At 35.6% G+C, this 132,144-nt stretch overlaps 10 protein-coding genes across 16 annotated transcripts; 5 read left to right on the plus strand and 5 right to left on the minus strand.

The window, feature by feature from the left end:
* The first annotated feature begins 7,549 nt into the window (after positions 1-7,549).
* LOC113779079 (cylicin-1-like) lies at positions 7,550-17,350 on the plus strand. 5 transcript variants are annotated; one of them, XM_027324514.1, is made up of 14 exons: positions 7,550-7,756; positions 7,833-8,028; positions 10,709-10,912; positions 10,988-11,169; positions 11,376-11,502; positions 11,616-11,810; positions 13,280-14,203; positions 14,311-14,415; positions 14,946-15,019; positions 15,240-15,291; positions 15,386-15,472; positions 15,562-15,605; positions 16,261-16,335; positions 16,450-17,350. In XM_027324514.1, exons 2-14 carry the CDS (start codon positions 7,918-7,920, stop codon positions 16,967-16,969), a joined length of 2,700 nt encoding a protein of 899 aa, XP_027180315.1. In that variant the 5' UTR covers positions 7,550-7,756; positions 7,833-7,917; the 3' UTR covers positions 16,970-17,350. The 5 variants fall into 5 exon arrangements, with proteins under 5 accessions (XP_027180315.1, XP_027180316.1, XP_027180314.1 ...); XM_027324515.1 differs by having other exon boundaries at positions 7,894-8,028; XM_027324513.1 differs by having other exon boundaries at positions 7,550-8,028.
* Positions 17,351-19,863: 2,513 nt separating this feature from the next.
* LOC113779106 (U-box domain-containing protein 4-like) lies at positions 19,864-22,771 on the minus strand. 2 transcript variants are annotated; one of them, XM_027324554.1, is made up of 3 exons: positions 21,732-22,771; positions 20,110-21,058; positions 19,864-20,004 (listed from the first exon to the last, which is right to left on the minus strand). In XM_027324554.1, exons 1-2 carry the CDS (start codon positions 22,424-22,426, stop codon positions 20,110-20,112), a joined length of 1,644 nt encoding a protein of 547 aa, XP_027180355.1. In that variant the 5' UTR covers positions 22,427-22,771; the 3' UTR covers positions 19,864-20,004. The 2 variants fall into 2 exon arrangements, with proteins under 2 accessions (XP_027180355.1, XP_027180354.1); XM_027324553.1 differs by having other exon boundaries at positions 19,864-21,058.
* Positions 22,772-23,440: 669 nt separating this feature from the next.
* Positions 23,441-38,397, minus strand: LOC113779806 (chaperone protein ClpB4, mitochondrial). 2 transcript variants are annotated; one of them, XM_027325531.1, is made up of 10 exons: positions 37,954-38,397; positions 36,933-37,151; positions 36,631-36,868; positions 33,365-33,560; positions 32,339-32,393; positions 31,504-31,654; positions 29,144-29,452; positions 27,477-27,742; positions 26,452-27,381; positions 23,441-24,127 (listed from the first exon to the last, which is right to left on the minus strand). In XM_027325531.1, exons 1-10 carry the CDS (start codon positions 38,209-38,211, stop codon positions 23,816-23,818), a joined length of 2,934 nt encoding a protein of 977 aa, XP_027181332.1. In that variant the 5' UTR covers positions 38,212-38,397; the 3' UTR covers positions 23,441-23,815. The 2 variants fall into 2 exon arrangements, with proteins under 2 accessions (XP_027181332.1, XP_027181333.1); XM_027325532.1 differs by lacking the exon at positions 37,954-38,397 and adding an exon at positions 37,456-37,836.
* Positions 38,398-44,592: 6,195 nt separating this feature from the next.
* On the plus strand, positions 44,593-72,274 carry LOC113779805 (CHD3-type chromatin-remodeling factor PICKLE-like). The gene is made up of 30 exons (XM_027325530.1): positions 44,593-45,120; positions 46,339-46,476; positions 46,559-46,713; positions 46,959-47,120; positions 51,132-51,376; positions 51,478-51,573; positions 51,680-51,816; positions 51,891-52,103; positions 52,187-52,294; positions 53,357-53,407; positions 53,514-53,613; positions 54,102-54,244; positions 54,327-54,424; positions 54,689-54,827; positions 54,940-55,109; positions 58,136-58,202; positions 58,289-58,411; positions 60,036-60,145; positions 60,224-60,305; positions 60,864-61,061; positions 62,797-62,947; positions 63,033-63,138; positions 63,396-63,470; positions 66,163-66,224; positions 66,355-66,431; positions 67,536-67,666; positions 67,973-68,429; positions 69,813-69,945; positions 71,142-71,215; positions 71,303-72,274. Exons 1-30 carry the CDS (start codon positions 44,980-44,982, stop codon positions 71,840-71,842), a joined length of 4,482 nt encoding a protein of 1,493 aa, XP_027181331.1. The 5' UTR covers positions 44,593-44,979; the 3' UTR covers positions 71,843-72,274.
* A 673-nt stretch (positions 72,275-72,947) lies between these two features.
* Positions 72,948-77,939, plus strand: LOC113779036 (Golgi SNAP receptor complex member 1-1). Its single transcript, XM_027324444.1, has 5 exons — positions 72,948-73,263; positions 74,857-75,087; positions 75,942-76,109; positions 77,291-77,404; positions 77,682-77,939. The coding sequence occupies exons 1-5, from the start codon at positions 73,225-73,227 to the stop codon at positions 77,793-77,795; spliced, it is 666 nt and encodes a 221-aa protein (XP_027180245.1). The 5' UTR covers positions 72,948-73,224; the 3' UTR covers positions 77,796-77,939.
* Positions 77,940-80,971: 3,032 nt separating this feature from the next.
* Positions 80,972-84,532, minus strand: LOC113780946. Its single transcript, XM_027326734.1, has 4 exons — positions 84,082-84,532; positions 82,451-82,779; positions 82,037-82,198; positions 80,972-81,464 (listed from the first exon to the last, which is right to left on the minus strand). Exons 1-3 carry the CDS (start codon positions 84,436-84,438, stop codon positions 82,123-82,125), a joined length of 762 nt encoding a protein of 253 aa, XP_027182535.1. The 5' UTR covers positions 84,439-84,532; the 3' UTR covers positions 80,972-81,464; positions 82,037-82,122.
* A 10,105-nt stretch (positions 84,533-94,637) lies between these two features.
* LOC113779657 (deSI-like protein At4g17486) lies at positions 94,638-97,680 on the plus strand. Its single transcript, XM_027325327.1, has 3 exons — positions 94,638-95,126; positions 96,036-96,323; positions 97,115-97,680. The coding sequence occupies exons 1-3, from the start codon at positions 94,979-94,981 to the stop codon at positions 97,333-97,335; spliced, it is 657 nt and encodes a 218-aa protein (XP_027181128.1). The 5' UTR covers positions 94,638-94,978; the 3' UTR covers positions 97,336-97,680.
* Positions 97,681-103,421: 5,741 nt separating this feature from the next.
* LOC113779350 lies at positions 103,422-104,687 on the minus strand. The gene has a single exon (XM_027324915.1). The coding sequence runs from the start codon at positions 104,685-104,687 to the stop codon at positions 103,422-103,424; it is 1,266 nt and encodes a 421-aa protein (XP_027180716.1).
* Positions 104,688-120,670: 15,983 nt separating this feature from the next.
* Positions 120,671-121,099, minus strand: LOC113779351 (ethylene-responsive transcription factor ERF003-like). Its single transcript, XM_027324916.1, has one exon. The coding sequence runs from the start codon at positions 121,097-121,099 to the stop codon at positions 120,671-120,673; it is 429 nt and encodes a 142-aa protein (XP_027180717.1).
* Positions 121,100-128,768: 7,669 nt separating this feature from the next.
* On the plus strand, positions 128,769-129,722 carry LOC113781392 (germin-like protein subfamily 1 member 14). The gene is made up of 2 exons (XM_027327311.1): positions 128,769-128,894; positions 129,107-129,722. The coding sequence occupies exons 1-2, from the start codon at positions 128,774-128,776 to the stop codon at positions 129,655-129,657; spliced, it is 672 nt and encodes a 223-aa protein (XP_027183112.1). The 5' UTR covers positions 128,769-128,773; the 3' UTR covers positions 129,658-129,722.
* The last annotated feature ends 2,422 nt before the right edge of the window (positions 129,723-132,144 follow it).

Raw genomic sequence — 132,144 nt, forward strand, 5'->3', positions numbered from 1 at the left:
AAAAAATTTTGACTAAATCTCGCAACTAATATTGATAGGTTGAAAAGGTGCCTTATATTTAAATCTATCAAATCTTTACCTTGCTTTTCTTTAATCGTGACTCTTGAAATCTTTTCTCTTATTTTCAAAGATCTGAAATCGTTTAAAAGAGGTTTTATTTATTTTATTATTTAAAAAATATATTTTTGGTGACTTAGTACACCTAAACTCAATATCAAGTGGCAACTCCTATTTTTTTTAAAAAAATTTTTAGACTAAATTTTGGATCCAAATCATCGCATATTTGAAGTCCCATTTTAAGCCATTTTTCTTTATTTTCTAAAATTTAAAACTCATTTTTTCAGCACCTAAATTTTATTTTCAAAAATGGGGCGCTACAATAATGAAGAATACCGTAACAGTAATTATTATTTAATAATTATTAACAATGATTAATTATCAAGAAATAGTGTAATTAGTTAATGAATAGTTTAAATATCAGTTCATTAATTAACAATTAGTAATTATCAGTAAACAATTGCTGGTAATTATTAATCGATCGATGAACATTTTAACTACGAAGTAGTGAATAGTAATTAATAAGCAGTACGTAGTAAGTGTCAATAAGCAGTAATTAATAGTTGATAATTAATTAGTAATTATCAACAATCAGTTTAATTAGGTAATGAACAACTTAATTATTAAATAATTAGTAAAAAATTAATAAATTATCAATAAAAATAACTAATAATGATGGATTGATTGATGAACAATATGACTGTTAATTTATGAATAGTAAGGTAAATATTAAGTATCGATAAATAGTAATTAATTAATTAGAGAATGGTAAGTAGCAGTCATAGATAAATAGGAATTAATAATTGTTAAATAAATAATGAACAATTTAATTAGTAATTAATTAACAAACGGTAATTAAACTATAAATTATAAGTTGTCAATAAATTAATGATTAATAGATGGTTGTTAATTACTATTAATTTACTATTACTAAAGTATGTAATTAATTACTACTACTAAAAAAGTACCACTGCCGCTACCATTACTACAATTACGACCACTACCAGTTACAACAATCTTGTATTAAGGAAAAGAACACCCTACTACTACTACTACTATCAGCACTACTACAACAACAACAACTACTACTACTACTACCACCACTACTACTTTTCTCCGTAAAGACAAGGAGAGAGCGAGTTAGTTAGTGTGACATTAGGAGTTGATGACAATAATTTCCTAATTTCCTTATTCTTAATTTCCTATTTTGTCTAATAAGATAGCAATATTACAACCCAAGAAATAATAAGTACTTGGTCGTGGACTTAAAAACCCTCTATTTATCAATAGAAATATTGGTCTACTTTCAAATCAGATACATCGTATAATTCTATTAGTGTGTTTGCTAGAACATTCATATTTTCCTTTGAAAAAAAAAATCTAACTTTATTTGCCTACATTCGTGTACAAAAAAGAATGTCAGAGATGATAATTTTTATCTTCTTTATTTATTTATTTATTTACTAACTATCCTACTTTTCTACTTTAAACACATGCACTTAATTGACATTCTCTTAAATTTGAATTATTACCTATAATTCAATCATGACTTGGACATGTAACTTTTGTGTATTAATCTTACTCGCACTAATGGTGCAAAACTACTAATAGTAAACGGGCCTAGATACACTGTGAGAATCCGAATTTTCCTTACTTTTATTTTATTTTACTGGCCCATTTAATTATTTATTTACCCGTTTATTTCGAATAATTTATTTCATCCATTTTAAATTCATTTGCATGGAACCATGTTTCTTTTATATTTTTAAAATGTTTCGTTAGCAAATTTAATTTTTCTGCGGATCGTTTAGCGAGAAATAGTGAATGCACGTTTTTTGAGATAAATTTAGTCCGAGAGTGCAATAATTTTGGAGAATTAAAAATGATTAATAATAAACTAAGAAAAGTTAACTGAGGAATTAGATGTGAGTAAGTTAAGTTAAACTCAATTAGGAGCACTAATTTCACACTAATCGGATGTTGACTTTTGGACACAAGACCACTTTTATGTCATTCACATTGTCACTCTATCAAATCACCCAACTACCACCAAAACCTTTCTTCCTCTCCACTCCTCTTGGTCGATCCTCCTTCACCCATTTCCTCACCAAAAATTTCAGCTAGTTTCTTCCATTATTGCTCCAAGAAAACTCTCCACACTTATTTCTTTCCTTGGTTCTTCATACAAGCTTGGAAGAGGACTTGAACATGGCAAAAAGTTTGGTGATTTGAGGGCTTATCTCCTAGTGTTTAGTGTTCATCTTGGCAGCAAGGTATTCATCCAAGAAACTCTCAACTTTTCCTCTCAAATCTTAGTAGTAAGTTAATAGTTAGTTAGTGATAGCAAGATAGTTATTGGGTTGTTGATGGGTTCACAAGAATCTTGACATTAGGTAGTGGACTTGAGGTGGTTTGATAGATAGAGGCCTTGAGAATTTTGTGTGTTTAATTGCTTGTTTGTTACTTGTCTTGATGAGATATGGTTTAGTTCTAGTTGCAAAGTTGAAAAGAAAGCTAGAGGAGTGAAAGTTGTATGCTGACCAAAAATTTCTGGTTGTTCCTCTTTTGTTAATTTCGAAATTTTGATGTTATTTTGGTGCAATAATGCTTGATACATGTTGGTGGTTATGCTTTCGATTTGGTTGTGTTTAAGTAGGGTTAAAGTGAATATGAATTCTGGAAATTTTCTGAGCAGGAAATCCCAATTAGTGTTCACGTTTTAAGTCATAACTTTCTGTCTGGAAGTTGAAAGCAAGTGCCGTTTCTGGCATCCAAAACTCGATTCTGAGAGCTTTCCGTCGGTATAAAATGTAACTCCTAAATCATTTCCTAGGAGCTATAGTGAATCGGTAAAGATCACTGAAATTCCTCACTGTTTTCAGCCGAGAAACAGTTTTAGCTGCGGCTTGTAGCTCAATTTTGCCTATCTTACAAACTGAATTTTAAGACAGTTCTTTCTAGTGAATTGTAAAATTTTGAATCTAGTTTTCAACGCCATAAACCACACTAAATTTTGAGTTCTGTAGCCCTAGTTATGATTGAATTTTGAAACTCTATCAAGCCTTCAAAATTGGAAATTTCAAAAACAGGTTCCAAAATATAGTTTTCTTAAAACCATTGTATCTTGGTGTAGAAAGGTCCAAATTGAGTTCTGTTTATTGCATTTGAAACTAGGTTTGGAGTTTTAATTGTGGTATAAATTTCAAGGTCTGATTCCATTTCTACAAATTTTGCCAAATTTTCAAGTGTTTTGCTCTGTTTTGTCTAGAATAGTGACTTTGAGCTAAAATTTGAATGATTTCAAATTAGAGTCTAAGAAAAGTGTCTTCTAGAGAGTTTTAGTGCTTTGACTCTAGTTTCCAATGGTATAAGGTTTTCAATTTTTGGACTTACGGAACTTGAGATACGATTTTTCCAAATAGTGTCACTTTTAGCTAAAAATTTTCTGTTTTCACCCAAATTATTCTTTTAATAACTTTCCACCTTCCTTTGCAATTATTGGACTGTTTTAAGTTTAATTTCATCATTAGATACAAAGTCTCTTTGAATTTTAAACTTTCATTTCAAATCTTGGTTTCCGAAGGTTAAACCTCTCTTGATGCATTTTCTTGGTCATATAACTCCCTTGATTTATAGCACATCTCTTCATATTTGAATTAGGGACTTCAACCCCTAGTTTTATGCTCTCGATTTCCATGAATTTGAACTTTTAAAAAGGGAGCGTTTGACTATAGTAAATCTTGGAGAAATTTTACTAGTTTTATACTCAAACTTGGAGCCTTAGCCTTGACATTTACTATGAAAATGAGCGGAGTTTTGGAAGGATTTTGACTCTATTAGTTTGAAAAATGTGAACGTTCTTTATATTTTAACTTTTGGGACATGAGATTTGAAGTTTTGGGAGATAAACCATCTATCTTTTTTTCTCGATTTTTGTGCCGAATATGAAAACGATACTTTCTTTTGGAATTGAGATTTCTTACCAGGACTCGAATCAAAAACGACCTCCGAGTTCTCTTTGAACATTAGTCCAATGTTTGAGCTATAAAAGTTTCTTTAACTTGACTCAAACTTGTGATCATGAGAGTGAGTGGCGAGAAAATGTCTTTCTTTTAACGTTGGTCGAGCATCTAGGTAATTATGATTGTACATGTCTCAGGTGGTCATGAGGACGCCGAACAGCTCGTCTGACTTCTCGCTTCACTCTTGTTTTTGCCCTTGACTTGTAGTGAGTGTCAAGTGCATGTTAAATGCTTATATGTTTGAAATGATATGTGTACAAGTACTATAAATGATACGTGAATTTGCCGTAACGAGAGTGTACTTTATCGCTCTCGTCCTCTCTTTTCTAATTTCATGATACTTGTTACATAAATATACACGACTTACACTTATACATGAACTTGTTTAACTCGTAAGTACCGAGCGGAAGCATGTACCACACCCTATTGGGATGGGAGGTGCCTCTCATACCGATTCAGTGCTATGATCGATTCTCTGAGCGGAAGCATGTACCACACCCTGTTCGGGTGGGAGGTGCCTCTTATACCGATTCAGAGCCATAAACAATTATAAGTCGATTGGAGCGATGTCTCATCGACCACTTATACTTCTGGGGGGTACCCCAACCCATCAGTTAACCTTGTAACTCGAGCGGGTAAGGGATTGGTCGAGAAGTTTTGTGAATCTTGAGAAATATTATAGATTGATCTATTGGAGAGATCTCATTAGGCATACTCGAATAGTATCGCCACCCCTTACATGTTTGGTTCCGGATTCGAGTGGGTGTTATGTTAGATAGAGAAAGTAAGTGGAGCACTACGGTCATGTTACTACTTGGATTGACGGAGGGTCAACCCCGAAGGGTCAATCGATCGAGACGTGGAAATAGCTCCTGAGAGCTCTTGTATCCTTCTTGTGTGTTAAATTCCTACTTATGCACTTAAATGAAATGTCATGTTTAAAGTTGCTTTTAAGCATGTTATTTGATTGATTGGTGTTACTTGCTTGCCTGTTTATTTTCTTGGCCTCACTGAGCGTTAGCTCATCCCCTTAAGTTTGTTTTGCTTAGCAGGAACTTGAAGTGGAAAGATTTTGGAGAAGCTAGCTTTGATTATCTTTTGGCCCAAGTATGGATGTAAAAGATCTAGTCAACTTTTGGTGATTGTATTTCGGAAAATTTGACGTAACTTTTGAAAATATTATGATGTATAATTGGTTGACTATCAAAGGAAGTGACTTTTCTTTATATTAGTTTTCTTATTTGGTGTTTAGTTCTAAATTATAATCTTGACTTGTATTGAGTCCTAACGAGAGTTAGACAGGCGACCCGCCGAAACCTTAGAGTTCGCCCTAAGGAGAAATGAGGTCGTCACATATATATATTTATGTATTACCTTATGTGTTCAAATTGATCTCTTTTACTGCACGAACTATTACTTTTCACTGTACACTACCTTTGAACGTCTAGATGTTAAGAATGAAACACAATGCAATAATTATTTTATATTTATTACAATTAATGGAAACCACATACACATATTTTTCCATAATTGTTTAGCAACAGCTACTTTTAAAAGTAAAGTAATTATCAGCATACGTGGATTTTCATACTTTCTATAAACAAAGACATATCGTCATGTAGCTAATCCAGCAACGGTTTGTAAATGTACGTACGTAAGCACAGGAATCCTCGCACATATTGCAAGCTAATTTTGAGATTTAATGAGTATGGACATAAAAATTATTACTTATCTCGATGAAGCTATTTTGTGTCCATAACATAGTGCATTTATATCCTGACACGTAGAGGAATCATAAAAAGATATACACTATGGTGACATTGTTATGGCTAGACATGCCAATAGATAGGATTTGAGTTGAATACCTCTGATCCGAATCCAAACTCATTAAATTTAGTTAGATTCAAATTCAAACCTAGACCCTTTATGGATCTAAATAATAAATTCAAACTCAAACCCTCCTGAATCTAGATATTCAATGGGTATTTGTTGGATTTTTCTAAACACACTAAAATAAAAATATATTATAAATATATAGATTTCAAAAAAATATAAACACAATCCAATTTTTTTCAAATAATATAATTAATATTTAAGAAGTTGAATGTAATATTATGAACTCAAAAAAAAACTATTATCGACTGCTTCTATTTTTTTTAAACTTTAGCTTTATTTATATATAATCTTTCATTTATTTGTCTTTACTTTTTTTGAAAAAGTTTGTACTAATTCCAATTACAACTAGAATTAAGCCCCGTTTGGCGAGTGAATTTTTTGGGTATTTGTCTAAAATTTTACTGCAACTTACTGTAGAAATTTTTTAAAAAAATTTTGAAGTGTATAGTTTAAAAATTTTTGAAAAGTTTTTTTAAGTTACTGTAGTTAATGTTTTTTAAAAACTTATAACAGACAAACTTGGCAAAAAACTTGTCTGCCAAACAAGACCTAGTTTGAAAAAAAGAAAACAATCATGAAATTTTATTGTATTCAATCCAATAATCATAGAATATTGGGATATTTTATAAATTTACTAATATTAACATATATATATAATTTAATTGGATATATATGGATTTGGATATGGTCTGGTATGAGTTTGAATTTATCTATGAATCATAAAAAATCAGACCCTACCCAGACTTATAACTCTTTTACAGGGTAGAATTTGGGTTTGAGAAATTAAATCCAAACCCTACTCCAGTACACTGGGTTTGGATTGAATTTGGGTAAAACTCGATCCATTGACATGCCCAACTCGAAGTTATTTCCTGACATGTAAATGAACTAAATAATCATCTAATTGTGTAATCAATTCTAAACAAGATTTGCTAAATGTGCCATTTTGACACCTTCAAGTTTTTCCTTTCAACTTAAATACGGTGTAAATGTACATGCATATCTCTATCTAAGTAAATTAAAAAAAAATGCTAAAAGATCCTTCCCATGTATTCATAAAAGTTTCATAACAGGTAAATATTTAACAAATAATTATTTAGTTGCCAAAACATTTTAAAGTTGTCAACCAATGATGTCTAACCTCATGTTTAGTCATTTTTCCAACTCGTTGCCAAATAACCCATACATACTACTACAACAACTCAATATATACTAAATAAAAGAAAAGGATAAACATTCATTTCAAAATTGTTTACAGTCATACATTGTTACAATTTTCTCTTGTTATTATTATTATTATTATTTATTTTGCGAACGCAAGGAGCATGTATTTTAGTTAAAATATTAGTTTGATAGTTAAATAATTAATTACTTACCTATCTTATTACCATAAACAATTTTATTTACAATTTTATTACCATAGCATGAAGTGCCACTAAAGGAGTTAAAGTGTTTTACTGTAATTTGAGAGACCAAAAAGCGTTTATAAGAATATCGGGGGACTGCTTAAGAAAATTTCCTCGTGTGTATAAATACCGGCAGTGGACCATTGTAGATGGGTGTTTCCGCCGTGGGTGTAGAGCTAAAAAACTGGCTCAGATTTCATATCAAAAACCAACAAAAATTCTCTGGCGAGTGTCGCTGTGTGTTTTGGGAATAGAACTGCATCTCTCTCTCTCTCTCTCTCTCTCGCGTCGGGGAGATCCGGTTCCTTCGTTTCTGGGTTGGCAGCTTTACTAGGGTTTCTCCTTCTCTCTATCTCTGAAAAAGCATAACCCTAGGTTTTCTCTCTCTCTCCACCCCTCTCCGTTTGTCTCAGTAGATTGTATCTGCCGCTTAAATTTTTTTTATCTCTAGGGTTTTGGTTGATTTGTCGAGCTTTGATGGTGCCAATTTTATTGGGTTCAATTTGCGGTAGATTTTTCTGAGAGATCTGGAATAGATGACCGATAAGATGTCCGCAGAGAGAGAGCTCGAGGAACAGCTCAAGGAAGCTGGGGGCAAACTTCTCCAGCCTCCGTCTTCCCTTGATGAACTTCTGCCTTTGCTTGACGTAAGCCCTAAATTCTTTTATCTTTTTCGATCCGTACACCTGCCGACTTTTGTGTCCTTTTTCTCGTTTATTATTTGGTGCTGAGAATTATCTATTCTGGGCATGTTTGTACAAAAATTTGTACTTTTTTGCCCCTTTTCGCTGTCTGGACTTTCCGCTTCTTGTATGGTCTCCATTCCTTTGTCTTGATTATAGTGGTAAGTTTTACAAGGTTTTGTTGACTTAATTATCCTTGGTTGTACGAACTGGCGATTTCAGCACTATTTCCTATAGGTGTGAGTTTATTAACTTGCCCAACATGTTTTGTTGTTTGCATGTGCTTCTTAAATATGGATGACCCATCTCGAAGTGAAGATTTTATATGCTTGTGTAATACAAGAGTGTTCTGCATTTATTTTGCTTGTGCTGGTTGTTTATCAGGGTTAAGTTACTTCTGTTAAGGTACATATTAACTTTCTGGTAAGAAAAATGCAATTCTTATTTTGGTTTGCTGCTTTTGTTTTTTCTGAGTCATTTGATGAGACTCTTTCAACACATTTCCCGCATTAAAAGTGTGGTGACATAAGTTCATTACGTCATCTATGAGAAAAAATAGTTTTGAAAAAAAAAGTTTCGGAATAACAGTGGAGAGATCATTACTATATCATGTTTCGGAATAATAGTGGGATTCTGAATGGACAAAAGTCAAGGGTGCCTCCTGCAGTTTTCATTTTTGGGGTATAGTTAAGAATTTATATTCTAGTATATTTGGATTACAGGGAACAAAGAGGGGCCAAGGGTTGGTGATGGGTTTGAAAAAAACATGCAGAGTCGATTAGAGCACCAAGTTAGAAAGTATAGAGGGGTAGGAAATAGAGGGAGAGAGGAGTAGAAGAAAAGTTGCCAAAGAAGGAAGAGAATTAAAAGTTGGGGGGTAAGATCTTTTGACAGTGTGCGCCAATTATGATATGTTTAAAGTAGGTCTGCTGAACTTTGTGAACCAATGTGTTACGTAACATTGAGCAGTACAATATACAAATGGCAATATTAAAACTTAAACTGCAAGATATCCTTTCTTTGTTTATACCCTAAGAGAGGTGTTTGAGTCATGTCCAGGCTGCTATTTCAGTGTCAGATGTTTTGAATTTGGTACTTGGTTATTACAGGAGTTCGCGCAAAATGTTGGCTTACTGACAGAAGTCTTCAAATTGAATCTTTGTTGTGGTTTTCATGAAAATAAATGCCATGGTTGATTTTCTTGTTGTAATTTTGTGACCATCTTAATAGTGGTTTTGTGTTACACTACAAAAATCTGACTGATAGTTGGAAGAAAATTAAGTTCACAATGAGCGTAGTAACAGAATATTAGGGAGGCACACGTCTTTAAAGTCTCATGTCGCTACGGAAGATGCTTGCCTGAAGAAAGCTTAATTGCTTCATGTCATAGAGTGCTTCGAATGCTCTTCTTTGAACCCTGATTCATAAATGTAAAGTTTAGTTGCTTTGTGTCGTAGGGTGCTTTAAATGCCTTTCTTTCAGCCTTGACTTGTAGCCGCATGAGGTGTGTCCCTTTGACAAGAATGCGCATGATATATTGTTTCTTGTTTACATTCACTTTTAATTCAACACCCTGGTTGTAAACATGCAAGTTAGTTTCTTATTTGTCATGTGATCTGTGATGTAATTTCACTCTTTCTTTTTGGTCTTGATTTTTAATGTTAAACTTACTGCTTTCTGCTGTATGTATGAGGTTTTAAAAGGTAATTGATTCCCTGCTTACAGTTTGAGCTTCATATGAGTTGTATATGTTCGCCATTATTAATTTGGAAACTTGTTCTATTCAGCATTGAAGAGGTTAGGTAACTGGAGACTAAAGGTTATTGTTGTTAATGCAACTTTTTGACTGCATGGATCCTTCAAAATTCTGCATTATTTCTTTGCTGCTTATATGACCCTTGATGGGACTTGTTTCTTCTACGTGTGTTTAACCAGTCATTTGAAAACGTTTTTATTGTGGAATGGTAATGAATTTGGCATCTTACACTCTAGAATTCTTTCATTTTCTCCTAGATGCATTGAAGCATCTTTCTTGCATTTTATAGTCCATTCAGAAACTGTTTTCACGTCCATTGTGGCATCCAATGCTTGGAAATCTGATGGTACTGGAATATTTTGCATGGATAGGGTGAATGATCTAGGTGGTATCACAAATTTGTCCTCAATGCCTTTTTTGTCAGACAGAAAATAGGTACAGCTATTAGTTATTGTTGGAAGTCAAATGTGCGTGGTTTTCTAAGTCAGCCAATATCATGATGTAATATGTATCCATTCTCATTATCTGAAGCTTGGATTACATTAACACTGCCTTTTGTCTGCCCTGCTTAAAATGAAATTTCCATCAAGAAAGGAAACTAGTACTGTTGATTTTTGGAATTTAATTCTGCATGTGTTGACATTGCATGTTTTGGGTAACATTGCTGGAGAAGGCTTTACTTTGTTTGTTGACTGAAATTGACTTTTAAGTTCATTTATTTTACATCAGCTGTTAGAATACTTATTTCTTTGACTTCACAGGCAAAGAGAAGTTTTCTAACTTGACCTTTCATTTTGTCTCTCTGTGTTCTTGTTGCGTGTGTTAATTCAGTACATTACTGTATTTTTTTTATTTATTTACTCCTTTTCAATTTTTTTGTACTTCAAGCAAGTTGAAAATTTCCTATCAAGAGTGGAGCAGTCGCCTGTGAAATCCATGCAAGCTGCGCTCTCTCCATTAACAAATGCATTGGTCACAGATGAACTTCTTAGGCATGAAAATGTTGATGTGAAAGTTGCTGTTGCTTCTTGCGTAAGTGAGATAACCAGGATAACCGCACCAGATGCTCCTTATGATGATGACAAAATGAAGGTACTGGACTTTATACTAAGGTCTCACTACTTTCCTCCTTGCCCATTTATGACATATTAATTTCTTGTTATACAGGATGTTTTTCAACTGATCGTATCTTCTTTCGAGGGTTTGTCTGATGAGTCCAGTAGATCGTATAATAAGAGGGCCCTGATTCTTGAAACTGTGGCCAAAGTCAGGTCTTGTGTCGTCATGTTGGATTTGGAATGTGATGGGCTGATTGCTCAAATGTTTCAGCTCTTTCTTGGGGCTCTACGGTATCAGCTCAACTGTTCTCTCCCTGCAGTTCTTTTAGTTACGAAATGCCATATGCAAATACAATGTGGTCATGTATCCATCATATTTTCTGCTGTTACATAGCTAGACTTTAAGTGCTGTGTCTATCCAAGGCTATGTCTTGGTTGCCCCTCTACAGTCCAAGACTTTTTAATTTCTACCTTTTTTCTTTTTGAATGACTTTCAGTGACTATCACCCTGAAAATATCTTCTCATCGATGGAGACAATTATGACTCTTGTATTAGAAGAAAGTGAAGATATTTCCTCTGAGATACTCAACCTGCTGTTGGCTAATGTGAAAAAGGACAATCAGGTGAACCTGGGTTTGAGATGGCTTCTTCTTTATTTTGCTAATTTGTTGTTTATATTAATGCTTAGTGATCATTGTCACTTATTATGCTTTCTTGCCACTTTTCTGTTGCTCAGGAAGTCCTCCCTGTTGCTATGAAATTGGCAGAGAAAGTATTTGAAAATTGTGCAGTTAAGCTTAAACCTTACCTTAGTCAAGCCATACAATCTTTGGGTTGTTCTTTGGATGATTACAGTGAAGTTGTTACTGCTATATGTGAAGGGCCATCTTCAACTGAGCATACCAATGAAAATGCCTCTACAGAGCAACAGGTATGCATGCCAACCTATTAATTTATACTTTTTGGTAATCTGCTAGAAGGTTCTTTCTCGTCTTTGACTGGTAATTTGTTATTTGTCACATAAAGCTGTATCTTGTTCTGCGTTATGAGTTTTAGAATGCTCGCATAAGAGAAAGCTTTTCCTTGTTATTTTCCATTTCAATTCTGTTGCTTTTTATCACATAAATGTAATTTGGGCCTATTTCTTGTTTGGACAAGGCTACAGCCGTTATCCTTTATCTGGTATGCTGCATACAGTAACTGCCATGCTTGTCTGTGACAAGGTTTTTCTTGGTTTTGCTTTTATTTTGCAGCTGGCATCACGTAGATGTCATCTACTTTATTTCTCTTGCTGTATTATTACAAACATTGTAGTCAATTGTTTAGTTGATAATAGGTAAGAACAGTGTATGATTTGTCCATGTCAAACTGTTTCTCAATGTTTACAAGGCCTTCATGGTTCAATCATTACATGTTTCAACCTGATCGCCATTTCTTGATGATGTGTAATATTTCTATATTATCTGATGGGCCATATGAATTCAAATCACTATTTTCTTCCTGATATATGCTAAAATATATGGTGGAAAAATGCATGCTCCTGGCTTTGTTTAGATATTCAAGAATTTGGAGGAAAATTGGCTAAGGCGTCTACAGATGTGTCCCCAACAACTAAGGCAAATGACTTAGATTTTAGAGTTTTTCTGGTTTTGTATCTCTTTTCTTTGGATGTAAATTCACTTTCTAATATGCGCATTGTCTACGCTGATGAGGGCAGTCTGCTTGCATCCTCCTCAGATAAGGCACCTCTTTTCCTTGTGCTCGTCTTATATGTGTTGGCGTGTAGAAAATTACTCGTTGCCTTGTTGGGGACGTCAAAAGTGAAGTTTAAGCAGGAAACAGTTATTAGAATTCTATAACCTTGAGGAAATTAGACTTGAAACAGATACCTCGAGTAGACAAGAAATTTCTTTTCTATAACCTCAACAAAACTCTGCCCATTTGGAGATCTGCGACCAATGCAGAAGTTGTTCTGGGAGTTTGTATTCCACTATTGATGTGTATTAGAGAGAGAGAGAGAGAGGAATGCACAGAGTCGTGTGTTAGAGGGGAGATAGAGGAACCCATAAGTTTGTCTGTAAGAGAGATCGAGAGTAGGAGCGCGATCTGTAGAGAAAGACCTGCTTCTTGATGCCTGGAAGTTAGGCTTTTTGTTTCAGGACTGAATGTAGTAGTGGATTGGAAAACAAAACGACTTCAGTTCAAACTTCCCACGGTGGTTTTCCATCTGATCTTGTGACCTGTTTTTTGGGGAAAAATTGCCCCAACATTTGGAAGTTCAAGCATGAGTTGCTTTTGATTAGTTGACTGCGTTATTTGGTGTAGTGTCACAAAACATTGTGTGCTGATTTCATCCGAGCTTATACTTCTCAAGAATCTGAACTCAGCTTTGTCTGTTAGGTGGCAAAGGATGTTAATGAAGCATACTCCGGGGATGCAGATCATGATGTCAATAGGTCTCCCAAGTCAATAATGCTTAATGGTGGTGATGACTTGGGGAATGACAACAAAGGGACAGTTATAGGAGCACAATCTTCGGTAAATGTCAAGGAGCATGACCTTGAAGACGAACCCTCGGCTGACAAGGTAGCTATGAAGCCTGAAATTGCTGATTCAGAGACTCGGGAGTCAGTCATGTTGGAGTCTAAGCTGGAAGATGCTGCAATGAAAAGAGAAAGGAAGCCCAGCTCTTCAATTAATGTATCGGAATCTTCTGATACGTCTCATATTGATGGTGAGAAGGAAGTTGAGAAGCTACCAGATTTACAAGACAGCCGTGAAAAAGATTTGCGTGGTTCTCCTAGGGAGGAACTCTCTGCTGAGACTTCCAAATCTTTAGATAGAGACATTGTTGCAAAGCCTTCTTCTCCCAAGACATCAGAGACTGAGGATGCAAACACTGCTTCTGCGTCCCTTAGTGGGAGCCTAGATGATGCGGTTCGTCCAAAAAAGGCTAGTCGGCTAAAGAAGAAAGAGATCTCAATTCAACAAGAGACACTTTCTTCAGATGTCTCAAAAAAGGCATCTGAAGGAAGAAATGACTCAGAAGCAAAACCACATAGACGCCTGGGGAAAAAAGCACCTGTAGACACTGATAATGAAGACAAGATGTCAGCTGATGTAGATACCTCTGAAAATGGAGGTGGGGGTAAAAGCGATTCAGAGACAAAACAGATGAAGCAAGCAAGAAAGAAAGTTGATGAAAGTAGTAATGCTGGGGATGGATATTCATTAAAGAGGAATGGAGAAAGCAAAAAGCGTGTGCGTGGAAAAGCTGCCTCAGAGAATGAAGGGACTAAGACCTCCGCTAAAGATGATCTGAAGGTAATTTATTTTTCTTCTAGGATGTAGCTGAATGTAATGTTTGATTTTCTGTTACTGGAAGATTTATTCCTGCAGAGTGTGACATGAAAATTTTTTTGTGTCCTTAGCAGCAGACACACAAGTCTCCTACAAGATCAGCAAAAGATGAAGGTTCTTCTGAAGAAACAGTTAGGATGAGTACCAAGAGGAAGCGTACTGCAAGCAAAGACAAAGTAAGTAAAATCTTAAACCCCTTCATCTTCTCTTACATGACCTAGAATTTTATCCTTTTACATCATGTGTCTTTTGCAAAATTAAATGCGAAACAGTCCTTTATCGTGTTCCCCAAATTTGCCTCCTCTTAATTGTTCATCATGAACTGCATCCTAGTTGAGATGTTACATCCTTTTTCTGAAATGTCAGCATTAGTTGTGCCGAATGCTTGGCTGGTTTCTGCTTCTGCTACTTGCTTCTTTCCTCTTCCACCCCCATGTCTATGAAGTCGCTTGTTGGGTCACAATGATTGAATTTTCCTCCTCTCTCTGCCATTGTTTCTTTATGTGAACAGAAAGTGATGTTTAAGTTTGATAAGCACTGGGTATTTTTAATGTTGTATAATGTTCAAAAGAATCTAAGCATGAATCCTTGCCAATGATTGGAGTGCTGGTTGAGTACAAACCAACTGCAGGCCAATAAGAAATGTTTTTTAATTGTGCTGTGAATGCAAGAACACCTAATTTTTTTGCTGCTCTTTTTTTGTCAGGGAACTGCAGATGTCGAGGATGGTGGTAACTTGGTGGGTTTAAAGGTCAAGGTTTGGTGGCCTCACGATCGTCAGTAAGTTTTTCGCTTTCTAGTTTGCCCTCTCTCACTTTAAGCTAGGTTGCCATGGAAAAAACGATAGTCAGCTAGTGTGCTGTTATTGATGTCTTGAAAATTCTTTAAGCACATTGTCCATCTGGCCTTCTTGATTTATATGAAGAGTTGTTGAGTTCTTTGTCTAACAGATGTGCCAGATTGAAGATGAAGATGACTGATAATGCGTTTCAATTTTCAGGTTTTATGAAGGTGTTATTGATTCTTTTGATTCTGCAAAGAAAAAGCATAAGGTTGGTGAAGGCTGACTGCTGCTTTGCTTCATTTCTTTTGTTCTGTGTGTAAGAATTCTGCTGAGTTGTGTCAAATTGCTTCTTTTCGTGAAAGGTTGCATACAATGATGGTGATGAGGAAATTTTGAACCTTAAGAAAGAACGATGGGAATTGGTTGATGATGGTTCAGTTTCTTCTGAAGTGAGTTACTTTGGATGTTCTATTTTTCGTGCTTGCTTGCTTGTCAATTTGCTTTGTAGTAATAAAAAAGAGTTAACATTTTGTTACAGGAGCAAGGAGCTGAAACAACAATCCCTGATACTGCATCTGGAATGTATACTTCGTTTCCCTTGCACTTGTACATCTTTCAGAGAGTGAACTGTTGATATCTAATCTGTGTGTAGATATGTTATTTTCTGTAAAGTCTATAGTATATGCGTGGTCTGCGTATGCGGAAGCAAACACGTGATTGCTAACACACACACACACACAAAACCCATGTGCATGTACTAATGTTTTCCTTAAATTCTGCATTCAACTTGTAGAGATATATTGGAAATGATAGTAAAAGATCGATTGGGCGTTTGAGGGTCCTGGCATGTTGTTCATTCCCTGTGCAATTCAGCCATAACCTAACACGCAGCATTTTACCAACATCTTATCAAGGATGACAAGTATCATTGGGTTTCAGCATCTTTTACTTTCTTGCATGCTAACTTTTGGGCCTTTCTTTTTAATCTCAAGGTGCCTTGATAAATGACTACATTTCAGCTAAAGACTTTCCAATTGTGATATTACCTTGGTGCAGTATCACAAACCAAACAAATAATAACTTTTGGCGGACATTTTTTTTTTGGGTCCAAAAGGAAGTTAATTAATTCTTGCGAGTTTCTCTTCGTATGAATCTGTGATGTCCATAATTGTTGCTTGGAACTGCATGCTGTTGTATGTAAATGTTTATTGCCTTGTAATCTGCTTCCTTGAACCAGGCAAAGGAGGAAGAAAGGTAGAAGAAATCCTGAATCATCCATTAAGCCGGGGAAGAAAGAGGTCTCACCTAAAAGGTTCGTAGTTAGGCACATGCTGTAAGATGCTGTAAAATGAACTTTTTTGGCTTATTGGTATTTTGAGTTTACTAGGAAAGCAATTAAGAGAAGGTTTTGAACTGTCACCTGCAGTGGAGCTGCTTCATCTGGCAAGGCAAAAGGAACTGCAACAAAATCTGGTCATAAAACTGAGGATGACCAGAAGTTGAAAGATAGGACCACAAAGTCTGTAGCTAAGAGTGAGGATGACAGCACTGGTAAAGCTAAATCTCAAAGAACTGGTGATAAACATCCTGATGATTTCACAAAAACATCTGTCAAATCTAAAGATGTTGATACTAGCACACCCAAAGCCAAATCCAAGCAAGACATTCCAAAGACTGGTAGCATGTCGAAGCAAGACACTCCGAAGACTGGTATAAAGTCCAAAAGTAAGACCCCCCAAGCTGGTGGTGATGGTAGTGCAAATGGAACGGGAAAGATAAAACATAGCTCTTCAAAGATGAAAGAGACCGAGGATTTGAAAGAAAGATCCAAAGATAAGTCTACTGATGTGCTAAAAACACCTGAAGGGGTAAAAGTCAAATCGTCAGAAGCGTCAAAGGTCCAAGAAAAAAATCAAAGCGTGAAGAAGCGACGGAGAGCAGGCTAGGATATGGTTCATGTTGCTACATCTGCTCAGTTCCTTCTGATGCATGCATCCTCGTTCTGGAGCTGGATGTCTGAGAGTCATGTCTATTATATTCTTGTCAGATGTAATCCTGAATCATGGCTTCATTTGCTTCCATTAGGCAGTTTAGATAAAAGGAGGTGGTAGGAGTTTAATTTATTTTGTTGTTCAGTCAGGACTTCTTTTGGTTAGTGTCGTGTTATTGTTTGTTAGATATAATCTACTTGAAGGCTAAAGTTGCGATGCTTGGATCATGCCATAAGAAGCTTTCAGTATTGTTAGCAGATTAGCATGTTTGCCTAGGATCTCAATGTTGGACGAAACCTTGAGATTCATTGGTTGAAATGGGTTAAATTGGGGTCATTTTAACCTTGCTAACTATAAGCCAGTTAAATAGATAAACAACAATGGTAGTGGGCAAAGAAACGCGGTCTTATAATGTTGCTGACTTGATTGGGTTGCTCTTTAGCGGGATTTTGGACTCGAGGAATATACTAGGCAAATGAAACATGATATAACACTCTTGGGTCTGCTACTTGTTTGCTTTTTCGAAAGAAGTTGGAGACTTCAAAATCGTCCATCCTCTAGTTTTGATGATTAATGAAATAAATGATGAAATAGACCCTAATAATTTACTTAAATGATATGGCAGAATAATTCCAAAGTTTAAGAAATTAAGAATGCATTCTCGAAATGGAGAAGGAAAACAAAAGATAGCCAAAAAAGAGTTATTGTCTTGGTCCAGTGTAAAAATCTTGATTCAGGCAAGGGTCTGTGTCCTAAACAAGCAATCTTGACTTCATAAAATTTTTTTTTTTTTTTTTAAAAAGGAACTTAACTCGAACAATCTTGATCTATGTATATGTGTTGGGTCCCCAAAGTAACAGAAACAAGAGGTGAATTAATTTGATTGAGTTTTACAAGAATTTTTAACAAATAACGGAAAATTAGAACTCAATTACAGAAATAGATCAAATAATAAACCGCAATAGAAAGAGAGTATGGAAGAGAAAAGCAATCTCAAGCAATTTATAATATGATTCCGCCACCTTTCTTTATGCCCACGTCTACTTTCCAGTTTTCCTAATTTTGATGTTTCTCCACTAAATGCTTCTTTTAAAAGTGAGGCAACAACCTATTATATTGTTCCAAGAAAAACTTTCGCTCTCCTCTAAGAGAAATTTCACAAAACTCATAAATTGTTCCAAGATTACTACTGGGGACACTTTTGAAGTGTAGGTTGTATAATGAAAGCTGTTTTACACTCTCAATAGTGTGGATATAGATTTAATGTTCTTAGTAGTTCAATGCATGAGAGATCAAGACTTGTGAGCTCTTTTACACTTCATCATTTGTTTGTTAATCAGCAATTAAAGGATTAAAAATCATAGGCTCTTCAATAGGAATTGATTCATTAGTTGAACTAGTGATATGTTAGCGGTGTTTAGTTTATCTAAACTCTTTAAAGAGTTGTAAAAATAGAAGTTCATTACTAACATGTTTAAGAATTTAATAGGTCACATATATTAAAAACATTCTTCATTAGTTAAAATGAATCCAAGTAGGACTTGAAAGATACAAATAAAATACTTGTGGACTAACTTATTAGATAAATTCATCTTAAGGTAATTGACTTGAGTTGTTTGCTTCTTATTAAATCCGGCTTTTTTTTTTTTTTTGTCATGTCTTCCATAGTTTTTTTTTTCCTCTGATATATTCTTCATTTATTTAGCTGAATAAATTCATAAGAGTTAGAACTCATTAATTCAATTTTTGGAGGATTCCTCGATAAATGTTTGGGTGGACACTATTAGAGACTAGACGCTTGCGTAACTTCAAGTGTGCAATCACTAATCAAGTAATTTTGTGAAGTTTTTGCATAGAAGTATTATTGTCATTAACTCTCTTGAATGTTTATATCTGTGGAATTGATCAAAACTATTTAAAGGAGACACAATTTTAAATTGTTTATTTCCTAATAGGGGATCAAAACTGACTACATTCTATAAATGTTCATAGAATTCAAATTAGGACTAAATGCACAAGGTGGCATTTGTTGTTGTGTCTCTTTTGTCATGGTCATCAATAGTAACCATGAAAGTTGTAGTATTATCAATTATGTGATGGAATTTTTCTTAATTTGAAGTTAGAATTCTGGTGGCATGTGGCCAATTATAAATCTAACAGTAACATTGTGTGAGATACGAAAACGATAACAATTTCTTAGGCGCAATTCAAGAGAAAAAAAAAGTGCCCCGCTGAAGAATTTTGACGGCTTCGCCATGATTTCTTAATCAGGGGTCAGGACCACAAGCTCAAGTTGCCTTCATATCGCTGCCGATTTAGCCTCGGCTTCTGCAAGACAAGAGCTCAGTGCATTTTACCAAACAATCATTAATGTAGCACTTTTTGGGATAATGTAGCCTAAATGTAGCACTTTTTGGGATAATATCTTCCTCATGTGAAATCTGATTCAAAAAATGACCTGCTAATCTCATCCCCTTCGTTGTACAATTCCAAATTAAGTTCCACACATTGGAAAAATGTCTGCCTCCTCTATCACTGAGTTTGCAGAGAGGATTACCTTAAAAATTTAGGAGTTTAACAGTTGGCCAGAATATAATTCACTAGCCTAAACTTCCTGGGAGACTAGATAGAGTCATGTAAATGGCATTACAGACTTTTTCTTTTAGATCAAAGATTGTCTCTCCTTGCATAACCCATAAGAAGTTCGAACAGTGGACGGGTGTGATTATACTGAGGACTCCAAAGATAACAAGAAATCCACGTTACGAGATTAACATCTAACAGCCTCTAAAGTTTCTACTTCTCATTTTGAAGCAGATGGTGGGTCTTGTGATGTCAGAATAATTGAATACTAGGAATCACTCAACTTTATTCTAATCAAGCAAAAATGATGGAGAACCGTTACTACAAGAAGAGACTTGATGCTATATAAATACATACATGCAGCCATATGCACATTTTTGAGCGTAGACAGACAGGTCTATTGAAAACTAAAACAAAAATGTAATGTGAATAATTATATGTGGTACAGAACCACTTTTCCAAGTTTGAAGCTTTTTCAACAACCCCACCCCCAACCAACCAACCAACCAAAACTAAAAGGGTAAGCTCTTAGATGTTGAACCCCATGTAAGGGACATAAAATGATCTGAAGGGACAAAATCATGTGGCAAATTAGCCCTTCTAACTATTCTTTTCATGTTGTTCTGCAAGCTTTGCTGGACTAATAGCTTGACTGCTTTCCTCTCTTCACTCAACATCTGATCTTCCTCCTCTAAAGACTCCTCCGACTGATGACTTTGGTCTGCACATGACGACGATGATTTGGCAGCACAAAGAGGAGCTGACAATGTTGGGTTTAATCCACCACCATAGCTCTCAGAAATCTGCTTCCCTTTATCCACAGTTAAACACTCCAAGATCCGGGAAGCTCTCTTCTGCGCCAACGTCGTACCTAAAAGAGTTAGTTCTAGAAGGGATGAAGTTATTCCAGCCTCTATCATGGCCTGTCTATCTCCATATGATTTGTGAGCCATCACCATCAAAACATATGACCCCCTCTCTTGGCAACCTGGAGAATCCGTCCAATTCAATACGTCAATTAGCATTGGAAATGCATCCGGCACACAGCTTACTGCCTTTCGCCCCTCTGGTATCGATACTAAATTGCTCAGAATTGAGAGGATTCTTTCACTGAAATCCATATCTCCTAGCCTGCTCAAGAGACAGGGCACCAGATGAGCATCTAGCAACAGTGAGAGGTTCAACGGTGAAATTGATAGATTATACAGCGCTCGCAAGGCATCCTGCTTTGCTTGAGAACCATTCTTTTCATGATCATCAGTATCCTCTCTCAGGATTCTTATCAGAAATGGTATTGCACCAGAAGAACCAATAATCAGCTTATTTGCATCGAGTGCAGTCAAAGAGAGAAAGTTTGCAACTATAGCCTCGGCAACAGCTGTGGCATGAGGACCATTTTCAGATTCGATGAGCTTCAGCATCTTGTGAACAGCCCCCGATTTAACGATGGCTGCTTTGTTCCTGGAGAAAAAAGTGTCTTGAAAAGAGAATTGAATCCCAGAACTCATGAAAAAGAAAAGAAAGAGAGAGAGAGAGAGAGAGCCGAATAATTACAAAATATATCCACCAACAAATCTTAAACCATCAAAGAGCAAGAAATTGAGCCCATTTCGCAGCAAAATATCGGATTCACAGAAAACACATTGTAACAAGCAAGTATATCTATTGGTCGGTGTAAGGACTTCTTTTTTTTTTTTTTGCTCCCCTATTTGGTGGTGTTTATTTGTCATATTGGTGATTACAGAGTAGTAGTAGTAGTAGTTGTAGAAGAATATACAGAGGACCAAATTTACTTACCCTTTTCTTTGCAGTGCGCAAAAAAAAAAAAAGAAACAAAATTCAAAAAAGATAAGAGAGTTTTGAATCCTGAAAGAAGTTGGACTAGAAATTTTATTTTTTTAAAAAAAAAAAAGCAAAAGAAAAGAAAACAGAAACAAATAGTCCGGAGAGAACAAACATGAATAAGTACTACAAGTAGAATTGTAAAGTTTCGGGTTTTCTTTGTTTGGGGGGCGAAAGATGCTGATAGTAGCATTGAAGTTGTTTAGCACGTAAAATTTACTTACTACTTAGTATATAGGAAGGAATTAGCAAAGAGAGAAGAGAGAACGGGGTGGGGTGGGGGGATGCTCACGCGTCGTTGCCAATGCCGAGGTTGAGCAAAGCATAAAGAGGAGGAATTTTGGGGCAGACATCCGGAGGCAGGGGGGGGGCGTCCAGCAAAGCCACGAGCGGGGGGATTGCTCCGAGCAAAGCAAGAGTGGTTCTGGCTTGAGAATCGCCTTTAGCGAGCCTTCTGACCTCCTTGGCTGCCTCCAACGCGCGAACATCTGGAGCTAAGAAGCCATGGTTTTCATTTTCCTCGAGTTGTTGGCTGCTGCTACCGCTACTGCTACTTTGGAGATTCTTCACCACTGTCTTCAATTCCTCCAGTGCCTCCACTTTCCTCTTCACCGCCTCCGCCTCCTCCTCGTCCGGTTCGTTTTCCTTTTCCGATAGCTTCAGAAGGTCAGATAACTTGTCGGATCCGGAGGGCGGTGTGTTTGTTGGATACTTAGTCCCACTCCTACCACTGCTAGTACTACCTTTACTCAACTCAGATCTCAGTGTTGTGACTGCAGTGAGATCAATGCCGGGCTCGGGCTTGGGCTCTTGGATGGTTAATTTGCCAGTGTTGTTGTGCTTATGATGATGCCGCGTCCCGCACCGAACTGTGTCCAGTATAATGCGGCGGAATGTGGCTGACCAAATCTTAAACTGACGCCCTCCGCCGGGAGTCGGGTGGTCCAGCACCACGGATCCGAGGTTGTTCCCGTGCAACTTCTCCATTAATTACTAGCAGTATCCGCCATATTTACCTGAGAGTTGAAATTAATTTGATTTCCCCAGAGATGGATGTTGGATACTTAGTCCCACTCTTCTTCTTGGATCGAGTATTATTTCTGCATTTTACCACTGTGAAAGAAACCGCACCTCTCCTCAAAACCTCAAACTGAAATACGCGCAACAAGTACGTAGTAAAAACGATTCTATTCCTTTTCCATGAACTTCCTCTTCTATCTTGGCTGGTTTTTCTTATGTTGTCGGTCCCCTTCTTCTTGTAAGTACGAACATGCTACAGTTTGTATGCTTCCATGATTGAGACACACACACACACACACACCCACACCCACATTTGAGAAGCTAGTCGAGTGAAGTAAGTACCCCTCTGCTTCACTGGGGTAACAGACTTAGATTAAATAAAATCTCGGAAGCATAAAAAAACTAGTTTCATTTTTTTTTTTTTTTTTTTTAGGGGCGGGGGGTGTGAGCGCGTAAAAAATTAATAAAAACAGTGCTAGTAATAAACTAATAATAATGTGGCAGGCAACTGGCAAAGAATCACTGGGGTGAAGTTCAATTCAGCCCTCTAGAATGGACCAAATTATCAATTCAGCCCTCTAGAGTGATTAAGACCCTGTTTAATAAATTAATTTAACACTTAAATTTAATACATTTAGATTTTAACATATTCAAACGCATTTGATAACTAAAAATTGAATATCTGAATTATTTAAGTATCATTGAATTTTCTAAGTAAAAATTGCTCTAAAAAATAAAATAAAATATTATTTACTTAACACTGAATGTGATATATACTCAAATACTTAAAAATTTAATAACTTAATTAATTCAAATTTTAGATTTCAAAATTCAATTTTGCACCCTAAATCTCAATTAAGCTCTCCAACTCAATACTTAATAAAATAGGAGGAGCTCACTCTTCACTAATCATCGAGAAATATATATTCATCCAAAATTATCACAATATCCTCAAGACTTGCCATTGTAAGATGGAGCCAATAAAAACTGCAAACGCACATATTCTTCCCAGATCCCCCAATGTCTGTTTGTTTGTTTGTTTGCGTGCTCAAGAAGAAATAACAACGCCAATGGTTTGTTCATCCAGTTTCTAGATGCTTCCCCATTGATGACAATACTGCTAACTACCTGTAATTTCTCGTAGATATGATCTCAAGCATTAAAAGTACATACCGCCCCATTATACACGCAGAAAAAGAAAAGGAAAAAAAAAAAAAAAGAACAATTACACCAGTCCTGCCTTCCTACAAGAAGCAGCAACTTAATGCACGAACTCACAAGAACCACTTCTATCTCGCGTGATCAACTCCAGTTTTGTTTCAGAAAAGTGCAAGCCTCCTAAATAGAAAGAAAAAGTCAGTCATTTGCAACCATGGCATCTATTGCAGTATTATTTCCCATTTTCGTTATTACTAATCTACTCTGAGGTGGAAGATCTCGAGCCCTCGAGGATGTATCAGCATCGACAATGATTGAGTTCTCCTCCTTTAGATCTCCTCTTAAAATTTCCATAGCAATTTCATTCTCAACCAATTGCTGAATCACCCGCTTCACAGGGCGAGCTCCAAAATTAGGATCGAAACCCAGTGTCGCCAGAAGATTGACTGCTTCCTGAGTGTAATGGAGGTCAATTTTTTTCAGTTTGAGTCTCTCCTTAACACGACTCATCTGCAAAAGCGAAAATCAATGTCTTCAAAATGCTTGGTGTAAAGAGCGCAGGAAACATGATAAAATTTCCTGGTCCAGGAACATTTGACACACTTTTTCAGTCAGTTGTGCGTCTGAAAAGATTATATCAACATAATCAAACGTTACAAGAGTTCATCCTAATTTTACATTATGGAAATTAGCTTAAAGCCTTGACATCAAATTTGATGTCGGGATGTGCAATGTAGTGAATTTAGTTGATAGGACTCGAGAGTTCTGCACCTTAAAAATGATCAACAGATATGAGATTGTATAACATACACGAGTTTTTCCAACTCACATGCTGTATTAAAGATCATAAACAGAATAATAAATCAAGTTATACTTGAAAGGAACTAAAATGATGTGCAATGTATCTCACAAGTCACACGCCATCCGGTAAGTTTAGTCAGAAATTGTGGACTAAATTGACGCCTTTTGAATAGATAAGGGACTAAATTGGCGATATTGAGAGGTTAAGGATACTGCAGTGATACAGGCTTAACAGGAAGGGAATCAAATCATCAAAGTGCCCAAAATGAACCCAAAAAAAAAAAAAAAGGTAATCACTATTCAGTGAACAACTGAAAAAACTGGAAAAAAAGGAACTCTATGCAGAAAATAAAGCATGACCCAATGCTTACAAAGGACAATCAGGTCAAATAGGCCAAATTCTACATCCAGGAAAGGGATATATCTATGCGTTCATATAATTTGGATTGCAGTAGTGTGACCATCAAACCAAATACAGCTGACAAGAAACTTACTGCATTTGTGCAACTATAAAATCCCAAACAGTCATAGTAACATTCAATCTTTCTGAACAGAATTAATTGGTACTAATCTCAGCATTGGTGTCCAGAGTAGACTTCACTTGTTCTTAGCCTGAAGTCAAATATATTCTCATTTTACAACAATAAGTTGCTTTTACTATTTATTTTCCATTACAAACATTAAAAGTTTCAACTCAACCTCAACTTTCAATGGAGGAATGTTGCTAGGACAGACATTAACTGTCAGATGAGGAGTAAACAGTAAATTTTGCTAAGTTATTCTGCCTTTAAAAAATTAACATGGACATCCCCTTTCAAAAAGGCAATGAAGCTCTTTGAGAATTTGTGTGGATAACTAAGCTTTCAATCTAACCAATCCCCAAAAGGATATTTTGTTCCCATATTTCCTCTTCCATGCTAAATTGTTTCAAGAACATAGCAATTTAACTAGGTGTTTTCTCTGATTCTTCATTTACATTGCTCTACCTTTTCTAATCTGGAAAAAAGGGATAAAACTTGTTAACTTCATAGAATTAAAAATTACGTCATGACAACAGTAGTTCTGAGAACACAATGCTAAACAAAAAAAATTGAAAGTACAACCCATCCAATTCTTATAAATCATGCTGATACCATTCACTTTAACTAAAACTAAAATAAATCCAAAGGGCGAGACTTGTTTATGGAAGACACCAAGTGCTGTGACAAGGTAGATTCAGTACTCATGTCATATGATATGCAGCAAAGTGAACTAAGTAGAGAAAGAAAATTATGTTAAAAAACATAGTCCTTTATCATTAGGATCCAGGCATTATCTGAATAATATGTTCATCAAAGGTTGATGCCCTATTGCTAAAAAATCTGTTAAACATCATCTTTTTCAAAACGTTAATAACTATCTATGGTATTAGGGCGATCTCTATTCTAATGCCTATTCTACAAGTTCATAACCTCAAACATGCAACCAACGTTTATAAATTAACAAACCGATCTCAGTGTACCTATACCAAATCTTTAATATCTTCAATAGCAAAAAGCTAATAATTTAAAATCTGGAGAGAAAAATCTATATGGTTCAATATATTTTTTAAGAAGATGGATCAATGACCTTTATTCTTTGCCACCAATTTTTCTCATGTCAATCCCTTTCTTGGTCATCTTTTCCCTTGTGGTTTAACTTTCTTTCTCACAACATAAAAAAATAACAATTATAAAGTATGTAAAAATAGACAAATTATGTGTATCATTGTGTAATAAGTACCAGATTTCCATGACACTAGGTGCTGTAGGAATGGAGATATGCTAAGTTAACAAATAAAAGTATGCCAATTAAATTTGGCTACCTAAACCTCTTATATATAACAGTTTATTTATTTATCTCCCAACACTGATACCAATTAGAGTAATCTGAACCACAACTAGGACGTGCCAAGCAATAACGTCACAAGGTGTAAGTCTTGAGAGAGTCCACAAAAAAATAAAGAGAGAGAGAGAGAGAGACATCAAAACATTTGATGACAAAAGACTCAGTACCTGTAGTTCAACAATTTTGCAGATTTGTTTGGAATCCAGAGGTTGGAAAACAATGTACTCATCAATTCGATTCATAAATTCCGGCCTAAAAGTTTGTCTAGCCAACTCAACCACCTGCTTTTTCATCAGATCATAAACTGCCTCTTTACTGTTCTCTGTGTTTCTAAGAGTTTCAAGGATATAGTGAGAACCAATATTTGATGTCATAATCACAACAGTATTTCTGAAACTAACAGTTTTTCCCTGGGAATCGGTGATTCTTCCATCATCCAACAACTGTAATAGAATGTTAAAAACATCATGATGTGCCTTCTCAATTTCATCAAAAAGCACAACTGAATAAGGCCTACGACGGACCACTTCAGTGAGTTGCCCACCTTCTTCATAACCCACATACCCCGGTGGTGCACCAACCAATCGAGAGACTGCATGTTTCTCCATGTATTCACTCATATCTATCCGCACCAGAGCATTTTCAGCATTGAATAGGTAACCAGCAAGTGCCTTTGCAAGCTCGGTTTTACCAACACCTGTGGGACCCATAAACATGAAGCTTGCAATAGGCCGATTTGGGTCGGACAGGCCAGCCCTTGAGCGCCTGATTGCATCAGCTACAGATTTGACAGCCATATCCTGACCAACTACCCTTTTGTGAAGTTCCTGTTCCAAAGAGACAAGCTTATCCCTCTCAGACTGCTGAAGATTTGATAATGGGATGCCAGTCCATTTGCTAACAATTTCGGTAATATCAAGATCTGTCACTTCTTCCCGGAGCAAAGATTGTTCAGAGTTCCGATAGTCAGCAAGGTTCTTCTCAGCTTCTTCAAGTTGGCGCTGGAGGGACATCAGTGTCCCATATTTGAGTTCAGCAGCACGATTCAGGTCATAATCTCGCTCAGCAGCTTCCATTTCAAGGTTAACTCTGTCAATCTACACAAAAATGGTTGAAGAAAAATTATATAATGAGCAAGTAGAACATAAGATAAACAGTATCACAAAAAAAAAATCTAAACGGACAAATCCACCTCCTCCTTAATTGAGCGTATTCTATTCATAAGAACTTTTTCACGCTCCCACTGTTCATTCAACTCTCTTTGTTTCTGCTTAAGAGATGTCAAATCGTTCTCAATCTTGCTTAACCGTTCTTTAGATAATTTGTCGGTGTCATTTTTGAGAGAGAGTTTCTCCATCTCTAGCTTCATAACAGCCCTATCTATCTCATCCAACTCTGTGGGCTTCGAAGTGATCTCCATTTTCAATTTTGCAGCAGCTTCATCAACTAGGTCAATGGCTGAAAAGGGTAGAAAGAAGGTACATAAACTGGAAGCAATTTATAAAAAATAAGATAGTTGATAGCATGAGGAAAATACTCTACTAGATCCGTCAAGTCATAATGAGTGCACATACGAACAATCTAGACACCCATGAAATAAAGATTGTTCTCCACATCGATTCCAGACAAAAACACTTGTACTTGCTCTTTTGGTTCTTGATGAAATGGACTCATCTCAATCAAATTACAGCAAACGATGACATCAGCCTCCCAAGAGTTGCCACTAGAGTAACTTGAACAATGTGATAAATTAAATAATATGTTTAAGCAGGAGTGGAAAAAAAACAATAATGTTTGTCGGAATTTGACTGATCTGTTAATTTGGCATACTTGGGAATATATGCAGCCAGTTTGAAATAAGATGGATAGAGAAAGGTAGTTGCTACCATTTTATTTTGTACGTTTGCAGCAGCATTCACCATAGTGTACGAAAGGCAACTTGCCTAAAAATCAGACCTCCAAAAGCACATGAGAAAGAAACTAATTGTTGTCCCTTTCCCAAACTTTTTGTGGCAAGCAACCACAATTTTAAGGCTTCCAGTAGCCACCGAAAGATTTCATTCCTATTCCCCATGTAACTCTATGCATCCAAGTACAAGTATTGTACATTTTTGCTCTTTTAACTACTCTGCATTGAGATAACTGACCAAATCCCAAACCACTAATAGTCACTCCAAAAATTTTGACTCAGACAGGACAAAGCACACGAGGCATACTGTTGAATTCTAAGGACAATTACAACCAAAAACCCAATTTTGCTTGATTATGGATAGAAATGAAAAGAAATAACCAACAAATGGATGCTGAGATAACCTTTCTCCTCAAAAACCATTCCCCCAAACATGCACTGCAAGCAGTGACAAAGGAATGTAAAAGCTTCTAAAACTATAAACATTGGACCTCATTTGAAGCAAAAGCATGCAGAATCAAGCTAAACCCTTCTCCATCTCAAGACCTTCTACTGCAGGTTGATAAACATGTCAGTAACGATCGCCCACCCCAAACCAAGAAGCTTTAACAGTTGCTTTTCAAAAGTAAGTGTAAAAGTAGGAAAAACTATTCAAAACTAAGAGAAAAAGTAGGAAAAAAAACCATCTAATGTGGTATGCAGCACTGAAAAGAAGCTAGTACATCGGTTGGAAGTTATTATCTTCTCACAGTTTGTTTTGTGTAGGAGGTGCATCCTTTTGTCCTCTTACGCCTTTAGGAGCATTATTCTTATTGGAATTCTCGTGTTGATTGTTCCTAACATCATACACTCTTGGCCTCATTTCTCACAATCCTCTCACTCATGTAGTAGTCAAATAGGCCCTAGCAGTTTATTCAGCTAAAAACCTGAATAAGACAGATATATCCTACCTTTGTCTGGCAGAAAACGCTCTGTTATATAACGATGTGCCATAACTGCCGCTGACACAAGTGCACTGTCAGAAATCTTGACCCCATGATGCAGCTCATACCGCTCACGCAATCCACGAAGGATGGAGATAGTATCTTCTACAGATGGCTCACCACAAAATACTTGTTGGAACCTACGTTCTAGAGCAGGGTCCTTCTCAATGTACTTCCTGTATTCATTCAATGTGGTTGCTCCAATGCACCTGAGCTCACCACGACCAAGCATTGGCTTTAACAAGTTTCCAGCATCCAAAGCTCCAGCAACAGCCCCTGGATTGAAGGTAAGGAAAATGGTTAAGAACCATGAAGAAAGAGCAATGCCACAAAGCTTATTACAAAGCTAACGACCCCCAAATTCAAGGAAGAAAAGATGGAGGAGAGAACTAAGAAATGGCGCCATAAATATCTATATATGCTTTGAAATTTAGCATACACCCAACACTGATGTAGAAAGGCCTTCTTCTAGTGGGAGTTAAATGGCCTAGATAGATTTTTGGAACAAGCAGGTTGAAGTATCTATTACACGTCGAAACGCGTGCAACTTATAACCTCTGACTCCACTTACATCTGACATCCACCGTAAATTATCAATTGCATGAAATTCACACCGTGAACAAGAGTTTAGAAGATCTTTAAAACACAGGCAGTTAAAATCCTCTCAGGACATGATCACTAGACTATACAACTCAACCTATAGTAGAAGCCAGGAGAATATATTGGAACCCAACTGGTAAAAATAATGAAAATCTCAATTTACAGTCCTTCTAAAGTGTGGTATTTGGAGGAGAGGAAAGAAGTTTTCCATAACAGGCTATTTGGAGAGAAAAAGCTCTGGAAATACTGAAATACAATTCTTCTTGTGGTGTCCAAATAGAAAGAAAAAAGAGATAAAGGTGGAAACAAGAACTAGGACCAAAAAATATTAGAGTTATATGAGAAGAATGTGACAAGTTAGAGGAGTAGAATGACATGGCTCAAGTGTGCTTCATGGCATCAGGGAAAATTTTTTAATAAGACATTAAAAAGGGAAAATGATGATGTTAGCAAGGTTAATGTTGATCTCATATCTGAGAGAAAGGAATTAGAAAAGAAGATAGACGAAAGAAGTTTATGAAAAGACTAAGGAAGAACATATTATGTTAAAGAAAAGAATTGATGACTTAATAATGATCTTGAGTAAGGAAAAACAAAAAAATTTGTGGAAAACAAAAAGGTTGTAAATACTCGAGTTAGAAGAGGTTTTACTGTATATAGAAAGCATGGCTATTGTTTTATTAAGATTCCACTTGTAAACAATCCAATAGTAAAATGTAATTATTGTTGTCAAGTTGGACATGTTTATAAATTTGTCATGTTAAGACAAATGTGCATCAGCTTTTGGGTCATTCCAAGAAGGGTTTTAGATGTATTATATTTTGTTGAAGAGTGTAGGTTAACAGTATCAGAGATGGATAAAGACTTGGGAATGTGCATCAGCTGCGGTTAATCCTGAATGAAAGGAACAAGAGAGCTTTCAAGGCTTAAAAAACCTGCATTGATTTTGAAGCAGAGGATTTTGTTTCATGTTCTCTCTTGGAGTAGGAAGAATATTCCTTGAGATATGGAACCTTCCATTAACTTCAGCTGTAATCATATGGAGGCTGTATATGGGGAATACACTTGCTGTGAATAATACTCTAACCTCTCAAAAGAAAAATTAAAACTTTAGCACTTGAAATTGGAAACATATTGTAGATTAGTGTTGACATAGCTACTGATGCACAAAAACCTACACACCTTTTGTTACCATTTAAGAGTAAAATTGTAGCGACACTCTGTCATGAGTAATATCATCAAGCACTCAGAAGTAATCTAATTGGGCATTATATTCAATACATGTGAATATTTCCAAGAGCAAAATATGGTGAAGTTAATAAGTTATGGAGCCATTATGAGACACCATCATTGCTCACAGGGCACTGTGCATTCTATGCTAAAGATAGTTCTGAAAGAAACAATAAAGCACAAATAGGAATCTTAAAATGCATGTGCCTTCACTGGATAAAGTTCTATAGAGATTACTAAGACATGATGGCAGCTTATAGGAAAATCGCTAGGTACGTTCAGGTGAATGAGCCGATTGTCTCTAGACTTGCATACAAGTAAGATAATTTGGTAGATCAGAGATTCAGTAATTGACATTAAAACAGCTCATGGGCTACAACAGATTTTTTATTTTTTTCGTTAAAGGAAGTTTCAGCTGTGAAAATTAATGTTAAATACAAAATCGACAGAAGAAATATCTAGACAATTGACTTTGCAAATCCGAAACCCACACCAACCTGCACCAACTACAGTATGTATCTCATCAATAAATAATATTATCTGCCCATTTGAGGCAGTGACTTCCTTCAGAACAGCTTTAAGCCTTTCTTCAAAATCTCCTCTGAATTTAGCACCAGCAAGCAATGAACCCATATCCAAGGAGATCAACTGAAAGGGTAAAAGAATACACAAGATGCAAATTGCTTCACTAAAACTAGTTCCAAGAAATAATATCACAGTAAATACTCAAAAAGATAAAAGTAATCAGTTATGAGAAATCAATCATCTGGTATAATGTAACTAAAGACACAGATATAACAGCACACAAGCTCCATGTCTAAAAACAATAACCTCACTTTAACTAATTCCTACAACATATCACCTAGATTTGCAAGCTTCTGTAAACATATGACTAAAAAGATTAATTTTCATCCAAACTCCTATAACTTTATTAGATCCTTACTTCAGGATTTAAAACATGTGGCTTGCCATAAATCTCAGAAAGAACACATCACAGAATTACTACAATGTTATAGCAATAATTGGACTCAAATGTAAACCTGATCACACCTTACAGCTGATATGTTCCAATCACAACTGCAGAGTCCGCAAATAAATTTCACAGAACAGCATTTCCATAATTGCTAGTATTTTACTTATACACTTGCATCCTAAACGTGCTACATAAAAAAATCAATCAAACTACTCCCAAATTCATCAAAAATTTAAGAACTCAAGATAATAACAAGCAGATATTCTTAGCACAACCAAATTATGTTTTCTTTTCTGACTTCATGATTGATTGCACATCAACACTTGAAAAATGAAAAAACTGAAAAACAAGATAATAACCTTGCGATCCAATAAAGGTTCTGGAACATCACCGCGCACAATTCTTTGAGCTAACCTGTAGCAAAAATAATTAAATCACCTTAACGTCAGACTTAAGCGCTACAATGCAATGAAAGCAAAGAATGAAACAGTGCTTTCGGTAGAGCTGCAGATTTAAAGCTTGATATAACTTTTGCATTAGGTTGAAAACTTTCTTTGAGCCTGGGCATCAGCATATGTTCCCATATATTCTAGCTTCTATAATAAAAAAGGGGACAGGTTTGACCCAAACTCTTCTGGACTCTAATATGAAGTTGTCTCTTTGATAAACATGATGTTATGAAAAGATAACACAATATAGCCTCAGATCTAAAATGATTGAGACATTGTAAAATCAGCAATCAATTCACAAGCTAAAAAGGGAAATCTGAACTTGGATTCTACGAATGACAGCAAAATTCTCTGATAAAAGCTAGCTCAACAAATGTGATAAAACGAGCATCAGTAAAGAAACAAAAAAAGACAATAACAACAATGCTCAAGTAAATTAAAGCCTCTAAGAGTAATTTCAACTCGTTTCAACGCACTGTCACTCTACTTTGTTCTGTCAATGGTTGTCTTTGCACCATGGTACGTTTTGAAAAGAAAGAAGGTTAGAAGGATAATTGAAATTGTTTGCCACATGATTACCCTTTGAAGAGATATTCAGACACTTCACGTGCAAGGTTAGACATTTAGGCCCTGCATTTGGAACATACACCACTTTTCACACTCTTTTTAGTCCTCAGACAAAGTAATCCAAGACTAAATGTAGTTGAATTCATGGGACTTGTACATGAACTCAACATGCATCACTACATATAATATAACTATATATAGTTTAGTTCTCAACATGCACCACTAAATAATAGATGACAACAACTACCGGGTATGAGAAATGCCACGCTAAATAAATCAAAAAAAATGCAGGTGCCATTCACTATCAAAAGAAAGAATGATTTACTAAGTTTATGTAAACAAAAAGCATCGAGATTTTAGAGGTCATACCCTTCAGCAATTGCAGTTTTCCCCACCCCAGGTTCACCAATAATAACAGGGTTGTTTTTGGTTCGGCGACATAATATCTGCACACATCTTCGAATTTCATCATCACGACCAATAACTGGGTCAAGTTTACCCCGTCTAGCAAGTTCTGTTAAATCATTGCCATATTTCTCAAGTGCTTCATATTTTCCTTCTGGATCTACACAAAATTAGCCCACACAGATGAGCAGGTAGTACACGACACGCAAAATTATTTTCTAACAATGATTGTAAAACAATCTTTGGTAATTAGATCTTGCTAAATTATTTTCTGCAGCAGTTAATCTCAAACAAAATCTACCTTTGTGCAAAATTAACTTTATCAGTTTGCATTTGATTATTGACAACAGATATTTTGGGAGGAAAACATCTAGTCACCGTATTATGAGTGACCAACTAATATTTATAGGAGTACAAACCTAACAAACTATTTACAAGAATACCCTTACTAATTTATTATCTACAAGAATACTTATATTCTCTTAACACTCCCCCTCAAGTTAGAGCATATATATCATAAGCACCCAACTTGTTACAAATGTATTTCACCCTAGAACCCCCTAAACTCTTGGTAAACACATCAGCCAATTGATCTACAGACGGTACATGAGATGTCTTGATGACTCCGTCAAGCAATTTCTCTCGAATGAAATGACAATCAACTTCAATATGTTTTGTCCTTTCATGAAACACTGGATTAGATGCAATATGAACAGCTGCCTGATTATCACACACTAAATTCATAGGCTGTTTATGCTCAAATCCAATTTCAAGTAACAGGCTCTTCAACCAAACCAACTCACACACAGTGTGAGCCATAGCGCGGTATTCAGATTCTGCACTTAATCTGGAGACAACTGTTTGCTTCTTACTCTTCCACGACACTAAATTACCACCAACAAATACACAATATCCTGTGGTCGATCTTCGATCTGAGGCAGAACCAGCCCAATCTGCATCACTATATCCTTCAATATCAGTGTGTCCATGATTTTGATACAGCAATCCTTTTTCAGGTGCACTCTTAAGATACCTGAGAATCCGTATAACAGCATCCCAATGACTAGTACGAGAGGTATCAAGAAATTGACTCACAACACTCACTGAAAACGAAATGTCAGGTCTCGTTACAGTGAGAAAATTTAATTTACCCACAAGTCTTCGATATTGCCTAGGATCATCTAGTAATGTACCTTGATCTCCTACTAATTTCACATTAGGATCCATAGGAGTATCCACAGGTCGGCAACCTAACATCCCAACTTCACTCAGCATATCGAGTACATATTTTCTTTGACATAAATAAATCCCATATTTAGACCGAGCTATCTCAATACCCAGAAAATACTGTAGATGACCTAAATCCTTTGTCTGGAAGTTTGCCTGCAAATTGGATTTAAATTTCTGAATCCCCACAACATCATCACCTGTAATCACAATATCATCCACATAAACAACTAATAAAATTTTACCAGCATTAGAATGCCGATAAAATACAGAATGATCTACTCCACATCTTGTCAAACCGAATTCCATGACAACACTACTAAACCTGCCAAACCAAGCCCTCGGAGACTGTTTCAATCCATATAAGGATTTTTTCAAACGACAAATCAACCGCGAATTCTCCCCCTGAACAACAAATCCAGGAGGTTGTTCCATATATACCTCTTCTTCCAAATCTCCATGCAGAAATGCATTTTTCACATCCAACTGATGCAATGGCAAATTGTAAGTTGCTGCCAAAGAGATAAGAAGACAAACCGAGGTAATCTTTGCAACAGGAGAAAATGTTTCTAAGTAGTCTACTCCATACACCTGAGTAAATCCTCTAGCTACCAGACGAGCCTTCAATCTATCAATAGAACCATTAGGCTGCACTTTTATAGTGTACACCCATTTACAACCAACAACAAGCTTACCTGAAGGACGAGGGACAAGATCCCAAGTACCATTTTATTCCAAAGCAGACATCTCTTCTTGCATAGCTAATCTCCAACCAGGATTCACAATTGAGGGGGAAATTGTTGGGATATCAAGTGTGAATCAATATCCCACATCGGAAAGAGATGAGTAGAATGAGGAACATATAAGTGGGAATGATCCATAGACCCAAGGCCTTAAGGTTTTGGATTGGATGTGGTGTCAAGCCCATGGTTGTGGTTCCCATTCTAGCTCATGGTTAAATTTTCCCCGAGTTTGGCTCTCTCAGAGCCCAACAAGTGGTATCAGAGCCTAGTTGCGAGACTGGGCAATAGAGCAAAATTCGTGGTTGGATCCTATTTAACTATTGAGATCAAGTGGATTGGTAGCTGTTACTAATTGAACAATTTAATGAGTGGTACTAGCCAATTTATAGTGTGACTAGATGTTTAACCCTAACCCTAGGACTTTTGCTCTGATACCATGACAACAGGTATTTTGGGAGGAAAACATCTAGTCACCGTATTATGAGTGACCAACTAGTATTTATAGGAGTACAAACCTAACAAACTATTTACAAGAATACCCTTACTAATTTATTATCTACAATAATACTTATATTCTCTTAACAATTATCTACAATGCATGCATAAAACACTGAACATTCTTCTGGGATATGTATAAACCTCTTAACCAATTTCTATTGTTTCATTTCCTACTTGTAATCTCATACATAATTTAGATTAAATTTTACATGCACCCATCATAACATCCTTATTCATGCTAACTCTTATTGCAAACATAATCTCTCCCAACCGCCAGATTTTATACCACACAACAAGGCTATCTTTTCAACAATACAGTGCTATGATTTGATGCTATGCATATCCAATGGTAAACAAAGTTTTACAGCACTTCCCCTTTCACTTCATACCCCTCTATACTTGTTGCGCTAGTATCAGGAAGGTTCTTGAGAGATTATTCCCTGCGCCTATTTTATCCCAGTCTATACACAAAACCCCAGATTAGCCCAGGTTGTAAGTGTTTCCAGAAATGAGTCCAGCTCAGATCAAAATCAAAGTTGAAATTGCTTGTATCAAGAGTTTAATGGGAATCAAAGGAAGGTAAAATTAGCATCCTCAACAGCTAATGAAACTAAAAGCTCATGAGGGAAGTAGCAGTTTCTTAAAACATAAATGAAGTAACTTTTGTTATCACAATATAGCTTGCATAAACAAGTTAATCAACTTACTTGAAACTTTGATATCAAGTTAATATGCATCAACTGGAATTACTTTAGTACATACTCTGGTCAGTTACTCTCTGACTTCCACGAACAGCAGTAACAGCATCCCTCAAAGCTTTCTCAGTAAGCTGCAGATTCCTAAATAACAGCTGACCAAACCTGTTATCGGAAGTGAATGATAATAGAAGATGCTCCACAGACACAAAAGAGTCCCCCATATCTTTCTTATGCTTTTGTGCAGCATCCAAGAGAGAACTGAGACTGGAGCCCAGTATCGGACCACTGGTATCACCTGTTACCTACCAATAACATACACTTATGGCCAGGCGGTTAAAGGAAGGACATCAAGAGCGGGAGGCATACCTTAGGCTGTTGAGATATAAACTCCTCTGTAGCTTGTAGAACTGATGTATTGTCTAGCCCTGCCTTGGTGAATATCCTCCTAGCTAACCCATCCTTCTGCTCTAGTAGTGCTTTCATTAGATGCTCAGTCTCCACCACCTGCTGTTTGTTGGCTCGTGCTGCATCAACAGCACCAACTACTCCATCCCATGCCATCTCAGTGAACTCTGAATTATTTATCTGTCAAATAAGAACAAATCTATAATAGCTAGAAACAAGCATGAGACGAAAAACTTGCAAATAAATATCAAAGTGCAACACGAATTTTCTCCAACAGCGGAACACTCCACAAAAGAAATAACAGGAAAACTAAGTGTGACAATTTGTGATTAGCTAAGAAGAAGCAAGGAGTTTCTGCAAGTCCCACTAATAGCAGGTGGAAGAAATATTACAAGCAAAGGAGCCATGACTACAACATTCAACTTAAAGAGAAGGCCTCTTTCATCAATAATTCCTCTTTGCCATTTTCCCCCCATTATCTTACCACAAGTCTCGAAGACAGAATAGTGGATTACTGACATCTATGATTCCTTCAACAGAGCTACTCCAGCATCTATAAATCTTTCCGTGCTGTTGTTCCGATATACAGTAATTTAATTAATATGCACCAGACGAGAATCACAGTGTTTTAGATGCATAACACATGATCGAATCTAAAACCATATATGGAATTTCGCGAGCTTCAAGGACGTCAATTTTCGGCTAAATACGGTGCTGCACTGCCTGAATGAGTGAAAAAACAGAACAACAAATCAACAATGTTGCACTAGACGAAAGGTCGGCACTGCACGAGAGAGTGAGAAAACAAAACAACAATTTTGCAGTAAACAAAAGGAGTACAATTTAAATATCCATCCGACTCCTACCCACAAAATGTGGAAAAGTACTCTTTACAACAATGTGTCAAGATACGCACGAACAAACTTCTCCTTTCTCTTGTTTAGACAAAACCCAAAAAAAAAAAGAAAGAAAAGGTGATGACCTGGCCGGAGCTGGAGCTGGAGCTGGAGACAGTGGAGTAAGAGCGAGCGAACACTTTGCTCAAACCGACGTCGTTGAAGCATGATGGTGTTGGAATCTCCACACCGCCAAATTCATTGACTGAGCGAGGAGGGAAACTGCTACCTGAGGAAGAAGAGAGTATTTGGGCAGCGCGACAAATTGACGGTGGCCGAAAGTTAGAGCGAGAGACCCTAAGGGCGGCCGAGAGCGCTATTCTACTGAGCCTCGACGTCGACATTAATTCGTCAAAACCGGAGCCCCAAATTAGAGCTCAATCTTATAACTTCGGACCAGTTTTGCAGCACTAAATTAAAGACGAAAAAAAGAGCTCGTCGTTGAAATTGATTTTTGTTTGCTTTTACGTCCCAAGTTGGAACACTGGAGAAGCTTGAGGAAGAGGCAAAAGCCCCAGCCGCGCTGAGAAGGCTGTAGAAGGCTAAGACGAAAACATCGAAAAAGTTCTTTTTTTTTTCTTTTAAGAAAAAACTGTAACTTCATTTTGGCCCTCCAACTGAATTTTCTAGCCAGCCCATGATACTGAAAAGCCTCCAACTTTTCACCCTTCAATTCCGATCCATGCGCAATTTAACATCTAAATCATTCCAAAAAAAAAACTCCAAGTAATTGCACAAAAAGTTCCAAGCCATTTTAGTAATTTCAGCAACTATTTATTATTCTTTCGATAGTTGTCAACCTCCCCAAAACCTACGAAATTGATATATAGAGAATTTGCTTATATATCCTCATATTATATAAGAATAAGTTAGTCTACTAAATTGATATCTAAAGAATTTGCTTATATATCCTTATATGTTATATAATAATGAGTTACTGTCAAAAGTTATGTTTGAATTTCAATCATAAGTATAATAAGTAATAATTGGATTTGGAAATGTAAAAATATTTGCAATGCAATTTGAGTATTGGGTACGAGTTATTATAGGTTAGTTTTGTTGTAATTATTTAGATGACCTTTTAGATATTTAAGACTAGGGTAAGTTTGGTACGTGATAATATTCGATGTTATGTTGAGCATTAAATATAATTGAATTGAGCTTGTATTTCCATAAAATTACGTAAAGCCAGGCCTGTTAATCTCCCAAAGCCATTTTTCATGGGTTATCGAATTAATTGGATGTAATAGATTGTCTAACATAACTGGAATTAGCCGGATACTTGCTAATTGATACCTAAGTTGAAGGATTTGGGGAAATTTTGTGCGGCTGAGATTACACCATGTAACTCGATTTCCGCGCCAAGTGTGGGACCCACCACTATCTGTTGTGAAAATACATCCTGTGAAACAAAAGTTACACGATGTACAAAGAAAGTTACATGGTATTGATAATGACCAAAATTGGCAGGGACGGTTGCAGCTCGAGTCCCTAAGTTGATTAATTTGATTTTGGTTTTGTATGTTTGACTTGGATGGTGTGATATGCTCACTGAGTAGTACTTGTTTGATGTTATGTTTGCAGACAATGGAGGCTTGTGTTATTTAATGCTGCCCGGGCCTTTTCTTGAAGTTTGGTTGTCGTTGAATGATCACTAACTCAGCAGCTTGTCGGAATTCTGGTTGTCCAACTTTAAGGAGCTTCATATGCAACCTGTTTATGAAGAGAAATGCTCGTGTACCATGCCACCTTACATGCGTTTGAGTAATTCATCACTTTCGTGAACTCTACTCGACCATATGCCACTTAATCTCAGTGTTACATTTGCGGCAGACAATCTAATGTGGCGTTTGGTAAAAGGGTTTTGGAATGAAAAATTAGAATAAACCCCGTAATTATTGTTTGAATTATTATTACCGGAATCGGGATTTTGGAATCATACCTAAAAATTTACAATTCCTCAATTCCCTAGTAAAACCCAAATCTGATTCCCATTTAGAAATGGGACCCGTCCAGCCATCCATTAAAAAAATTAATATATAATTATATACAAATATATATAATTATGTATATAATATATATTATAATTATAATATTTTATTATAATTATATATTTTATTATAATATTAGTATAATTATATAATATATTTATAATTATTATATAGACATATATATTATATTATATAATTATATATTATAATTATTTAATTAAATGTAATTATATTTATATAATATATATTATAAATTTATAAATATTATATAATAATATATTTATATTATTATATATATATTTATAAATGTATATTTTATGTGCATATAATTATAATATATACGTGTATATAATAATAATATATTATATAATTATATTTATATTTATTATTTCAAATATAATAATTATATTTAATATATAATATACATTATATTTATATAAAATATTAGTATAATTAATATTTATATATTATATATTTATAATTATATATTTATATTATAACATTTGTATAATTATATTTAATTATATATATAATATTTAATTTAATTAGTTACAAACTTATAGTAATAATGATATTATTAGTTATATGTATTATATAATGTATATTAATCTATGTAATATAATTAATATTATCAATTATACTAATAATTATACATGTTTACTAATAGAAATTATTAATTAGTTATACTAAATTTACTAATACATTTATACTAATATATTTAATTAGTGAAAATTTCTTATATTCAATTTACAAAGAGCCAACGAACCAAACATAAACTATAGTAATGATATACATTCCTGGCACTGAACCAAACAAATGTATTGGAATGATTGATTTCATTCAAAATTCAGGATGAATGATTCCGAATCCGATTCCAACGTGCGAACCAAACGCCACCTAACCCTACCATTTCTTGACACTGAATGCTACCTTAAGATTACACTACTGGTTTTATCTTTTGTAAATATTACTAGTTTCTATTGTAACAAGTTTTGATCGTCTCGTTTTTCTTTTTCGTCTGTCCTATATTATAGTCTATTTTTCAATTGAAAAATGTAGTTATCTTTTAATTTCTCTAAAATACTCTTATTCAATGTAGGATGTTATTAATATAAACTACTTTATTTAATATAGATTATTATTGAATATAACATACCCCATTTAATGTAAAATGATGATTTGATTCTTTCTTGACCATCAATTCAAATTTTTATGGATAATTAATATACAATTGTACTCTATTTAATGTAAGGGTATTTTAGAAAAATAGTAATCTAAATTTATTTTTTCAACAAAATTAACTACTTTTTTCGTAAACTGTGTGAAAAAACTAGAACTATCAAAATGGAACATAGATAGTATCAAAAAATTAATAGTTGCTTACCAGGAAAATAATGAAGTAGAGAAGAGTTTGAATAGTGATATTACCGCCAGTTAAAACTAAACACACATAACCAGAGTGACGATAAATAGAGAAAGAAAAACACAAAAGCAGAAGTCAAAAGTAGATCAGGAAATTTTACATAAAGTATATAATGCGATACAATACATCTAAATGCACCAAGTAAAAACAAAACAAATGAAGAACAAAACTGCAAATTTATTAACAAAAACTAATCATGGAGTTGAGCAATTAACTTACTTAATAGCTAATACACCAATATAGTCACTAACATATTACGTGTTAGCATATCAAACCTAAAATATGAAAAAAAAAATGTATTACTATACGTTACAAGATATATAATCTGAAGAATTAATTTATGACTTTTTTTTTCAGCAATACTATCCAAATATGTCACAAAATGATTGCTGAGGAATCAATTATACTTGCTATTACTAAAATTTGGTCTTGTGCAAGGGGTCATGGTTGGTGGACTATCAAAACACATTAGTAACTTTTCTTTGAATGGTTGAGACTGAAAAAAATTATATCAACATATAACAAACAAACTTTGAAACTTTTATCCTCATGCATATTTGAAAATTTATAAATAAGTGCTTGTTAGTGATTGATTGTTCAACAGTGATTGAGGTAATAGGAGTTAATACCACAGTGGGCATGCAAAGTTTTAAAAATACATCACTATAATGTTTACAGCCCCGTTTGGAACCTGAATTTTTTGGAAGTTTGTCTAAAATTTACTGTAGTGCATTGTAGAAGTTTTTGGAAAAATTTTTTAAGATGAAAACTTTTTTTTCCTTTTCTTTTTTTTCTTTTTCTTCCTTCCCCCTCCCCCTTCCCCGTTACCTCTGTCTAGGGCTGCAAACGAGTCGAATCGAGTCGAGTTTTGGCCTAATCGAGCCGATTCTTGACATAATTTTAGTGAACTCGAGCTCGACTTGATTCGAGCGAGCTCGGGCTCGAAAAAAATAAAAAATAATTATTTTTATTTTTTAAAAAATAAATAAAATAATATTTTTTTCTTAATAAATAATAAAATATTAAGGATATATATGTAATTTTACCATTAAAAAAAATAAAAAATATATATATGCTTAAAATAAAAAAACTAAAATATATATACTTAAAATAAAAAAATAAAAAAATATATATACTTAAAATTTTTTTTTTTAAAAAAAATATATATATATATACTCGAACTCGCGAGCCGGTTCGCGAGCTAACAAGCTTAATATCTTGAGCTCGATTTTGACTCGAGCCAGCTCGAGGTCGACTCGCGAGCGGTTCGATTCGTTTGCAACCCTACCTCTGCCTTCCCAGCAGCCATGGTCCTACCAATTTTTTTTCTTTCTTTTTCTCTTTATTTCTTTCATTTTTCTTTTCTTTCCTTTCTTCTTCTCTTCTTCTTCCTTCCCCCTCTCTCTTCCCTCCCCCGCCACCTCTGCCTCATTGAAGAACCAGCAGCTTGCACGCCCAAATTTTTTTTTTTCTTTCCCCTTTCTCTCCTCTCTGCTCCCCTCTCCCCCTCTACTCCCCTTCACCCTCCCCCTCTCCCTCCCGAACCAGAGAACCGGTAGCGAAGTTTTTAAAATTTTTTTTTTTTTTGCTTTTTCTCTCCCCCTCTTCTCCATCTCCCTCTCCCCTTTTGCCCAATCTAGTCGCGCGACCAGATCGCAGTTAGGGGAAGGGGGAGGGTGGCCAGGGATGGAAGGGGGAGAAGAGGGGGAGAGGGGAGGAAAGGAGAGAGGGAGAAAGGAAGGGAAAAAAAAAAGGGAACGCCGGCGCCGGAATAGGTGGCCGGCACTGGTAGTGGTGGCAGAGGTAGTGGCCGGCGATGAAGGTGTGGTGGATCGGGGTGGGGGAGAAAGAAGAAGAAAAGAGGAAGTTTTTTGTGTATTAGATATTTTGAAGTGTGTAGGTTAAAAAATTTGTTAAGTTTTTTTGGGTTCCTGTACCTAAAGTTGTTAAAAAACTAGTAGCTAAAAAAGGGAAAATCGTCCAAAACGTCCCTCACATTTTGTAAAATAACTTTTTCCATCCCTCGCTTTTAAAAGTGTAATTTTATATCCCTTACATATTCACATCGGTCAAATTTAGTCCCTAACTAGGTTTCCGATCATTTTTTGGCCGGAATCCATCATGTGCAAGGCACATGATCATTTTTTAAGGTAAATTTGTCAAATTATATTTTAAATAATCTGATCTATAGTCCTCCACATTTTATAAAATAAATTTTTTAGTCCCTCACATTTTATAAAATGATTTTTTTCATCCCTCACATTTCGCAAAATGAATTTCTCCATCCCTCACTTTTCAAAAAATGAATTTTTCATTTCTCACTAATTATATGTGTGAATACATTTATTTAAAACACATTTAGATTAACAGTCAAATGTATGTGGTTATAAATAGACAAGCATGACTCTCACTGATGGGAAATTGTCATGTGATTCTTTTTTTTTGTTTTAAGTTTTATTTTTCCTAATGTGTTTAGATTTCTTCTCCTTCCTTTACATTCCTATTACGATGCACAAATTGTGTTAATGATGTGCTAGATAAAATTTTTACATGCTTACAAAAAAAATATCCATTTTTTTTATGAGAATCACTCTTTTTATTAATTAAGTATTAATAACAAAGAGAAATTAAATTTAGTTTAATTTTTCTTTCTTTATTCTTTTGACCCTAAATATACACCATAAATTTTTCATAATAAATATTCAAATATCATAAATTATCATAAGAAATTTAAAAGTATAAAATAAAATTGTAATTTAATTAAAATAATTAATGTATCATCAACATTGTATTAAAAAATAATGTGCAATAAAAGAACAACGAACAAAAAATAGAAAAAGTTGAGTTTATTTTACTAGGTATATGCTTTTTAATTTACTAGAATGATTTGTAATGCCTAATATTGTTCATAAGATAAAAAATATATATACATTTAAGTGTGAAAAGATGCTTTAATTCATTGTTGTCAAAATTTGTATATCATGTAAAAAAGAAATCTAGACACAGTAAGGGGGAAAAATCACAAGATAATTGCGTCCATCAAGGGCATGATTGTCTTTTTAAGTGTAAATTTGACTCCTAGACTTTGGGGGAGGGGGGATTTGTGGATTTTGTGAATTACTACCTGTCCCAAACTGTCCAACCCCTGAGTGGAGGGGGCAATATGTAATTAAGGCTTAAGGGTAAGATACGAATTAGAGAAAAATTATGGGGCAAAGGTGTCACTTGACCATACACCTTTCATAGCAACCCAGCACGCGTCAGCCTGGTCAGGAGATCTAATAACGGGTAACGACCCGCTTTCTTTACCAGCTGCTCATCGGTCTTGTTTCCTCCCATAACAAGAACGAAGAACCGGCGAACACACTGTTCCTGAGCTCTCAAAACTCAGGGATTCTCTCTCCGCTGCTGCAGAGCTGAGTGAAGGCCATTCCTTCAGTTGTGAGGTAGTTGTGGGTGATTTGTAGTCTGTTCTGGTATACATACGCCTGCATTTCCTTCCCGCAATGCACACCAACTTCTCAATTCAGTCTATAAAGCAAACCCTAATCCCTAGTTCCAACTCAAGCTAGGAGCTTTTAGCATATAATTGGAAAGTTCCCGCGGTTTCTATTTCTTTTTCTATTCTCGAACTAGTAACTCAATCACGGAAGTGGAGTGGCATTTGAATTCTCGGGGGTGCTGTGTTTATGCATTGAATGGCAAGTTTGGTGGAGAGGCTTCGGGTTCGAACAGATCGTAAACCGGTTTACAACTTGGACGATTCGGATGACGAAGCTACTATTTCAAAATCCAAACCCTCTGAGGAGAAGTTCGAGAGAACTGTCAGGCCTGACGCGGTATCGATCATTCTTTTTATTTTTTTCTTCTCATATTGTGAGGAACATCTTAGATTGGATGCTTAAATAAATGAAATTGTTGTATAGCTTCTAATAGGTTTCCTCAAATCAGTCTCAGAATCACTGGAATGGAAGAATGAGTTAAACTCCTTGTAGGAACTTAGCTGAGATTGTTTTGATATAACCCGTCCAGAATCCCTGGACCGTTCCATATAGTATTCTATAGTGTGTCAACTTTGGAGCAGGGAATTGCCATTGGTGTTTTAAGTGATAATGTTTATCATTCTAAAATCTTGGTATTGGAGCTAGGTCTTCCTTCTGATATTCTTGGGGAACCCAAATCGCTTGTTAAGCTATCTAAATTATGTTGGAGTGAGGTTATTTTTTGTACTTAAATTGGACGAATTACATTTGGTAGCAAGTTCCTTTAGCAAGCTACCTCCCTCAGAAACAATGTTAAATGAAATTAAGGACAAAGAAGGGGAAGTAAAATTACCTGTATATACATATTCGTTAAAAGTGAAAATCACGTGGCCTATTCTATTCTTCTCTTGGTGATTGTGAAACAACTTCACCTATATAAGTTGTCATTACAAGAATTACAGATGGAACTAACGCTTGTTTTGCAGCCATTGTATGTTGCATAATAATTTCTTTAACAACTCAAAACTTGCAGCTCTTATTGTTTCGGTTTTTTGATTGGGTCATGATGAAAACTTTGCTCAATAACCTTTTTGTGGAGTAAGCGGAGGATGGTTCTGTTTCCAGGACTCTCAGTGCTTTAAATCCAGTTTGTTTGACATGGAGGGCTAATTGTTTGAAGCTTTGTGTTTCTTATTTTAAATTGAAGCATATCAAAGCTTCTCACCTCTGCGCATTGTAATACAGTTTATATTTGTACGTTTGCTCTACAGATACAAGAATTCTGGATATGGGTCTCAATACTTGTGGTTGGTCACATACTGTTATTTATGTTCTTTGACTCCAGGATTCTAACTTTCTCTTCATCCATTATTGGCATGAAAAATTGGAACTTAGATTGAGTCCAATCTTTGAAGTCTGCTGATCTTGGATCATAATTTGTTTGGTTAATGACTTTGAATGTCTTTTAGTTGACTGAATATGCTAACTAAATTGCAATCTACTTATGAAGCATCATTTATGTGCATTCCCTGTTTATTCTTTTGAATTTCTTCCTGTTATTTTTGTCTCTTGCAGAAAGCTGATAGCTGTCAGGCTTGTGGCGAAAGTGGGAATCTTTTGTTATGTGAAACATGCACGTATGCATACCACCCGAAATGTTTACTCCCACCTCTCAAGGCTCCTCTTCCCAGCAGTTGGAGGTGCCCTGAATGTGTATGCTTTTGCTCCTTATATATATTTGGTTATTTTGAACTCAGATGAGTCTTTGACAACTTGGGTGCTCCTGTCTCCGCAGGTTAGCCCTCTTAATGATATTGACAAGATACTGGACTGTGAGATGAGGCCAACGGTAGCAGATGAAAGTGATGCCACCAAGCTTGGCTCCAACCAAATATTTGTCAAACAGTATCTTGTTAAGTGGAAAGGATTGTCCTATCTCCATTGTACATGGTAATTTTCAAGTCTGAGTTTTCTTGATGACATCTTCGCTTGTTGGATCCCATTTTAATGGCTAGTCTTTCTAGTACGCTTTTGGACTCTTCTATGCTATCAACTTGCAGTATCAGACTGAAGATTGTTGTGTTATTGTTTTTTCAGTGCTTATCCTCTTTGATTTGATGTAGATCTTGGACATCTTTGTTTTAAGTTTCTTGATGTTGAATAAAGAAAATGCCTCGTTCCTGTATACTTTGCAGGGTGCCAGAGAGAGAATTTGTAAGAGCCTACAAGGCACTACCGAGATTAAGAACCAAAGTGAACAATTTTCATCGACAAATTTCGTCAATGAATAGCTCTGATGATGACTATGTAGCCGTTCGTCCTGACTGGACAACTGTTGACCGGATTCTTGCTTGCAGGTTTCTATAACCCTTCCGAGCACCGGCCTCTACTTTTTGCTAATTTGATTAAGCTTTCTGTTCTTCACTTTCAGCGCCTTTCTTCATTCACTTCAAAGATTTCAATTTGATAACCTATTTTGTTGTTTCTGGGTTACGTTTTAAATTGCAATTTGCAGATCCTTTTGTATCTTGCTACTTCTTGAATTCTGTTTTTGATGAGTTCAGAATATCTACAACAACGAAGATGAATGCTTACTATAGTTTTTTAAAAGTTCTGCATATTTTGATGTGCGAATTTGTGGCTCATTGTATTCTTGAATTGGGTCTCATTCCTAGGATGATGGAATGTTGAAGTGTCTTGATCATTTTCTCCTAATGTATGGTTTTCAACTTTTAAGTGCAAATCTTATGGGATGCAAGAGACAGTTCATTGCAGATATTTTGGTTTCAAAACTATTAAAATGGCGTGAAGTTGACACGCTGCTTTTTTTGCCTCTTCAAAATTCAGTTGGGGGTAGTTGTGATCGGTGAGCCAATCTGAAAGATTCCAATGTAACTGGGGAAAGTAATTGGTGGGAGGAAAAGAAATGCATGAGCTATGAGTGCAAATGTGACGTAGTTGACTTTCCCTGGATTCTTAGGCAGTGTTTTATTGATTTAGGATCTATGTTACACAGACTCGTCCCCTTGCCTCTAGCGTACCCATGTTGACACGATACGACACGGATACAGGGGCGGGACACAGGTATGACACGCCTGCAGTGGTTGGAGGTGATGTAAGAGAAGACCAAGAAGATATATGGAGAGGAAAAGATAAAAAAAGAACCCATCTTAGGCCAGATCTATGCAACCAAAGGAAAAGAATGATGACAAAATGGAAGCCAGAGGAAGAGAACTTGCCACCGGAGGTTGGAGATTTAAGCTTCTGCTTTTTTTCTTTTTGCAACCCCGGATAAAAGAGTGAGAAGGGTCTTACAGCTGCGGAAGATAAGACGTCCAGTAGGGTTTACAAAAGATACTTTTGCAACTAAACCCTCAAAAGTTGTGATAAAGCTTTAAAAAGCCCAAAAAGTTTCATCTACTTATTGATCTGCCCAAGTTTTAGTACTTTCATTCTACTCTTAACCACTTAAATTATATTCTGACCCCTTTTTAGATTTGGAAATAATCACATTTTATCTTATTCTTTCTTTCTAACCAATTTAGTTCAAATTTCCGTACATATCCATCATCCAAGTTTACATACTATAGCCATCTGATACTGACGCACTTGAACATCTGACACATGGACACGTACCTGCACCCGACACCTGTACCCAACACCGGTACCCAAGTCCATGTAACATAGTTTAGGATGGGTGTTATGTTACTCAGAAAAGCATATTGAGAGATTGAGACATAAAAAGAATGGGAATGGTCTTTCCAGGATTATGAGGTGCAAGTTTATTCATTCAGGACCTGTGTTACTCCATATTCAAGTATTACAAAAAAATTGGTTTCCAGTAATCTGTTGGAAATCGCTCTTTGCGAGAACTTTTATAGACATGTTCAAGCTCATTACTTGCTTCCAGTCTGATTTTTAACTTCTAAGTAGGGGATGGAGGAATGGGGTGGTTTGCCTCATTATTTATCCCTACGAGAAACTAGAATATGTGGGCATGAATCTCCTTTCCTTCCACCAGTGGTGCATGAAGGGTTTGGCAGTTGCTTTATCACTGGAGACATGAGTTCCATAGATGCTAAGTTTTCTCGAGTCAACAGTTTATATAGGTCAATGAATTATAATGAAACCGCCCTTAGCTGAAGTAAAAAAGGCAAAGATGAAATGGCTTAGAGCAATTAATAAATGAACAGAAGCTGGTCTAAAAGTTTATATAATTCCTCTCCTTTTGAATTTCCTAAATCATGAACATAGTTTTATGCACTTGCACTTACTGTGACGGAACACAAAAAAGGGGAGAGGAAGAAGGAACGATTGGTTATGTACACCATGAAGTAGTATCACTGAGTAAATCTTTGTTTGAGCTCAAGAATCTTGGCCCTGTGCAAGGTGCAAGTTGAGTGCTGGAGCCCAACAATGTTTGAAGCCGTCATGCCCAACCATTGTAACAAATTGATGCAGAATCTTTTAAGTTTCAGCTTCATGACTTTGACAATTTAGTAGGTATTGTACTTTATTTCAGGGGTTGTAAGGCTTTTGGGAATTGCTACTTTAGTTGGTTAAGTGTTACACTTGAATACAGAAAATTTGTTTTGAAACATCAAGTAATTGGAGGATTTTGGATAACAGCTAGGTTGCTGAATTTGTGCAGAATAGGAATTGCAGCTGTAGAATTAATGTAGGAAATTAGATGCAAATAGCAAGATCTGTTAAGCTTTACAGCTAAGAGAGTGAGTTCATTTGCTGTTCCATACAGCTTATACACAAATCTTATACAACCAATATTCTTGGAGAGCTAGGCTACTTCATTTCTGACTAGATTTTGGCATAAGAGGGAGGAAGAATATTTGGAGACCAAGATTTGACAGCACATAGCTCTCATTATTGCGCATGTACATCTCAGCCTATGATGGAATCGGGCCGCAAAACAGATTAATTCTAGCAGCCTACCAGGAAGCTATATGCCAAATTACTCTAATAGTCTTAGCATATTTTAAACTGCAAACATAGTCAAAATTTATTGTCGCATTCCAAATTGCAACTTACCAAATTGAAGTTTCTTCTCTTGTATGTCTTTTCCAATTTTCTTGGATCATTAGTTAGTAATAGTCTGTAAAGAGGACTTTCCCGATTTGCTGGGTAAATCCACTTATGATGTTAAAAAAAGTAGACAATTCAATGAAGTTGATAATTTCATAGACTGCTTATGTCCAACTCATTGACTTGATTACAATGTACCTGTACTGTTCTCTTATAACAAGTTTAGCTACTCTTGGAGATGAGTCAAATATCAAATGATGTGTGATTTTTCTTGGTGCTAGGACTGTCAGGAGGTGCATAGGTAATTTAACGTTGTTCTCTCTCTACCAAGCATGTTGCTATTTTCTTCATTTCTCTCTCTTCTACGATCAATAATGTCACTTCTTGCTTTTGTGCAAATCCATTGCTGCAACTTTTCCTTGTAAGGTAATTCATATTATTTAAATCTAAATAGTTGGCCGCTTTGCAAGGTCACTGCTGTCAAGGCCTACTTTGCTACCATTTTAGATAAACTAAACCTAATCAATCAGCTAGGCCTCCAAATAGCTTTAGAAGGAAATTATGATGCTTTTTTATTCATTCAATTGATTGTTTTCACTAATAATGTGGTGGCCTTGTTGGCTAATGCTCATGCTTTAAAGATCTCCCTTGTCAAATCTGAACCTGCCTGCTGGTAGTAGTTTAACTGGATGCCATTGAATGGAGTGCCCAAGTTCAGTTGCACTTTGTTGGGCCTGTTGTGTAAGGTTTACCATTCTTTGGTGAAGCAGAGCTATGGCATAAATTCTACAGTGGGTGGAAACCCTAATCATAGTGCCAACAGGGGTTAGCTATGCTGGTAGCCCCTTTCAGCCCAAAATAATAAAAATAGTAAAAGGAAAGTTGCTTGTTCAAGCATTATATGATAGTTTTTAGCTTAGTTGTTTTCACGGGATGCAGACAGCTTCATAAGCACTTTGAAATAAATCTAGCTGCAGGTTGCTGCGAAGCTTTTAATATAACCCTTTCAAGGTGAGAAGATGCTTCCTTTGAATGTCGGTTCCACTACAGGCATATCTCCTGTTTGTTATTTAGTTTGACATGTCACAATATTTTCACTAGAATATCCCCTCCTGACTGAGTATCTTGTCTTCTTATTGAAGATAGCTGTTGTAAGGTCTTAGACTCTTCTTGTTGCCTTCTTGTTATTGCCTTATTCAAACTTACAATCAAGGTCTTTTCTCATATTTGTATCCTTTCTGAATTTTCAAAATTTTGGAGCTTAGTTATAATTTTGCTTTAAGCGCATGATGATGTTATGGTGGACCCTATATTATTGTATCCAATAGGGATGGAGATGATGGGAAAGAGTATCTTGTGAAGTGGAAAGAGCTTCCTTATGATGAGTGCTATTGGGAGTCAGAGTCGGATATTGCTTCATTTCAGCAAGAAATTGAAAGATTTAATAAAATCAAATCTAGACGCAAAGGATCTTTAGCTAAACAAAAGAGCAGTTCCCATGATGTTACAGATGCAAAAAAGAAACAGAAAGAATTTCAACAGTATGAAAGCAGTCCGGTATTTCTTTCTGGAGGTATTTAATTCTATAATGTTTTTATTGATGCTTTGTGCACCTCGTTTTCATTTTAGCTACTTGTTTACTGGTTTCAATGTTGTTAATTTGGTTGAATGAAGGTTCTTTGCATCCATATCAACTAGAAGGATTGAACTTCCTGCGGTTTGCTTGGTCAAAACAAACACATGTGATCCTTGCAGATGAGATGGGCCTTGGTAGGCTTAAATGCTTGCTTTCAACTTTCCCCTTCTGGCCCTTCCTAAAGAAGATGTTTCCTGATGAACATTGTGCCTTTCTTGTGTGTGGCATTTGTTTATGCAGGAAAAACAATACAAAGTATTGCTTTCTTAGCTTCTTTATTTGAGGAGAGTGTCTTTCCTCACCTTGTTGTAGCTCCACTTTCAACATTGAGGAACTGGGAACGCGAATTTGCCACTTGGGCACCTCAAATGAATGTTGTAAGTATATTGGATTTTCCAGTTCCCTAATTATCTTATACTTGTATGCATGTCTAATTATTGAACTGCTACAGGTGATGTATGTTGGTTCATCCCAAGCTCGTGCTGTCATCAGAGAATATGAATTTTACTTTCCCAAAAATCTTAAGAAGAACAAGAAGAAGAAATCTGCTCAAACTGTCAATGAAAGCAAGCAAGATAGGATAAAATTTGATGTCCTTCTGACATCGTATGAAATGATTAACATGGATACAATAACGCTGAAACCAATTAAGTGGGAGTGTATGGTAAATATCTTACTTGTCTTGAATAATCATGCTTCAGTTTATGATAATATTGATCTTCAAAGCTGAGTTACGTCTCAATCTAGATTGTTGATGAAGGTCATCGTCTGAAGAACAAGGATTCAAAGTTGTTTTCTTCATTGAAGCAGTTCTCTACCAGACATCGTGTTCTTTTGACTGGAACTCCTCTTCAGGTTTATAATCCTATTTCTTCAGCTTCTCACGGATATAAGTTTGTCTTAATTACGGGTAATTTCTGGAGGCATATTGCTTTGTAGTGGATATGACTAACCAAAAAGAAATTTTAGTTTTTTTATTTTTTGGTTGTATCAAAGGCAGTTTTGACACTAGAAAATCACTGTGGGGGGTAAAAGGTAATTGCCAATTTTCTTTTGACCTTGAGATGCTTGAGTGCATGAGGGACTTTGCACTGCAATTTATGTTCAAGCTGATAATGCTTTTGAAATATTTGTCTGCAAGCAGTATCTAGGTGGCATTTCCCAGGTTCAGATTGATTTTGGTAAATTGTTGTCCTCGTACAATTTCTTTGATGCAAAAGTTTTTTTGAGATGAATCCATGTGTTGAACCTTGCTGGTTATAGTTTTGATTCTAACAAATTCGATGAGATTTTCTTAAGGCCAATAAAGGCTTGATATGAATTAGAGTTAGGAACAAAATGTTTCTATTTCTAATTTGTTAGTGTTACTGATGAGCTAATTTTTCAAGACAAAGAAAGAAACTACTCTAGATTTTATTCAAATTTTCAACTGTGTAACACCCTGATGGTTGACTCCATGCTGCTTTAGTTCACCAACGAAGAAAATAATATTGCTTGCAATGGCTTAACTATTTCAAGTAGTTAAGACTTAAAATCTTATTGAATTTCAAGGGTGTGGATTCCAGGTTAGCATCTTTGCATTTATGCAATATAGTTTGCTTAATCCATCTTGTGATCAGATAATGATCGGTTCTTTTCACTAAAAACTTCCTCTCTGCATCCATCTTTCAGTGAGTTCATGACAGTATCTTTTTGTTTTTTATTAATTCTCCTGAAAGGAGGTGGTGGTTTTTTGGTCTAACATGTATAGTCTGGTAACAAGATGTTGGTTTTCATTTGGTATCATTGAGTTGATTGAACTTTGTTTTGGTAGTTTTTTTTGTCTTCATGGCTTCTTTCCTTTTTCTAATAGGCTTTGCAGTTCTTCCCCATCCTTTTTGTTCTTTACCTGTTGACTTCCCTTTTCTTGCATTGCAGAACAATCTGGATGAACTTTTTATGCTTATGCACTTTCTTGATGCCGGAAAGGTCAGTACCACTGTACCAAGAGGTTACTATAAATGAATTAGAAGAGTTGATTATTAGATGGATGAATAATGGTATTGGAATATAACTATTCTGTGTATTTTCTTAGTTTGGTAGTTTAGAGGAGTTTCAGGAAGAATTCAAGGATATTAGTCAGGAGGAACAGATATCAAGGCTCCATAAGATGCTGGCGCCCCACCTGCTTAGAAGTAAGATCTGCATTGTGGCTTTTGCTTCCTTATTATGGTTCAATTTACTCTGGAGTTTGATTGGCATATGCTTCATAAGCTTAAGATGAGTTGTGGTTTGAGAGTGCATATTTTTGCTTTCTGTTGCTTCTTAGGAAAGATCTTTAGATTTATTTTTGGACATGTTTACCTTGTTCTTACAAAATTACACCTTAAAGGGATATTGTATGTGTTTTCCTAAGCTTTATTTTGGATTGTTGAAATGGATTCAAATGAATCTGGAAAACTAAATCTCAAATCCTCAATGAGTTACTTTGTTTGAGAATATCTCAATTTGTTGAATAGTTCCGTTATCTATTTAAAGTACATGAATCCTCCACTAAGCATATATAGATATATATATATATATATATATATGTATATAACATGTGACTGAATTTCGAAAAGGAAGACTTCCATCGTGCAGCTAAAGTTTCAAAATAGTTTTCATTGTTTCTGCTGAATTTCAGGAGTAAAGAAGGATGTAATGAAGGAGTTACCACCAAAAAAGGAGCTCATTCTACGCGTTGAACTGAGTAGCATGCAGAAAGAATATTACAAAGCAATTCTGACTCGTAACTATCAGATATTAACTCGGAAGGGTGGTGCCCAAGTGAGTTCATGTGTCCTCAAATGACATGTCCATGTTGATTATGTCATTAATTCCTGACATTGGAATGTATTCCTGATATCAGATATCCCTTATTAATGTGGTCATGGAACTGCGCAAGCTCTGTTGTCACCCATTCATGTTAGAAGGCGTTGAACCAGAGGATACTAATGAGTTTAACAAGTAAAAGAGTGGACTTCTATTTTTACTCATACATGTTCTTTATGGAATAATCTGAATTCCCACCGTGTTACACAGATTTACTTTTGCAACTTTTTTAGTCTATGTACTTAATCTGCGGGTCTTGTTTCATTTAAGATGCTTGATGTATTGGGCAGGTTGACAATATTGAATGAGGCTCATTCTGACTTTCTTGATAATTGAATTTTTTTTAATTTTTTTTCTTAAAGCTTTTGTTAATGGGTCACTCTTATTTTCATATGACAGACAACTGTTAGAATCTTCTGGGAAAATGCAGCTTCTGGACAAGATGATGGTTAAGCTTAAAAAGCAGGGCCACAGAGTTTTAATATATTCACAGTTTCAGCATATGCTAGACTTGTTAGAAGATTACTGTAACTATAGGGTAAGGATGCTAAACAATTTGTATTTAGATACTGGGGGTGGGGGGAAATCTCAAGTTGATGCTGCCATTGTTTTTAACTTTTGTGTGTTTGCCTTTGGTTTTGGGGGTTCAGAAATGGCAATATGAAAGAATCGATGGAAAAGTTGGTGGAGCAGAAAGGCAAGTTCGAATCGACAGGTTCAACTTAAAGAACTCTTCCAGGTTTTGTTTTCTACTGTCTACAAGGGCTGGAGGTTTGGGAATAAACCTTGCAACAGCAGATACGGTTATCATATATGACAGGTGATATTTATGATTCAGGAGTCCATCAATTGTGTTACCTTTAAGTATTATTTGCAAAAATGGTTGTGCTAGTGGTTCTTGGTTCTAATTTTGAGTATTATTCCACACATGAATGTATTATATGCAATGATTTTGAGATATCTACCCTCATATATCATTGAGTTTCTGGATCCACTTTTTTATTTAGTGGGTGGTTGTTATGTTTCTTGCATGTTATTTTAAGGAAAATTTTAGCAGCCAGATGATATTATCAGACTTAACAGATAGAATGGTTCATTGAGAAATAGTGTTCTAGTCATTCTATATTTCTATGGATTTTAAAAGTGATTAACCTATCGGCATTGGACCCTGTGCTTTGTCCACTATCAAATTTACTAGATTGTATCTTAGGCATCATATTTAGAAGCAAACTTAAGAACACTGGTCTAGCATTTTTATTTGGCTGCAGCTGTTGTCATCCGAAACTTTGTTGAAGAAGCTCCAGATAAGAAAATATTGGGATTTGAAAAACATCCCACAGTAACCTAAATTAGTTTAGATGGTGTAAGGAAAAGACTAGAGCTGTTAGCACGTGCATCATTGGTCCTCTGAAACTTCTTTTGCTCTGAAGTTGTAATAACCAAATTTGAGCAATTTCAGTTCTTAAAGCTATGTTAACTACCTATTTACTGCTGATGACTAATGGTCACAGATAAGATTTGAGGTCCTCATGCTCATTGATTTGTTTATTCTGTAATGTGCCTGGAATTTGTATGATGTTCCCAATGACTATCATGCTAGGAAACACGTAATGATGATTCGCCTTCATGTCAAAATTGGAAAAGGAGAAACCTTTCGGTTCCTTTTATCATTGAGTAATGTGTGAAATAAATCTGTAGTATACATAATGGCAGAGCATCTTTTGCGCTGTGATGTCTCTTCCTTTTCCAAATTTTTTCTGAATGAAGTAACTTTTATATATTAACTGAACAAAGACATTATCACAAAACTAGCCATAGAAAATTATTAAAAACAATATAATCTACTGTTTTGTTAAAAAATACCCAAATAACAACTCAAAATCTTACTGTGACAATGGAAAATTTAATTGATGGACTAGTTTGTAAAGATTAATACTCTACACAGACATCCACTGTGCCATCATTGCTAGTTTCTGCAGTCCACCAGCAATCATTTGGAGGCACTGGGGCTGGTGGTGGCTAATCCCTTGAATCTTTTGATGACACTTTTATGGTGTTTAAAAAATGATTTTAATATAGACTTACATGCTGATGCAGGATATTAACTTGTATCTCCCAATGTATGTGCTCTGCACAGCAGTCATGTAATTTTTTGAAAATTTTGAGGATGGATGGGTTGGCAAGTAATGTGGCTAGAGTTGAAAGGATTGATTTGTCATGACACGAGTGTGATTTTCAGGTTTCCAGATGGCTGATCTTTTGCAGATATTATACTGTAGTACAGAGTGCTTGAAATGTAGAAATGGAGTAGGAAAGTGGAAGGACAAGGGGGATCTAGGTGTAAGAACCTAACATTAGATATATTTGATGGCATGCTTCTGTATGTAGAGCTATTACATGATATTTCAGGAAAGGAAATGGGAAAAAAGAAGTGAAACTTAAGAGTGACCACTATTTTTTGAAGGTTTTGTTCTCCCTTTAGCTGTACTATGTTCTGAATCTTCCTACGTTGTGTGTATGAGATATGCTATCGTGAATTCATAGATTTGGTGTTTTAGTGCATGAAGATGATGAAGATCATTTGTAAAAATAGTTCTCTATCTTACCTAGCGGATTTACAGAATTGAACTTGTAAGATTCAGATTTTAGTTGTTGGATCATGGACTATATTTAGATTTACATTAATCATGATTTTGTTGAGTGAAGTTTAGCTAGTTTGCTTTGCTGGTAGGTTGAATTCTATCATCTTGTTAGGCTGCTTAGTGGACCTAGCTTTGCACAGGAATTAGGATTGACATCATGTTTTTTCATTAGGGTTGTTGACTCGATGCCTTAGAGCTTATTGCTGGAAATGAAGAAAAAACTCGTACTACTGATCTTTTATCAGAGGGTAGTTATAGTTCCTCTGTATGGCCAGTGTTTTGGCAAGGGCATAAGACATGTCGTTCCAGTAGCACCACATTTTAACATGTCACCACCCATCATCTCAGAGTATCATTACACCTGCAAATGCATTTGACATACTCCATTTCGGAAATTCCAGTGCACGTGTTAGCCAAAAAATGTCAAAGCTCCTGCACTTGGCGGCATTTTGGCACTGCCCTAAGTTTCTGGAGACTGATAGTTGCTCTCTCTTCCTTTAATGAAGCTTGATTTACCCTTCCCTTTGTTGTTTCTTCCAGAACAAATTTTTAAATGATTTCAGCTTCCATTTCTAACTCAACCTAGATACCTACTTTTAATTCTACATTGCTTATCACTTGCCTCTTCCAATTCTTATAAGTCAAGTTAGCATGTATTAGTTTCATATCCATTTTCTAAAGAGAGAATTTTCATGTGCACCCAACCACTTTTTGGCGCCCATTGAACTTTATCTAGATCACCCAAATTCCATCTTTTCTGCCAGTGATGCATATACCACTAGCCTTTCCCAAACTGGTGCATTTCCTGTTTTTATCTTCAGAGTTAGTGAAATGAGGTTAAGAACATTTAATACAGTGACACTAGACTCTACTGAGTTGCTGACATTGACAAGAATTAGACAGAAAGTTGCGCGTAAGCATGATGAATTTGATGGATGGATTCTTGTAGTTTGAGTACCACAAATTCTAGATGTTGTAGTTCTTGGTAAGAAAGCTTTATCAGAGTCTCTTATCATTTCCAGTAAAGGTTAACATGTTGATTTAGGTTGCCATAGTGTTTTTCCTTTTGGGATGTCTATATCTCCTTTCCTTGCACCCTGATATTTTCTGTTATTCTGCCTCTTACTGTTATGCTTTTGTTGTTGTTGTTCCTCAATTTTTGTTCCCTGATTTATGATATTAACTGACTGAATATCTTCTGCAGTGATTGGAATCCCCATGCTGACTTGCAAGCAATGGCTAGAGCTCATCGGCTTGGGCAGACAAACAAGGTCAGACATTGTTTTTGAATAGCTGTTGAGCAATCTTTTTACTTCTGGCATACTTGGATGTGTTTAGTAATTTCCTTGTGCTGCAGGTAATGATTTTCAGACTCATAGCAAGAGGAACTATTGAAGAAAGGATGATGCAAATGACTAAGAAGAAAATGGTGCTAGAGCATCTTGTTGTTGGGAGGCTCAAGGCACAAAACATTAATCAGGTTAATTTCCTTTCCTTGCTCGACCAAAATGCTAAGATAATTTATGTTGCCTAACCAGCTAGTCTGCTAATCCTGACCATTTGAGGAATTTTTGCATTGCCCTTGTTGTTTGTTTCTTTTCCACTCCTGAGGAAATGATCTGACTCTGGTTGAGAGAAAATGTTTACGTGCTGTTCTTTTTATGTTCTTGAGGGTTCTGCTGAGGGCTTAGGGAGTGAGAGGAAATTTTGATGGGCTGGGTCATGGTAGGCTGTATTTGATATATTAACTTCCTCTTGGAATAACAACTTCCATTGAGTGACATTTGTCTAAAGTTTTCATAGTTGTAAGAAAGAGAAACTTTGAAAAGAAGATGCCTGATTTCTTTGACCTATCCTTTTGTTTGACCTCCACCGAATTTTGTTTGGGATGCACTGTGGTTATATGCCTGACTTCTTTGATCGCTATCCTTTTAACTACCTGGATAATGAATGACACAACACCCCTCTCCCTGCTACAACCAAAAAGGAAATGAAAGAAAAGAAAACCTCATTTATTTCTTGTAGATTTCCATTGTGCTCCCTCGAGAATATCCAGTGGTTCATACTCAATCACTAGAATTTTAATTCCTTTTATATGCTGATCTCATTTGTCCAAGGCTAGAAACTTGAAATGCAATTGGCTGGATGTTGTATGTTGGCAAGGAAATATAGCATAAGCTTCACTGACCCAAAAGAAATGCTTAAAAAAGAAAAATGATATCAGATGGTAAGCCAAAATGATCTATGCGTAAAGGAGAATTTCTTGCATCTCTAAGGTTGGTATTTTTACTTTACTGGAAAATGCGTAGGATATGATATATCTGTGATGTGACGTCTCTCAAAACAGTCCAAAATAATTAGTGGAAAAAATTGGAATTAGAAATAAGGTGGATGTCATTCACAGAAAATTTCTCTTGATAATGATTTCTTAAAAGTGCATTTTGTCTGTCTGTTATTCTGGAAGGTGTTGTAAGTTTCCTACGAAAGTATAATTCTCTAGAAGATGAATTTTGCTGGTTACTGTCTTAATTCCTCTTGCAAGAAGATAAAGACACATTTTTCTCTTTTTGATGTATCCAGCACTGCCCCTTTTGACTTTTGTCATAGACTTTAATGGTTTTCCTTTTGTTGTATCTGGGCACCGTATCAGTTCCTCTATACAGTGGTGATTGGTAGGCATTAAGAATTAAAGAAAACATATTGGTAGAATAATGTCCTATACAAAGTAATGTTTCTTAAAATGGTCCCAAAAAGTTTGTTAGAGGAATGGCATAATATTCCTTTTGTTTTGTGTCTGAATGGGCCCTTTTAGAGATGATGCTAAAGTGCGTTAGGTAGGTCTTTTTATCGGATAACTACGCCCCCGAGCCCGGGGTTTCAATTTCTTTATGTGCTATTCCTGAAGTTGCTCTCAATACTGTCCTGGCCTTTGTTTGTGCTGTGGATACTTGTGTTTATGCATTATTCTGTTGTACTTCATTCAGATTTGTGGCATATACTGGCCATATCCTAGAGACCCTAGATTGTTAAGGTCCTAGAAAGATAACCCTCTTTTTTTTAAACTGCTGATATAACAGCCTGACAAGATTTTTGATCTAATGCAGGAGGAATTAGATGACATCATAAGGTATGGTTCAAAGGAGCTATTTGCTGATGACAATGATGAAACTGGGAAATCTCGACAGATTCATTATGATGAGTCTGCGATAGATAGGTTTGTCTTTTGTTAAATTATCTTATTTTACGCATAAAATTACTTGTTTTGAGGTCTAATGATTTTATTTATATATAGGTTACTCGACCGTGAACAAGTTGGTAATGAAGAGACTACAATGGATGATGAGGAAGAGGATGGGTTATTGAAAGCTTTTAAGGTCTGATATACTCTTTTCTTTGTTATGGTTGTGCTAGCAAATTGCTGTTCTTATACGTCATTATGGTCTCTGCTTCCCCCTGCTGTACTTGGAAGCACCATGATTGTGAACTGAAATTAAGAGTTGTACTTATTCATTTTTTCTTAGCATTTTGTTGGACCATCTTGACTTATTCGTTTCTGTACAGTTTATATTTGGGTTCATTTCTTCCTTTATGTTCTCTGCCCCTCTCTCTCTTTTTTTTTTTGGGAGGGGGGGGTGTGTTTCTGTACTTTTCGTGCAGTTCCAATTCAATTTTGTATACAATTCTCGATGAGGTCAATTGACTGTTAGAAAGCAAATTGAAAGATTACTTTGTTGGCTTGCAAGGATAGTCTAGGTCACTTTTCCCTTACTGGATAGCCTACTGCTGTTGGGTTTGATTAAATTCTTTGACTTTTTCTCCTGGGTTCAAACCCACCCACAGGCCCCCCTTCCTTCCCCCCCCTCCACCACAAAACCACCCAAAAAAAAAATGCTGCTATTGAGGCTGAAGAAGCTGAAAGTTTGACTATGTAGGTGGCAAATTTTGAGTACATTGATGAAGCAGAAGCTGGGGTAGAAGAGGAAGCACCAGGGCCTTCTACTGAGAACAAAGCCACGGTGAACAATTCTGAAAGAGCTAGTTACTGGGAGGACTTGCTAAAAGACAGATATGAAGTTCATAAAGTAGAAGAATTCAATTCTATGGGTAAAGGCAAGAGAAGCAGAAAACAGGTACTTCATGACATGACAGTCTTGAAATTGTCTGTGTGTCTTGTTGCTAACTGATTTCCTGAATTATTTCAGCTTTTTTGATCTGATGGAAGAAATTGACTTATATTCTGGCTGAAGCTTACTACATAAATGGTTTTCTAATCTTGTCTGTCAGTGCCTGTATTAAGGAAAACATATCACTGGAGTTAAACAGTTTGCAGGTGGCTACTTAGACATAATATATTGTCTTCTTTTGACAACACAATCAATCAACTGCAAAACATTGTAAAGGGCACAGTGGACTTGAATTGGTCTAGGCTTTTGGATTGTGCAATACAAAGCATCTATAAAGTATCTAGAAATGCTGTCAGTTTACTCATTGTTTCTGGTCATCTTTTAAATATCTTGGAACTGTGGGAATTTGGGTGGCATGTATTTTTAATATTACGGGTTGTCTTGGGAATGTGACTCCAATGGTATGAATTGACACTGAGAAGTTTGATGTACTATACGATGAGAGAAACAAGTTGGGGTTATAGAAAGTAATTGAAACCACATCTTTTGTGGCTTGGAATGAGGTGTTACAGATCTGGATCTTAATGGTTAATTAGTTGTGAAGGAGTAGAGGTAACTCTTTGTTCTTCTTTTCCGGGAAAAAAGGGATGTGGGAATGGACCTTGGAAAGCAATGGCTAATTAGCAGTCAAAGAGTAGAGAGAAATATAAAGGGGTGTGTCTGGTCTATTTCTGCTTCACCTTTGACTGGCATCAAGATTTAAGCTTCTGTGTGTTCAAGCTGGGAGGATGAATAAAATCTGTATAGTCTACACTTTCATTTTTTGTCCAGTGAAAACATCATAAGTTATGGCTTGACCTAAGATATAATTACTTGAGCACCGTTTCTATGTGCAGAAATTGCAATGAAAACTTTTGTTTTGGAATGTTTGTCCAAAAAATTTAAAGAAGCCTGAAACCTATTAGTAACAGTAACAGTCTTGAGCACCATTTCTATTATCTAAATGGCATCCCATTACTCTTGGCCCAGCAAGTGATGATCTGATGCACTGATATTAATAAAAACAAAACAAAAGAAGACAGGCTTTCACGTTAATCAGTCTGAAACGTCCATTCGAGTAGCATGGGCTGGCAATGGAGTGCAGGGTAAAACTAGTCCTTCTTTAGCCTCCTTTTGGTGAAGCTTGTGAGAGGCTGGCACTTTGTGTCACTCTAGTTGATTTAAGTCGTGGAAGACTGTTATTGATTGTTTGGTTGCTGTGAATGTCAAGAGAAATGAAGCACTGAAATGGGTTAATTCAAAATTGATGGGCCAACTATAACTGCTTGTGAATTCTATTTCGCAATTATGTAGTAATTCGTATTTGCTGTACTTACCCGTCTTATTATTATGTTGGTGGTGGTCAACCATGTGGTTGGATCCGTGCTAGTTTGCACCATCCTGTTTCAATCTGTTTTGAAATACTGCTGAGAGATCAAGCTTATTTTTGAGTTGCTTAAAAAGTGTACTTGATTATACTAGATCAATTACAGGTATAAATTCGATGAACGGCATGGTACACCATGAAAAGTTTAGGATAAAATGAGATTCTTTGCATACACAATATGGACTGTTTTGCAATTGTTGACCATGATATCCTTTACTTCTTTGCATTTCCATCCTTGATAGGGTAACACTGAGAATTTCCCTGGTTTTTTTGTGGCTGATGCTTCAACTTGCAATTTCTAAATTCTCTATCCAGATGGTGTCTGTTGAGGAAGATGATCTTGCTGGTTTGGAAGATGTAAGTTCTGATGGTGAAGATGATAACTATGAAGCTGAGTTGACTGATGGGGAGACAGCTCCAGCTGGAGCTCCAACTGTGAGAAGGCCTTACAGGAAGAAGACCCGTGGTATAGTGTGCATCGTTGGTTTCAGTTTCTAGATACTTATGAAAGTAATAACGTGACAACTAATTGTGTCCTATTTTCCATTCAGTGGACCCATCAGAACCACTACCTCTAATGGAAGGTGAAGGGAGATCCTTTAGAGTGTTGGGATTTAATCAAAACCAAAGAGCTGCATTTGTGCAGATTTTGATGAGGTCTGTTTTAGAATTTATTAACTGCTTTCTGTTTTTCCATCTTTCTCACCATCGTCATCTCCCCTTGTCCTCCCTCAGGGCTTGTCCTTTTTTTAGTATTATAGATTTCTTTACACTTGGATAACATGAAAAGTGGTGCTAAAGGTCAAACATAAAGTTCATCTTCTCGCCGTACCTCCCTGTTTCTCTCTCCTTGTCTGTCTGTTGGTCCCCATGTGTGTGTTTGTACATGTTAATCTTTGTGCCTTGTTTTGTAGGTTTGGTGTCGGCGACTTTGATTGGGCAGAGTTTACAACACGTCTAAAACAGAAGAGTTATGAAGAAATTAAAGAGTATGTGATTTCAGTTCCTTTAAATGCATGCATTTTCTGGATCAGACTACTTTTTGCTTAGACTGCCAAAATTGTAGCAGTAGCAACATTAGTTTTCAGAAGTTCTATGCCAGGCAAAAATTTTCTTTTACCTTGGGAGATTTTCGGACGAAGGAGGCCATCAAGTTTAACAAGTAACTAATTTCACAAGGGGAGCACAAGCCTAAATGATAGCTTTTATAATGCTTCTGTTGCACTTTAGTATGAATTTCATGTTTAGATATTTGAAGAAAATTGTTTGGTAATTTGTAGATAGGTTTTGGAAAACTCAAAATTGAAGTGTAATCGTTATGATACTGTAGACTAGCATAAGAACATTAAGTCTCATAATAGGGTATCGGGTGAAAAATTTTACTGATTCAAATTTTGGAAGTAAAGGAAGCATTGACTTACCTTTACACAAAAAACTCTCTAGGTAAGGAAGGGAAAGAGGACGGAAGATGGTCAGTGTTTACAGGAGAAGATGAAAGCATGCCCTTTAGTTTTGTTTAAACCACTTTGAGTGATTTGGCAAGATAGAGATGATGGTTTTTGAATCAGTCCAAAAAAAAAAAAAGCTTCTTAAAACGTGATTGTGTTCATCTGCACTTATCTTTTCTAATATATGACCCTTCCTTTAAGATATTGTGGCAGCATTTGACCATTCCTGGCATTTTATGGTTGAGTCAGAAATGTATTATAGATAAATAAAACGTACTGGGAGCTATTTTATGCTGAAAGATGCAAAAGGGATTGGATAGAGTATTCTTTTAAATGAAGTTTCAAATACTTCTATACATCCAAAAAGCAAGTATGCCCCATAAAATGGTATGGCTGGAATATTAGAGCAAGATCTATTATATTCTACTTGGAGTTATTGCTAGTTCGATAGTTGATAGCTATAAAACTATTGAGCATATAATCTTTTATGCTAGTAGTACATTCTGTACTTATTGCTGTATTTATAATTGACTGTCTTCTTTTGCTTTCTTTTTCTTGTGTAATAACAATGTCCATTGTTTCTGAAATCAGATAATTTGCTGTTAAGAAGACAGGGTTAATAATTGATCGGGTCCTGTTCCTATACCTTTTGGTGTTTAGTAATCGAATAATAACTTTTCAACCATTCTATCATTGACTTGTTCTCTTTTTACTTGAAAATGGTGCTGATGTGGTAATCACTAGAGCTTATACTACACATCTATGTGAGTTAATTATTTTGATATTTGTAGGTTATAATTTAATTCTAGCATTGAAGAGGATTTTCTTTTAATTTGATGTAACTGGATACACATTTTCAGTGTATGGAAAGTAGTTCCTATGTGTAATGCCTTTGAATCCCCTTGATACTACATGGGAATGTACTTCAGTTTTATGAGCTTCTCTACTTTTTTTGAGGCATCAAAAGAGCAACCCATTGACAATAAGTTAAGATCAATTTTTTCATGCAGAAAGTTGTAATCTTCACTTTATGTACATAAAAATTAGAATGTCCATGTGGCTTAAGAGAGGATTTTAATTTTCCTTTCAACAGCTGCATTATCCTTTCTTTTTCTCTGAATGGTCTTGTATGCTTTCTTTGCAAACAGTTAAACACTGGTAAGGATTCTTAATTTACTCCACCCACAGTGTCAGGGAAGCGACTCACTCATGTCCTGCCACTCCATTGCTCCATAAGACATGTCGCCGCCTTCATCTACCTCTTGCAAAAGTTTTTTTGTCCTTCATTATATTTTCTCAGGGAAATGTTGGTACTTCCACGACAAAATTTGAAACTTAATGTTATAATACGAGAAAAAAAAATGCAAATTTGTTGGAGCAAAGTTGTAAAAATATGTAACATTGCATTCTTTTATAGTTTTCTATATATTTAAACTTATGCACGGTGAATGTTTATTTCTATACGCCATTAGGATATGCTGGAGGAAGGTATTTTGCATCACCTGCCTCACATCAGATGTGAACTTCTCACCCCTATACCTTTTACGTGACCCCATATATTGTACCATTAATCGGGGAATGGACAAATACTCTGGCAATAACCCTATCACTGTCATCCCTGTCTTGTATTTTATTTTCACTAAATTTGTCGTGAAATTGCATCTAGTACTTCATCTGTCCTTTTCTTAATTGTTTTTTGGGGTCCAATTTTGGACTTCCAACTCTTAAATGAGGCACCAACTAGTGTAACAACAAATCAGCCTCTTTCTCATCTCCCACGGACAGTTGTGTTGGTTTTTATCCCTTCATCCAATTATTTGTAAACATGATGGATAATCTACTTAAGGTAGTTAGAGTGGACAGAATTTCTTATATGGATGGAGATGTTTCAAGCATTGTGGAATTAGAATTTTGATTTTGATATCTATACACTACTGGCCTTGGGAGAAGTACTATCTAAATCTCTTTAATGATAACATTGCACAACAGTTTGGATGGGCTACATAGTGTAATAACGCATATGCCTTTTGCCCAGTCCCTCTATAACAGTGTCAAGAAATTTTGAAAATAAAATTTCCCCTGTTATGACACTCCATCCTCCTCCCATTTGTATCAAATCCACTTCCGGCCAAATGCTCCTGGTTTCTAGTAAAAATAGTTCTCCCCAGGTAATACAGCTTACAATTAACTGTAACATGTATTAACAATTTTTTTTTGTTAATTTTTCTTGCAGTTATGGGACGCTTTTCTTGTCTCACATAGCTGAGGATATAACTGATTCACCAACCTTTTCTGGTGGTTTCTTATTCTCGCCTGATTGTCTGCTTTTTAACAAGTCTCTCACAGTTTTTCTGTGCAATTTCAAGTAATTTATTTTGAACACATTTTTACGTAATTATTGACTTTCTAATTCTCTTTGCTGTAGATGGTGTCCCCAAAGAAGGGCTTAGAATACAGGATGTACTTGTTAGAATTGCAGTTTTACTTCTAGTGCGAGACAAAGTAAGTTTTGCAGCCTCAAATAGGATCCTCTACATGATGTTAGTGTAAATCTGAATTGATGGACTATCAGTTTTGTAGATCTGAATTTCTTGAGGTTCTGAATTACCTCAGCAATCTATTAATTTATTAGGTTCTATGTACTTTCTCTCTCCCCATGGCATTTTGGGATGGGCAAACCTCGTATCTCTGGTTGCCTATGATGAGTGATTCGAATATTGGTCTGGGAATGGCTCCTATTGTGAAATAAATGTTTGAACTCCATATTTGGCAGGACATTTCAGGAAAGTCGTGCTTCCTTATTCTCTATCTGGAATGACTGCGCTATGTAAACTTTTGCCTATCTTCTTATTTTCTGAATTATCTATTTGATTATTTTCCAGTTTTTCATGTTACTGTTTATATGAAGAATATTCTTTTATGCACTTGTATGTTGGAAAAAATTAGTACGTGTTAGTTATTGTACTAAACAATTCTACTATACATAGTGATTTGACAGGTTATGTTTGACAGCTACGGATGCACAAATAGAACGAACAATTGTTTTGTTTTATACACAGACAGACAAACATACAACAAATCTTTGTTAGTGATGCGAGTTGTTCAGAATACCACCGTTCTTGTTGTCTCAGTGAAAGAGATATAGTCACTCTTTTTTTTTTGTGTCAATTGGCAATTGACATGCTCATAATTGGCAAAGAAAGCAAGCAGCAGACATATTATTTGACTTGGACTAGGCTAGAGTGTGCTTAGGTTGGCATGTCTGAATTGCATTCATGTGTCTGAGTTTTTTTTTTTTTTAAAAGTGTCCAAGTTTATATCAGCCTTGTACTATGTCTGAATGTGGACAAACATGTTACATGACGAGTTTTCGGTATGGCTGACGTGTGTTTGTTTGTCGTAATTGCCTTTTATTTTTTAGTGCCTGTGAAAATGGACTTGTCATTTTATAATGCCTCAGTTTTTGGATCAAAATTGTGTATGTTTTGATGTCAATCAGGCATTGTTCATATTTTTCTAGCTCTAAAATTGTATTATGGTGCCTTGTATTCTTTTAGACTGCAGTTCATTTCAGATGATTCTGACAGACCATTCCTGGAGTGACAGGTGAAGGCTTCACGCAGAGAAGCATCGGTTGCCCTTTTTGCTGATGACATCATATCTCGCTTTCCCGGACTGAAGGGTGGAAGACTCTGGAAGGAAGAGCATGATCTGCTTCTGTTGCGAGCAGTGTTAAAGTATGCTTCCTTTCCTCCATCGTTTCCCTTCTTTTTTTGGAGGTGTTTTTTGGGGGGTGGGGGACTACTAAATGGGAAGGACACATGGGTACTCTTCAAAGAAAAAAAAAAGCATAAAAGAATATTGCCTAATTATTTTTTCATGAGAGTTCAATTCTGCCCATATTGTCCATGTGCTTGAGAGTGTGTGCACACATACAGGCAGGCAGACACTGGACGTCATCTTTTGTTTGATTTTCTAATTCTTTATGTTCTGATTGTATGCATATAGTCTTTTGATTTCCTTGTATTGGTTTGGATGTCTAGACACGGTTATGGTAGATGGCAAGCAATTGTTGATGACAAGGATCTAAAGATCCAAGAGGTCATCTGTAAAGAGCTGAACCTTCCCTTTATTAATATACCAGTCGCTGGAGCTCCACAATCTCAGCTTGCTGCTTCTAGTGCCCCCCAAACCCAATTCCCAGCTCCCGAGGTGTCTCAAGTTCCCGTTCAAGAGGCAGAAGTTCAAGCTCAAAATGGTGTGAATGCAACTAGTGCTGAAACACTTACAAACCAGGTGAAGGAAACTGGTACAGGAAATGATAATGGAGCTGGAGTTGCACATGGAATGTCTGATTCTGGAAGCCAGCCACAGTTTTACCAGGATTCTTCAATACTGTACCATTTTAGAGAAATGCAGAGAAGACAAGTTGAGTTTATCAAAAAGAGAGTCCTGCTTTTGGAGAAAGCACTTAATGCTGAGTATCAAAAGGAAATCTTTGTAAGTTCTCATTCTTATTATGGGTCTGTTAATAGCGTTTTGGTATTCCAAGTTTGCATACTTCATAGGAGAGTTAAATAAGTCCTCGAAACAGCAAAAAGATAATTATGTGTAGACACAGGAGCAAATTATTGGAAAACTGTATCAGATTTGAAGTGCTTTGTATTTGGCATTGGATGTTGTTTCAGCTGCATCAGATTTGAAGTGCTATAGAATTGTATTTGGCATTGGATGTATGTTTCTTTTAGCTAATTCTCAGGTCCTTTCCCACCAAGCTCTTGAAATATTCACTAAGAGTTCTGTCTGACAAAACGTCACTATGTTGTAGAAAGGAGTCATTGATAATCTCTGTGCTTAGTATTCTTATTGATCTCTAGTTCATTAGTGGTGATTAATTTTTCTTTTAGAACCCAAAAGAATAGGAAAAAAACCTAGTAGCAAACTAAATATTTTAATCACAATATCTTGGCCACTAGGTCTCAACCGACTTGCAAAACTCCAGAAGGTATAGTCTTTATCTATTAAGGGGAGAAAGCACAAGCATTTCTTTCAAAATATCCATTACTGTTTTCACCAGTTTTTCCCTCATCAATATCCACCTCATCTGCCAGCACAGAAAAATTTCCCTGTTCCCAGAGCTAACATTCGACAAAAGTCCAAGCAATAATCTCTTGTGGTTTAAACAATAATGAAGTCCTCCAAATTTAGAGCCTAATTCAGTGAATAAAAATGTCAAGTATATTTATTAGCATTGGTTAATTAGTTGGCGTCATTCTACATATGACTTTCTATCAGACTCTGTATAAGAAGTTGGATAGAAGCAATTTGTTTTCTGTTAAACCTGATTGTGTTTTTTACATTGTTTCACTGGCCATGCAGTTTAAATGGGAGATTAAATAGATATATGGGGCAGTGGTTAATAAAGGGCCACAGGAGAGCTGAGAACGGTTATGGAGCCAAGAGGAAGGGGTAGGAAAATGGGACCAAGTTAGTGTGGAGTAATGGAGGAGAATCGAGTTTTGTTTTCTTGCTTTTTGTTTTTTGACCTTTTTGTATGGTCATAATTGCACCAACAGAAACCTTTGAATTAGCATTAAATTTAAAGGGATGACTAAAAGTTGGATAATTTAGCAGTTAAGTTGGTTATTTTAGATTCATATGTACCTCTGTCATCTGTGTCTTGAATGATTTGCATATGATTATATCATTAAGTCATGTAATAACAAAAGTAGGTCTACGATACTTCTCCATGTTTTTTAGACTAAAATACTTAGAAAGGCTGTAGTTAGTGAGTTGCAAGGTATGAAACAAATACTACATCATTTTACACTTGCTTGGCTCCATATACTTTGTTTACAATTTTTGGCTCTTTCTTAATTACAGGGTGATGAAAAATCAAATGAGATGCATAACGATGTACTGGAGACTGAACCCAAGGTTAAAGATATACCAGCTTCAAAATTTGAGGAATCATATAACCAATTGGTTTATTACCTGCCTCAAATTGAAATCATTTGTAAGTATGACATCTTATTGCTTAAAGGTCAACTTGAAGATGCGTGTATTTTTTTGTTGTGGTAATGAGACTCAGATCTGGATACTAATTTATTTTCCTCTTTATGGGACTCTTCTTGGTTAAAACCAAAACCTTGAATGGGTAAAATGCAAGTGTCTTTATTTGATACTGTTATTAGTTTTGCCTAAACTTCTTTTGGAATTCTTTACTGCTGTATCTTTGAATTCTGATGCTTTAACATTGTTAGTAAAATATCCTTTTGTTCAAAACTCTGACTTTGCTAAGAATTGTTGAAGAGCAAGCTTTTTAGTTACAGCAATTATCTTCCCTCGAGAATGGTGAAGAAGAGACTCTTTTGGGCTTTACTTCACCAGTATTGCTAGAGTTAAGTACAATCTTCATCATTTTGAAGATTAATTCATATCATGGATAAAATCAATGATATCCCATGAAGTCTTGAAAAGTGGCATGTACTCCCATATCTGAGTTTTGAAAGTGTTACTATCCTAATTTAGAGAATGAATGTATTTGACACCTAGACAGTACCAATATCCGACACTTGTGCACAAGTCCAAGTAGCATAGGGCCTTGAAGTAGGATTACCGGAATCAAGTAAAATCCAACTTTATTTTTATTATAACTTTTTGAAGTTCCAAGTTTGAAGATATCTTCTGTCGGAGTCTTGGCTACAACTTACTCTGTTGGATGCAGTTATCAATCCACGAAGTTACTCCTTAGAACTGTTCTCTCAAGTGCTAGTGTGCTTTAGAGTAATTTACAAGGTTATTTCTATAATATGAAATCTGTCCAAATACTTCTTTCAAAAGCCCCAAGCATTGATTTTCTTTCAGAACGCTACTCTCTATTTAATTTGCAGAATAATGTGCCTTTCTAATTTCGGGCTTGTTAAAACTGAATGTCCTGGTACTCTAAGCCATCCATATATACTTGTTCACGACTATTTATCAGCTTCAGTGTGTCTAAACAGAACATATGGCAGCTAATTTGGCTGCTTCAGTCTAACGATATCCTGTCTCTGTTTTCCCTCTGCTTGCTCTTTGTGGATGTAGAAAGAAACCCATAGATTCTTGACAAAGAGCAACCTTTAATATGGTTTTACTGTAAGCGGATGCTGTATAGACCTTCTGCTGTGTAATGTTTAACCCTTTATCTTTTGTTGACCCTTTTCACTGCAGCTCCTGAAGGTATCTCTGCAGCAGCTCATGATGTCAAACCAAATCATTTGGATTTGGCTCGGCTGTACAATGAGGTAACCAAATGCATAGCATTACTGGAAGGGCTATTTGGTGGAAACAGTCTTAATACATTGCTCACGTTTCTCAACTTCTATCTGTAGATTTCAAATGTACTTTCCGAAAATGCACGAGATTCATTAGATGCATATTTATCCAACAAATCAGCAAGTGTCAAGCTGAGAGACAACCTCCTCATACTTGAAGCCTTTGCCCATGAGATAGATGAAATTCTCGGTTCAGTAAAGCACGATTCTCCTAGTATAGACAAACGAACAGTAAAAGAAGACCAACAGTCTGAAGATTTGCAACCCAACTCCTTGTCTGCACTTAGAGAAGATGACATTGCATGTGGTGCTGCGGTAGAAACTGAATTGAAGTTTTCAGCCATGGAGGTAGAGGATCAAGTAGAAGCTAACCTTGACAGAGAAAAGGTCAATTCACCTGGATATGCTGCTGCTGCAGGGTCGTTTTCAGCTCAGACCAAAGCTGAATGTTTATCGAATGGTTTTGCTGAATTAGAAATGGAGGAAAATCAGGATGACAGGGATCCTAGTAGTACGGCTGATACTGCTGATATAGAAATGAAGGATAAGCAGGAGGATGCGGATCTAAATGCCAACAGTCCAAATGGTATTTGCTGATATAATGAGGAAGGAAAAGCGGGATGATATTGACCCAATTACTAATACTCCAGCTCATGAAATAAATTGAGCGTTTGTAACTTATTGACAAAATCTTTTCATTTTCATCCTGAATTGGAGACTTGAGAGGGATGGCCCTTGTCTTCTTAACTCTTGTTAATGGATTGATAAAGAACATGGTATTGGAGGATATGAAACATCTTAGATTGATATCACTGGGGAGATCTCATGCTAGTATTACCGGATTCAACAAAATGTACAGCTGGTTTTTGTACGTGTACTGTTTGAAACAATCTACACGTGAAGATATGTTGCAGTCAATAGAACTTAATTGTATTCTCATTCCAAACCAAAGCTTAACCTGGGATTTTTGATGTTTGATATCTTGTTAATTATGTATTTAGTGGAATTTGGATGTTGATTTTGGGAAAATGATCTTGCAAGTGCCCTTGAACTGCAATTATTATGCTTATTGGAGGTCGAATCTTAGTGAAGCACGTCAACTGTGGGCAACAATTCAGTTTAATGCCCTATAAAAGTCGCGAGTTTGAAGTTTCAACTTCAAAAAAGATTCTAAAGGGTGAAATGCTTCTCAACTGGGGAATGGATCCTCAGAGGTTGAAGTGAACTTAAACTATTATTGTATCTCCTAGTTACGATCTACTCTGTGTGAGCCTCCCCATGCATCGCACTTTTGAAGCAAGCTGAGTTTGTTCTCATTATAGGACTCAAAAACAGTGCGTAAAGTATCTGGGTTTCTAGCATTTGGTACATGTAAGATCTCAATCTACAGTCTTCTATAGGACAAAAGCAATACCAAGCGGGAGAATAGCAAGAACTGAATTTTTTTTTCAAAAAAAAAAATTCAGGGGTAAGAAGAACAGCAAGAATTGATGGCAATACCATAGGCTAGAAATATATGGGTACCACTTGGTATAGTATAGGGTATTACTACTTCCATCAGTTCTCTTTTACTTCAATTTCACGGCGCGAACGCTATTAATTTACCAGTTTTCAATTACGACCAACTCTTGCGGCCACTGACTCACCCCCACGGGCCAAACGAAAAATGATACGATAACAATAATAAAAATTGCATCAAATCTATAACAATAATAACAATTCATTTTCTTTCTTTTTTTTTTTTTTTCTGGTCTAGCATCAAATCTAATCTTGCATCGGGTGAATTGCGCCCCACCTCTATCAATCTTCAGTCTCTGCCAAATTCTGGTGGAAGATCGACGATCTTCTCCTCCGATCCAAATAGTTTAGAAACTAAAAAGCGAAAGCTTTCCTTTTCCCCCAGCAGCAATAATAAGAAATACAAACAAAAACAAGCCAAAGGCGAATAACTTGGGTTTTAGATTGAATTCTCGTCATACATGGATCCGCCAAGCTCTTGGGACTCTCTGCGGAAACAGGTTCGAGACTCATTTCATATTTATTCATTTGTTGTCAATTTCAATCGAGCCCCTTTCTTTCTTAGATTCAAATCTATTTATCCTTTTTTTTAAATTCCTTTCATTGCGATTTATAACTAGGTCCTTGCAGTTTATGGTACTTGGATTAGGTTGAATTTGATGCGTTGATATGTTCTATCCGCAATTCGAAGAGGAGTTGTTTGTTTCAAATCACCCGTATCGGAAATACGATCAGGGGTTTTATTAGGAATGGTTGTAGCAACTCCCCTCATTCGTTACCTTACAGACATCTAAGTACCGCTACAATTAGACAAACGGACCATCACATTTTGTCTCTTTTTGCATTTCATAGTATTGTTTGCACTAAATAGGGAGCGATGTGAGATGCTTTGGCAGATTTCCCTTACATCTAATCTGAGAAAACAAGTCTTCCGTTCTTCAAAAACCAGAATACGTCGCTACAGATTTCCTGCATCTAAGCTCTTTATTGTACTGTTCGATGAGATTATTGCTTTTCCTCTTTATTCTGGAAGTGCAATGCACCCAAGATGGATCCCCCATTACTAATTTTCTGGACTTCAATTTGTGGTGCATCTGACTGTCTTACAACCAAAAACTTCTGCATGCTTTCCAACTTCCAAGGGCTGGCCCTTCCTGACAGTGCTAGCATTTCTCTTTAAAAGATATTTGAGGTTCAATCTTTCATAAAACAAGTCAAATGCATGTTTCATCAAAATTTGGGTCCTAGGATATTTGATGGGCTTAAAAAACACTTACAAAAGGTACTCCCGAGAGCATGTAAATAGGTGTTTGTGACATGGCTTGTCTTTAATGAACATGGTTTCCCAAATGCTTAAAATAGAATTGGTTTTTGTAGATTATTCTGCTGTTTAGAGATAATATAATCCAGTTCCGAATCATTCTTAACTGTATCCTAGGAGATTCTTCATATAATGAATTGATATGGGTATTCTAATTTGATGCAAAATGTATATGCTTTCTTAAAGAGATTCTTTGAAGACATTTTTTTTTTAACGCATACCTGTCCAATCTTATCCTCATATTGCCTCATTTAAAAAAAAAAAAAAAGAATACTAATGACAATAATCCAGATCTGCATGTCTGCTTTTCTTAAGCACATGTGGCAGGCTTTTAGCAAGTCTTCTTGTTTATGATGAACTAGTTAGTTTTGGCAAAGGTAATGCCTATCTGTTGTAGAGTATTGTTTCATTAATTGTAGGTTCTCATTTGTACTTAAAAACTTGCCTTCAGGATATGCATCGTGTTTTAGTTTTCTAATTTTTTCTTTCTTTTTATTCGTTATTCTGCAGTAGATCTATATTTATTTGGATCTTAAGTGTTCATCAATTCATAACATTCACTATAGTAAAATATTGATCTTCACATGTCCAATTTCTCATATTCAATTGACTCAAGCCTAGGGAGATTCATTTTATTGTTCTTTTAATAGATTTTGAAAAACTTTTCCTATGATTTTCCTTTCATGCAACCAGAAGAAAGCTTAAATTTTATTTGCATTTGTTTAATGGTTTTGATGAACTTTACCATTTGGTTTCTCTTTTCCATAACCAGGCAAGGAAGCTGGAAGCACAATTGGATGAGCAGATGCATTTGTATCGTAAATTAGTTGCTACAAAGATTGATAGCACTAGTGACAGTGATCTTGAATCTGGAATAGATCAATTGCTCAAACATCTTCATCAAGTGAATTTGCAAATGCAAGCTTGGGTTTCATCAGGAGGATCAGAAATATTTTCTCATACATTAACTCGACATCAAGAAATTCTTCAAGATCTTACTCAGGTCTTTAAGTTCATAAAATCTTACTTCTGCATTTGATTGGAGGAGAATGCATCAATGCATTCACCATCTATATAGGAAGTTGAGAAATGAACTGTTGTTCCTAAGCCCAATCAGTGTTCGTCAAGCTGCAGAAATGCTTATCTATATGGGATGTTGAACAATTAATCGGTCTTTTCTAAGCCTACTCAGTGTTCTCAAAAATGCTGATTCTATGTATTCCTTTTTGTAATCTCATACGTGCATCACTATTATATTTATTTAACCTGTTCCACCTGAGAATGTGGAAGGTCAAGGACTCAGATATCTGAACTAAATTTTCAAATTATTGAGCTAAAATCAGAAGAGGTATTCTTGCTCATAAATATTTTTAAAATCCTTTTTGTAAGACTGAAATTAATTATGTTAAGCACTTTGACTCATGTCCTCCAAGGGATCATTGTGGATATCGATGAGCAGATAATAAAATGTAATATAAATTTGTGACAGTACACAATAGATCCTTAATATTAAATATGTCAACTTACGCATTCCAAATATAATGGCTAACTACAAGCTTTACTTAATGGCTCGAAGTACACATTTACGTATTCTACGTTCTTTCTGAGCTTTATTATGCAAGTTTATGTTTTCATAAAAATATGTATGTACAAAACAGGTAATTTGTCAGACTAGGAGCCTCTCATAATTTTTGTTCTCATCGTTTCAAAACTCACTGTTCATGTCGCTAGCTTTGAAGTATGCATACAGGCATTGAAGTAAGTTAGGCTGATTTGAAACTTGTATTAAACCATCAGGCATTGCCATTTTCATGATGCTTAACTAAATGTAAATTTCAATATGCTCCGTGTTTGTAGGAGTTTAACCGGCTGCGCTCCAGTCACAGAGCTAAGAAAGAGCATGCTTCATTGCTAGAGGATTTCAGGGAGTTTGATCGGACAAGATTAGACTTGGAAGATGGTGGTGGTTCTTATGAGCAAGCCCTACTAAAGGAGCGTGCATCTGTTACTAGGAGTACAGGGCAGGTAAGAAGCAATCCTTTTATCCCTACCATTTAATCTGATGAAACATCTGCAGTTTTTTTGCACATTGATTAAGTAACCCTTTCAATTCTTCTAGATTTACAAAGAAATGTATAATTTTGTCAGTGTTAGAGCAACAAATAGTGCAGAGCCGACAAATTTGTTTGCTAGCAAAAATGTTTTGCAGTACCTTTATTGTTGGTGTGCAAGCCCAGATGAGTGTTCTGCAGATGCATTTAATTTGGAGTAAAAAGCTAAAAATTCTGTAAGTACAAATATGATGGATTTGGTGAGTATCATTTAGCAGAAAAAGCTGGGGAAAATAATTCTGCTTATTTGGAATCATACTTTGGTTTGAAATTCTTGGGCTGGTTGTGCTTGCTTGGTTTTAGATTGGATTGAATGCTAAATTCTTTTAAGGAGCTTGAAGTTTGATGTTTATAAGACATATTTGGGGAATTTGAGCTTTTAACCTATTCAGCATTTCCATTCCTAGTTTTCAATGTATTGTTTTTGAGTAATGATGTAGACTTTTGGTCCTCAAGTGTTGTTGAAGTTTCCCTTTGCTGACAGATGGTTAGGTATAAAAGAAAGATCCTGCTGGTACAGAAGCAGCATTCCTTGTTACTGCAGGATTGAATAAGTAGCATTCCTTGCTCCGTGCAAGTGAGATTCTTGGCTATTGAATAAGTAGATAGAAGTGAATAGACAAGCTGCTTGAAAAGATTATGGGCATTTTGGAATTCTATGTCATGGCTGTCTACTTTCAGCAGTAACAGACTTTGGTTTGTAACTGCAGTGTTTTTGTGTTATTAGACTAGCAAAATAAAAGGAATTTCTTGTAGTATCTACAACTGCTCAGGTGTCTAGTGGTAGTTTGGTTGACATGCAAGGAAGGCAAATCTAATCAACCTTTTACTTTAGTTGTAGTAAAATAGTCTGTTAAAACTAACACTGGGAGAATTAGTTGTAGTAAAATGTAGGCAAACATACTTGCACATTCCCCAGATAAAATTTAAGAATTTTCACCCACTTGCTATTGACTAACCTAATGTAGTTATATTGCTGAAATTTGGGCTTCCATTTTATAGTTTGGGAGATTTTGTTTGAAGTTCTTGATCCATCTGCCTCCACCAAGTATTTCTCATAAAAAAGGTTCATATTTAATTGAGTCTCTTTTACAGATGGACACCGTCATCTCTCAAGCTCAAGAAACCCTTAAAACTCTCATGTTTCAACGGTCTACATTTGGGGGCATTAACTCAAAGCTTAGTAATATTGGCAGCCGCCTTCCAACAGTAAGAAACCTTATTATTACTTTAATGGTTACATGTTGCTTTTACTTGCTATTAACTGGATCTTTGAAGAGCTAGGGGAAGGTGAACTGCTTCTATGTTAATGGCATGATAATAAACTAGCTGCTGTTTTTCAACTTTAGTGAAATTAAATACATGCAAGAATTTAGGCCATTACATGATTCTCTAGGAGAAATCATGTTGGATAAGTTTCGGAGCCAGTAATGGTTCTTTGACTAGACTATGTACCAGTTTCACTGATGCCTGTGCATCTTTGCAGGTCAACCATATACTTTCAGCCATTAAGAAGAAAAAGTCGATGGATACCATCATCCTCTCATTAGTTGCCGCTGTCTGCACGTTTTTAATCCTGATTTATTGGTTAACAAAATAGCAAGCAATCTGCTTTCTCATTCGGGTGCCTTGTAGCATGTTTTTCAGTATATTGTATTGATTGTACATGCCGTCTGGTTTGTCAATAAATTTTTTGCAGGGTGTGTTAGTATAATTATATGCAATGGCTATTAACTTGAGACCCTCCCTCCCTCCCTCTTATCTTTCTCTGTTGGTTATTCTTAAGGATTGCTCATGGAAAGGGATATTGGACAGCATTTTAGGTACTTTTTGGGATGCTCCTTTTTTTTGGGTGGGCGGATTTTGGTTTCACCAAGCATGTCGTTGCTGAACCTTTAAAGCTATTAGTTGTTTTGAGATTTGATGGTTTTCTAACTAACTAGGTTAAATGGAGGTGGTATAAGTTTTTTGTAGATGTTATGCCTTGCTGGCAAAAGCTAGACATGTTTTTTAAAGTTTGTTGTTGCCTACATTGTGTGTTATATATTAGAAACTTAGTTTATTTTTAGTATGTTGTGTCGTTCTGTTCTTTGTTGCTTAAAGCTGATCCATGCAGGCTTTCTTTGGCTAAAAGCTGGTTTTTTTGAGACGTTTCGGCTAGCTTTCTACGTACTCGGTTGACTATATGGTACAGTGCTGCAGTCTAATTTTTGCTTCAAAACTTCTCAAACATAAAGGCATTACGGCCCGTTTTGACAAATGAGTTTTTTTTGAGTATTTATCTAAAATTTTACTGTAACTTACTGTAGATGTTACAGGTGAACTTTTTTTTTTTCCTTTTTTCTTCTTTTCTTTCTTTTTTCTTTTCTTTCCTCTCTTTCTTCTTCGCCTTCCCCCTTCCCCTCTCCTTCCCCGCCACCTCTCCCTCCCAGTGGATTTGCCAACAATAGAAACAATTTTTTTTTTTGCATTTTTTCTCTCTCCCCCTCTTCCCCTCCCCTCCCGACCAGATCAAGCTTGCCTTTTGGATCGCTCGACTAGATCGGGTAAGGGGGAGGGTGGCGAGTGAAAGGGGAGAGGGAGAGAGAAAATTTAAAAAAAAAAGAAAAAAAAAAAGAGGTGGTCGACGCCGGCCGGTCTAGGCTGGCAGCAGAAGTGGTGGTGGGTTGAGGTGGAAGAAGAAAGGAGGAAGGAAAATTTTTTTATGTGTTTTGGATATTTTAAAGTGTGTAATTTAAAATTTTTAAGAAGTTTTTTTAATGTTGCTGTAATTAAAATTGTTAAGAAACTGGTAAAAGACAAACTTGGCAAATGAAAGAAAAGTCAACACATTTGCTGAAGGAAATAGCTATTTGATTGTGATCAGGATGAGAATTCTTTACGTGCCCAACCAACGATCAATCCGTTTAGACTGCATTGTCTGGGAGTGCTTTAAGAAAAACCAATGTTGTCAAAATTCGGAATCGAAAATGGCCTTATTCTACATAGGATCATTAGGATCATTTTCTTCATCCTTCTCTCCCTCCCCTCCCCCCTCTCCCTTCTCCTCTCTCTCCTCTTCTTCCATCACAAAGGCTCAACTTTCCTCTCTCTCCCCACTACTCTTGCTCTTCTCCCAATCGATATTCGAATCTGAGGAAGGCAGATCTACTGCCATGATGGGTTTCTTTTTCTAGAGATTTGCACTCAAAATTGTAGTAGATCCAAAACACTGGCAGTCAATTATGTCTAATTCTTGCTGCCATGATGTCTCTTTTAATGGCTAAGAAGGATTTGCACTTACGGGGCTATACTAATGCTGATTGATCATAAATTCAAGTGCATAATATGAAGAGAAATGTTTCAATAACATATTTAGGTTTTGATGTTGATTTGCTATGGATTCTGGTTTGTTTGATTTGTTATACCACATGAAATCAAATGTGAAATTTGAATTATGATCATTGAATTTCTTGAGATTGTTCCATCATCACCAATTGGCGAAGAACTTGGTGTAGACTGAGAAAGAGGACTGGGAATTCTGTTGAGTAGCAAAGACACAGAGATGATGCAAAATAATAATAATAATAAAAATGAGTTTATTCCTATAGCAATGCAATTGCTACCAAACACGTATTTACACCAAAGAAAATCCCTCAAAAACCCATTGTCATTGAGGGGTTATAGTTATTGCCATTCCTGAGTTTGAACCCTGTATTTCTCACGCCAGCAATGAATGCTTTGCCTCCCCACCTAATATGCACACATTTATTTACTTCATTTCACTATTTTTTTAATCCTCGCATCCCTCCTCACGCCATTCTGATCTCTAACTGATAGATATAGAAACACTTAAGTGTGTTTGGATAAGAGTTTATTTGAAATATTATTTAGAAAATCACTATAACACTTTTTGCGATGTGATGTGCGACAAATAAAAAGATGATTAAGAAGATAAAAAGTTATGTTGGAAAATATATTTGTAATAAAAGTAAATAATTTCTCTATCCTCCTTATTCACTCCCCTGTCTTGCAGCACACGCAGCAAACTACACAATAATTATTTATTTCTCTATTTCTCTTTCTATCTTATACAACTCAATTTGTTTAAAATATTATGTGCTTTTTGTGTATCGTGACTTTTTAAAAATAATTATTTTGCTTGTCCTTACATGATTTCTAAATATTTTATTAATTTTATTTTCAAAAGTTTTCATCATTTTATGATGAAGTATAATCTTATAGCCGTAAAGATGCTTTAAATTGATTTGCATCAGTTATTAGTATTCTTAATTATAATAGTTTAACGAAACACTTCTAATATTTTTAAAATTTGTTTTAGGTTTATTCTAAAATATCCCCTCAAAAAAATTTTCTTCTCCCTCTGCCCTCTTGATGGTTCAATTGCAACAATTCCCCCATGATATTACGTGTTTCATAATCATGTGCAATTAGCAAGGAATGCCCAGTTTTTTATTAAATTGGTCATGTGCAAAACACATGATGCCATGAAAAGACCGAATTACCCCCACAGAAGCTTTATATCTAGATCCTCGGCTTTTCTTCCATAGATCTCTCCGACCATTTTCCTACACAGCCCAACTACGAGATGTTGGAATACTTTGCGCGCTTCTACTACAGATTTAGAGGTAGCATTGAAGTCACTCTAAATTTCCTCTCCAGCAAAAATTTTGCAACCTAGAAACCAAAATTGATTAAATTTTTGAAGTTCTTTTAGTCTGGAGATTGCTTGATAGAATTGCTGATGAGAAAAACGAAATGTATCCCGTACTGGAATTGGATGGAATAGATAATGGCATTTCTAAGTCACTGTCACAATCAAATCGATTGTCAGCCACTTTACAAAACTACTAGTACTAAATTAAGGGTTCTCTAAAGCAATCAGGCAAATATCGTATCCACACACATGTAAAATTAATAGCTTCGAATGACTCAGAAACAACATAAGCTTCATTCAACTGAACCGGAAATGTATCAGTTGAGCCATTTGACACTCAAGGTTGAGGATTCCTTGAGACGCAAATGATTTCTTCCAAGTATAGTCTGACAGCAACATGCTGCCATAGAGGGAAAAGTACCCGAATTCTTCCTCTGCCAGGAAACTTCTGCTGGGAGGGAAAGAATGAAATTTTCCATCTCCCTCGAGAGAATTGAGTGTCCTACTGCCAACTTCAGAAGCTATTCACGGATCTATCAGAAGTTTCATTTAAGTTTATAGTCCTTGATGCATGATTGGACAAAGATCACGACCACAATGTGAAGCTGTCAACTGCAAATACATACTACAACATCAGAATGAGCTTAATGAGTCGTTTAACTAATCATTGTGTTCTCTATACAACAAAAGATTGTCACTTTTCATGGTGCAGATTTTGATAGGGAGTGCTGCTATTGGATGTGACATTTAACATGACAAACACCAATCGAAGTAGCGATTATAATGAGTCTTGGTCATACTCGTTCTTAGGAAAAGATCGAAAATGCAAAGAACAAAGAAAGAAGTTAATGGATGAGAGAGTAAAAGTACCAAAACTGAAATTTTCTTCCACCAACTCAAGATAGTCATGAACATAATGCAAATAAAAAGTGAGACTCATTTCCTGGGACAACCACTCCACGCTGCATATAAGTTACAACTTGGCATATACAAGTGGACAAATTAGACAACTAAATCACTATGGTTTTGCAAAATATTCTTTACTGACACCTAGTCCACATTTCAATTGATTCAGATGATGCATTAATGTAGAAGCATAAATAGTACCAACTCGAATCCGGTACAGACTTTATAGACAAAAGTTGGACAATGGCAGTCTAACAGAAGAAAGACAAAAATCATACCTCTATGTTTCGAAGAACTTTTTAACTTTTCCAAGCCAATTAATGAGCTCACCCTTATCCTTGTTCATCATGTACTCGTGCAAAAATTAGGAAAGGTCATCATTTACTCCCCTTGTCCTCAGAAACTCATAAAGTCCACTCGCCAGTGCAAGTTTCAAACCCCTGAAGAAAATAAACACAATCCCAGTGTTGCCACAAAGCCTCAATTGGTGAGACGATCAACATAATTTTTATTATTGATCAAAGGAACCAACTTACAGGAAGCACAAGATTTTGGACCCAAAAAAAGAAAAAGGGAGCAAGACCTGATGTTTTATCATCACCACCTCATAAATGGCCCGTTATCATCAAATGGTTCAGTAATTTTGAGAAGCATTAAGGTATTACACTTCAAAGAAAGAAACTGTGTCATACCTGACATTAGGTCCCATATAAGGCCCAATTGGTGAATTGTCACGTCTGAATATGTACACTTTCTGAATTTCTAAGGAGTCTGGCCAGGCTGAGCATACCAACTCCAACAACTCATTTCCATCCCCCTTCCATATGTCAACCAGCAAGCTAATATGAAGACGCACATCTTCCCCGCTGCATTCAGCAGCAGACGGTGGGGAGCAAACTGAGCCGTCAAACATTGTAGCTTCAATTTTAATGTGCTCATCCTCAGTAGATTTGCCTCTCAAGGTGATCCACTGCTCACCAGGTCGATCTTCTACTGTAAAGCCATTGTATTCTGTAACAGGCTATTGAAAATAATCAAAGAAAACAGAAATTAGAATTCCTTAGTTCCTTGAGAAATGGAGAACAATGATTAACGTTTGAACAAACTGCAGATATACGGGAGGAAAAAATGTATATAGTTTAAGGAAGTTGGATAGATTACCTTCAGTGTAAAATGAAAGTATTAATATCTGGTCTTAGTATCATTCTATGGTGCTTCAGTTTGGTAAAATAACCTTAATAGCAGCCATTAACTTAAGTTAACCCAAGACAAACAAAACATTCCATTCATCCAACAACAGACAGTAAGATTATTCAGATTTTTTTTTTCTTTTTTGGGTCTTGTCCCTCAAATGGGACCTGGAGATTTAAGCACTTGCATAAGAAAACATTTAGGCATTAAACATTACACTATCGTTCAAAGATTAGGAGCATTCTTTTCAGCCTACAGAAACGTCCATGGTGAATAATACAATCCTGTTCATGATCAATCTGGAGAGAATATACTCAATATCAGTTGAACTAATGTTTTTTATGAGATTTAAGTGTTTGGCCTCCTTGATTGATGAGAAATGTCCATGGTGAATAATACAATCCTTTTCATAACCAATCTGGAAAGAATTTACTCAGTATCAGTTGAACTAATGTTTTTGATGAGGTTTAAGTGTTTGGCCTCCTTGATTGCTACAAGTCCACACGAAATGTGAATGCATGTCGAATTGTAAATGTAGGTACTCGTAGACAGAGAAACTGAATCCAACACCGTACCCTTTGTTCAACAAAGAAGTCAATGTGGTTTAGTCTTATTAGTTGACGTGGACCGATATACAAATCGTACATTCAGCGAGATTAAGTGATGCTTTTTCACTTTAAAGAAGGTTTTCAATTCTAACATCTGTTTTTTTTCCCCTTATACCTCTGTGGCTTACCCCCTGAGATTGGTTGGGGACAACAAGATTTTTTTTTTTTTTTTTTTTTGAGGGAAAGCACCAAGATTGAGACAGTTCCGAACTTTTATCACAAGTCGGACTTTTCCATTATTACTGGACTAGGAAACAAAAGGGAAAAGAGAGACACAGAGAGAGGGAAAGAGCAATACTGAATGACAGAACAAAACAGTCATTATCTTCTGGAGCAACACAATACACAGAAACATGCTCAGATTGATGAATTGGAGTATCACCTTAAAAAGATTGATTTTTCTTCTGTAGTGTAAAATAAAAGAAGCAGACACAAAACAAAACAAGAAAAAAAAAAAGCGATTTTGCAGAAAAATACTAGAAAAGGATACACGAAATGAATGGGGGCGTGAGAGTTGCCTTTACCTGGTGCGGCGGGTGATATAGGGAGCGGTGGTGGATGTGAGCGGCTAGAAGTCTGAGGATATTGGATTCGAATGGAGGCGGAGAATTTGTAGCGGCTGCCGCTGGAGTCTCAATCTTATTCCCGCCGCTGCTGTGGCAATACCTTTGCAGATTAGCTGATCTCACTAGTAACATTCCTAACTTGGGTTTGTCAGTGGTAAAATTCCTAATGCTCCCAGTCCCAGTAGTAGTGGTGGTAATAGTAGTATTACATGGTAATACTAAAATTTGCTGCCGGAAGTAGCAACTCTGGTACTGGCGAAACAGCGATAGCAGCGGTACTTTTCGCCAAGAACAAGTATGGAGAAATCCAACCATGTTTGTTTTTCCAATTTCCTCAAATGTTTGTGCTTCAAAACTCCAGGACAGGAGAGGGTTTTATCACCCCCGCCTTTATTCCTTATTGCGCCTGTTGCCGCCACCATCAATTTTTCCCACCTAAAGAAACACTACGACGAGAACATTAGAACAGGACTGCCAATTGGATCGGATCAATTCCAATTCGGCCCATTTGACCCGAAAAAATTCACTGAGCCTGAGTTTTAATTGGGCTGGATAGAGTTTGTGCCTAAATATTACAGCTAAATTAAATATAAGTTTAGTTTGAATCATACTAGTCTCTTGTTCGATTAAAATCCGATTCATATATGAGTATAATTATATATGTAATATATATATAATAATATCTATAATTTATAATTATATTTATTACGATATAAAATGATAATATATATAAACTTTTATTAATTCATAATTATAAAATATATATTATATATAATTATGAATTTAAACCAAACTCGATTTGAACCTAAAACTCATATAATAGTCTGAGTTAAGCCTTGAGCTTTTAATATGAACCCAAAATCCGAAAGATCAAAACCCAAAAATTCATATAAATTATGCATCAAGTTTGAACTTATTAAAATCTCACTCAAAAAGTCCAATTGACACCCCTACATGAGAAATGCCAAAAATAGAGACTTTTTTCAAGTTTATCATTTTCATTGTTTTTTCTCTGATGATAATTATTTCACCATCATAATTCATAGGGTTAATTACGTCCATCACCTTTGAGGTTTAATCAAATTACATTTACCACGCTGTGAGTGACAGCGTCAAACCCAACCCAACCCTCCTCAGAAAACTACATTTACCTCCATTCAGGTGTGTTCAAATTACCCAAATAAAAAAAAAAAAAAAGGTTTTGTAGTTTGTCCAAAGAAAGCAAATTTACCCTTTGAATAGTTAAATGTTCATAAGAAATTTCCATAATGTCCAAGAAATAATGAAACCTAAACTGAAAGAAAACAATTACGAACTATTAAAAAAATGAAAAATAAAAGAAAAATTAAGAAATTTTCTTCCCTTCTCTCTCTCTCTCCATTATTTTTTCCCCTTCTGCCCACGATTTGTCTAGCAACGACTACACTTTCTCAACCCATTCTTTCCGTGAAACATCATTCATTACATTTAGATATATAATTTGATAGGATAACATAACTTAGCCAGACTTTTATGATCTTTTATCCATAATACATTAAATCTTTTATTCTTAATTCTATACAAGCGTCCTTGTTGGGTTTAATTCTAATTTTTAAATGGAGGCCTTTGTACAAAATTTAATGCTTAGAGTTGGATTTAGAATAGATTTTTTTTTTAAAGAGAATTTGATTATTTGCATATTGAGATAGGAAAAGGTTTGATACAATGAAGTTGAAGTTTTGATTACATTAGTTAGAACTTTTAGGGAGAGAAGAATGGTTGGACGAATGATTAGTAATTAATTGGTATTTTGAGAATTTCTTGAAAAATTATGTTTCAGTTGATACAAATTATGCAATTGACTATTGAAAATGTTTATTTAATAAAAATTTTGATATCTATACAATATATAAAGGGAGAGCAACACTATATGGTGTAAACTTATAGTGTCACATTTTTAAAATTTTAATATACCATTAATTGTATAAGGGCAAATTAGTCCTAATATATTAACGAAAAAAACACCCCACAATAAGCAAAGAGTTATTCCTTTGAGATCAAATTACAACTTTCTCGCACTAATTCCCTCACAATTCCACTTTTTCCCCATGATTATTTAAATACAATAGCTTCCTCTAAAGTAGTAATTAAATTTTTCAGATAAATACGTATATGTCTACCATGATATGTAACTTAATATGAAAAAAATAATCATACATTTTCTTGAAATAAGCACACACCTAAAGTGTACTAAAAGCACTAGTTTAAATTATTGGACTAATCTGGACAAACTACATGGTTAATTAGGTTATTCAGACTAACCTCGTGAGAGGTATATGTGTTTTGGACAAACCTAACGGAGGGAAATATAATCAACTCAATTTGCAAAATGATATTTTAGGGCTTTCAAGTATATATTTTGCCGATATAAGCAGTATCTCTTACGGCAGTTGTTGCGAGTGGGCCTTTGATAAATGTTTTACCATTCAAGGTTAACTGTAGCTTGACCAAACTAGAGAGTAGGTTTCGTAATTTGGCTAAACCTCAAGGGATATAGATGCAATTAAACTTAATTCATAAGGAAATGGATGTAGAATGTCAATGAAGTTTTTTTTTTTTTTAATCTTTGATTCTAAATAACCTAATTTAACTTATTATTAAATATTTTTTGAAAATCCATATTTTTTTAAGTAAGATGGGTAGTGAATTTGAAAAAAGAACCAAATTCATTAAAAGAAACTTTTAGGTTTTAGAGTTTTCTTTTGGAAGTGTATAGTTAATTCATGAAAGTATCTAAATGTAAGAGATGTAATAATTATGATTGTATATATTTATATGGTAATTTGTGTGTAATTTAGGTACGCTAACTAGTACTGAACATCCGTTAAAAATTCAAAAAAAAATTATCGTGATCTTATGTGTCAAATAAGGCAATTAATGGGGGAGAGTTAGCGATACTGTCAAAGCAATTTCTTGCCAAAGTAATTTTGTTCAAAGTGCCTAGATTACCCTTAATTAGTCAATCACTTTAACATTTCATCTACCTTTGTCGGCCCCACAAATAGATCCTACGGGGGAATTGATGGGAATTGAACCATTATTAGGTCATACGGGTGCACTAATCACTCGTATATATTTTTTTGAAGAAACCACATATTGTGCACAATTGATGGAAGGTAAGATTTGAACTCTTAACCTCGCATCCCACCAAGCTTTAAAGTTTTGGTGATGGCGAACAACCAAAGTTGTTGGTTTCTAAAGTGATTAATCCATTGCCAACTTTTTGCAGCTCCAACATTGATAAGAATGATAACCCGCTGGTAGATTATGTCAAAGCAATCTTTACGTCACAAGCAACATAAATTACAATACCAACCTAATTGAAAAACTTGACAGATGAACTGGACTGTTAATCAAACCCGAGCACAATCTCAGTTTACAGTCCCAGGGCCCCAACTCCTTTTTTTTTTATTTTAGACCAAAGTAACAATTTTTATACCAAAATTTCACTCTATTATCGGTTTCTGTGATTACTAGTACTATCAAATAACCCCCAAATAAATAACTTTCATATTCTTTGTTCAGTTCAATGAATGAAAAAGCAAAACAAGAACACGTATTTATTAGTTTTGTTTTGCCATCTAAGAAGATTAAAAAAATTCGTGAATATATGAATACCAACTTTCAGATATAAGAGGATCTTCGGGACCGAAATTATGGATGTTATAAGACAAAGTAAAACGATAGAGAGTCGGAGGCAGCGGGAAATAGGCAGTCAAAAGATAGAAGAGACTAGGGATGGGTCAAAGGTGTTTGGCGGGTTCATTAAGCAAATGGAATGCTTTTGGCTATTGACTTAGAGGAGGGCAATTTGGGTATTTCATTATAAAATTGCTCTGGCAGAAAATTTTCTATTCTGACAATATCACCAGTTATAGGCGAGGGTTGGTTGAGTGATAAAGCGAAAGAAATTATAAGTGTAAAATATTAGGTTCAAAACCTCCAACTTATAGAAAAAGAGGGAGGGGCAGTCAAATTGCTTTTTTTTCGTACATAGTACTATGACTAAGGAAATATTTGGAATGAAGGAATTGAATAAAAAAAAAAATTGAAGGAATTTGATTTTTCTTATTTGGGTCTTACTAGTACTATGACTTATGCACCATTTGGAATCAAGGAATCAAAGGAAAAATTTTTGAGGAATTTGATTTTTTCTTATTTGGATTGTAGTAGTAATATGAATCAGACATTATTTCGATTGAGGAAATCGAAGGAAAAATAAAGGCAGAGAGTTGGTAGAACTTGATTTTTCTTTTAGATTGAGTTTTATAGCTAGTTTGAGAGGAAGGAAATGAAAAGAAAAAAAAGATTTTAAAAGGATAATAAACATTTTCCATTATTTGAGAGCAAAAATGGAAAGGAAAAGAAAATATTTGAAAAGATTTCACTTCTCTTTATGTTTTGGAAAACCTTCCGCCTAAAGTTGCGCGGAAAAGGAAGACAAGCACGGAAGTTTTAAGTAAGTTTTCGTATATGACAATATTACCCTTAAAACCTTGATACAAAAAATTTTAATCCCTAATGAATCCCTCTATTACAAAATCCTCGCCAAAACACATCATTTCAATTTATCTAACCATTGTCTTCTTCCTCTGAGAAATAGGTGGCCATTTGCAACTATTGTTTTCTCCCTCCGAGAAACAGGTGGCCACTTGTATCCTTCAGCATCTTCAATAGGCTTTTAATCAAGTATATCTCTATTTCATTGTTATTTTCTTTAGCTATTTTTTTATTGAGATGTTGCATTTTGATGGGGAAGACATATTAATTATGTATCTAGAAAGTAGCTTTATTTATATAATAATTTGTTATATCTTTTGGGTTTCTGTGGCTGCATTGAAATTCCACGAGTTCTTATACTACTTTTTAGATTTTAGGGTTACAGAAATTTGTGACTTTGATATACCTTTGATAAAATATATGTATTTTTGCAAAGGATTCTTATGTCCTAAATCAATGAAATAAAGTAATATGTCAAAGAACAAAAACTTTGATTAATATACATGATGTTGATTACATAAATTGAGTGAAAACATAATCACAAAATGAGGAATATTACATTTTAATGTGAAAATGAGGGTGTGATCTATTTGAAAATAGTACACACAGACTGTTGGAGAGTATTATCATCATGTTTTATAATTGGCCACGAATCCCTATTATGGGATATAAATATTTTACATTGCTTTCATGCTCTTGAGTAAAGCTTTTGCAAATAATAAGGTATGTCACGGTGTGAAATTATGGATGACAGTGACTTTTTTAATATTATAGAATGAATCAACTAACATTAGTACATTTAGATGGATAAAGAAGCAAATGATGTTCTAAACAAGTTTCATATTCAATTAAGAAGTCGATAATTAGCTGCTGCTGAGGTTATTTGTCGAGTGACAAAATTGATTATGTCTCGGAGGGTTCGTAGTAGCAATTATGTCGATCGACCTATCAAGTACCAGTCTGTAGAAAGTAAGAATGTACGAGAGGAAATATTGATGCAACTTATAGTAGGTTGCTAAGTTTCTTCACATTTTATCACTTCCATCGCTCACTTGAAACTATTAGCTGCCATTTTCATAAAATACTTAAAGCAGTTATATTCTTAGAAGAATAATTTCTACGATAGCCTACGGGAGAAAAAATACCACTAGAAATCCTTAATAGTGAGAGGTTTTATCCATATTTCAAGGTGATTTTATTTTTTACATAGGTTGAATTTTTAACTTCACATACAAACTCTTATTAAAAATTAATGTACTAAAATATATGTAGGATTGTGTAGGTGCAATTGATGGAAATCATGTTCGTGTCAAGGTGTCCAATGCTGAGATAGCAAGGTATCGTGGTAGGAAAGAGCATCCAACACAAAATATATTGGTTACATGCTCTTTTGATTTAAAATTCACATATGTTCTACCTGGATGGGAAAGGATTGCATCACACTTGAGAATCATAAAAAATGCACTTAATAGAGAAGACAAATTAATTATTCCTAACGGTAATTTTAATTTTTAAAATTTGTTATATGTATAATTGAATAAATTAGTAATCTGTTAAAGTATTTATAGGTAAATTTTACTTTGTTGACGGTGGATTCATATTAAAAAGTGGACTACTTACACCTTATAGAGGGGTTACATACTATTTAAAAGAGTACTCAAATCGATCAGGGGCTTCGAGATTATTGAGAACTTTTCAATCTTTGGTATGCATCATTGTATAATGCAATCGAGAGAGCATTTGGAGTCTTGAAAAAATGCTTTCCAATCATAGGTGATAACTAACCTACGTATGATGTTAATACGCAGTCAAAAATTGTTCTTGCTTGTTGTATTTTGCACAACTTTTTGATTGAAGTAGATCCAGATTTGGAATATATTGATGAAGTAGATATAGAATTGGCGCACCAATCTCCTATTGAGAATGGAAATATTGCATCTACTAGTACTAAAGAAGATTCATCACAAGGCAAATCTTTGGGAAATCAAATAGCCTTGCAAATATCAAATGATTATGTACTTTAAAATTCTTGAATTTAGTGCTGTAAACTTTCTGAATATGTTTTAGCTCTAAACTTCCTAACATGTACTAAATGGTATGTTCAGGTTTTGTTTTGATGCATGCACAATGTTATCAAGATATTGCAATTGTTTAAAATATTTATTTGCTACTAATTGTGCTTACTATCTTATCATTACCATTTAGCATTTGAAATGGGTGAAGATTTGAAGAAAGATCAGGAAGTTAAGAAAGAACACTTAAAATGGACACAATCCATGGATGATGCTTATATCCAATCATTATTGAATCAGCACTATGAAGGGTATCGAGTTGATGGAACATCCACAACAACAGCTTATAACAACATTGTCGAGGAATTGAAGGATAAACTTGGTAAGGATTTCACCAAAGATCGTTTGATGAATTGAATGAAGACACTTAAATTGCATTGCAATGAGTGTTATGACTTGTTTAGAAATGAAAATTTTAGTGGCTTTTCTTGAAGTCTTATGACAAAAACTTGGATTGTTGAACCTGAAGTTTGGGAGCAACTTTTAAAGGTATGTGCTCTTTAAATTTAGTTTTTTTTTTTTTGCTCATTTTCAATTCCTATTGTAACAATACTCCTATTTATTTAGGAAAAATCGGATGCTGAAAAAATGAAAGACAAAACAAATCCATAACTATGATAAATTATAAGAGTTATTTGCTAAGAATCGAGGTACTGGACAAGGTGCTGAAACAGCAAAAGAAACACACAATAGATGGGCCAATGAACCAAATGGTACTGAGTTGGAAAGTTTTATTGACATCGACTATCTTCTTTCTCAAAATTAGATCACTATAGAGAGTTTTGACAACACAACTAAAAATACTGGTATAAAAGTTTTCAAAACTTGCAACAAAAAATTAGTATAATATACGTCATCTGTTCAAGGAAAAAAAAAAAAGAAATCTGCCCATTTTTTATGAAGAACTTGAAATTATAAAAGGTGCACTTGATAATGTTGTTGATGCAATAAGAGAGGAAAATTTTATTTTTCAAAATTCTAGAGAATGCGTGTATATTGAAAACGAGATTTACAAGGAACTAACCAATATTGGAGTTGAAGTGGACTCTATTAATGATTGTTATCTCTTTTGACTTAAAGCCAAGCTAAATCAAGAGCATTTTTTGGTTGTCCAGCAGAAAGGCGCAAGAGCATATTGGGAAAATTGATGCAAATGCATATTGGGAAAATGATGGATGGTCTTCGTCATTCAGCCCCTTTGGATAAAAATAGGAACACAATTCAACATGTAAAATGAGCTGTGCTGACACCTACACATTCTCATTGTTTTGGTCTTTTGGAGATAAAACATGTTTTAGTTATATTTTTTGCATCGGGATGTAAAAGCATGTAGAAAAGCTTTTTGAGTTTTTGTATCAAGATGTAAAAGCATGCAAAATATCTTTTGTAATTATGTAGATCCCTTAATATTTTTGGCTTTAGGATCTGGAATTGGGATTCTACTGTTGTGTATCAGGATGTACTGATATGGAAGTTGTAAACATAACTCTATTGGCATTACTAGTTCTAATGATGTAATGATAATGAAACTATATAGAGTTATTGACATAACTCTATTGTAGTAATTGCTAACTTGTATCTATTGGACCTACGTGATCTGAAGTCTTTGGCATAAGTAATTTACATATTTTATTCTATAGTTTTCATGCAAACGACCAAATTTCCATCAACTTACTTAATTCACATTTGTTTAAAGAAAGGGCATATCTGTAAAGTAACTTGTTTGAGTACCTTTTCTTTCATTTGTCTTCAACTCCCAAATAAAAAAAAAATCACTTACCTTATTTTTTTTCTTAAAACTCCCAAACAACTTAGACAAAAACTCGGATTCTTTCTCATCATTTCCTTTCTTTTCTAACTTATCATTTCTCTTCTTTTCTTTTCTATTCTAAACTCCCAAACTAGCTAAAGGAGGAAAGAAACGAATAAGGAGGTAAATGATATAGTATTTTTTTTCAAGTTACAATTTTATCCAAAGGAGAAAAAAGAAGTAGTTGGACGATGAATTTAATACCGCTAACCTTTTACCGCTAACCTTTTACCGCTAACAAGTACTAGTGTACTGCTAATTTACAACTATAATTTCTATTCTCATCTCATATGCCAGGCATACTACTATAGTTAGGGTTGAAAACAAGGTTCGGTGCCTAAACACTTGTTGGTCTAATCAGACTCATATACCGCTAGTCCCTTATACAATTTCTTTAGTCTTTCCCTCCTTATAAATTATTGAATTTTGGCTCAGTGGCTACCAAAAAGGGGACTAAAGCTGCGTTTGATAAAAGTAAAATCTGAAATACGAATCCATTAAGTTATTAAATTGTTAATTATTAAATCTAATATATTTGAGTGTGTATCACATTCAGTGATAAGTGAATAGTTTAGTTTATCACTTAATTTTGGAAACAAATTTTGCCTAGAAAATATAGTGCTACTTAATTAATTTAAATGTTCAATTTTTGGTTATCAACGCTTTTGAACATGTTAAAATATGAATCCATTAAATTTAAATGTTGAGTTGGGTTATCAAACAGAGTCTAAGTCTCTCTTTGAACTGTAAGTCGAGAGTTCGAACTTTACTTGTAGTGAAAGTCTGGATACTTGCTAGTTACTTATCCAACCTCTTTAGACTTGAATGTTATCATTGCGGCAAAAAAAAAAGAAAAAAAAACAAGGTTTAATGAGTTGGACACCTCTTTAGGCTTCCGCTCCTTGTAGAATATGATAGGTTAGTTTATAAGAATATTATCATTGCGGCAAAAAAAAAAGAAACAAGGTTCAATAAGTTGGATAGAAGTATGTTTATAATTAGTTTGAAGATTAAAAGAAATGTTTAAACTTGACTTGTGTTTGATAATTTTTTGAAAGAAATTGATCAAATTTGGATTGAAATTTCTGATATATGTTCACCAGAAGTTTGGCTTGACTTTTCTTAGTACTGATGTCAAGCACATATAATCAAAATTTGGATTGGTTTGGTTTGAAATTTCATATATTATTATATAGAAATTTTCACCCTAATTTGTTATTTTTCCTTAATTTTTGCTCTCTAATATTCAAAAAATATATTATGATAAATTAGGATGTGATTAAAGTAAATTATACTTATTCAAGAAATCTATTATGACGAATTACGGATATGATTAAAATTAATTATACCTATTCAAGAGATAAGAATGTTATATGTTTGTTATTTTATAAGATAAACAGTATACGAGAAGGAAAGAAATGAATTTAAGGAAAGAAATATTAGATATATCCTTATGAAATTTACTTGTTTTATATGTTCCTGAACATGTCGAGTCGGATAACGTAAAAATCGTGATTGATTTGTTAATATTTTCAATCTTGAAATTATGTTTGAATTTGGATTGATATCTAAACAAATAAGTTTGAATGAATCTGATTCGAGTCGAGTAATACCTCCTTCCTTTATTTATTTATTATTTAAAATTCCTTGTACGTGAATATCGTTATTGGTTTATTAATATTTTCGAACTTGAAATTATGTTTGGATTTGAATTGATATCTAAACAAACAAAATTGAACAAGTTTGGTTCGAACCTATTTTCGAACTTAATATTATGTTTCGATTTGAATTGGTACCTAAACAAATAAGGGATTTGTTTGGATATCCCATTTTTCTAAATAATATTTCACTTATATCATAAACACATTTTTTAATCAATTTTTTATATTTTTAATCACTTTTTTATCTTACGTACATTAATCACAAAAAGTATCACATTAATTATTCCAAATAAAATTTTAAACAACACTCTGTCCAAAACCCAAGGTTGATCGAGGTTGGTTCGAACCAGTTCAAGTCTAATAATATCTCCTGCCCTTTATTTATTTATTAGTTATTTAAAATTCCTTGTACCGCATAATTTCATTCCCACTCCCGGCCCACTTATAGATTTACAACCCCTTCCTTCTTTTACAATCCCAATAAATCTGCTCCCACTTTCCTAATTCCTAGGGATTCCTATTTCTGTAATTCATTCCTTTCTGCTGCCTACTATAGTTGTTGTGCTAGCATTCAGAGGAAATAGGACGACGGCTGCTGCTACCCACCATTTTTGTTTTGCGGTGGCCGGGATGGGGGGTGGTGCTGCTGGGAGGAGTACTGGGTAGTGGGGTTGATTTTCCTGGCGATCAATCTTATTATTGGGAAAAGGGTAAAAAAGGGAAGAGAAAGACGGAGAGGAAGCGACCGGTGTCTCATCAGAATTAGAAGAAGAATGTTGTGTAGCATGATAGTGTTATCAGGGAAGAAGAGGAAGAAGGGTGCTACTACAGCCCCCGTTTACCTCAATGTATACGATCTCACCGCTATGAATGGCTACGCTTACTGGCTCGGCCTCGGCGTCTACCACTCCGGTGTTCAAGGTTCCCCCCTTTATCTCTCCTTCCTTTTTTTTTTTATCTGGATAACGGATCTAACACTTACCTTTCTTCTTCTCCCCTTTTGCTCTTTTCTTCCACTTCTACTACTACTACTATTTGTTTTGCATTTTGGGTTCTTTTTTTCAGTTTTGTTTTTTGTTTGATTTGCTTAAATTACTCAAACTACGAACCGATTCAAGAGGGGAAAAAGTTGGTGCCTTCTTGTGATGTTTCAACATGTAAACTAACCTAAAATTTTGTTGCGGAATTATTTGGTTGCTTCGTCTTACGCTTCGTATTCCATCTAAAACTGCTTCCTTTTTATCCCTTGTCATTATAAGCAAAGTTGCGAATGGGCTGGCTGTCTTACAATTAGCATTGCTTGCTATCTACTTGGTGTCACTGAAAAAAGGCAGCGTTTGTTTTCTTGAAATTTTACCAAACACAAGTCCTAGTGCTAGTGGATTTTTAACCCCAACCTTCCATTGAGTTTTAGCTGCTGACAATAACATTCAGCGAATTTGCCACTAATAGCAATTCTCACAACATGTCAAGAAAGAAAGACAAGTAACTCAAATCTATATTTTCTTTTTCCAGCAATCTAAAACGTCACTCAAAATTTTCAAATTTCTACTCCCGTACAAAACAGGTGGGTACCATACATTTCTGGAAAAAGAGGAAGATGATATACATACATTTCTGGTGGAAAATTCGAATTAAATTAAGTAAATTTCTGGTAACATGCAATAGGAGGTTCTGTTTCCGATGACTTCCTGTCGCTTCTTCTTTTGATCTGTTATGCTACTTGAAGCCAATATTTTTCTTTTGGGATGAATTTCCCTCGACTGTTTGATTTTCTGTGTTTTTTTTAATATTTTTTTGATACATTCCTCAGTTTTTTCTTTGTTGCAGTTCATGGGGTGGAATATGCATTTGGTGCACATGAACATTCAACAACTGGGGTATTTGAAGTAGAACCCAAACAGTGCCCAGGGTTCACTTTCAGAAAATCGATCTTGATTGGTAGAACAGATTTGGGTCCTAAAGAAGTCCGTGCATTCATGGAGAAACTAGCAGAGGAGTATTCTGGCAACACATACAATCTCATTACCAAAAACTGCAATCATTTCTGTAATGATGTGTGCTTGCGCTTAACGAGGAAACCAATTCCTAGCTGGGTTAATCGGCTAGCACGACTTGGTAATAGCTTGCTCAGCATCTAGTTGTTTGCACAAGTTCTTGAACTTGTGAATAGATCCCCGTGTTTTGTCTCCTGGCAATAGCTATCTATCAATCTTTTTGTTCATTTACTTTGGTCTACTTGGACTGCTTATTCTTTTCGGTGCTGAAGATTTCTTTCAACAAGTGACAAAGCAACTTTATTTGCTGATTTCCAATTTTATCAACTATCCACGTTAATTCTATTATCAGAGTCTTTTTCTTTCTGATCATGATGAAGTCATTTTTAAAATAATTAGCTCTTGAAGATTAAACCCACACTTGACGCCACTAAGGCAGTGGCTATGAGGACACTGATCTTCTTTTTTTGTTTTTTTGGGATGTTGGTTGCTCTTTTGCCCTTGGAGTTGTGCTTTAGAAGAGAAGGGAAACTTGATTGGGGGTTCCTTTAATTTATATTTTGTGTCTCTTCCTACTGAACCAGAGTGTTGAAGATGTTATTGTGGCCAATGAAATACAACTGCTTGTGATGCACCTAAACTTCATGATTTATTGGTCCTGTGAGTGTAAGATTGCTGATGTTTTTAGGCCGTCTCATTGAACCCAGTTGTAATATGAGAAATTTTAAAAATGGAAATCCTTGTATAGATGTGGAACTGGTTGGATGTGACCATTTGATTTTTCTAATCTACTTGTCAATTGTGGTGTCAATGTTGATCTATAAAAAGTGTCAAAGTAGGATGAGTTGCATCATGACAAACATGTAATCTTGTGACTAGTTTGAATTTATTCGTCTGCTGATAATCTTGTAGGTTTTCTGTGTAACTGTGTTCTTCCAGCTGGCTTGAATGAGACAAAGGTCCGACATGTCAGAGCAGAAGACAGGGTGTATGAGAAGAAAAAGCTACGAAGCCATTCTAGTCGGTTTATATCTCCTTCTAATCCAACTCTGTTGTCATCCTGTCCTTCAAAATCTGCCAGAAGTGGTAGACAAAGAAGTCATCACCCTCCAGGTCCTCCATCTCCTCACTGACCCATTCACCTCCATGAGTTATGAGGCTCTTTGCGATGCTTTCTGTTTACATGATTTATGGTTCCCCTATTAAATTGTTGATATTCATGCAGAGTCTTTTAGACTCTGAAAAATCAGTTTGAAATCATAGTGGAAACAACTGCTACTTAGATGTTTGCGGTGTTTCTGTTTCTGTAAAGTGTTTTCAGTTTCGTGTTAAATAGGCAGTTTTTTTTGTCTATCAGTGTGATTTCTTACAGTTCATACGAGTGCTTTATTGGTTGTTGGGTTAGTATCATTATCGGCATATTACAAAGTTTACATTTGGATTTTGTTTGGATTATTATGCATTGTTTTGATTGTGGACGTTGTTTTTTTTTGTCTATGGTCACTTTTTATCTATACTATCCTAATCTAAGATGGACAGGGGTTATTTATCAAGTTGAATGTAGACAGCAATGTAGGCTGTTACTTTACACATCTTTTGTTTTTGGCTTACTGGTTGTGTGGTAACTAGGTCGAGGTTGTACATGTCAGTTTCTTGGCGGTGCATTGGATACAATACCACCTGTAAAATTTTACGCTCTTGACATAGACTGGTGCAGGCCTTAATGGAAATGGGTAGAACCATTTTGACTCGTAACGTCGGGTCAAGGGACTTTTAATTGGCTAGAACCATTTTGACTACTCTTTTTCTTTTTCGGAAACGATAAACCTAATCTATCTTACACTAAAAGAAAGGAGGGTGGATTTAAGGAGGCTCAGAAATAAATCAGATGGGATTGAATCACCACCGGACCAGATGGATATACAGTACATTTGTCTAAATTTTTTTTGGAAACAAGTCACTTAAATGTGATATTTTTGTTGGGAGACAATTATTGATCTCTTGCCTCCCACCTCACCAACTAGGTGGTGGCCACTGTGGTTCCATTTTGACTACTCACCTTGCGTGAAGGTCTCGTGTACGGCAGAAGTATACTAGAGATTTGCGTCTTTCCTTGCATTTTAGGTGCTTTTGGGCTGAATGTGATCCGTGGGACTCCTACATTCATTAACTGTACTGGTGCCTACGCTGCGGCATACTCGGAGAAATTTGGGTTTGATATTTCCGAAGAAAGAAAGGCCAAAGCGGGTTATTATCACTTTATCCAGCCAAATAATATCACTACTATTAATTTATCTGCTAATATTATTTTTTTAGTCACTTCACTCTCATAGGTAATTTAATTTAGTATGTTAACAAATTTTAAACAAAAACACCTTTTTATTTATAATATTACTGTCGGTTGTTATTATGGCGGTACAATCGCTTTATTTTATAACATTTTCTGGACATTTTATCCCATTGTTAATTTAACCAGTACGTTCAAATTTTTTTTTAATGTATTTACTCTTTGTATATATAATTAAAAATAAAAAAAGTTGAAACAGTTATTCATTCATTTTTTTTCCTCAAGAGTTCCAAAAATATAAAAATAAAAGGATTTTTTATATTACTTTTTTCACACTTATTAATACCAGTGAAAGAAAAAGAGATAGAAGAGAAGGAGATAGGAAACTAGATTTTGCAAAGAAAGAAAATAAGGGAAAATCTAATAATATCGTATTACTTTAATGTCGTCAGGATTAGTATTGAAATTGGGTGATAAACAAAAAAGTAAAGCAATTTTAAAATAATAAAAATATTAAATTCTTTCTTATTTGTATTTTTTGAAAAAAAAAATTGAGCTCTCTCTCTCCCTCTCTCTCTAGCCCACGTTAAGTTTTCACTCAAAAAATTTGTATGCCCCCAGGACGCATTCTAGCTAGCGTGTTCCATAAATTAGGGCTTGGCACCTCAATTTTTTGAGAAGTTTTTTTCTTGCAAGTTTTTTAAACAACTTTAACTACAGAAATTACTAAAAAACACTCAAAAGTTCTTAAAATATATACCCCAATATATTCAAAAAAATTTCTTTCTTTCCTTTTTTCTTTTTCGACCCCTACCTCAACTCTCTCCCACCACCGCTACTGCAGCCTCCCGTCCTTTTTTTCCTTCTTCTTTTATCCCCCCTTCTCTCTATCTTCCTCTTTCTTTCCTCCTCTCCTCGCCCTCCTCCTTACCTCCTTCCCTGCCACCCTTCCCTTCCCTAAATCTTGATTAGGAGGTCGCTATAGAGATTGCCACCAGTGATTTAGGGGGAGGGTGGCGGGGTAAGAGAGATGGGGATGGAAGGTGCAGAGAAAGAAAGAAGGAGGACGAAGGGAAAAGAGGGAGGGAGAAAAGAAAAAAAAAGAAGAGGGGAGGTTGTTGGCCAGCGCTATGGGTGGTGTGGACCAGCCAATGTGGTGACGATATGATAGTGGTGAGGGAATGAGAAGAAAGGTGTGGGGAGAGAGAAAAAGAGAAGAAAGAAAGGAAAGAGAAAAAAAGAAATACAACGAAAAGGAAAAAATAATTTTTAAAAATTTCTTCAAACCCTCAAACTCCAATTGTGCTTAGAAACAAAAAAGCAAATGTATCTCTATGGCAAACTATGACCAACTATTGCAAATTTTTAAAAAAATGAAATCCAAATGGAAAATTTTTATATCCTAGTGAATGGCAAACATACTAGCACAACCTTCATTCATTTCTGCTCTTCTTCTAGCCATCACCTATCAATTTCATTCTCTCTTCCCCTCTATCTCTATCACAGCTATCTTTTTCATCTCCATCTAATTTGACTATAAAATTTTCATCCGCTCTCTCAAGTTATTATTTTGGCAATTTCGAATCTTTAATATATGCAAACTAGAACAAAGATAAAACAAGAGGGGCTGACAGTACAGTAACAAGAAAAGTAGAAAAGAAGATAACAAATAGATACTACTATTAGTGGCGGGTTTATAGGCTAATTGCTTAGAATATATGTTAAAAAAAAAACATCGCACAAATGTATCTCTGACACACACCATTTCTCATTCTATACCTGCCGTGCTGATTGAGCACAGCCGCAGAACGAATTGTCAGAAACTCTGCAAAAATGTCAGTAGGTCAGCGGCTCACAATTTTTTTTTTTAAATTAGCCTGTCCCCAGCCATGCCGTGCTGACTGGGCATGGCTGGGGACAGGCGGCAAAAAAAAAAAGGGCCAGCAAATGGGATGTATTTGGGAACATGAATTTTGTAGCAAAAGTGAAACGAAAGGCCATACAAATTCACTGCACTAGCTGCCCTCTTTCTTTCTTTCACTCTTTTATTTGCTCTTTATTTCTTGGAAGAGATATCTAAACGATTTTATTGCACTAATCCTAATCAAAGATTTTGGTTTTATAACTTAAAGATTTTGCTATGGAGTCTTATAACACTTAAGTTAGGAAGATCAAATTTTCAAAGTGGAAATGGAAGATTATTATATTTTTCAAACTGCAAATTGGTATAATTCTATGTATAATGAAAATTCAATGCTTGCTCACATTTTTTGAAGAACAACATGTGTAAGATAATATATGAATATTTATATGTAAATTAAATGCAGTTTATACGCGACAAAATTCATGAATAAGAATCCATATATGTAAAATTAATATACATTTTTTTAATTTTTGCTAGTAATTAGATACATTTGTGACTAACTGGTATTCAAAGCTAAATTTTAATCGTGTCATTATTTTTCTTTTAATCTCTAGATCAACATGCAAAAAAAATAATATTCTTTTGTGAATATTTTGACATTCAATTTACATGAAACATTTGAACAGTGAAAAATAAATTAAAATTTTACCAAATGTTGGATTAATTAGATGGCAAAACTTAGTCAATTTTCATGAAATTTTATGTATAATTAATATAAGTAATGAAATATATTATGAATAGTATTAATTTTTGAAAATAATTTTAAATTAATTTTATTCGAATGTAGAGGGGAGAAATTCTCTTCAATGCAATAGAGAGGAGTCTAATCCTTGGGTTTCCATGTGGTGCTGGCCTATGACCACATACATTTCCATGTCTATAGACAAAAGAGAAAGTGCATTGATCAAAAAGCTCCCTCAAATGAGATTGAGTGGTGTTTGTTTGTAAGGAAAAGGTGAGCAAGTTTAACAAAGTTAGTTATTATTTAATTTGTGTACGTTGGTTTTTTTCTTTGCATTTCCAACATTTTGTGACTATAAAACTTGAAAGATTACAAAGAAAAATAGTTAGCTAGACGCTAGATTTTAATTATTAGCACTTACTATCAACACGTTGGTGCCAACACCGTAGATGCTTTAACAGATACGACATGAGGATGAGCAGGTGGCTAGTCTTTGAAGCTTTTCTACTAAAGTTGTTCATGTCAGTACACACAATTTACATTAATCGAAGTTTGAAAGTAGGGACAATCTCAGGTGGGGAGTCCCAAAACAGGAAGTAGTAGGAAGGAACGAGGGATGTAGATTTTGTGCTTTTTGGGTAGTAGAAGTATTTGTTACAGTTACAGAGACGGGACGGTCAAACTAAAAAGATTAAAGTTCTGCTGCTAATGATGATATATTCCAGAAAGCAACACCTAATTTGAAAATGAAAACCAACCTAATACGCACATTTCCTTCAATTAATCACGGACAGAGTCTCAACCTAATCCTAAAACCAGACCCACGGTCACATGCCCAGTTGGATGAGTTGTCGGGAGGTTAGGAATCTCGTACCCAATACCGTCGACCATTTCAACCCTCAATCCAAACAGCTCATGCCAGACTAAGCCGATGCTCCTCAGTCCTCACAACTATATCACCCCATACAGCTAGTATTATGTCTTCTTCTTCTTCCCTCAAGAAGAGCTCTCAAGTCCAAACAGCCAAATGCCTGTACTGCATTAGCTTTTATGTCGTTGGTTTGTTACACAAAAGTGTAAAAAGAGTTTCTTTATCCTTTTTTTGGCACATAAAAAGTGACGAACTGACAATAATGTAAAGGTGACTGAGATATCTACACTTCATTTTGACAATATACAAACTTAATAGTGTGCAGAACTTAATAAATAGTGGCATATGTGTGTTTGGATTGTAAATTATTTGTCCAAATATATTTGCTTACATCACCATTACAATTTCCAATACACCTTTTTATCTTTCCAATTACCTTTTTATCTCACATACATCACATCACAACAGGTGCTACAGTAAAAATATTTCAAATAACTTACAATCCAAACACACTGGACGAATTACAACTTCGTGCGTTATGCATCATTCTGAAACAGTCGTACAAAAACCATTCCGGCCCCTGTCCTGTTGCTGAGAGACCATCGTGTCGGGTTTGATCTATTGCATTCATAAAAATAAAAATCCGGCCACCACCATCCTCGGACACGGTAGACGGTAGGCCACAACATATATAGTAGTAGTATGACATTAATAGGTCCTGTTTGGATTCCATTTTTCATGAAAAAATTACTGTAACGATTTGATGTACGTGAGGAAAAAAGGTAATAGGAAAATGCGATCACGAAAAATGACGCAATTTTCCGGTAGAAAATGACAATCCAAACGGGGCAAATGGGATCTTATCATCATCCATGAATTGAAACATGCAAGTAAATTAGATTATCGTGTGTTTTAGCAGCAGCAAATTAAATTAGCTGCAACCATCGCTAATTTTAAAAGGAAGAAAAAAAAAAAGAAAGAAACGCAGAATCAACGAACAAAGAACCAAGCATTTACGACAACAGCTTCTCTTTTCCCCGCCGGAGTTGCCCCATAAAATACAAAAAGTGCAGAAATTGACTGCGGATCACATCACGGACAGAGTTTAATGATATTCCAAAAACATATTAATTTAGACACGAGTTGTTGAGTAGCGAGTAACTAGTACATTAGTACATTAGTACTTGTTTGGGTCTAGCTATGTATGTATGTATGTATGCGTCATGTGTGTTTTTCTGTAATACTCTACCATTAATTACTACAACACAACAACTATGATCCGATATATACTCCATTGGGTTGGGCTGGGATTAGTAAATAAATGATTGGTTAGTGAAAGAACAAATGAATTAGCTAGCGCCTAGCCTAGCCTAGCAGCAGCAGCAGCAGCAGTAGTAGTAATTACCCAACATTAAAAGCTGAGGTGATGAAGACCGACCTCTTTTTTTCCAATTACTAATTCCAAGCATAGACCACAAGCGAAAAGCCACAAGGACCCCCCTTGAGCTCATTCTCTTCCACGCTCGCCCATTCCATCACGGAAGAAGTAGAATTCGAGGAGGAGGAGACAGAGGACAGAGACGACGAAGACCAGCTCCTTCCCGATCTCATCTTGAACCCCTTTTTCATCATCATCGTCGTCGTCGTCTTCTTCTTCTTCTCAAACCCAATTAAATTTAGACCCCCGCAGTCTTGTTGCAACGTCTTATTTTTCTCCACCTCATTCTTCTTCAAATTGCCGCTGTTGGTGACGAAGTCGTAGTAGGAATAGTCATGATGATGATGAGCATCCTTCTCCTCATCGTCCTCCTCCTCCTCCTCCGTAATTAAACCTCCCGGTTTTCTCTCAAATTTGAACATGAACAGAGCATAGCCATTCGTAAGCTCATGATCGTCGTCTTGGACGAACAACCAGTTGTACACGTCCCAAGACACCTGAACAGGGGGGATCCCATCGTCACCTTCAACCCTTTCGTTTCCTCTGAACTTCCACTTCAGATGCTTCACCTGCAGAACCCTTTTGTCGGCGATGCTAAAGCACAGCGTGGGGCCACCTTCACCCCCGATAGCCCTGTAATCAATCGATACATCTATTTCTTGTTCGCCGCCTCCAATATTAGCTCTGGTGGTGTAATATAATCTTTTCTTGTTGCCATAAACGTGCTCTCTTCTCAAAACCATTACTTGGTTTCTGATCTCGGCAGCCGCCGTCTCCTTAGGAGTTGGCCTAGCTCCTCCTCCGCCGCTGGCGATGCTCCTTGGGAGTTGGCATAGCGGTAGCAGCTCCTCCCCAACAAGGAGCGTCATTTCTCCCCCGATCAAAATTGCGACGTAATAACCGGATGCGGGGTCGGGTCTCGATCCGAATTTGGCCCGGGAAAGATCCCAGAACACCCGAGCAGTAGTAGAGCTAGTATTTAGAAGACCAACAAGTGTTTTGGATCCTCGTTTCTTCCAGAAGGTAAAGCGCGGATTGAATTGAAGGTGGAAGGAAGGGGACGGTGGAAAAGAAAGGTGGTGGTTGTCGAGGAGGAGGTAGATGTGGAGGGAACGAGTGCCGAATGAGCCTTTGGACCAGGTGAGGCCAAAGAGGCCTTGTTGAGTTTGATAGAGGGAGGTGGTGAGATCAGGATTGGCGGAAAGGACCGTCTTGGGGGCGGAGGCGGCGGTGGTACGGAAGCACGAAGGAAGGGAAAAAGAGCGGTGGCCGGGATGCGGCATTTTGAGAATTCCAACTATAATGACTCTGGGTCTGGAGTGAGGTTTGGGAGATTGGTTGGATTTGCTTTTGTGAAATGTGATGATGGAAATTGCGGGTTTATGTATACTTAGTGATCCGCGCACCCTCGACGTGTACAGATGTGGAGTCCTGTGGACTTTGAAAAAACATATGTATGTATGTATGTATGTATGTATATGATGCACTAAAAAACATGAAAACACGAAAGGATAAAAAATAAATGCACAAAAGATGGAAGGTTTAATAAACGTACGAGTGAATCCCTCACTAGGAATAAGAAGGTGACTAAATATTTTATTTATTGTCAGGAAAAAAATTTATAAAAAAATAAACAAATTATTCAGAGCTAACCAGGATCACAATGAAAATGTTAGAAGAATACTACAAACCCAAAAAAAATCCTTCGGAGAATCCAACTATCCTTCCTTCATATGATATGGGTGGAAGTCTACAACCACTTCTTTCTCCTTTCAACTTTTCTTACACGTGTATTATGACTATTTATTTATCAATGATGAAGGGAGAAATGCATTAGTATATCTATATATGTACTGTAGTTTAGTAGATGTACTGTAGTTTTGAAATGTTTTAAATACCATTAGACAAAAATACGGAGGTTTAGATAAGTATGAAAAAATAAAATCAACGCGACCGTATCAATGTCGGAAGAGAAAAATGTGGTATTAAGTTTTTAATTGCAGCTACATTGTGTCTATTTTTACCATTAACAATAAATGTAAAATAAGATGACGCACCTTTTAACACCAACACTCACTCACGTATTATATGTGCTAATGACTAATGATAAGGGTATACTCGGTATGCGTGCAAACTTTGATCTTTTAAAAGTTTTTTGAATGGAATTTTAATTAATTTAGTGGTTACAATATATTTATGGGCGATTATGGGTAAACACCATAAGGTATGATTTAGTGATCGCGAGGATGAAATAAGAAATCCAAAAAATGACAAAAAACATTTACACCTAATCCAATATTCTCTCCTTATATACTTGTGCTTAAGGCATATGCGATGTGTGTGTAATTCAGAAACACTTTTTTGTGAGTTAATTTTACATAAAATTTTCAAGGCATGCACGAATGTGCGTGCAACTAATAAAATAAATTCGTGCCAAATTCTTGAGTATATTTGAAATCATTTTCAAGAGAATTAGTTTTATGGTCTAATAGTAAATATGTAGAAAGTTCACTAAAATAAAACATATAAACAAATAATTGTGTAGTAGTAATTCATAACCATAATAATCGATAGTTGTTAATAGAAATTAAGGTTTATTAAATACGTTGAAAAACAAAATAATAAAAAATACATATTAGTTAGTTGGAAGTAGGTAAACTATCAATGATAGTTTAAGAAGAACGTAAAATGACACGGAAAAATTTACACCAACCCTGCCTTTCTCTTTTTATTAAGTATATTGACCGGTAATGATGCCACACCCAATGTGTGTTTAAAGATCATAGTTAGTTTGTAACATTTTTGGTACTTTACTTAGCAAGTAAATGACAAAATTTTAGTATAAAAATCATAATTAGTTCTCAACATCATCAACAGTTTACTTGGCGAGAAAAATGGCAATATTTGAGTATGTAAAAACAATTGGAAAAGTTGATAAATTAGGAGAGGAACGTCACTCCCATGAATTTAAGAATTTTTTAGGCTAGCCTGTTTGCTTGGGCTTTGTAGGGAAGAAACATTCATTAATCACTTCACTTAGCAAGAAAATGACAAAAATTTGAGTACGGAAAAGAAAAGGAAAACTGAGAACTTGAGAACATAATTCACTTGCATAAATTCAATAGATTGAACTAAAGATTGTAAATTACCTTGACCTTTGATCTTGATCGAATCATCCCATGCTGACCATCCATCCCCCTTTGAATTGTTCGGTAAAAGTACAGAAAGTGACAGAAAAGATTTATACCATTCAATCTATGTACTCGGACTTTATTATTGTAGAGATATATGTGGAGATTGTTGTTGTCTGGAAACCATGGAAGTTACGCACGTACGTAACACTGCGTCGTCTACGTTTTCCAATTGGTTAAAGCATTTTCTTATAGGTTAAAGCAATACAGGTTTTCTCATCATTGGTCCTCTGATGTGAAGTGATGATGTGTTCTTTAGTTCCCTTATGTGGCAGTTATTAAATGGATTAGATATTCTGTTAATCAAAAAATTTATACTGCTTAATAATTCTTGCCAAATTTACCTTAAACACTAATTAAGATTTGACAGTAACAAATTCCTGAATTAATAACTTGAAACTAATTTGGGATACTTCCATCCTAACTCAAGTGCTAAATAGAGCCTCATACTTATTAAATGGATATATATATATATATATGTTAATGAAATTTATAATGCTTAATTATTCTTGTACGTCTTATGTTGAAAACGCCCTATGTAGCCTCAATGAATATTTGAAAAAGTAAAATAAATTTCATTAAAATAACACTTAGGATTTTTTTAATGGGTACTCAAACACTCGTTAACACACCTATTGTTCAATTAATATATTATGTATATACACATACTAACAATTATTACTCTTTTTTACATTTATATTTTTTTCTATTTAATTTTATCTACCTTCCTTTGTATTTATTTACTTTTTTTAATTAATTATATTTCAAAAAATATAACGCTATAGCACTTGTTCTACATATAAAGAACAAGATAATAATTATTGTACTATTTTAAATATTATTTAAAATAAATACTATAGCACTTGTGATGTGATGTAAAGAAAATAAAAAAGTAGTTAAAAATATTTTTTTAAAAAAATTGAAAAAACGTGTTTATAATACAATAAAAATAATAGTTAGAAAAAAAAAAATAGGTACCCAAACAAACAAACAAACTCGTTGTCATTGGACATAGTGTTTGTGTATGGATAGACCATATCGACCCATTAGGCTTGGCAACGCAATCCGGTATTAGTTGAGATTGTGGTTTCTGGATAAATCTTGGTTTAGGTGGGAATTATAAGCAGGTAGGATTCACAAATTCACATCACACCCAGTTTATAAGTAGGTCCGTTATGGAAGGAAATGACCTGCTCTACGAAGAAGAGATAAGAGTTGCTAAGAATGACGGCTCAAATGAGAGATCGCCGTTGCCCTGAACCGGCTAGCTGGTCGCCGGCCAAAGTGGCAACAGTTAAGAGGACGAGAGCTCTGGAACAGGAGGCGGAGGGTTGGGGAGAGAGTTGAATGGGAACCCGTCGGGATGCATCAAGTGCAGAAGCGGCCAAGACAGATGTCAAACAGAAGCTGAATGACAAAAAATGGGCATCTCCAAAATGAAATATCTCAAGTTCAGTTGATTACGAAATAATACTCTATATTTTACTTGATTAAGGATCATTGAAATGTGCTTCATACATTGAATTACATATTTAGGATGAAGACGTCCATACCTAACTTGTTTAATTAATTTTTCCTTACCTTTCTCTTAATTAATCATGTTGTCATGAATGTCCTACTTGAGATATTTGCTACGTCGTAGACATATTCAGCTTTGACTCCGCAAGAAAATGAAGGTTCAAAGATTCAGCAGCATAATTCAGCTTTTCATGACCGGCTAGGTATAGCATTCATCTTAGAAAAAAAACTTCACATACAGCATTTGATTAGTAGATTCAACATTCATGGCAACTTCACATCATGTTGTTTAATAAAGCAGTTTGAATTTAGTAATACCAAAATGAAATGAGAGATAGCAAATAAGGTTTATGACGTCCTCCCAAAAGCTGAAGAAATTATAAATACTTACAAAAAGTTTAATAAACTAGAACGATCGCGAGTTCAAGAATAACAAGGAAGAAACTTTTGCATGTTACGTCCCAAGGGTTCATTATGACTTTTACTTATACTGATTCAAAACTGATGCAAGACTTTCACAAGAAAGGGCGCAAATTTGAAATAATTCAGTCAGAGTAGGCCTCAAGTCAAAATGTAAGACCTTTTACCGATGGTCAGCCGGTCAGAGATGCATTGGAATGCCAATTTTTTAGGTTTTGGCATGGTTTGAAACTTTGAAGGTGGGACAAATTCTTTTCCTCAGAAGTATTCTTCAGGTCCAGGATCAGAAAAGGAGAAAAGTCTCTTGATCCTCGCCGTTAAAAAGGTACAAAGTAATAAGGGTCAACAGTCGTCCAACTAGTTTCACGATTGCCAATCGGGCATCAATGTTCAAGTCTAAACTCTTACGTCTGTACATACAACGGTAGCAGTTGGGACAGGCTTCCCATGAGTCGTCCATGCGTGTTGAAACTAGGAGTGTGAATTTTCAATGCAAATTATGTTGACTCACCTAACAAAAATAATTATATATTTAAACTCGATTTTTAATGAGTGTTAAGCAAATAAATTTGATTTTTTTTCAATCAAATAACAGTAAAATGCAGTTATTTCTTGTCAAACAACATGCGAAAAATTAGAAAAATAAGTGAAATTTTAAGTAACTCATAAATGGATAATTGGACATACATCCATACTCATTTATTAAATGAGTATGAATAATTAGTTTGATTCAATTATACTTATTGGCCAATTATGACCCGCTTCCCAAAGCACCCATTTTGAAACTTGTAGTTGAAAGACTTTGAAGTCAAAGAATCTGATTGCAAAAAGATTTGAAGATAGGAATTTCAACAGAATGTTTTTTTAGTATAGGAAATAGGAGTTTTGTTTAAGTATCCTCAGCTGTTTCATATACACATACATACATCAATACATATATTATTATCTTAAAGATACAACGTTACATATAATTTGTACCTCTGAAGTGTGGATTAGTTTTTCCGTTGACCTTCTGTAAGCCACAATGGGTTGCTCCTTCAACCGCTGTTCAACAGTCCAAGGTCCTTATTGAGCTTTCTACCTAAAAGGCCTAAACTTAACCATTGCCCAAATTGTAGAAGCCTAACCCTTGGCAATCCACAACCTTGATCATTAACGATTCAACAGTTCCTTATTTTTAAAAAAATTGGACGAATTGTCTCAATATCTTTTGAGCGTAAAGTTGGGCTAATCCGGGTCCTTCAAAAAAAAAAAAAATTCTACGTTTCTACAGCCTAAATCCATACATGCTATAACTTTAAATACAAATAGTACAAATTATCAATTCTTGTGGTATAAGTCATTAATTTATTAAAGGTATGAATTTAGGTTGTAGGGTGTGAATTTAACCCATCCCTAAGTTAAAAATATTAATTAATAACTTATGACTTTTTAGATGTTTTTAACCAATTAATCTTTCCATATCTCACCTCTTCATCTTAACAGCCAACTCTTTTTGATATGAGACTCTGGAAGTGACAAAGTTAACTACCATTAAACGTGGATAAATAACTACATATTTCTCTAGAGAGTTTAGAAGTTTTTGTTTTTTTTTTTTGTATATAAATATCATCATTCATTCATTAAATCTGCACTAATAGTAGAAATTACGGCAACCATATATAGAGTCAAACAGAGCTGAAGAACGAGATACTACAAATTTAAAAAATCAAGAGAATATCACACCGTGAACCTTGAAAAATACATAAAAGATCAAAAAATGTTTATAATTCGATGATGATCTGTGTATGCTTCCAACTGCACTACTTGCACTATTTAGGTCCAAATATGAATATAATATTTGATGATGAGATAGATTTAAGGATCCCAATTTGATAATCAAATATGAGAAAAACTTAGATCAATAAAAGAAATGTAAAAACTAACAAAAATCTTATTGGGATTGAGAGAAGAAAACTTTCACCAAGAATTTTTAAGAAAGAAGAAAAGATAAGAAACTCTCATTATAAAACTTTTAGAGAGACTTCACAAAAATAAAGGAAAGAAGATATAGGGGAGAGAGAGAGGCCAAAAGACCCTCCTACGGAAGAAGATGTCTTATTTGGAAGGGAAGAAAAAAGTTAGAGAGAAGGAGGAAAGTCTAGGTTTAGTGATCTCCTTAGTGACCTTCTATATTTTAAATTACCACTTTTAGAACTCTCCCTAACCTTACTTTGATTATGTAAAATTAAATTACCACGAGAATTGCCTATACAACTCTTTTTAGGGATATAAAAATTAAAAATCTTGATTAGCAATACAAGTTAAGTTAATATAGGGAAAAAATCGCGATGGTTCTCAAACTTTTAACTTTGCGCACTTTTAGTCCTCCAACTAATAGGTGCGTAAATGTAGTCTTTCAATTAAAAAAAATTGTGTATTCCTAATCCATCCGTCCAATGTGGCTGTTAAGATGGACGGGAAAGACATTATGTGCAGCATTTATATAGAAATTTTAAGAAAAAACATTTAGGAGAGGCGTTAAAGGAGAGATTTTGGAATATTGCATGTTGTACTACATCTGAGCACTTTAATGAGGCAATGGTAGATCTGAAGACGTATGACAAGGAAGCATACAACTGGGTGAAAAAGGCACCTCATTCTCGGTATTGGTACAAGGCATTTTTCCTAACTCATACCAAATGTGATATGTTGGCCAATAATCTTTGTGAATCTTTCAATGCTCATATCCTTGAAACCAGGGATCAACCTATAATTTCACTGCTGGAGGCTATTAGAGAATATATTATGGATAGGATTCAACAAATAAATGCAGCCATGGAGAAATGTAAAGGTCCTATTAGACCACTGTCCATCAAAATTGTTGATGAAAGGGTCAAGCATTCAATCCACTAGAATTCTATTTGGAATTTTGCTGTTGGTTATCAAGTGAAAGGCCCAAGAGGTTACCAATGTGCTGTAGACCTAAAGAAAAGGCAGTGCACTTGCAAATTGTGGGCCGTAAGTAGAATTCCTTACTGTCATGCAATAGCAGCAATTCATAGGAATAATGGAAACCCTTATAACGAACTTGAAGATTGCTACAGTAAAGATCTATTTCTGATGATATATTGTATTGTTCTCCAACCAATTAGTGGTGAAATTCTATGGTCCCCATCGATCATGCCTCTATTGGACCCATCACTCACAGTTGTTCAACCTGAGAGGCCAAAAAAGGCTTGAAGAAGAGACATCACAGAAGGAAAAAATCATGGCAGAAAATTGAGAAGAAAAATTGTTATACATTGTAGAAAGTGTAGGAAGGCATGTCACAAAGCAATTACATGCAAAAAAGGGTCCAATCAATCTAATCAAGTAGAACAGGGTACTGATGATGGTGTACATACTCCACAGGGTACATTGCCTTATAAAAGTCTAAAGTCCTCTGCGAGGCCATCTAAAAAGCAGACTCTAAGTGTTACACATGCAAATGAAGATTAAAATCTTACTTTTTTAAATTTGCTGCCTTTGCAGGTTAGAAAAGGACCAGCAAAGGAAAAAAAGGAGGACTGTAAAGCAGTCATCTCCTCAAGTTTACGAGACCAATGAGCATCAACAGTCAGGATTTGAATTTGTACACCAATATGAGCATTAGAATGAGAACCAGCAACAACAAATAGATCAGCAAGACCGCCAATCATCATTCCAGCATGTCCTCAACACAACAACTAGCTCCTAAGAGGCAGAAACGAAAAAGTTCTTCAAAACAGCTTTTAACAGATGCTGATAAAGGATTTATCAATTTTAACTATGCATATTTGAGCAAACAACCTCCCTTCACTGTTGGGAATTGGAGGGAAAAATGGAGTGGCAGGAGCAGAGAAAGAGCTGGTAAATGAAGGGGAACTGGAGGTAAAAAAGGACAGAATGCAGTTTAAAAATCCAACACCCACTAAATTAGTCTATTTTTGCTAGACTCAGTAGCACTTTATTGAACGATGGGTAGATCGCTTTTGACTGGGAAACATCTTTTATAATTGTAAATAGACAACTTTTGACCAAGTAATTGATTTTTTATCCAACTGCTTAGCATTTTGTATAAATGGATTAGTTTTTTGTCTACTAAACGTTAAATGGTCAAGCTTGACTGTTGTATCCCTATTGACTGTTATGTTGGCTTTTATCCACTTGTAAATGAATAAATATAATAGGGCATTTTGTTAGTTATATATGTTTCTGTTATTTTTAGTATTCATTAAACTGTTCCTATTCTACTATCATCTTTATGTGGCTGCCAGCCTGCCACAACAATTTCAAAGCTACACCGGTTCAGATTAAACTTTATTTCATTACTTCCATTCTTCCAAAAGTATAGAGTACAATTCAACTTCACATTCGTTAGCCTAGCTAACATTACAAAAGGCCAACACAATATGGCAGGATTGAAACACAATTTCTACATGAACACATAAATCAGATTACTCCATCATTATCTTGATGGATACAATTTTCACATGAACACATTTTTCATAGAGCTCCTTCAATTTGCAGCATTCCAGAAGTCCATCTTTCATCTCGATGCCAAACCACCACTAATAAGATTAAAACCTAAGAGAGTACCAGTAGCCTTACAAGACACTTCCTAATATGCTTTTGCCTCACCAATTCTTGTTCCATGTCCTTCACTTTCACCTTCAACTTTGCAGTTTTTGACTCAATTTGCTCAATAAATTTTGCAATACATTCCTTTGTTGCTCAGTTGCATTCATCCTTCTTAGAATATTAGGTATCACCTCAATTGACTGACAACACATTTCCCCATTGATCCAATCCCAAAACTCGCAATCCCCATCTGCGCATATTGCATATCTCCTGCCAGGATTTCGAGATGTCCACGAAGTAACCATCTTTGTCGATTTACCTCAGGGGCATACAGGAAGAGTTGAAGTGTTTAATCTTCTCATTTTCGGCTCAATTGAGAGTTGAAAATCTACTGCTACCAGTCCTACAAGTTTCGGATGTCAATTGGAGTGAAGAAGGAGAAGAAGTAGATTTAAGGTAAGTCTTTCTGCTGTGCTCCAATACACGTGTCCATTTCAATAAACTACCTCAACGTTTTGGTAGCTTGATCCATTTGAGGTTTCTATGCATAAAAGACTGTGGAGTGAAAGAGTTGCCTATCTCACAAATGTTATGTGAGTAGTCCGTAATGTGTTTTCCGTCCATCTTAACAGTCAAATTAGACGGATGGACTAAAAATACACAATTTTTTTAATTGGAGGACTACATTTACACACCTATTAGTTGGAGGACTAAAAGTGTGCAAAGTTAAAAGTTTGAGAACCCCCGCGATTTTTTGCCCAGTTAATACATGTAGTTCACTTTAGGGAATTGTTGTAGAAAAAATAATTATAACAATAACTAAAAAAGCAGTTAAAAAGTGTGCAAGGGCAATTAATACTTGAAAACAAGTTTAGAGAAGTGTAAAAAAGTTTTTTTTTTGGCCAAGTGCTCAAATTATAATTTAATTCACTCAAGTGAAACAAGTTTGACGTCCTTTGTTCTCTCTCGCCCATTTTTTTTGGCCAATGATGAATGTTTATGGAAAAAAAATTTTAACTTCTAAGTGTTTTTTTTTTTGTTTTTTAGGAAGTGGGAAGGAGAAAGTAGAGAATTAAACATAGGACCTCTGGTTTTCGATGTCTCAAGTTTAATCATTAGATTAAAGCCTAATTAGAAAAATTTTTTTAATCAGATTATATGCACCTATTAATCCGATTAAATGGCTGGGTGCTGAGAGTGGCAGTTTAAAATTGGATGGGATAGGATGGGGCATAGGAGCCTGATAATGATCATGTTGTTGAAAGGCTGAAGACCAACATGAGAAGCCCAACTGATATTGGATCAGAGCACCAGCAGATTACCTTTCGGTACTCTAAAAAAAAATACGGACGTTTGGGATCCGTATGCCCAACTAAGTAACGATCAGAGGCGAGCATAGACTTGGTTGTAGACTTAAATAACACAAAAGAAAAGAAAATGTAGAATAGAGGTTAAGAAAAACTTTAGCCAAGTTATGAAACCAAACATTATTATTCCCTCGTAAATGCATGTCAAAGAAGTCTTGACAGGTGAGACTAAAGAATGGTTATCACTAGAAGAAAACCAATAATAAATCGATCACATCACATTGAGGAAAACACTTAGAAGAATAAATCTTGTATATTAATTCCAAATTTTTTACAATTCAAGAGTACGTACCAATTTATGGAACTAATACAACTATTAAATACGTAAGTGCTTATTCAAGACGCACTGGAGCATAATTCGCATTGTTATTGTTGAAATATAGAAATCTAGCATAATTTAGCTAGCATCTTTAATTCTATAATGTATACATTTACTCTTTGCAAAAAAAAAAAAAAAACTTTCAATTTAATAAAATTAACACCCTTGACTCCTACGCGTGCATGATAATAATCAAATACTTTTTGAGCAAAGTACATAGTTGCGGCGCATGCAGAGGAAGAGCAAAGTAGAAAAAAAAAGATGGGATCCAGAAGATGAAAGATTCTACACCTAGCGAACGAACTGCATGCCAATGCCTTAATTTATAAGCCCCAACTTCCCTTGCCATATATATATATATATGATGTGATAATGAGAGGATGAAAGCTGAACTCGTCTCCTCGATCTAAGGATAAATAAGATTACGCGACGGTGAAGGATGAGTACGACTTTCGATGAGATTAATATATAGTAGTACTCTAAATTAATAGTTATTGGATCTTAAGGAAACAAAAAAGAACTAAAACGTGATGTTTATGTATATAATAAAAAGTGTGACAGAAAATGGTACAGGGTGTGGAACAGAAGATCCATTGCGTTAAACTAATATATAAGTTAATTAGGAAGTTATCGATCAATAGATACCCATTTAAATACAGTATACATTTTAGTGGCACTGATCAAGAAGAAAAGGAAATGGGAGGGATGATTGATGGGCAAATTCGGACATATAAACCCCACATGCAGATGCAGATGCAGATGCAGATGCAGTGCTACAACGAGACACTGAAAGGGAGGGCTGTGGTGGGAGAGGCCTATGAATGACTCAATTGACTCTCTTCAAGTTCAAACCATCCCTTTCGTCCGTGTTGATTTTCTCAACTTGAGGAGGTTCGGTTGCTAATATTTGCTAACATCGCTGATTTGAATTGATGCTAGCTCTAGCTACTGCCTCATGTTGTTACGCTAAAACTCCTCCTATCATTTAACAGACAATCCACAATACACTCTCTGAAAGCCATACTAGATGATTGATTGCATCTTTAATCTCTCCTTCATATTCATGGTTTTTGCTATTTCCATTTCCACCCCATTCTTTTCTTTTTTTTGTTTTGTTTTTGTCTTTGCACCCAAGAAGAAGAAGAAGAAGATATTATTGAAAGCATATTGGCTTTTCATTCAAAGACTAGGCCACCAACCAAACAACCTTTTTCCTGCCTTTCTAGGCCTACATAATATTAACTCCTCCATGCTTTCATTTGGAATTTTGCATGACACCACCACTCCTAAGTCCTATCTGGATGAGATCCACCACATCCAATTTCAAAAGAGATCCAGCGAGCATTCATGAGATGCACATACATATGCAAACATGCTCTGCTCTAGGTGGCGCAATCCTGAAAAGATTGAATTGAGTCCATTACCATACATATCAAATGATTGCCTTTTCCTCCCAACATTTTGATTATTGTGTACGCCATTACCATCATTGGTTTTGACCACTTTTCTTGCCACGAAGCAACACCGCCTTAATTACTTTGACTCCTTCCCGATACATACAGAATCTAATTCTCTCTCTGATGAGGCCTTTCTCTCATTTTTGCATTCCTGCCATCTTTTTCACTCATTCGGGTAGAAATCAAGATCACTGCCACCATCCCAACAATTACTACTCACCCCTCACCACCATACATGCATAGTTTTCTGTTGTAAGGCTGCCAATAATCTTGCACGGGTTTCTGGTCTGCTTTCTTTGTTTTTGAAGCGAACATTCCTTATTTATTTATTTTTTATAAAAATCTGCTAAAGCTAGCAGCTACCTTTGGATGACAAACTCAACTCAACTTTGTGTTCCAATCCAAAAGCATGATCGCCATACCAAAACTATGTGCTTCAAGAATCAGATGCCCTTCATTTATGCCGTACTTAACCTGTCTACCTAAATATATACTTTTCTACCTTCCCGGAAAATGTAGTAGATGTCCCAAAAACAGCTATACTACTATTAGTGAAGGTACGCATGTCCTTGAATTCAACAACAAATTAAGTGTCTTAAAAGAACTCTCTGTGGTTATTCCTTTCGGGGGGAAGAAAAACAAAAAAAAAGAACTCTGGTTTTTATATCTCTATATATATATCGGTTATCCTAATATGCAAATTAAATACAAAGTATATATGTACCAACTAATTCCGTATACGGATGTTTCCTTGTTTCTATGATACCAATGACCAAACTCAAGAAAGGGAATTAACCTGCTTCATGATATTCTTCTACTCATTGCCTTTGACTGTAATAAGGTTTGCAAAGTGGTTCTTGTTCTTATAGATTTGCAAGTAATAAGTTTAACCCCTCGGCAAAGATCCATCTTGAGCTTCCTATATGTATCTCCACAACAAGCTCAATTTCTACAATACGTACAATGATTGGCAGACCGTCTTAATTTCCCCCATGATTACAGCATCTGCATGCCGGGGCCTCATCGAATAAAGAGTTATCTCCTCATATATCTGCCAGTTCGATACCATTTGACTTGCATATCCAAATTCCTTTCTATTTTCGAGACATCATCCTTTAATTGGAAGAAGAAATAGGAAAAGGAATAAATTTGACTCTTCATCACTGTAGGCAGAAGAATTTATGTGTTTTCTATTTATACCATCACTAACTTTGTTAGGAAACCAAATGCAAAAGCAAATGAGTAACGTTTTTCAAAGTCCAAAAGCGCGGCCATATCTGGGACAACAATGAGACCCCCGAAATTTCTTACTAAGATCGTAAATAGTGCACGGAATAATGGATTTAAAGGGAGTGCAGCATCCAGGACTAATTATAGTACGTGAACTTTGCATTGTGTATTGAAAACCTATATATATATATATATATATGTATGTACCTGTACCTTTTGGGATTATCACGCTAGCTTTAAGTAAGCTATTTTCGTGCATGTAGAAGCTAGCTGGGCTTGGACCGTTCCAAAAGAAGGAAAAATAAAAAAAAATAAAAAACAAAGAGTAACGCAGAAGCACAAGAAAACTATAAAACACATAATTAATGTAAAAAATATATATATATATAGGACTGTTAAAATAAAACCATTTTTAGATTTGGAAGTTTACGACGGTGAAAGGGTTCATAGTTGAATTTCCCGTATACAAATTAAATGAGATACAATCTGTTACTATATTTCTTGCTTTTATGTGTCTTTTTTTTTTTTTTTCCCCTTTTCACTTATAAAGCGAGTCTCTTTATTAGAGTATACAAGTGGTTAAAATAATGAGGCGTTTGATTTGGTTGTTGGGACAGCAATCATAGAGACCACCATATATAATAGTACGAGTCCGTCCCATTTTTCGCTACATGTTTTAGTTTCGGATGCCATGATCAGCAGCTAGCTATAGTATCAAGAGCATCACTACATGAGTTTGTCCTTGGCAAATAGAGAGAAAGGAAAATTGGAAGAGGAGATGACTGTGGAGATGAAATCTAGCTTCAATGATTCGGTTAATTAATGAGGAAAGTTACTCCCCCCGGGTGACAGTGAGGTAATTGATGTAGGTAGTCGTGACCTATTTGGTGTATTACACTCGTGATTGGTGACTTTGGCTAGTAAATGTTACTTATATGATGATTCTTGAGATTGGAGAAGTTGGGTTGGTCAGGTGAAACTTCGTGTCCTCAAAGAAGAACCTAAAATTCAAACAACTAATGATAGTAAACTCACTAACATGCCATGATTTATCCACCTTTAGGGAATGAAAAGTGTGAAAGAATAAAATTTGTGGGGAACAAAATCAATTTCAACAACAGGGGAAACAATCATGTAGTTTTACTAGATGAGGTGGGACAAAAGCAAATAACCAACCCAGCTAAAGGCAAAAGCAGCAGCAGCAAGCACGCATTATGCAGAAACCACCACATAGTATGTAGTAGTAGTAAAATTTACCCCCTAGCTTAATACTACAGTTTAATTAAGAGCAAAGAAACAGCTACCCACTACTATTTTGAAAGCCGCTCTAGGTTTTATTAGGTCCTGACAGTTTTAGTGATAACAACACCTCAGTATCAGGAGAATATTATTATACCCAATTAATAAAAAAGAAAGAAAGAAAAAAAAAGGGTGGTAGCCGTAGGGGATGGTGGTGGCTCAGCTGAATGATACTACGTACTCTACTATAGGCCGGGATGGTTCATTAATTAATTAGCTCTCTTGAACTAAATTACATTTCTTTTTATTCTTAATTAGTGAAGTCTTGCTTAGGAATAGTTTAATTTGAAACTAACAAATTAATAATATTGGCATGGCAATTTTCTTGGGTTTTGTGTTTTCGTTTCTCTCGTCCCCTTTAACTAATAAACTTTTTCGTTTGACGTCCATAATTAGATAAGATTTGGAAGTGTCTGCAAAGAGTACAAGGCATGAAAGTAAGTATACCTACAAATCAGTCTATTTATTATTCACACGGTGTTGCCAAAATTAGCCACAAGTTGGGAAATCGGCAAAATAGCTGCCTAAGCCTAAACATCGCATGAGAATTGAAAAAAAAAAAAATATTTTCCTGAGGAGAACAAGAAGGTTATCTAAAAAGATATACTCAGTTTCAATTTCTGTCTGCGCACCTAAATGCTATAACTATACACAGCACTGACGAGATTTACATCGAATTGTTTCAGGATATGGCCCAAAATTTAAATTTGGATAAAAACAGTTGGCAGGAGACTTTTTTTTTATTTTATTACATATGTCACGACGCTTGGAAAATATTATTATTACTCCTCCAACTCCAAGAGAGACTTTATTTATAGTCTGCCTGTGCCAGTTCATGTGAGAGCGACAGAGCTGATTTCAATACTTGAGAGCAAATGTAAAAAGGAATAGCTGTTCACTTGGTGCGCAATTGTCAAAGGAACAAGCCGAGAGTGCGGCCCATTCCATTTCTTGTGGTCCTAAATAGTTATAGAGGAAACAATATTATTAATGGCAATCTAATTACTGCATATGAATCTTTGTGTACTGGAACACTGAGAAGAGCAGAGTAGTTTTGGTGTGATGACTTGAAGTGAAGAAGCGCCATGCATAGTTAACAAGCTTGACTAATTCATCAGTGGGTGGATCAGCGTTAATTAATTTGACAGAGATTATTCATTCCTTAATCGAGTCAACGGGCGGGCGGTAGAAAAAAAAAAATCTTAAGTTGCGGGAGAACAGTGCATGCGAGTTTGGGAGAAAACAAAAGGAACAAAAGGATTTGTTCTGTTCTTTGAACAAAAGAAATTTAAGCAGCAGTTGTGGACTAGTTAGTACTTAGTAGTAGTGGAATCCATATATCTGCCGCAATTGGCGGTCCGATAATAGGAAACAACGTCGCGTCTGAATTTCTCTCTCCCCCCCCCCCCCGCCTCTCTCACTGTTAATAAACAAACATATACAATGGATCGATCGATGAATAGTCCGTCCAATATATGGATGGTGACGGGCAGTTGTTATAACATCAAGTCATTAGCATGGCAAAGTACTGTACAACCATGATAGCCAGGATAAGGATTGGACGTATCCTCCCTCTCCAATACATTTTTACACTACCACGCGGACACGGGCTTTGGAACTGGGATTCTAGGAAAGCTGAGATGATGGTGGTTGATGGAGGGAGGAGCTCCTAGCTAAATGAGCTAGCGTGCGTACGAAGTGCCTAATTAATTAATTAATAATGTGCATGGAAAAAAAATTGAATGATCAAAATGGATGGGGGAAGCCCGGACGGGAAGGGTTAACAACAAAAAATGAGGCAGCAAACTAGAGACTAGTCGGCGGAATGCTTTCAAATTTCGGTAGCAGCGGCACCTGGAGGAGGTGAGAGTTAATTTGTGAGATCTAGCAGAGCTCCAAGGAGGACTCGTAGTCCAGCAGTTCTTGAATCATTTGTTCTATGTGATCGTCTTCTTCAAGTTGCTTAACGAACTGGTGGTCCGCCGACGCCTCCTGCTGCGCCACTCCGGACCCCGAAGACAAGACACCCTTTTCACGATCATTATTTCCACCACCAATATTAAAGTTGTGGCAGTTAGGTGAACCGGAAGCAACCGCCGCACTGGAAGTGAAATGAATTTTGTGGTGATCAGTCGTCTGTTGGCGCAGGTGGAGCTGCTGGTGTTGTTTGGTGATTTGGAGGGAAGCCATGTAACACTTGTGCAATTTAGCGGTCAAAGTAGCAGAGAGGAGCTTTGAGGACGAGGTCTGAGGAGCATTGGGGTTGTAAGGGAAATTGGATCTGGCTCTGGGTCCGCACATTAAAGACGCCATATAGGCTATTTTGCTAAATAGAGGTAATTGAATCCGTAATTGTTCGTTATCTCTACCTTAGTAGCAACTGGCGTAATTGGGTTTATGGCAGGGGAGCATACGATCTAGTTTAAACAAACCCTCGTAGCGTGTTTGTTAGTTAGGATTGGGCCTTTCTAATTATTAATGCAATCTATAAATTAAATCCTATGGTCGTACCTAGGGTTATTTTTGGGTTAGAGAAATAGCTAACGGTCGTACCTTAGCTATCGATAAATTAAGGAAGGGTTGGTTGTTCAGCGCGTGCGAGACAACTATAACCAATCTATTAATAAATGTTGGAATTATCTGTGATTCGATGATCAGTGCATGAACCATTTCTGAAGTGTACCCTTGGCTAGAGTTTCTCCAATTATTTCTTTAAATTAATTATTTTCTGTAGTTACTTTATTTTTAGCATTCAATCGTGAAAACCCCCCATTTGTCTTGATTCGAAAAGGAATAAATTTCTCTCCAGTCCCTGAGGAGACGACCCTACTTACCACTGTCTACTAGTTAGTGAATTCAGTTAAATAATTAATTCAGATATATCGGATTAAGCAAACTCTTCGGGAACAGGGTGAATCAAGTAACCCATTGCACACCTAGAGTCCCTGCTCCAGTACTCGAATTGATTATTGACTGTTTTAGGTGGTAGTTAGGTTTTATTTATTATTATTGCACAGGTTTGGCACCTGTCACTCGCGTATTCCCCTAATACAAATCCAATCATGCCAGTTGCCACTATTTTAGAGCAATTAAATAATTACGGATTTAACGTTCCAATTGACATTAGGTTGCTAAATTAATTGAACGTCTGAACCCAAGATACTCAATTAATAAAACCACCATAGGCACTACAATCAGAGAATATGCAAATACCAATAAATAAGAGGAATAAATAAAATTAATTCGATTTCATAATTTTTAAATGAATCAAAACCTCCGTTGTTTCTTGACTAGAAAAATAGATTTAGTTCATCTCTGTTGGAACAATTTCATGCAAAATTGCAGAAATAATTGTTGAGTGCATCGTCCCCAATTGAGATGATTGAATTCGGTGGAATAAGAACAATTAAAAACTACAAAGTCAAAAGAATGACTAATGTTTTTGTCTTTCTTGGGATAGTCATACGATGGAATCAGCAAGATAGGAAAAAATAGCCAAAAAACCCAAAAGCTAGATTCCTTCTCGGGGGTTGGGTTCTCATGGGCTTAGCAGCAGGCTCCCCCGTTGTGGAGGTTTGGGGTGTCGTCCCCTTTGATGTATCCCACATCGGGGTTGGGAGGGTTTGGGTTGGTAGTTATAAGTCTCCTGTGGGACCTCAAAGGATACCGGCTTTTGGGGTTCTCTCGGGGTTTAGGTTTGTAAAAATTAACGTAAGCTCTTTGGGCTTCGAAAGAAAAAAAAAAAGATTCCTTCTCTCCTGCTTGTGGCGGCCAGCTCTCCAAGAAAAGGCTAAGTGTGGTCTCCTAGTCTCAATTGACTTCCCCCTTTTGAAAAGCTACCAAAACAAAAGAAAAGGAAAGAGTCCCAAAACAATAGCTCCTAGTCTACCGTCTTTTGACCATCAGATAAGGAAACAATTGTAACTTGATCTCCCTTTTCCTACTACTACTCAAACTCTTTTATTTATTGCCACAAGAATTAATCCTGTGTATCTCATGTTTACCGAGGACATATGGCCAGCAATTGCATCTGTTAGTAGACTTTGTGACCCCGCTTTGCAACTCTGGATGTCCCGTATCAATTAGCAAATGTAGCGAGGAATTTGCGTTTTTTTACCATATTTTATTCCAACTCCCTGCAATCAGCACAAATTTTCAAAAATGAATAAAATCTGCCCAATAAACCACATTTGGTAGGATAATAGGAGAGAATTAACTATAAAATAAATGACGAAAGTACGACCTATCACTAATGATTAGTTGTAAAATGTGATTTGACAAATGAGTTGATAACAATGTTGTTGAAATTAGAAACAAAGTCATCGTCAAGTTTTTCAATAACATGGTAATAGTTGAAGTCTACTTAATCACCCGTGACTTTTCAATGTTTTATGAATGTATATGTCAATTAAATTAAATTAAAAGATGCATTTTGTGGTGATTAAACATAACCTTTAACTTCCTGTAGAGCTGCCCTGTGATGTTTCAGACTTGAGCAATGGGGAATTGCATGGGTGGTTTGGTGCTCTACCATGTAAATGCAAAATAGATTTGGCCATGCAGATCGGGGAAAAAGTTATCTTTGATGCATCTTGAACAATCAATTGGACTCAGCTAATTCTTTCTCCGTCTACATCTTGCTAAGTCCCATAAAAGCTGGAACTCCCCATATTGTTCGAGTCCGAGTATTACTACTCAAACACTTGACCAAGGAGAAATAGCTCATAATTGGTCAAATGTCGGCAATTTTTCTAACAAGACAGTCGTGTGTTTGATAGGAAAAGACTTAGAAGGAAATTTCTTAGTATTCATGTTTAGCAAAATTGGGCTCTGAGGTAGTAATAGTGTGGTTCTTTTTATCTTTTCTGGGGCTTTGTTGAATAATTACACTCTCCAATAGATTAAATTTTTTATTTATTTTTTACACATAAATATTTCAATCTTGCACATTTAAATCCAATTCACGAAGGTTTCTTGGTTTTGGGATCCATTGGTTATGTGCATTAGAATTTCAATTTTGTCCCTTTAATTGCTTTAGCATACTTGCCTTACCCTACCAGTCAATGGAATTGGTACAAGTATGCATCAAGTATGGGTGATAATTTCTGACACGACATGATAACAAGACTTGAAATTAACAAGTTTTAACACGACCCGAATTTTAGTAGGTTATTATTGGATCAATCTGTTAGTGACACGAATGTATGCGGGTTGGGTTGAGTCAACGGGGAAGTTGACACACTAACCCAATAAATTGCTGATTTTATGATAATAATTAAGCACTACAAAGGCCGTTTTGAGTATTTAGTAAAAACTAACCACGATCAAATTTGTCTTGAAGATTTCAATTAGAAGTTTTAAAAAACTCAAAAGTTTTATATCTTATCATATATAGATCTATTTGACCATGTTTCTAAAAGGTTGATTGGATCACATTTCCTAGAGAGTTTTTGGAGAAAAATTACTTTAGTACTTTTAGGAAGTGATGTATATAAGGTAAAAGGTGATTAAAAAATATGTAGAGGAACATTCACGGAAAATGGAGAAAATTTTCAAAAGAATAGCAATCCAAATAAGGCCTAATTTATAGCTTATATTATGCTTGGAGAGCTTCATTATGTATTTTTTTAATGTTCTGAAAATTTTAAATATTGTGTTCAGCCACGGATTTAAGGGGGGGCTGGTGGGGGCTTAAGCCCCCCCCAAGCCGCCGGAAAACCCCCTATATATAGGGGATTCCGGCGGCCAGCCCAGCCAGTTGGGCGGTGACGGCAACGTGAATAATCAACAATATGAAGAAGACCTTGTGAATTATTCTCACTTTCTGTTTGAGCCTGATCCTCCAGGTCTTTTTTGAGACAAATAAATAGAGGCAAATGGCAATAGCAGTAGCGAGTGATACACACATCCATTTTCTTTTCATGACAAAATTGTGTAGTGTTTTATACTGGCAAGTACTTCAGCGGAACCTATGGAGGATGATGACAATCTAAGTTTTGTTTTCCCCTTCCTAAAAATCTTTCTTATTCAAGGACAATTAAGAGTATTTGGTGTGGATGAGGCCAATAAGGCGGACGCGGGAGTCGTCCAACTTACCCAATTCGGAACTGAAAGACATTGTAGGCATTAATGCAGGGAAATAACATGAGAAGTACTTGCAATCTTCTCAAGTAAAACTCAAAAAACTGATGAGGCTGTAGACGACATTAATTTATTTTCTTTTCTTTATTTGTTTGGTTTAGCAAATTTGTGTGAAGAGATCATGTCCCCCATGATGACTTGCGAGTTCATAAACCCATGATGACCTGCGGGGGCTTTTCTACCAATTCAAGCATTTTAAATTTGGGAACCTTTACTCAATTCTTCAATAATGCCTTGCTAGGTTAAGAGGAATAATCACACACATCGCTTTTTTAATAATGATAACGGGCCGGATAAATACGTATGCGGCCTGCAAATCCTTCAATTCAATGCTTTCTATTTCGAACCATTTGGTACTTATTGGAGAAGTCTATGTATAGAAAATAGATGTAGATTTATTTTGCAATTAATCATTTAATTGTCCGACCAAGACCAATGGTCTTCTTCCTTCGCTTTTTCTTTTTCAGGATGCATAAAACTCCGAAACTGAAGAAGACAGAAGAATTGTTGGGAACCTTATCCCATACTTGGCATTAGTTCTACCAGTTGCGACTGCTTCTGTTGAAAGAGTATTTTCTGCAATGAATATTGTCAAGACTGATTTGCGCAACAAAATGGGAGACGAGTGGATGAATGACTGTCTAGTTGTATACATCGAGAAGGATATTTTTGCAACAATTGAAAATGAGCAAATATTGCAGCGTTTTCAACGGATGAAGACTCGCAGAATGCAATTGCCTCCTCTTCGTTATTCGAGTGCAACAACTACCAATACTTCAAGTGTTAATCAATAACAAATTTTTGGGTATGTATAATTATATGTTTTTATTATTTTTATAATTATTGATTCTAAATTTTACTTATTAAATATATTTATTTCGTCACAAAAAAATTTTTTTAATACACTTCAGCCCCCCCAAAAATAAATTTCTGGCTCCGTCCCTGATTGTGTTGATTATGTATTTCAAAAAATTTATGATTTGTTTTAATAACAGCAATATTGAATCGATTACATGATCAAATGGGGGATTAAAATAAGTGATTAAAATACTAGACTCTTTCTAGCATAAATCAGTAAGTTGATTTAAATAATCCATCGTATCAAAAATATTTTAATCGTATAAGTCAACCCAACACAAAAGTCTAATAAGTTAGGTTAAGATTTGAGTTTCCTAATACAAACATGATAACGACATAACACCATCCATTGCCATCTCCACTTGAAAGTCGACAAAAGAGGCGGCTATGGGTTGCTTGACGTACATCATATTTCTTAATACATCAGTGTGTAATTTACTAACATCCTTAAATTATGAATTGAGTCAATCAAATCTTCAGTATTTGAGTTTTAAGTAATCCTAATGACCGTAGAGAGTGTGGAAAAATTAATACCTAATTTACTAGATGCAATCTCAATTCCTTTATTCTTATCTCAATTCTTTGAAGTTTCAAATAAGCCTTATCTCAAATCTTTGAAAGTTTCAATTATTATTCTGCAGCATGTACTTCGATTAGTATTACAATGGACCGAACCCTCTCAAGATTAATCCCTGTGCAACGAACAGGGTTTAAAACTAGTTAAACTAAGAAAGAGAATAATGGGTTTCTTTAATATACTGAACTAATTAACATGATGTTAAAAAAAATGATTTCCAGTATATGGGAAAATATTTGGAATTAACCAAAAATAAACTGGAAAAAATTCGGGCAGTCAACTACAAGCAGGAAAACTGCTAGATGTATGGTATATGTAGCCTTCCAACTATAAGCACTTCTATCATTTCTAGTTCAAAGACCCAAACTAATGTGTTACATAAACTGATTACCATTTTAGTTAATTGTTTACAGCTTTTAATTTGGAATTTAAGCTACCACATGTTGGAGGAATTCATTTGGGAGAATATTGTTTATTGAATTCTTGATTTGTACAACAGCACAATGCCTATATATAGGCTTTGTAAAATGAACCTCAACATTTAAAATCAATGAATCTAGATTAATATTATACAAGGTAAGATTTTAATTAATGCTAATGAGAAGTAATTGATATAAAAGAATAATTTTAAAATAACATCTCCTCAAACTCAAGATGTTTGCAAGGAAACCAACTCCAGTTTGCACATGAGATCATTAGGGAGAAAATTATATAAGGTAAGATCCTAATTGATGCTAATGAACAGTAATTGATATAACAGAATGTTTTACATTAACACCACAAGTGACCATACCTAATTAAAATTCCTATGGGTTTAAAATCTATATCATTTTAATTGTATATAGCTAAGCTGGTATCAAGCCTTAAACTTCCTGTATGGATCTTTTCTTATCGTATAAAAAGGCAAAGAGAATATTTATTGCTTTAGTTGAACTACTTCTTTTCTTATAGTAGAAAATGGCAAACAGGATATTTATTGCTTTAGTTGAACTACTAAGAAAGACTTTCGAGCATCTCTTATCCTTAACGTAAGTGCATATATGATTTTCAAGAAAGAGGAACAGAAGTTTCTGCATTTCCAAAAACCAGGTCATGAAAAAAGATCACCGAACACCTCTGGATTTATAATGGGTAGAAGCGCATGAATATTAACTGCTTCACTACTAGAAACAATTAATAAGGTTTGACTAGGTGATATGGAAAATTACAATGGCTTGGGATACTACGTTTTATCACAAAACCTTTTTGAGTTTGGATCAAATTAATGCTCTAATTTATTATTGCATATCTGACTAAGTTTATTTAGTTAGAGGATTCGAATCCATTCAAACTTTTATTTAACAAAAAAAAATTTTTTTGTTAGAGGATCTAAATCTGAAAAAGATAAGATTGAATTTCTGGCTGCTTCTCTTAGCTAATTCTCTATTATTTTCCCCACTATTCTTCCCGGGAATTATTTTCGCTTAACAGTTAAAAAGTGTGGAAGGTTAAAAAAAAGCACCAAATCATTCACAGGCGACAATTGATTGCAAAAAACGAAGAGGAAATAGAGTGGTACATTTAAAAAAAAAAATTTTGAGCGGCTTAAATAAAATTATACCTGTTTTCAATAGTACTCTGTTTTCAATAATAAAATTATACCTGTTTTCAATAATATCCCTAAAAAATAATGTAAAATTAAGCATCAATCAGGGCTCTCTAAGGAGTACCTATTGGAAGACCTGACGAAGATTCAAGAATTACATCACGAACTTGTCAAACTTTTTGTCGTTAAAGTAGAACTCTAATCAGGAAATTAACACTGATAGGGGACCCTTCCAATTAGTATATACCTTTATTGTTCTTTTTTTTTTTTACTTTCCATAGGAACAGGAAGGGAAAAACCAATATTAAATGCTCAGAATGTTAGCCGTAAGAAGATATAGGGTTAAAAATTTGGTGCAACATGCTCCCATAAAAATCGAGTGGCAAGAAATCTAAAATTTCTGCCCAAACCAATTTAATTAAAAGAAGCTAAAGTGCCAATGGAAGTATAACATTTTCACAGTAAGGGACCAGCCATGGAGAAAAATGATCGGATTAGTACAACATTGAGAAAAAAAATGATTCCAGAAAAGTATAGAGAGAAAAAAAAGAAAGTTCAGCTAAGAGCCTCGGCTAGATAAATGCATGTACCAAGTTGTTGAGAAAAGATTCATCTTACCGACTTAATATTTAAGTATTAAAAAGCCATCGACCTAACCTGTAGACCTAGTTTCAGTCAGGTGTAATTTTCTTCATGTGAGAGAGATAAACTTGGCGAATTGTCGAATGAAATATGCCTATATATAGTTTCAAATCTTTGCCCAAATTCCTCGAACCATCAACCGAAGAGTTAGCACAAGAAATACTAGATCTCATCCACAATTACCATGGGAGCTCCGTTCCTGATAACCATAGCGGCAATGGCACTACTTTCATCCCTTGCCATCGCTTCTGATCCTAGCCCTCTGCAGGATTTTTGTGTTGCAATCAATGATTCCAAAGCTGCTGGTAATTCCTTCTAATTAGCAGAAAATGTAGCGAAACATGTTTCTTTATTCTAAGTACGATTTTTGTGTCCTGTCATGTTTGGCTTGACATATAAGTTATCTCTTTCTTTATTTAATTTTTCACTACATTGTGCATGATACCTAGTAAGACTTGCAAAAAGCAATGTGGGTTCGTTTTCTCCACATTATTAACAGCTAGTTTTTTGAATGCAGTGTTTGTGAACGGAAAGATTTGTAAGGATCCAAAGGTTGTGAATGCCAACGATTTCTTCTTCCAGGGATTCAACATACCTGGAAATACAAACAATCAAGTGGGTTCTAATGTCACTCGTGTGCTTGTCAACAATCTGCCAGGGCTCAACACTTTCGGAATTTCCCTAGCTCATATCGACTTCGCTCCTTATGGTGTAAACACACCCCATACTCATCCGCGTGCAACCGAGGTCATATTTGCGGTAGAGGGCACTCTGGCTGCTAGTTTCGTCACTTCAAATCCACCAAATAACATGAAAAATCGCCTTTTTACCAAAGTCTTGAATCCAGGAGATGTTTTTGTGTTCCCACAAGGTCTGGTTCACTTCATACAAAATCTTGGGAAGACAAAGGCTCTTGCATTTTCCGGTTTTAGCAGCCAAAATCCAGGGGTCAATACTATTGCAAATGTAGTCTTTGGAACAGAGCCCCCCATTTCTCTAGGTGTTCTTACTAAGGCATTCCAAGTTGACAAGAAAGTCATTGACGCTCTTGAGGCACAGTTTTCTTGAGACAACTCGAAAGGATCCATGGATTCGTCCTAAATTATACTAGCATGACTTTTGTGCAATGTATGCACAGGGCATTGCGAAGATTGATATGATAATATCATAAAACTTTGTTATATGTGTGAGCATAAAGTGATATGTTATTAAATAAGTTAATGTCTCCTTTTTAGTTCAAGTTATTTTTGTTGAAACGGAAGAAAAAATGGAGATGACAGCGTTAGAAAATAACAACCTTGGTGAGTTTTACTGATTCGACTTGATTTCGACATTGTTCGGGTAGAGGACTGAGTTAATAAAATTTGGCAAACGTAAATTAATCGGCATCAGATAAAAGTTAGCTAAACACTATAGTTATCTCTACTGTTTCTCAGTAAACATTTAGTTAGGGTCTAACATGTCAAAATATTTTTGATACTTCTAAGGCAAGTGCATATAAACAGGAATATATATTGGCTAGTCATCATTATTAAGAAATTTAATTGTAATTTTTGTAACGGTAATTGAAGAACACAAAGGAAAAGGGAAAAATTATAAATTGAATTGACACATAAAAGAAATTTTAAATTGACGTAGGGATTGTTGCTCAGTTTGCCATAACATCGCCTTATTAAGGCGGAAGTTGCAAGTTCAAGCCCAGCCATTCAAGCTGAAAGCAAGTAATAAGCCCAAAAGTGAAATGACTTGTAGGTACTTCTCAAGTCTAAGAATGAATATTCAACTTTGTCTTCTTTTTTTTTTTTTTTTGGCCTTTTTGGGTTGATGGATTCACGACAAACCAAATAAGGACAAAGTCCAACTTACCTCTACAAGGGCAAAGTTCAATACAAATAACGGGCCTGTTTGGAACCTGAGTTTTTTGGGAGTTTGTCTAAAACTTTACTGTAGTGTACTGTAGAAGTTTTTGGAAAAATTTTTTAAGATGAAAATTTTTTTAAAGTTTTTTTTGGAAGTTTTTTTCCTTTTCTTTTTTTTTTCTTTTTTCTTTCTTTTCTTTCCTTTCTTCTGCTTCTTCCTCTTCCTTCCCACTCCCCCTTCCCTCCCCCGTTACTTCTGCGTTGCCTCCCCAGCAGCAATGGTCACCATTTTTTGTCCTTTCTTTTTCTTTTTCTCTTTCTTTTTCTTTCTTTCTTTTTTCTTTTCCTTCTTCCCTTCCCCTTCCCCCTCAAAAACTCCTGTGCCCACAGCTTCTCCGGCCAGCCCTCATGCATCCCCGGTTCCTTCTCCATCTCCAAAGATTCCTCCAACAATACCTGCGGCTTCTCCCTGGTGAATTCTCCGGCAGTGTCACCGCCTGCATCATCTCCAACCGGAAGCCCGGCGAGTTCTCCAGTTCCAGCCACTGCAGAGGTTCCATCCGCCGGTGCCAATGTTCCTTCCACTTCTGCGACACCGGCAAAGTCGCCGACGATGTTCCTTCCACTTCTGCTACCTCCATTCATGGGGGGCCTAATTGTTCTTGCTGGGCACTGGAAGAGGTGATGACAGAGGTGGTGGTGACGGAGGTGGTGGTGACGGAGGAAGAAGAAGAAAAAGGGGAGGTGGGAGAGGAGATGGTGGTGGGTTGGAGTGGGAGAGGAAGTAGAAGAAAAAGGGGAGGGAATTTTTTTTTTGTGTGTTTTGGGTATTTTGAGGTGTGTAGGTAAAAAACTTTGTAAAGTTTTTTGGAGTTCCTGTAGCAAAAGTTGTTAAAAAACTTGTAGGAAACAAACTTGCTGAAAACTTGCACTTCCAAACAGGGCTTCGTTAGGTTTGTCTTCTGTTTTTTAACTCTTTTTGGGTTGATGCATTTAAGACAAAGCAAATAAGCACAAAGTCCACCTTACACCAAAAAGGGCAAAGTTCAATACAAATAACATCATCATTAGGGGCGGTTAACAACAAATCACCAGTTTGAGTAGTTGGATCCAAAAAACTCGCGAGGTTTCAATATATACATTAGTGTATATAAGTGGAAAGTCTCGAATCTAGAACATATTCCTTGCATTCCCTCCTTCGATACCATCCGATCCATTTCTCCCCCATTTATTTATTTATATGCTATATTTTATTTATTATTGTGAAATGTTGATTTTATTCTTCGTTTAAAATTATATATAAAAGCTCAATTAAGTTCAATTCAATTCTATTAGACTCGATTGAATTCGAGTTTGAGTAAAGTGAATTGAAGTTCTAAAAGCTCAACTAGTAAAAAGTAATAGTTAGCACGCAAACACCATAATTTCTGTGGCTCGATTCAAATCCAACATCCAGCTTACCATTTGAAACAACAAGAAGTGCAAAAAATTAAACCAACAGCCCGAAAAAAAAGGCACTTCGGCTAGTTCCACACGCCCGTAAAAACTACACCTCCATTGGCTGGCTGGCTGGAGACTTGACTCATGAACGTTGTCTCTACAGCCGCGGAGGCTGTTGAAACTCTTCGACATCGTTGAAGAAGCGTGGACTACAAAGGCCGTCCGGTCAAGCGATCCAAGTCCAGTCGATGAAGAT

The sequence above is a fragment of the Coffea eugenioides genome, chromosome 8, assembly GCF_003713205.1.
Source record: "Coffea eugenioides isolate CCC68of chromosome 8, Ceug_1.0, whole genome shotgun sequence".
Classification (NCBI taxonomy): Eukaryota; Viridiplantae; Streptophyta; class Magnoliopsida; order Gentianales; family Rubiaceae; genus Coffea; species Coffea eugenioides.

Bases quoted from the DNA above. Each gene is read 5' to 3' on its own strand.
- LOC113779079 (XM_027324513.1), top strand. From the start codon at position 7,918: ATGACCGATAAGATGTCCGCAGAGAGAGAGCTCGAGGAACAGCTCAAG. The intron at 10,913-10,987 runs GTACTGGACTTT...CTTGTTATACAG, and splicing joins ATGATGATGACAAAATGAAG to GATGTTTTTCAACTGATCGT. The intron at 11,811-13,279 runs GTATGCATGCCA...TTTGTCTGTTAG, and splicing joins ATGCCTCTACAGAGCAACAG to GTGGCAAAGGATGTTAATGA.
- LOC113779106 (XM_027324554.1), bottom strand. From the start codon at position 22,426: ATGGAGAAGTTGCACGGGAACAACCTCGGATCCGTGGTGCTGGACCAC. The intron at 21,059-21,731 runs GTGAGCATCCCC...TTTTTTCTCCAG, and splicing joins CTCGGCATTGGCAACGACGC to GAACAAAGCAGCCATCGTTA.
- LOC113779806 (XM_027325531.1), bottom strand. From the start codon at position 38,211: ATGTCGACGTCGAGGCTCAGTAGAATAGCGCTCTCGGCCGCCCTTAGG. The intron at 32,394-33,364 runs GTATGACCTCTA...TTTTTGCTACAG, and splicing joins AAAACTGCAATTGCTGAAGG to GTTAGCTCAAAGAATTGTGC. The intron at 31,655-32,338 runs GTTATTATCTTG...TTACCCTTTCAG, and splicing joins AACCTTTATTGGATCGCAAG to TTGATCTCCTTGGATATGGG.
- LOC113779805 (XM_027325530.1), top strand. From the start codon at position 44,980: ATGGCAAGTTTGGTGGAGAGGCTTCGGGTTCGAACAGATCGTAAACCG. The intron at 51,377-51,477 runs GTATTTAATTCT...GGTTGAATGAAG, and splicing joins TCCGGTATTTCTTTCTGGAG to GTTCTTTGCATCCATATCAA. The intron at 52,104-52,186 runs GTAAATATCTTA...GTCTCAATCTAG, and splicing joins CAATTAAGTGGGAGTGTATG to ATTGTTGATGAAGGTCATCG.
- LOC113779036 (XM_027324444.1), top strand. From the start codon at position 73,225: ATGGATCCGCCAAGCTCTTGGGACTCTCTGCGGAAACAG. The intron at 75,088-75,941 runs GTCTTTAAGTTC...CCGTGTTTGTAG, and splicing joins TTCTTCAAGATCTTACTCAG to GAGTTTAACCGGCTGCGCTC. The intron at 77,405-77,681 runs GTAAGAAACCTT...GCATCTTTGCAG, and splicing joins TTGGCAGCCGCCTTCCAACA to GTCAACCATATACTTTCAGC.
- LOC113780946 (XM_027326734.1), bottom strand. From the start codon at position 84,438: ATGGTTGGATTTCTCCATACTTGTTCTTGGCGAAAAGTACCGCTGCTA. The intron at 82,780-84,081 runs GTAAAGGCAACT...TATTTTCAATAG, and splicing joins TATATCACCCGCCGCACCAG to CCTGTTACAGAATACAATGG. The intron at 82,199-82,450 runs GTATGACACAGT...TATTTTCTTCAG, and splicing joins TATATGGGACCTAATGTCAG to GGGTTTGAAACTTGCACTGG.
- LOC113779657 (XM_027325327.1), top strand. From the start codon at position 94,979: ATGTTGTGTAGCATGATAGTGTTATCAGGGAAGAAGAGGAAGAAGGGT. The intron at 95,127-96,035 runs GTTCCCCCCTTT...TCTTTGTTGCAG, and splicing joins CTACCACTCCGGTGTTCAAG to TTCATGGGGTGGAATATGCA. The intron at 96,324-97,114 runs GTAATAGCTTGC...ATAATCTTGTAG, and splicing joins TAATCGGCTAGCACGACTTG to GTTTTCTGTGTAACTGTGTT.
- LOC113779350 (XM_027324915.1), bottom strand. From the start codon at position 104,687: ATGCCGCATCCCGGCCACCGCTCTTTTTCCCTTCCTTCGTGCTTCCGT.
- LOC113779351 (XM_027324916.1), bottom strand. From the start codon at position 121,099: ATGGCGTCTTTAATGTGCGGACCCAGAGCCAGATCCAATTTCCCTTAC.
- LOC113781392 (XM_027327311.1), top strand. From the start codon at position 128,774: ATGGGAGCTCCGTTCCTGATAACCATAGCGGCAATGGCACTACTTTCA. The intron at 128,895-129,106 runs GTAATTCCTTCT...TTTTGAATGCAG, and splicing joins CAATGATTCCAAAGCTGCTG to TGTTTGTGAACGGAAAGATT.